Source organism: Chiloscyllium plagiosum, unplaced genomic scaffold (genome assembly GCF_037043375.1).
Source record: "Chiloscyllium plagiosum isolate Xiang-an unplaced genomic scaffold, Cpla_swu_hap1 HiC_scaffold_12, whole genome shotgun sequence".
Taxonomy (NCBI): Eukaryota; Metazoa; Chordata; class Chondrichthyes; order Orectolobiformes; family Hemiscylliidae; genus Chiloscyllium; species Chiloscyllium plagiosum.
The window spans coordinates 27,736,510-27,880,688 of NW_028270150.1; the positions used below are offsets into that span (position 1 = coordinate 27,736,510).

At 42.8% G+C, this 144,179-nt stretch overlaps 1 long non-coding RNA gene across 2 annotated transcripts; it reads right to left on the minus strand.

The window, feature by feature from the left end:
- Window positions 1–4,041: 4,041 nt before the first annotated feature.
- On the minus strand, window positions 4,042–78,524 carry LOC122555355 (uncharacterized). 2 transcript variants are annotated; one of them, XR_015758819.1, is made up of 3 exons: window positions 78,110–78,524; window positions 22,505–22,628; window positions 4,042–4,736 (listed from the first exon to the last, which is right to left on the minus strand). It is a non-coding gene; the product is annotated as an uncharacterized LOC122555355 (long non-coding RNA). The 2 variants fall into 2 exon arrangements; XR_006313239.2 differs by lacking the exon at window positions 78,110–78,524 and adding an exon at window positions 22,759–22,852.
- Window positions 78,525–144,179: the final 65,655 nt, after the last annotated feature.

Sequence of the window (144,179 nt, forward strand, 5' to 3'; positions counted from 1 at the left end):
GTAGCAGCTTCAAAATGGTAGAACGACTGCTGCAAATCTTGTTTTTTTTTGTCTGAAGGCATTTAATAAATTGTCTCAAAGGAGAGTTTTTAAATAGAACACAAAGCTTTTGAAATAAAGCATGAAATTGTAAATTGGACATATAATAAGGAACAGAGGGTTGATGGTGTAGCCTACTGATAGTTCAAAACTGAAATAAAATACAAGAAACACAGTGCAGGTCAGTCCTCAACTGAAGGCAGAGCAAATGATTCAACAGTTCAGACTTTGTGAGAAATGAAAAAGAGATTGAATGATGAGCTGACATTTTAATGGAGTCATAACAAGGAGGAGGGGTGGGAGTGCAGAATGGCCTTTTAGTCGACTGGCCTTTATTGTGCTTGCAAGATAAACAGAAGACAAAAAGTTACATTTGCTTCAGGAAAGTTTAAAGAAACTTAATAAAGAAAGAAAAGAAACACTTGCAGGCAGTGGAAGGTGGGTGGATAGAATTGATAAAAGCACAAAACTGCTTAAATGGGAGGCTGGGAGTGGAGTGGGGATTCGGTTCTTCCTAAGTAAACCTGTTTAAGACCAAGGGTTTAATGTGCAGTAAAGAACAAATAGACAAGCTTAGTAAGGTTACTGCAGACAATAAGCATTGAATTTTCCCATCTGGTGAACAATGTTGGCAATGGAAAGTCATTAAAATCAGTCACGGGGCGAATCCAGCTTGCCTTTCTTTGGCTCTACATTGGACAACAGTGCTCAATGTCTCAGGGTATACCCCATGGCCAGCAGCCTCCTGTACTCTCCCTCCCCCCTTCTCCCATCCACAGAGGTAGGTATCAGACCCACCACATTTCTGTCCCACATTTAGAATAGAGTTCGGAATCTTGGTGCACATTAACACCTTTCAATGTAATGCTGCTGTTGGGTCTTTTTGGGCAAAGGAACAGGTACCCATCTCACTGATTCATCCAGGGCCCATCACATGTACCTCACTTGCTCTCTTTTTTAAAAACTATTGTTATTGAAAAATCTTTCTTTATAACATTAGCAAATTACAAAAATATGAAAATATAACACCATAACATCAAAAGCAATTAAAAAAACAATAAACCTACTCAATACTACTCTATAAAATAAATCAAAACTACACTTATTACAAATCAATAAGTGAATAAGTAATGTTGCTCATTGTTACAAGACCATAGCTCTCAATCTTCGAGAGCATCAATTATTAAACTCGCTTGTTCTCTCAGTGCTCACTCATTGTGCACCAACTTGGATGCTCATTACATCCTCACCTTGCCTTGCCTTTTTGAGCTTTGCTACCTCCTTCAGAACTGACAGACTGACAGTACCTCTGCTGTGCCTTGCCTTTTAGCACAGACGCAAAGCCAGAGAGCTTGTCAGCAATGACAAATCAAGAGGAAGGACACGTTGCTGTAAAGCTCCACGTTTCATCAATCTCAGAACTACAGTATATGGGCAAAAGCTTATTATTAGATATTCTGTAGGTCAAGACTGTGTAGAGATTTAAACATGGTAAAAGATATTAGTTTTAAGGGAATACGATGCAAATACTGCTCGATGACGTTGGGGTGTTGATGAGTAAGATTTAGAACAAGACTAAACTGAAGAAGAATTTTGGAAGAGCTGGAGTTTGCAAGAGATGGAGGATGGGATTATAGAAATTGAGTTTGGAGAGGCTTAAGGTGAAAAGTGTTTTAGTGGTAGAAAGGCCAAGGGAAAGTAAATGATTTATTTTTGGTAGAGACATTATTGTGTATAAAGCTCAATCCGTGGTCCACAAAATAATAAGGTTAGTAACTTTGCTTTTCTAATATAGTTCATATATTTGGCATTTTGAAATTTTGACTAAGACAATTCCTAGATCCTATGATAATCTCAGACTCAGGTGGACAGATATAGACTTCCTCAAGTCGTTCAGTTCCTGGGTTTGGAACTTTAACCCATAAAGTTCTGATTCACCCATAAGCAACATAGCAATAATATGAAACAAAGAACCATGGATGCTGGAACTCAGAAAGAGAAACAGAAACTGCCGAAGGAATTCAGCAGGCCTGGCAATATCTGTGGAGAACAGCTGAGATAATGGTTCGTGTCCAGTTAGCTTGTTCTGAAGAAGCATCACTGGATTTTAAACATTAACTCAATTTTCTATCCACAGGTGCTGCCAGACTTGCTGCTTTTGTCCAGTGACATAAAGAGAACTTGTTACGATATAAGCCATTCCTATATTAGCATCTATTGTTGTTGATATTCAGTTAAGGTAACCTCACTTTTAGAAATTAGGGGAGAGGGCCTGGGGAATGGACCTTGTGTGGAATTTGGCTGATTTATTTGCTAAAGATGAAAATTAATTGACACGGTCAATAACTACTGTCTTCACATCACAATACAAAGAAGCAAAAAGAAGAAACAGATATCAATATTATAATCAGTTTCTGAGGATATTGGGGAAGAATCCCAGACCTCATTGTATGATCTCTCACTCCTGATCAGTCAATACAGTGATTTGAAATTCTGAATGGAAGAGAAATGTGATTTAACAAGTGTTTCAATTTGTTTCTTCGGTCTTTCTGTCTTTAGTAAGGCTAAGGAGCCGTCTTCCCCTTTCCAAAGTGGTCCTGATGAACTAAGTCTGAGCTAATGTTGTTGTTTACTAAATCACAGCCTCTGTGGAGGGAGAATTAGAGTTAATTTTGCAGATTGGTAACCTGACAGAGTTTCAGAGGATTCAGGGAAGATTTATGAGAATTATTCTGGAGATGGAAGGCATCAATTCAGCGGATGAATTGGGAAAATTGGGACTGTTCTGCTTAGAAAAGGGCAGTTTAGGAGTAGATGTAATAGAGATGTTCAAAGAGAGAGCAGATAGTGAGAAACTTCTCATTGATGGAAGTGACAACAAGAGGACATTGATTTCAGGCGATTGGCACAAGAAGGAACACTATGAAGAAAAATGTTTTACACAGAAAGTGGAATGCAATGAATATGGATAAAGCACAGGAGTAAAATTAGTTGATAGGTCTTTTAGCAAACTATCACAGACACAATGGACTGAATGCTTTCAACCTATCCTGTAATTATTCAATAATTCCAGTCTGATTTTCCCTAGCTATTGTGAATAGCTAAATAAACAACACAGCTACATAAATCTCTGTGTATGACAAAGGGAACAACACTTTAGCATTCATTGAAGGTTTGTAGTAGGCATTAAGAATAAGCTAAAGCTCTTGTTTAATACTCAGGGCAGGGGGTTGAGTCTAGGTGGGATGCTCCTCAGAGGGTCAGAGTGGACTTAATGAGTCAAATGGCCTGCTTCCACACTGTAGCGATTCTATGATTCTATAAATCTTCCCTTTAATAAGTAACGTCACTACAATATGTTTAAGCTTATCATTTTCTAGAACACCTTCAATTCCAGATTTTTGTTATCTTTATCTCAAATCTTGAATGACTGCACAATTCTTCCAGATATTGTTACCTCTTCGAGGTATAAACAAATCAAAGTAGTGCACCCATTTATAATATGTAGCAAAATCTATGAAATACAATTTTGAAATTTGGCTCTGTCATTTGCCATGGCAATATACTGTGAATAATACCACGAAGACAATAAACTAATATTTTTGCAGAAATATTATTAAAAGTTGCTGAGTTATTGCTTTGTCTTTTCTTTGATGTTTAATAAATGCAGAAGAAAATTCTGACTACTTCCATTATGTTAAAATAGTTTCCCATGGGGTTTTATTATCAGTACTTTTCCACTGGAGGGTACAGGGCTTACAAACCTTAAGTCTTTGCACATTCTATGAATAGCCAGTGAGTTTGCCAAGTCTTCCTGTCAAAAATGTTGCACACTCTGATGTTTGCTAAGAGCTGTGCTAACATGAATCTGTTCAGCTGAAGAATCCAGGGTTCTGAATACACCCAAGTCTCAGCCTTCTCATATAAGCACAGGTTTCTTGACAGAAATAAAATATTTAAAGGTGTTTCAATCACAAACATGATATTGTGTAGGTAAACATATTCATTTGTGGATTTTTAATGTTTTAAAGCATTAATACACTATTGCATTTCTCGGCTAATTCAAGATGGCAGTTGAAGTAATTTTCAGAAGTTGTTTTTCCACTTCGATTGCTGGCTGGCATTGACAATCCATATTTAGCAGGTTTCGTTTCTGCTTCCTACATGTTGATTCTGTTCATGTTCAATTGTGATATTTTGTTGTTTTCTTAATAGGGAAATTGAATTAAACAGATGGAAGTGCGAGCATGAAATGTGCGTATGACTGATGTTAGACATGACATGTAGCATGCATTAGATAAACTGTTTAGTTAACAATAGATAAATGGAAAAAAAGTTTAGTGAATTTCTGAAAAATAATGAATAAGCTTCAAATTCTGACAAGCTTTATTAACAATCTAGAAAGTACTGCAGCAAGGGAGGGGTAGGCAATGTTCTATTTTCACCCTGTTCAATTAATGCAAGAAATACTGAAGCATTCAAAAGAAAACTAAACAAATCTCTAATGGAGCCATAAATAGACATCACAATCACATCCAAAAAGCATTGAGAGTAACAAAAATTCAAGCCAAAAATGTCCAAGATGCATGGATTCATAGTTAATGGCAGCATAACCTTATAATTACAAGAAGAACTGGAAATGTTGGAAATTCAAAACTCTGAAAATGCTGGAGTACATTCAGCAGGTCAGTCTGCATCTGTGGAGAGTACAAACAAACATTTCAGGTATAGATCTCTCTTGAGAACTTATGTAAAGATGAATAACTTCTAAACTGTGCTTGGCCCACAAAAGCAAAGCTGAGATGGTGTAGTCAATGCCTCCTGAAGAATTTCCAAGTTCAATAATGCCGAGAAGGAATCTGACCACATACAGAAAAAACATAACTTAATGAACATGCAAACATATGAACTGGGAGCAGGAATAGGTCTTTTGAATTTGCTCTGCCATTTAATAAGATCACAACTGATCTGACGACTCCACATGTTGGGCTTGCTCACTGCCTTTCGTCCCTATGCTTAACAAAACAAATCTATCTTTCACTGCCTTTTTAGTATTCAAAGACACTGCTTTCTACCCATGAAAATAAGAGCTTTCCAAAGACTCACAACATTTGGTGAAAAAAAAAATCTTCTTACCTTTGTTGTAAACGAGTGACCCTTTAGACTTAAAACAGTGAGCCATGATTCTAGAATCTCCCACAAGGATCCTTTCAACATCCACCCAGCAAATGCCCCTCAGGAACATGTTTATGTGTTTGAATTTCTATTCCAGGTTATATAGTCAATGAATGCTTGATGAAGGTTTCTGGTGTATTATTATTTCTAAACCTGGGTTCAAGTATGGATGAAAGAATGTAAAGTTTTAAGTTTGATTTGTACTTTTATATTGTGTGAGTTAGGAAAGGGATGAGCTGATTTTAGTTCCGTTTTTGTGAGTGGTGCCACGCTTTCTGAAGTTTTGTTTACATGTGTATCGATGCGGTTTTTAAAACTCTTGTGGTTATTTGTCCTTCCGTCTTCACAATAAGGAAGGGCTGCAAGTGAGCTATGCCAGAAGCAGACAGTGATAGAATTCAGCTCTTTTATAAAAACAGAACCATCCAGGTGGTCAGTGATTGGCGGATTTCTTTTCATGTAAAAAAGTCTATACTGGCAGCAGTACAGTTTAGCAATCTTTAGAACAGTCAATGCAGAAAAGAAGAACTCCTGATGGTGAATGACTTAAGAAGCGAAGAGCTCCAGAAACAGAAGGCTGCAAAAAGGAATTGAAAACCATGTAAGAAATAACTTAAGTGTAGTCGCAATTTGTTTTAAGGTACTTAGGATGAGACAATGACTAAAAGGAGATCATGGAGTGAATGTGGAAGTTTGTCAGAAAGAAATAATGCAACAGAACAATGAACTTTACACTTTAAAGTGACCTTTCTCTGGTATTTGAGTGTCTGTAAGGATGGTGTTGTGGGTAATGCGGTTGACTTCTTATTTTTGATATTAGTAAGAAGGCCATTTCAATTAATTCTTAAAGGATATAATACCTCATTTTTTTCCCTTTTGTGTGTAACTTTAATGTTCCTTTGTTAGAAGAACATGAGCAGCTTCTTGTCAATATGTTCAGTGACTGAACATCATGTTAATCAAATTGCAGAAATAAAACTAATGGTCAACCAAGCCAGATCTAACTCTGGAATCTGACTTGTTCATATTATCACAAGCTGCTGTCAAAACAATATGTTCTTGTGTCTCAGATCTGAAAAATAGAGCTCAGCAGCAAGTAATATGTTATGAATGAAGTGATTCCTACAAGCATCCAAGATTATTTCAGGTTACTTATTCAGAACCAGAGTTTAAAAGTCTCAAATGATGTGTGGATCACAGACTATGAGGAAACACATAAATACTCAACTATGTAACCATACCAATGATACAGACACCAGTGATGTAAATTAATGGTGGTAAAAGGGAATAGACAGTTTACATTGACAATTCTCCAAACATTGACAAGATATTTTCCAGGAATTTAAATTATGTGTTACTTCAACAGAACTACAAAAGAGCTTCCAATGTCAGTATCTGCCTGCAGAACTACAGGCCTAGTAAGAGACCACCAGTGTTAAAGGGAAATTACAGGCCTGGAGATAATGACAAAAAAAATTACCTTTACATGGGACATTTCATGCAGCAATTTAACAGTACCCAGAAACGATAAAGGTCCTTGAAACATTGATAAGTATTATGGCACATTCCTGCTCGGCATTCCTGCTCGGGTGCTCCGGTTTCCTCCCACAGTCCAAAAGATGTGCAGGGTCAGGTGAATTGGCCATGCTAAATTGCCCGTAGTGTGAGGTAAGGGGTAAATGTAGGGGTATGGGTGGGTTGCGCTTCAGCGGGGCGGTGTGGACTTGTTGGGCTGAAGGGCCTGTTTCCATACTGTAAGTAATCTAATCTAATCATTTAGAAATGCAATCTTAGAAGGCAAATAGGATAAAATACTGTACAATGTGCAAATTGTACAAAAATGAGTGTGTACTACAACATTTACTCAACTATCTTTTTCCTCATGTATGACGATGATCATCTCTGTTTGTATTCTTTGATGGCAAGTTGATATTGGTCGGTGCTGCCCCTCTCTAATAGCTGAGTAGCTTACCAGGCGGAATCAGAGGGCAGTAATGTTATAGGTCTGGAGTAGCATGAAGGCCAGGCCAGGTAAGAGCAGCCAATTTACTTCCCAAAAGAACCTTAGTGTACACAAATTAGTTTTTACAGCAATTGATGATAATTTCATTGTCATCTTTACTGAGACTAGCTTTCAAATCCATATTTTTAAAAATATTGAATTTATATTCCAGCAATTGCAATAGTGGGATATGAGCACATGTCCCCAGTGCATTAACCTCGCTCTCTGTTCTAGTGACAGGATAATTACACCACCATTTGGTCCCACAGCAGCAGATCCTAAAAGGATTCCAACTGTTCTTGAAAGGCTATGACCTGCATGGCATTCTGAAGAGATAAGCAAAATACTATGCAACATGTTACTCTGAGAAACAGTGGCATCATGCAAACTGACTGCAACCATTGCCATTTTATTAAGAGCTGGAGCTGTTTGTCCACTGATTATTGAAATGTCTAATAATGGAAATCATCAAATCCTAAAGAGGCCATGATTGAAATGAGACAAAAAAGAAATTACTAGAGAAGCTCAGCAGATCTTGACAGCATCTGTGGAGAGAAAACAGAGTTATGGTATAATGGTAGCATCACTTCTTAAGAAGGGTTACTGGACCCAAAATGTTGACTCTGTTTTCTCTCCACAGATGCTGGCAGATTTGCTGAGTTTCTCCAACAATTCCTATTTTTGTTTCAGGTTTCCAGCATCCAAAGTTCTTTGATTTATATTAGGAGTGTCTCAGTGCCAAAAATCTGAAACTGGTTTGTATCTAATCTGCCTTATCTAATCATAAAGCTTTCAGTCTGTGATTCACAGAAGGAGGAAGCACCGACTTAGCCCAGTCATTTCAAGACTATGGACCTAATGCTGGAAAGTGGGGATAGCGGAGATTTGGTGTTATTTTGGCAGTACAGACCTCATGGGCCAAAGGGCCTCATCTACACTGTATGATTTCATGATGTTGCGGGTTCCATTGTCACATATTCATTGTAATGGAGAAAGGCATTCCATGTTAGTTTTGCAAATAAAAACATTTCTATGACACACGTCAATTGTCAGATATTTTCCCAGACAACAAGTAAATGTTGTTTTATTTGAGCTTCCATTTTTGTCTTTCCCATGTATTTCTACTGGAGTACTACATTTCTGATATTAACAACTATCTATACAAAATCAGTACATATTAATATGAATATATACATACAGAGAGAGAAAGTTACTCTGCTAAATCCACTGGGGCTAAAGGTGAATGCAAACATGTTAACTAACAGGCCTTGCAGCTGGTCGTGCAGCTGTGTATAGTGTTCATTGAGAATAAACAAAGGAACTCATCCGAATAGAAGAATAACACACCACTTATTATTTTTATAACTTTGGTCTCCCTGATTTACGATCAATTTTACTTTGGTTTGAACTGGTAATATTCCAAAGCACCGTTTTTATTTTGTCTAATTGTGTTGGATTTATAACAATGTACCATTGTGTTGCAAGAAAGCCAGCTGTTCAGAAGAAAACAGAGTGTTACTTTCTGATAACCTATGTAAATTCAATCTGTTCCAGACAATAGCTGCAGATGGATAGCAAGCTTGCACTAAGCAAACAATGGAACAGCAATCGATTAAAATTCAATCTTTGGCTTTCTCTGTTACTTACTGTGGACGCAGTGGGCTGGGTTTTCTGGACATAAGGAGGACCAATGCATCGGCAAGCTTTATAACAATTGGAATACTAGTGCTGCTGAGGCAAAAACTTCCAAGATTGATTGAGCACAATGGCTACAAGGAAAGGCTGAGGGAATGGGCAGTCATCTCCATACCCATTCCTTTCTTCGCTCTTTTTGTTTTGTGATCACTGTCTCCTAAGGGTTCCTTCACCTTAAGCTCCCTTATCAAATCTAAATATTGCACCACACTAAATCCAGCACTGCCTGTTCCCTGGTGGGCTCCACCACAAGCTGCTCCAAAAAGCCATCTTGTAGACATCCCACAAATTCCTTTCCTTGCAATCCACTACCAACCTGAATTTCCCAGTCCACCTGAATATTGAAATCCACCATGATCACTGTAACTTTGTAATTGTACCAACCTCCACCACTTCCTCAGGATGGGGTTGGAGGCGCGGGGTGGGGGCAGATGTGGGCCGGGTTGGACGGGGTTAGAGGCGGGTGAGAACGGACATGGGGTTGGGAAGGACATTGAGTGGGGGCAGACGGGGGTGGGGAGAGCAGGGGCTTGCGCGAGGTTTGCTACTGCCTAGTCTCCTGAATGGGAACACACTTAGCAAGTGTTCGCTGTGTCAATCCCATTGAACTGATTGGGGGTGGGGGGCTGGGGGAGGTTTTAGCAATGCTGCAGGTCCTTTGCACACAAGTGTGTGTCTGCTCAGAAATACACCCTGAGACAGAGAGGGGAAAGATAGGCAGAGCGAGGAAAAACAAAACTTCAGAAATCTCCGAGCCCCAGTGGAGAGGCATTGAATCAATTAACCTAATAATCAATTATCTGAACAAAATACTGCCAGTTCATCTTGTTCGGATAATTGAGGTTCCTCTGTATTCAACTTGATCACAGAAGGAGTTACATAGTTGCTTGTCCTCTTCGATCATGTCACAGATGCTGGTCCTCCCTTGTTATCAGTTTACAATTTCAGCAACATGGGATGGAAAATATCATGATGCTGCAGGGCAAGTCTAACCATGAGTGAACAATATGCATTTCACTGCTATGGCAATTTTTAGCTAATTGTTATTTTTCCTATAGCTAGAATCAGAATGAAGAGGGAGGAATGGTCATGCGCACTGCTGTTTTGATACAATTCATATAAAAATGTATGACGAAGCCTGTATTTTCCTAAAGTATAAACTGTTGGATGGCATTGGACCATGTAGTTGAGGTGTCTGAAAGACTTGTGAAAGATTCAGCTTGAATAAGTTTCTTTTCTTATTGTTCATAAGTTGCTAAGGTCAATTATTTATTGTACCCATTAAATTAAAATAGGTTACTTTTCAGTGTCTGGATTAGTGGTGCTGGAAAAGCACAGCAATTCAGGCAGCATCCGAGGACAGGCAAAATCGACGTTTCGGGCAAAAGCCCTTCATCAGGAATAAAGGCAGAGAGCCTGAAGCGTGGAGAGATAAGCTAGAGGAGGGTGGGGGTGGGGAGAGAGTAGCATAGAGTAGAATAGGTCAGTGGGGGAGGAGATGAAGGTGATAGGTCAGGGAGGAAAGGGTGGAGTGGATAGGTGGAAAAGGAGCTGGGCAGGTCGGACAAGTCCGGACAAGACAAGGGGACAGTGTTGAGCTGGAAGTTTGGAACTAGGGTGAGGTGGGGGAAGGGGAAATGAGGAAGCTGTTGAAGTCCATATTGATGCCCTGGGGTTGAAGTGTTCCGAGGCGGAAGATGAGGCGTTCTTCTTCCATGCATCTGGTGGTGAGGGAGCGGCGGTGGAGGAGGCCCAGCACCTCCATATCCTCGGCAGAGTGGGAGGGGGAGTTGAAATGTTGGGCCACGGGGTGGTTTGGTTGATTGGTGCGGGTGTCTCGGAGATGTTCCCTAAAGCGCTCTGCTAGGAGGCGCCCAGTCTCCCCGATGTAGAGGAGACCGCATCGGGAGCAACGGATACAATAAATGATATTAGTGGATGTGCAGGTAAAACTTTGATGGATGTGGAAGGCTCCTTTAGGGCCTTGGATGGAGGTGAGGGAGGAGGTGTGGGCACAGGTTTTACTGTTCCTGCGGTGGCAGGGGAAAGTGCCAGGATGGGAGGGTGGATCGTAGGGGGGGCGTGGACCTGACCAGGTAGTCACGGAGGGAACGGTCTTTGCGGAAGGCGGAAAGGGGTGGGGAGGGAAATATATCCCTGGTGGTGGGGTCTGTTTGGAGGTGGTGGAAATGTCGGCGGATGATTTGGTTTATGCGAAGGTTGGTAGGGTGGAAGGTGAGCACCATGGGCATTCTGTCCTTGTTGCGGTTGGAGGAGTGGGGTCTGAGGGCGGAGGTGTGGGATGTAGACGAGATGCGTTGGAGGGCATCTTTAACCACGTGGGAAGGGAAATTGCGGTCTCTAAAGAAGGAGGCCATCTGGTGTGTTCTATGGTGGAACTGGTCCTCCTGGGAGCAGATACGGCGGAGGCGGACGAGTAGGGAATACGGGATGGCATTTTTGCAAGAGATAGGGTGGGAAGAGGTGTAATCCAGGTAGCTGTGGGAGTCAGTGGGTTTGTAAAAAATGTCAGTGTCAAGTCGGTCGTCACTGATGGAGATGGAGAGGTCCTGGAAGGGGAGGGAGGTGTCAGAGATGGTGACCGCCACCTCCACCGCCACTCCCTCACCACCAGACGCATGGAAGAAGAACGCCTCATCTTCCGCCTCGGAACACTTCAACCCCAGGGCATCAATGTGGACTTCAACAGCTTCCTCATTTCCCCTTCCCCCACCTCATCCTAGTTTCTAACCTCCAGCTCAACACTGTCCCCTTGTCTTGTCCGGACTTGTCCGACCTGCCCAGCTCCTTTTCCACCTATCCACTCCACCCTCTCCTCCCTGACCTATCACCTTCATCTCCTCCCCCACTGACCTATTGTACTCTATGCTACTCTCTCCCCACCCCCACCCTCCTCTAGCTTATCTCTCCACGCTTCAGGCTCTCTGCCTTTATTCCTGCCTTTTGCCCGAAACGTCGATTTTGCCTGTCCTCGGATTTTGCCTGTCCTCAGATTTTGCCTGTCCTCGGATGCTGCCTGAATTGCTGTGCTCTTCCAGCACCACTAATCCAGAATCTGGTTTCCAGCATCTGCAGTCATTGTTTTTACCTCGGACTTTTCAGTGTGGCTAGGAGAGACTAGAATTTGGAAATATTTCCTGCTCCATGATTGTATTCCATTGAGAAAACAGATTAGGAATACTTCAATAAATCCAGAAGGCTGAGCATCAACTTGTTCAAAAATTGGTGTGCATATTATGATTGGAAAGAAAATAGGAAATGCAGGTTGTAAGGAAAAAAGTATTCGTGAAGGAATGTTAGTGTGAAGTTAAGGGAAGGTCAATATTGTTGCTTTTTGACCTGAGACATTCCTCGCATGTATTCTAGTCCAAATATGGTCTGATCATAGTCTGCAAACAACTCTAAGTGTGATTACAATTTCCTGAATTGATCGTCAAATGACTTAATATTCAAGCAATTAATGAATGGAATCTGAAATAACCCATGTCTTTAGTTCTTGGTGAAAGATACAATGACATGCCCATCCTTTGTATTCTGAAACATACATATTTTGCATTGGTAATTCATAAATATTATTACTTTCTTGCACAGACCCTCCAAAACTGTTATTTTTGTCAAGGTGCAGCTACATGCATAGGTATATCATATTGAAAAATATTTGACAGATAGGGTTAATCCAGTGGTTGACCTCATAACAATTTAACGTAAGCATTTTTCTCTTTCAAGTGTTCTTGATGGTTTATAAATTACAGTACTTTTTTGGGGACGTGCAAAGCAATGTTGAAATGTACTGATGATAACCCATAACCCAAATGGAATAATAAAAATTAATTAGAATACTTGGCTATTTCAATGGAGTTTACTACTGCAGTCCAGCCACTTCAAAATTACAAGATGGTCTGTGATTTAGGAACATCTGATTTATGGTTATGAACGAGATCCCATATTACTATAAGTTTTAAGGATCTGACATGAAAACGTTCGATCATATTGATGGATATTTTACACTTTACTATATTGTGTTCCTACTTGTGAACAAATCAAATTATGAACATACCCAGAAATGGAACCCTGGGGGCTGCTTGTTTATACATTGCAGGGAAAGACAGTGTGATAGTCCTGTCCAGGCTGTAACCTTCTTCTGAATTACTTGAGCATCAGGATGATGAAAAATATAACAATATTAGTTAGACTTAAAGAGTGAATGGCCACATTTGTATTTCTGCATGTTTTGTTTTCTTCCATTTTGACACCTTATAATGAAACATGTCTAAATCATGGGGAAGGTTTTATGAAGGGATGTTATTTTTAAGGATTATTTGTGGACCCCTGTAAATATATCTTTAACATATAAATGAAGGACATTTTGCTAAGGAGAAGGCAACAGCCTCAATATTGCACAAGGAGCAGGAAGACCAGTTGAGCGTTACAGTCTGAAGAACTTCTAGTCAGGAAGAGATCACATGGCCCAGGCCCTGAGTGGGATAAGGCAATTGCATTTTTGAACTGTGTGGGAGAAAATGTGAGTCCTGAAAGAGAGCCAGCAGCACATTGCTCCCTATCTCTAATTTTGCAATTCCTCTCAGTAAAGTGTTAGCTGGAAATCCTTTGAGAGGCACCTTTAATATTGGATGTGAGTTTCTGAAGATTTTCATCTATCTGAAGCAAAGGGAATTCAATCAGCTTGTTCCAGAAAAAAAACTGTGATAACAGCTTGGACAGCGTACCTCCAAAATCAGCACACTGTTTCATAAAATCCCTACAGTATAGATAGGAGCTGTTTGCCCGTCAAGTCCGCACTGGTCTTCTGAAGAGCAAGCCACTCAGAGCCATCCTATCCCCCATAACCCTGCATTTACTGTGGCTAATCCACCCAGCCTACACATTCCTGGACAATATGAGTAATTTAGCATGCCCAATCCACCTAACCTATAAATCTTTGGACTGTGAATGAAAATCAGAAACCCACATACTCACAGGGAAAATATTCAAACTCCACACAGGCAGTCACCCAACATTAGAACCCTGATCCTGGTGCTATGAGACAGCAATGCTAACCACTGAGCCATTGTGCTGCCCATTTGGGTCAATCCATACATCTGTTCTCTTTTTATGAGTTTAACTCTCACTTGGTCAAAGTTCTTTAAAGTTAACGCTTTTCAAATATTTCATTTTATTTATTTCTCTTCAGAATTCTGTGTATGTGTATGTTAGCTTCTTACAGTAGTATACATGTGTAACATGAGATTAGAATGCATGGAAGACCCAAAGACCATGAAGCTGGTAATTACATGGGCACAAAGTCCTTATAAACATGAAGGAAAATTAAAGTTAAACAAGGAAGTATTTACATGAAATCAAGTTTGTCGTTTATAGTGGTTTGACAAATTGTTTGTCTATCTGCTTCATCTTCCCTGCAGAGCTCCATCCCCAAACTCATCTTTCTTCCAGAGAGGGTCCATCCAACTGTTCCAGCTGTCTTCCCTCAATGTCGCCACCACCTTGAGTACCACCAAAACTGCCCAAGCCGCCTTGCTCTGTGCTGTCCCTCGGCATTTTCACTTGTCACTGGAAATTCCATCACAATCGCAGAGTCCAAGTTGTCATAGTTTTTGCATCTTTGTTTGAGCAAGTTTGTGTTGATTACATACCAGTTATTTGTTGTTGACTGAAAAAAGGGCTGATTTGTTCTTAACACTGAAACTGTCACAATCTGACATTTATTTAATTGGCCATATCACCAATCTGGTTAGAAATAAAATTTACCACAGAAGAAGTGGAACTAAAAAAGCAAATAACACATATTTCCATTCTGAGTTGTAACAAAGAGAATAGGAACAGCACTAAAATAAGATTGGTTAAGGAAATGCTCATCTTAGCCTGGTTGGAAATCATATTGAGATTCCTCAGGTATACACTAGGTCATAAAGGTGAAGAGTTGAGAAGTGTGGCACTGAAAAGCACAGCAGGACGTGCAGCATCCGAGGAGCAGGAGAGCCACCATTTTGGGCATAAGCCTGACTTATTCTTGATGAAGGGCTTAAGCCCGAAATGTCGACTCTCCTGTTGCTCAAATGTTGCCTGACCTGCTATGTTTTTCCAGCCCCACATTTTTGACTCCGACTCTCCAGCATCTGCAGTCCTCACTTTCTCTATAATGGTGAAGAGACAATTAATCATAGTCCCAGCCCAACCACACATTTTAACTCTATGATTCCACATAGCTAGGCCATGGAATGATATTTAACTGTTGATGCAATTATTAGAAGTTTACACTGCCAAGTAAAAGAAATTTAGTACCAATAAATTAAATAGCTGGGAATGCGATAGGTAGATGAAGGTGGGGGGTGATGGTGATAAATTGGTGGGGAGGGTGGAGGGGGTAGGTGAGAAGGAAGATGGACAGGGAAGACAGTTCAAGAGGGCAGTGCCAAGTTGGGAGGTTGGGTCTGGGATAGGTCCCATTTCCAGCTACCTTCCCCCTAGCCCCACAATCCCCCTCCCCACTCATTTACCTCTCAGCCCCCTTGGAGCCATCCGCTCATTCCTGACGATGAGCTCATGCTCGAAACATCGATTTTCCTGCTCCTTGAATGCTACCTGACCGGCTGTGCTTTTCCAGCGTCACACTTTTCCACTCCAAAATGAATCAAATCTTTTTATTTTCTCTCCATAGCCTTGTGTCTTCTTTTGCTTCGAATACTTCACTATTTCCCTCATGACAGATGTCTGTAATTTAACCATTCTCTAAGGCAAAGTATATATGCAATTTATTTTATCAAATGGTCCTGAGTGGTCATTTTAAAATAATGTCCAATGGATACAGATTTGTATCTCATAGGAAATAATCTGCGTCCATTCATTCTGATGGAACGCTTTCAATATTTTAAAATTTCTATCCAAAATTTATATGGTAGTCAAGTTTTGGGACCTTGTTCTTTTAATTTGTGGTGAAATGGAGAAATGAGTGGGGTCATGTAGCCTTGTCAAATTCTGCCTGGCAACAAGTCCAAATGCCTGGTTGTTAAAAGTTAAAGGAATATCCAGCATGTTCTGCTGGAAGAATTTGTTTACATCTGTAAACAATTGCAAAAAGGTTTCTGTTAGCTACAGGTAGTCTCCAAGCCTCACAGAGAGGAATTAGCAATGTCAAGTTTTTTGAAGATTTATATTTTAATCTATTTTTAATTCTAAAGTAAAATGGATTTAGGGATCTAACAGGTAATTAGTTATATTTTTCCCAGATACAAACCCCCATGTGATTTAGGTTGCCATGGGCATGGACTTAAAGAAGGAACAATCAATAAAAAGTCATGTGATATCAGGTTGCATGTTTTTTAAGGTATTGTGAAACTTATAAACTGGTTAGTTTGCATGGATATGATATAGAGGAAGGAAGGAAGGGAGCGAGGAAGGAAAAGAGGGAGGGAGGAAGGAAGGAAGGAAGGAAAGGAGGGAGGAAGGAAGATAGTCTTCATTGCTAACCAATTCGGCAGGTGGGAGTTCATGTCAGACTGATGTGAACATGTTTGTGAGGATTTAAATGTGATTGGAAGATATACTTTTCTAAGCTAGAGGAAGAAATCTCCAGGTAACTCTCATGATGCCAGAATACTGTGATTAAACATTACCCATCTAGGAAATGAGAAGAAGGACACAGGCCAACAGAAGCTGCGAACAGCTTTGGAGGAAAATAAATCATGGCGTGGAACATCTGGCTGTGTTGAACGCTAAATTAAGGAAACATTTCTGTTGTTGAGACCATAAGTTGCCTATTGCTTCTTGACAGTTGTTGAAATGTTTACAGTTTAAGACAGTCTTTGGTAGAATTGACACTTTTTGGCAGCTCTTGAAACATTTGACTCTTCTTGATAATTCATATCATGTTTGATACTTGAGAGTTCTACGGTTCCCTTTAGGCACGATTGTTTCTATTGCTAACAATGGGAAAGGATACCTGAATGCATCCCACCTTTCTCCCTCAATGCCCAACGGTACATAACAACATACTCAAATGTCCAGGCTCATACCATATAAAGACCCTACCTCACTGAGGACTACCCTGCCCTTGCAAAGGAATCTACATAGTTATTTTCAGGCCTAAAGTGCATATTCTAGATTCCATCCTATGTGGATTCCAAGATACCTCTTCAGTCAATTTGGATGATTTAAATGGCCAGCTGCCTCTTGGAGTTCTAGCAAAATTGTCGTCAATGGAGATCAAGGTGATAACTTTCCACTGTTTAGAGCCATATCTCCCCAAGGAAGATATTTTCAGCTATTGGAGGTCAACTCTTTCTGAATTTCTCAAGATAGTCTTCTACAACCCAAATACCTTTTGTCACTTCATCAACGACCTTCCCTGTATGTTATGGTCAGCAGTGGATGTTTGCTGATGAATGCCCAATATTCAGCTGCATTCACGATTCTTCAGAGACTGAATCAGTTGATGTCCAACTACAGCAAGACCAATATAATATCCAGGTTTTAGTTGACAAGTGGTATAGTAACATTCACGCCATCTAAATGCCAGACAATGATATTTCCAACAAGAGACTATGTAGCCATCATGTTAAAAATTGATCACATTACTGTGGGATGGGATGGTTAAATGGTATTGAACTGGGTGATCAGAAGTGGCCATATTGAATCACAGGGCAGCCTTATTGGGCTGAATGATCTACAACTGTTCTCATGTTCAGTTGCTTCTCTGCTACTAGTACCTTGAGAAAAAAAATCTCAGACAATATAATGAAATGTAAAATGCTCTGCTACTTATGCCCTTATGGAAAGTCTGGGATTTACTGTGAAGCACAGCAGAAACACTGGAATCCACAGTGCAGGACCCCTCCAAAGTTGAAGAGTAGGGTATAGATTAAACAGTTAAATGTATTATGGTGAAGCTCCCCATTTGTGCATCTAATTTGTGCAGAAGGTGGCTTCAAAGTAAGGAGTCAAGTATTATCACCTGAAGTGATGTTGTCTCAGTTTATTGCTCTGCCGAAGACATTTTTGTGAAAGGATGACACAATTGTTTCAGTGTTCCAGTAAAGTCACAGCCTTCAAATTTTTTAAAATCTCATTCTAAAGATGTGAATGTGCATACTATACCTCTAGAGTTGCGCAGTACATTTTTGTGAGTACACTGGTACCTTAAGACTTACTCGTCACAGACATATTATGCACTTTTAGTGCAATCATTTCCACCCCCTCTCCACCAACACAACTGTTGGGTAACATTCCACCCTAATCATTCACTGTGTGACACATTCCCAGCTTCTTTGCTTGTTTGCAGTAAGATTTTAACATTTATAAAAAAAAAGCTATTCACATGTTCCTACTCACGTATTATTGTGGTTGACTCCTAACTGCCCCCTGAAATGGTGTTGCAAGATAGTTTGTGCCAGATGGTTGAACTGCAGTGGTTCAAGAGGGCAATTGAGGGGGGGAAAAATCTGGATTCAATGCTCACATCCAAAGTAAGAATATGAAAAAAAAAACACACAATTAATTGGCGTCTCCAAGAAAATCTGGTTTTTGGAATCACATAGAGTAAATTGAAGCAGATGAATTTTAATCAGTTGGCTGTAGGTGACAAATTGCTTTGGTACTTTGTGTCTTCTCTCTATTAGCCAAGCTTCTTCTATGGTGTCTCGGAAGTGAGATTTTCACAGCAGCCAGCTATGATTTCTTTTGACTGTTGGGAGCTGAGGCGAGTCCTATAATTTTACACAGCATTGTAACATGGTCTGAGCTGCAGCCATGGGTGATTGGATCTTCTTGATATTGTCCACAAAACTGAACTTGACACATGATCTCTTAAAGGGGGATGCCCGCCTTGGAGTCACTTTTTTTTTTAATTCTAAGGCTTGAGTGCAATTCCTTCCAGCTGTTAGAAAAGACCTCTCTTCTAGCCATTGTCCTGTGTCATGACAGCCCTGCCATCCCTTGTCACATTGCAAATAATCACTTTGACATAAAAAGTCGCATAGTTTGAGGTGATAAGTTAGAAATCCCATGGAAGAAAGCAGTAACTTCATAAACCTACTTTGAAGGAATACTGACCAATCCCCATGCAACATAGAAACACTGAAAGCAGGAACGGGATCAGGCTGTTCAGTCCTTCAAGTCTGCTCAGCCATTTAATATGATCATAGCTGACTATCCTATGCAGTACCCTACATCTGCTTTTTTCCTAAACCTTTTGATCTTTTTAGCCCTCAGAACTTAGTCAACTCCTTCTTGAAAACATTCAATGTTTTGGCCTCAACCGCTTCCTGTGGCTGAGAATTCTAAGGTTCACCACTCTCTGGGTGAAGAAATTTCTCCTCAGCTCAGTCCTAATTCAGATCTTACCCATTTCCTTAGTCTGTGAATCCTGGTCTGAACTCCCCAGTCATCCTTTCTGTTTTAACCCTGTCTGGTCCTGTTAGAAATGTATCCAATTCTATGAGATTGCCTCCCCATCCCATTCTTCTAAACTCCAGTGAATATAATTCTAACTGATCCAAATCTGTTCATACCTTAGTCTTGCCATCCCAAGGATCAATCAGGAGGCTGGGAGAACACAGCTAGCCAGGTAGCGTCAAGAGGTGGAGAAGTCAATGTTTCGGATGTAAACCTATTTCAGGACTTGGGGTGGTGTAAGGGCAGCTGCAGATAAAGGGGGTGGGGGGTGAAGGAGCATTTGCGTGGGGAGAGGGGCGGAGTGGTGAACACAGGTAGAGAGTACAGCCTGGTTGCTCGATGGGAGGAATGAATCTGGTTGGTGGTTGGAAGGAAGGGTCGATCAGAGGAATAGAAGGGAGGGGGAGAGGCTGGAAAAGGAGTTTGGGATGGGAAGGGAGGTTATTTGAAATTGGAGAACTCAATGCTGAGTCCTCTGGGCTGTAGGCTGCCCAGGTGGAAGAAGTGGTCTCCACCAAACGTAAACTAAGCCAACGTTTTGCCGAGCATGTCAGCTTCAATTTCCCTTCCCACTCCCTTTCCAACATGACCATCCTTGCCCTCCTCCATTGCCGCAATGAACCAAACCACAAATTGGAGGAACAAGACCTCATTGTACCCTCTACGTATGTTCACCTATTCCCACCTCACCACCTCACCACCTCTCCCCAACCAAAACCCTCCCCCCAACCCTCCTTTATCTGCAGCTCCCCTTAAACCTTCCATCAGTCCTGAAGAGGTTTGACACCCGAAATATGGACTTTTCCACCTCTTGATGCTTCCTGGCTTACTGTGCTCTTCCTGCCTTCTGCTTGTCTACCTTGGATTCCAGCATCTGCAGTTTTTTTTTTCTCATCCCAAGGATCAGTCTGGTAAATCTAAACATGGTATATGCCACCGAGGGGAACTTGGAAGTATTGGTTTTCCCAGTTACCTATTGGCCTTGACCTTTTAAAGGGTTGAACTTGCTGATTTGGGCTTAGCTGATGGAGAAACAAGGGGGAGTTGCTGAAGGGTATCTTGTAAATAACACACACAATCAAGTGTAAAGCTTTCCCTTGAAGGATATTGAGCTTTATGAATATTGTTATTGCTTAAGGCATTCACAAATCCATCACATTCTTAAATTGTGCTTTATACATGGTAAAGAGGTTCTATATAGTCAGGAGAGACCCAAGTGCTGCACAATATCTAATCTCTTACTTGCTCACATAGTTACACATTTACATCGCTTGTCCAGTTAACCTTCCTATTCATCAGATGCTACCTGACCGGCTGTGCTTTTCCAGCACCACACTTTTTGGCAGTTAACCTTTCAGTCAATGGTGATCCATAGGATGTTGATGCTGGAGACACTGCAATAACAATGCCATTGAGTATCAAGGAGAGGTGTTTAAGATTTCTCTTATTGAAATATTTATTGCCTGATAATAATGTGACATGAATATTACTTGCCACTTATTAATTCAAGCTTGAATGTTGTGCAGGTTTTCCTATATATGGACATGGCCTACTTTAAAATCTGAGATGCTGAACAACAATCCTTGATGAACATCTCCACTCTGGCGTTAAAACGGAGGGAATATCATCAATGAAGCAAAATGAAGATGATTGGGTCTAGGATATTTTCCTCAGGAATTCCTGCAGGGATCTCCTGGAATAGATTAGTCTGCAAGAACCATAATATTCTTCCTTTGTGCGAGTAGACAGCAAACAGTCTACAAACTTTTCACTGATTCCCATTGACTTTAATTTTGTGAGGGCCCTTGGATGGAGCACATGGTCAAAGTTATTACAGTCTCATGGAGGCTGTGGGGTAAGGTTAATGTGTTCTAGAGTTCTGGAGATATGGATTGAAATCCCACAATGGTAGATGGTGAAAATTGAATGCAATAATAATCTGGAACAATAGTGACCATTATCAATTTCCCTGTGTCTGCGTGGGTTTCCTCTGGGTGCTCTGGTTTCCTCCCACAGTGATGTAGCATCACTGCCAAAGCCATCAAATTATTGCCAAATCTGAATTGTCCTTGAGAAGATGGTGATGAGGCACCTCCTTGAATTGTTGCAGTGTCTGGGCTGTGGATGCACCCACAGTGTTGTTACGAAGAACATTGCAGGATTTTGACACAGTGACAATAAGGGAACAACAATACAGTCCCAAGTCTGGAGTTAAGGAAGTTGCAGAGGGGGTGTCTCTATGCTTCTGCTGCCCTTGTTTTTCGAGGTTGTAGAGGTTGTGGGTTTGGATGGTGCTGTCAAAGGGGTCTTGATGAGTTGCATGTAGATGATACTACTATGAATGAGGTTGGAGGGATGCACTGTTTCCTTTTCTACACTCCTTCACTAGTCACAGTAAATTTAATATTTAACTATGTTGGTGTTGTGGCCAATTATATAGTTCTCGGTATGTGTGGTGCTGAAAAAACACAGCAGGTCAGGCAGCATCCGAGGAGCAGGAGAGTCGACGTTTTGGGGATAAGCCCTTCATCAGGTCACATTCTTGATGAAGGGCTGATGCCCTAAATGTCGACTCTCCCATTCCTCAGATGCTGGATGATCTGCTGTGCTTTTCCAGGGCCACATTTTTAAAATCTGATTCCAGCATCTGTAGTCCTCACATTCTCTCAGTTTTCAGTATGTATCAAGAACAAATGAGATTGGTTTCTGTGGTCAATAAGGTTTATACCAAAACAAACCTACAACAAAGTGTTTATATTATATATACATATATGTTTGTGTGTGTGTGACTGATAGGTACACATGCACATATATAACCATTTAAAATACACACACATTCTCTTATTTTGAAGTTATGCACAAGCTGCTGACACTGAACTATGTTGAAGTTGGTTGAATTGACTTTGCTTCAGATAGCGGGGTAGATTCCAAGAAAATCTTCTTCAGGATGTTTACCCACAAACTGGGTCCCCTAACCTCTTTCTGAAAGTGACTCCAGGTGGTGTGAGCTTGTTGTTCCACATAGGTGCACCGTTGTTTTTTAAATGCTTTTTCCTTAACTACGTGTTTGTTTTTAAGAAGTTCTAATTATTTTTATGTGGATCTATATAATCTTTTAAAAACGGATATTTGGATCACATCTTTTCATAACAAGAAACATATTACCTTTGTGCTGGTGGTAGAGGGAGTGAAGGTTGATGATACTGAATGGGGTGCCATTCAAATGGGTTGCTTTGTCTTGGAGTTTCTTGTGTGTTGTCAGAGCTGCACTCATCCAGACAAATGGATTCTAGAGTGGTAAACAAATGATTAGGAAACGGTGATTGTCTGAAGAAGTTAAAACATTGTAACAACAATTTTCAAGCAGTTTTTAGTTTTATAATTTACAGAACAGATGGAAGTAATGGTTGATATTTTACACTGGAAATTCAGTTAATTTTACTTGGATAAGGATCATCCAGGAAGATCTATAAACCTTGAAAGCCCTATGGTTAGCCAGAGTGAAATGGTGATATATTTTTACTTTATGGAGCAGCTGACCAGCACGTGCTATGTTTGGCAGTATAGAATTACAATAAAAGCAATGTGCTTGCAGTTTGTAGTTCTGACTGAGAAATTGCCAAATCAGTTAATGAGTGATTCAAAAGAACTTTGTTCGGAGTTAATAGCTAACATGGTATCCTTAGTTAATAATTGTTTTTTTCCCAATGAAGGCTGGCATTCTAATCTTACTTTGACAGTGCAATGTGAGGTTGAACATTAAGTTTACAGACAAGTTTTCCCATTGTGCAACACAAGTTCACAAAACAGAGGTACATATCACTCTCATTCAAAGGGCAAGCGATGTCATGTGGCTCCTGAAAACTGCAAATGAAAAATATTGTTGGTTGTAGTTAGTGGTCTCACTTCTAGCCTCTAATTTGACACTATCTGGAAGTTAATTAGATTAGATTACAGTGTGGAAACAGGCCCTTCAGCCCAACAAGTCCACACCAACCCGCCGAAGCGCAACCCAGCCATATCCCTACATTTGCCCCTTACCTAACACTACGGGCAATTCAGCATGGCCAATTCACCTGACCTGCACATCTTTGGACTGTGGGAGGAAACCGGAGCACCCGGAGGAAACCCACGCAGACACAGGGAGAACGTGCAAACTCCACACAGTCAGTTGCCTGAGGAGGGAATTGAACCCAGGTCTCTGGCGCTGTGCCACCGTGCTGCCCGTAATGCAGCCCTTTGCAGCAGGAAAAATGGCTACTGGGAACATTTCACCATGGAACGGCCAAACTTCAATATGCTAACAAGAGAGAATCCTCCTGTGATTAGGTTAGAAGCAAAAAGGGAACTCATCCACTTGACATGGAATGTCAGTCAGGCTCATTAATGAGCGCACTGACACCAATTATCCATGAGTCTACAAGAACTTAGTGTTGACACAGGGATTAAATAGCAGTTGCATGGTATTTCCATGTCTCCTGAAGACTGCATGACCCACTGAAATCATCTCTTATGTCAAGCAGTCAGTGCCTGATTAAGAGACCCAATATTTAGAATACAGGAGATTATTGAAAGCCACACCTCTGCTTTTGCCTCCAAGCCCCCATGACCCCCCCATATTAAGATTTCCTCCTCCCATGATCCCACCTCACTCATACAAGACCAGGGATTCACCGATGATTCCTTATGGAGTAACTCCTGCTCCTCATGGCACTGTTAGCAATGTTGGCTAGCAGCCCTCAGGGAGTAGAATTGAGTGGAATTCAATTTGGGCCACACCCGTGGAAACAATTCAGGTTTCTCAATGGTTCTCCTGTAAGTGAGAACCACATTTTCAATATTATTGAAGTAGTCCACGTTCAAATGCAACAATATCTGGAGTTGGGCTGACAGCTGGCAAGAAAGCTTTGTGCTACACAAATGCCAAGCTATGACCATCACCAATAAGAGACAATCTAATCACTGACCCTTGACATTCAATGGTGTTACTATCACTGACTCCTCCACTATCAACATCCTAATGGCTACCATTGACCAGAAACCCCAACTGGATATGTCACATAAACAGAGTGGCTATAAGAACAGGTGAGAGGTGAAGAATACTGCAGCACTAAACAATCTAAGAGGCAACTGAAAAGAGATTCTGCACCAGGAGTGTGCTAATCTCCAGCCTCATTGTCACAGGGAGTCATTGAAATAAATGATATAGCTGCATTTCAGGGAAAACGCGAAAAAACAAGATAGATGTGAGGGGCATGCCTCGGCTTATAAATGCTGTCAAAAAAGTGCTGTCAAATATTTTGGGCTCTTGTGGTGTATCCCTATGTCTGAGGAGGGAATCCTGGGTTAAAGTCCCAGCTGCTCCAGATGTGTGTAAAAACAAGTCAGAATAGGTTGATTAGAAAGTATCTATTATGGAGGACCGTTAGGTTGCAATGGTAGTAGTTTAGAAGATGTGAGTTTAAGTCTCCTTGTGCTGGTAATGTGTCATATTATATACGAACAGGTTGATTCAAAATATTTCTCTGGACCAGGAGGCTGGGTTCAAGTCCCACTGGCTGCAATAGTGTGTTGTATCATCTCAGAACACGTTGGTCATAAAATATCTATAAGGAAGGAGTGAATAGAAGATTATTAATAGTACATTTAGATGAGGAAAAGATGGAAGGAGGCCTGAGAGGTGTACAAACATTGGCATGGTCTGGTTGATCCAAATGACCTGTTTCTGTGCCAAATACCTTATGTAATCCTATAATCTTGTTTTGCTTCATCTCCAAATGTACAATCCTTCATTTATTTCATCCTTTCTGACCTTTACTGTTGATGGCTATAACAGGTCCCAATGGCAATGCTACCAAGCCGAGAAGTTTGCAACTATTTTCGTTAGGCCCACAGGTACAAAGTTGCATCATCTTGCTGGAAAAATCTGATATTAGAAGGCCACAGTCTTTCTCAGCAACTTTAATTACCATACCTTCAGTCCCTTTATTCAAATCATTTATATAAATTGTCAAGAGTTGAGGCCCCAGTCCTAAGCCCTGTGTGGCACACCACTTGTGGCATCACTTTGCCAGCCTGAAAAAGACCCATTTGTTCTGACTGTCTATTCCTGTTAGCCAGCCAATCTTATATCCGTGCCAATATGTTAGCCTCAACATATTTTCCGCTATAACCTCTGATATGGTGCCTTGTCAATTTATATAAATGATTTAGATGAAGGGACTGAAGATATGGTAATTAAAGTTGCTGATGAAAAATATAGGCGTAAAAGTGGGTTGTGAAGAGAACGTAAGGAACCTGCCAACAAAGGGTTATGGATATGTATGCGAGTGAACACGATTTGCAGACTCTGGTGTTGGACTGGGGTGTACAAAGGTAAAAATCATGCAACACCAGGTTATAGTCCAACAGGTTTATTTGGAAATACTAGCTTTTGGAGCGCCGCTCCTTCATCAGGTGGTTCTGGAGAATTTAAAGCAAAAGTTTACAGTATGATGTAACTGAAATTATATATTGAATAAGACCTGGATTGTTTGTTAAGCCTCTCATCTTTTAGAATGACCATGTTCATTTCAGTTCTTTAATATGTAAATTGCAAAACTTTTTTTAAAAGTTACATTCTCAAGTGAACTTTAACAATTGGAGTCATGTTGGCCTAGATAATTTATTGAAGGTGTTAACTTGCTTGTGTGAGGCTATCTGTGGCACAATGGTCAGACTGAATCTAACATAAAAAACAGATTTATAGAATCTTACATGGATTCATACAGGTTTTGAGCAAAGTAAAATGTAATTCTGCAAGTACAAATTCACCCCATAAACCTATGTGTGTGTGTGTATTGCAATGGGGTCACCTGTAGTATGACATGAATCCAAGGTCCTGGTTGAGGCCATCCCCATGGGTACAGAACTTGGCTATCAGCCTCTGCTCAGCCACTTTGCATTGTTGCCTGTCCCAAAGTCTGCCTTGGAGGATGGTCACCCAAAGGCCCGAGGTCGAATGTCCCGGACCCCTGAAGTGTTCTCCGACTGGGAGGGAACACTCTTGTCTGTTGGGTGTTGTGCGGTGTCCATTCATCCGTTGCCGTAGCCTCTGCTTGGTCTTGCCAATATACCATGCCTCAGGGCGTTATGAGATAGACAACGTTGGCTGAGATACATTAGTACCTGCCACACACATGGTGGAAGGTGTCCCCAAGCGTAATGGTGGTATCTGTGTTGACATTCTGACAAGTCTTGCAGCATCTACCGTGACAAGGTTGTATGGTAGTGTCCTGAAACCCAGGCAGTTTGCTATGAACAATGATCTGTTTGAGGTTTGGTGGTTGTTTAAAGGCGAGAAGTGGAGGTGTGAAGAAGGTCTTGGTGAGGTGCTCATCCTCATTGATAATGTGTTGCCGGCCGCGAAGAACATGGCGTAGTTTTTCGGCTCCTGAGAAGTACTGGACAATGAAGGGTACCCTGTCTGTTGCAGCTCATGCCTGTCTCCTGAGAAGATCATTACGGTTCCTCGCTGTGGCACACCGAAACTGGCGGGTGATGAGTTGAGCATCGTATCCCATTCTTATGAGGGCATCCCTGAGTACTTCCAAGTGCCCGTCATGTTCCTCCTCATCTGAACAGATCCTGTGTATGTGTCGAGCTTGTCCATAGAGGATGGAAGCTGGGGAAGTGTAGCATTGTGAGGTTATCTGTGGGTTTGCGGTAAAGTGAGGTGCTGAGGTACCCATCCTTGAAGGAGATGCATGTATCCAAGAATGAGACAGATAGTAGAGAGTAGTCCATGGTGAGTTTGATGATGGGATGAAACTTGTTGATATCACTGTGTAATTTTATCAGTGATTCCTCTCCATGGGTCCAGAGGAAAAAAATGTTGTCAATGTACCTGGTGTATAGTGTTGGTTGGAGGTCTTGTATAGAGAAGAAGTCTTATTTAAACCTGTGCATGAAAATGTCGGCATATCGGGGTGCAAATTTGGTCCCCAAGGTTGTTCCGTGTGTCTGGATTAAGAACTGGCTGTCAAAGGTGAAGAAGTTGTAATCAAGGATAAAGCGGATGAGTTGTAGGACTGTGCTCGGAGACTGGCAATTGTTGGTGTTGAGTAATGAGGCTGTTGCCACGATGCCGTCATTGTGGGGGATGCTGGTGTAGAGTGCGGAAATGTCCATTGTGACGAGAAATGTTCCTGATTTGACTGGTCCGTGGGTGCTGAGTTTCTGTAAGAAATATGTAGTGTCACGACAGAAGTTGGGAGGGTCCCCTGTCTTCTACCTTTGAGCCAGTTCTGTATCCAAATGGCTAATTCTCCCTGTATTCCATGAGATATAACCTTGCTAATCAGTCTCCCATGTGGAACCTTGTCGAATGCCTTACTGAAGTCCATATAGGTCACATCTACCACTCTGCCCTCATCAATCCTCTTTGTTACTTCTTCAAAAAACTCAATCAAGATATGATTTCCCACGCACAAAGTCACGTTGACTATTCCTAATCAGTCCTTGCCTTTCCAAATACATGTACATCCTGTCTCTCAGGATTCCCTCCAACAACGTGCCCACAACCAAGATCAGGCGCACTAGTTTGTAGTTCCCTGGCTTGTCCTTACTACCCTTCTTAAAGAGTGGCACCACTTTAGCCAACTCCAGTCTTCCAGCACCTCACCTGTGACTATCAATGATACAAATATCTCAGCAAGAGATCCAGCAATCACTTCTCTAGCTTTCCACAGAGTTCTAGGGAACACCTGATCAGGTCCTGGGGATTTATCCACCTGTATGCATTTCAAGACATCCAGTATTTCCTTCTCTGTAATATGGACATTTTGCAAGATGTCACCATCTATTTCCCTACATTCAATATCTTCCATATTCTTTTCCACAGTAAATACTGATGCAAACTACTCGTTTAGTATCTCCCCCAATTTCTGCAGCTCCACACAAAGGCTGCCTTGCTGATCTTTGAGGGGCCCTATCCTCTCCCTCATTACCCTTTTGTCCTTAATGTATTTGTAAAAACCCTTTGGATTCTCCTTAATTCTATTTGCCAAAGCTATCTCATGTCCCCGTTTTGCCCTCCTGATTTCCCTCTTAAATATACTCCTACTTTCTTTATACTCTTCTAAGGATTCACTCGGTCTATCCTGTCTATATCTTACATATGCTTCCTTCTTTTTCTTAACCAAACCCTCAATTTCTTTAGTCATCCAGCATTCCCTATACCTACCAGCCTTTCCTTTCACCCTGACAGGAATATACTTTCTCTGGATTCTCGTTATCTCATTTCTGAAGGTTTCCCATTATCCAGCTCTCCCTTTACCTGCGAACATCTGCCTCCAATCAGCTTTCAAAAGTTCTTGCCTAATACCAAATTTGGCCTTTCTCCAATTTAGAACTTCAACTTTTAGATCTGGTCTATCCGTTTCCATCACGATTTTAAATCTAATAGAATTATGGTTGCTGGCCCCAAAGTGCTCCCCCACTGATACCTCAGTCAGCTGTCCTGGCTTATTTCCCAAGAGTAGGTCAAGTTTTGCACCTTCTCTATACATCCACATACTGAATCAGAAAATTTTCTTGTACACACTTATCAAAATTAAGAATGATCATACAATTAACAATGATCCTGCATTCACTGCCATTTGTGGAACAGTGTTCTAAAGATCTATCACCCATTGTGTGTAGCAGTGCTTCCTAATATCTCTCCTGAATGGTCAAGTGCCAATTCTTAGACTATGCCCCCCCAGTTCTAGATTCTCCAACAAGTGGAATTAGTTCATCTTTCTTTATCCTGTGTTTCCATGCCAATATCTTGAAGATTTCAATCAGATCGCTCCTTAACCTTCTAAATTCCAGAGTATACAGGCCTAATTTTTACAATGTCTTCCTCATAGCTTAACCTCTGAAATCCAGGTACCATTCTTGTTGACCTACTTCCTTCACTGTATCCTTCCGAAGGTGTGGTGCTGAGGTCTGCTCACAATACTCCGAGTAGGGTCTAACCAGGGTTTTGTATAACTGCAGCATAATGTCTGCATTCTTATGCTCCAGTCATCTTGACATAAAAACCATTCCATTGCTTTCTTAGAGAGTTGAAGTTAAAATCAGATCAACCTTGATCTTATTAAATGGTAGAGCAGGCTTAAAGGGCTGAGTGGCCTATTCTGGTTCCTAGTTTGAGCAAGTGAGGTACCTCAAAATGATGGCTTTCTCTTTGTCTTGTATACAGGTAATCAGCCAGTGTGCTTTGTCATTTGCTATCCTCGAAGGTAAAGTTGACCTGTTTGATTTTGAATTGTGCTTTAGTCTCGGACCGTATCCTGTTTCATCAGCTTGCTACAATATTCTGTTAAATTTCTAGGTCTTTGACCTTTAGAACTAACAGCATTAGTGATACATTTATGCTTGATTGCTTGACATTATGAACCAATAAATGTTTATATAATTGTGTCTATATTTATCAGAGATGAAAGACATTAAGGTTAAAAGTAGAAATCTTTGTAAATGAGCCAAATAGAAGAGAAACTGATAGCCACCCCTTGTCCAACCCAGTCATAGGAAAGATTGTTCTGCATGTCCTGTATTAGAATAGTGACTTCATTTCAGAAATACTCAATTGGCTCTGAAGCACTTTGGATGTTGTGAGATTGTGAAATGCAGGCTTTTTTTTCAAAAGAACATAATCGCTTGTGTATTGTGCAGCCATCAATGCATTAAAATCTGTAATCTAAGTGTTTGGAGGCATTACAAATGTTTGCCAATTCATCCAGTTTACTTAACAGCTCAATATTGTGACAATTTTAGTGGCAGAAGCAGGTGTTCATCAGACTGATTCCCTTTCTTGTGCCGTTGAAGTCAGGCACTGTTCCACACTGCTGATCACTATGGAGATAAAGCTGAGAAACAATTGTGTTTTAGATATTGACATTCACACATCAAAATGAAATCTTGTGACTGTCAATTTAGATTTACAGATGAGATGTTAGGGAGGACGATTAATTCCACATATAATCTACTTTGCAAAAACAGGAGGTTCAAGAACAAAATCTATGCTTCTCCTCCCTTTTCTTATTTCTCTCCTTTGAATCAAATGAACCTGTCACACACTAATTCCCTTAAAGGGCTGACCCAGTTGATGTAACAGAACTGCACAATTCATTGAGTGCCACCAGTACATTTCTTGGGTTGTGGTTTCTTCATTTCTTGAGCTGAAGGTACAGTAATTAACAGGGGCAAACTCTTGGCCCACCACTTGCATTAGGCCCACCACTTGCATTCTCTTGACCATCAGGTTATCTTGGCTGCAATGTGTGCTACCTGCAGAATGCAGAAGCAAGTTGCCAAAATTTATTTGGCAGCACCATGTCAACAGAGAGACCACGGCACCTCAAAGGACAAAGGCAGCAAACACATTGGGCTAAATCTCATATTCTTTTGGCCAAGAGTCATGTTTCACCAAGTTTCATGGAGGGTTTCAGTCTGCGGGTTTCCTCACTTCATTTACCAAATCCTCTTCCTTACTGAGCTATTTTATTGTTCCCTGTGGCAGCATCTGATTCTAGCCCCATTCTCCACTTGCCATCCCAAGAACAGTTCACTTTACTGGGATATCCCAGAATGGACTGCTATCTTTGAAATGCTCCAGAGAAGAAGGCCCACCATTGCCTGCTCAAGGGTAACTAAGTATTGGTTGTTAGCACTGACTTTGTTACAATTCCTACATCTTCACAATGTAACAGAACTAATTAGTTTTTGCTGGTCTTTTCATGTCTTTTAGATTGCTGGGGGAAGGGAAAGCTTAGGAACGAATGAACTTAGAATTCTGAGTTGCTGGGACAAGAAGAAGATGGATTAATGAGTCTTGATTTCAAAATAATGGGAATGCAGGGAAGAGGAGGAGAATGCAAAATTGTGGACCTGGAGCACAGAAATAAGATGTGACAATGATGCTCTAACCCCAGAAAGGCTCATCCAGCAGATAAATGGTGAAGGTGTGGTATTAGGCAGATGGATGGTTTTCAATATATGGCATACTATGACATGTGATTTGTTTTTGTAACATTCTTATTTGAGGAACAACTTATTGGAAATCAAATGCCTACAAGGCAGTCACACCATAATTTATTGTTTCGTAATTCATTGTTTTGGGTTGTGATCATCGTCCCTAAATCTTTTCACAGATGACTTTGATATTCAGTCATCCATGAATCATATACAGTGGAAATGAAAGACAAAAAGCTCATGTTGGATGGAACAAACATTGCCTTAGATCATAGGAAACAGGGCTCAGACATAAGCTGTAAATGGTGTCTTGTGCAGGAACATGAAAGGGTCACTAGAAAGGGAAAAGCAGAAAGAGAGCTTTGTAAGGAGACTTTTGAAAAGCTTAAGATATTTGTATAAAATTATTGCCTTGCATTTCTGCTGTTTGAAGTCTCGCTTGTTAAATCTTCTTCAGTGCCCTACAAGGTGTGACTTTTCAGGGGTTCATACACAGAATCTTTCAGCAGTCAGTGCATTCAATGGTACTTTATTGGCAACCTTCTGCAGTTCAACATCTTTTACTGGCTTGTTGACTTTGTTTTTAAAACATCTTGTTCAAAAGTTCAAGATATCCCTAAGCAATTCTGATCCATTGTCATGACACCAGAGATACTAATTAAGATACTAATAATGCTCGCAGTGGGGCTTGTGTAATACAGAAACATTGTTTATTAGTTGAATCGCATCTTGTAGATGGTACAGTCTGCTAGCACTGTGCGTCAAATGCTTATGGTGGCGAATGGGCTGCCAATCAATCAGGCTGTTTTTCCCAAGATGGTATCAAGTCTCTTAAATGTTATTGGTATTGCATTCATTTAGACAAGTTGGGAGTGTTGTATCATACTCCTGCCTTGTGTCTTTAGTTCAGCTGAAGCCAAAAGAACAGAGCTGCATATCATTTCCCTTTTAACAATCAGAATTTGAGATCTTGGTGACTTGGCTCAAACCTAGCTGCCAAAGGGGAGAAAAGCAACATTGCCCTTGGAATACAAAAGGAAGTTGTACATGCCCTATCCTGCCCCAGTGGGACTTGTCATACTCCATGCCTGATTCATTGCTATTGAGAAAAGTTCAATCACTTCTACTGTTTCTCCTGAGAAAACCAAAATGATAAGCTCAAGGCAAAGTGGCAGACTGTAAAATAAAATTGTGGCAAAGCAGTGTGATGCAGAAAATGTGAAAAATACAAATTAAGTATCAGGAAGGTTTAAGGCAAAGAAAGGACAAAGGTGAGCAGGACTGTTTATCAATCAACTGTTACTGTCTGGTCTGTACTGGAAACAAACTCCTGGTGATTTCAATTCAGTGAGTCAGCTGAGCCTGTACTACATGTTAACTATGCAGAACATTTAAGATTTATAGCCTTTTGTGGATTCTTCAAACAGTGAAAGCAACAATTCATTGTTCATTACACTACTTCTGTAATTCTTCCTACAAAACACATCCACAGCATACTGAGATCATGAGGCAATTTACGACTTTTCACATTCTTTATGAAGCAGCTGAGGATGTCTCAGTGACCAATGCTACAGGCACTTTCGGATGTTTTCCCTAGCCCCATTGACTACAATAAAACTTGAGTTATTTAGGTTGGTCAAGTTTACTGGCATGACAAATTTAGCTAATGACTGCCAATTGGATCAACCTGAGTGACTTCCTATGAATATCAGCCACAAGTCAAATAACAGGGACCTTACATTCCGATCAATCAAAGCACATGAGCTTAAAGGCACTGGACTGGTTGAATTCTAATAGCTGTAAGGCTCAGTGTAAAATTAATAGCTAAGTTACAACTGGAAAACTGAGTGATTTATACTGTACCAATCTATCATTCTGGCATTACTACCAGTGCAATTTTATGCCACCCCAGAATTGGGCTGGCAGGCAGGAAGAGGATGTAAAATCGTGATGGGCCTTTGGGCCAACTGAAATCCTTTCAGCCAATTAATGGCCAGCTAGGGGCCTTATCCTGCTGTTGCCATGACGGGTGCCCACACCACACAGTGAGGCTGTCAGAGAAACTCTGTTGTGGAAGCCATGACCACGGGCAGTTAACTGCACAAAGACTGTAAAATCCATGAAATAAAATCGTGATTTATTATACCAGCAGAGTAATCACTGGCTTTACAGCTGGTCGGTGGGGACTATTTGCCTTTGTGAAAAAATACTGGCCTACTCTGATTGGTTGTAAAGTGCTCTGAGATAGTTTGAGCTCATGAATGAGACAACATAATTGCATTTCTCTCTGTTTTAGAAAGTAAACTGAATATAGTATGGCCCTTTTTCTAAAATATTAATTCTTAGCTACATTAATGTTACAGGATAATTCAATAGATACTGCATGTTATTGCTTACGGTTTCCTGTCTAATTCCACCCCCAACACTCCCACCCTGTATTTTATTTCTGTGGTGCCTTCTTGGTTGAATAAATCTGCCAGGCACCTTGCCCAGGTGACTACCCATTACCTGTGAATTGAGTAGTTGACAGATTATTTGATCAGAAGTGAACAAAGTTAGAAACATGACAGCCACTTTGGTAATTCATTCTCTGCTTCTACTCAGGACAGGATTCATGAGACTTGCAATCAGGCAGAAAGATAATAGTTTCCTCTTTAATCCCAACTGCTATTTCGCAAATTCTACCCAATGGCATTCCTGTCCAATCTCGGCATTTCTCACCTGATGGTTTCCCTGTGAGTCATATTTGTGAGGTTCAGAGAGGACCTGGGCCTGAACTATTAGTAATGAACAATATGAGGCTGAGGACATGCAGGTCCTGGGCCTCCTCCATTGCCACCACCTCACCACCCGACGCCTGGAGGAAGAACGCCTCATCTTTGCCTCGGGACACTTCAACCCCAGAGCATCAATGTGGACTTTACCAGTTTCCCCATTTCCTGTCCCCTCACCTTACCCCAGTTCCAACCTTCCAGCTCAGCACTATCCTCATGACCTGTCCCATCTGTGCATCTTCCTTCCCACCTATCTGCACCACCCTCTTCTCTGACCTATCACCATTGCCCCCATCTCCATCCACCTATCACATTTTAGATTAGATTAGATTAGATTAGATTAGATTACTTACAGTGTGGAAACAGGCCCTTCGGCCCAACAAGTCCACACCGCCCCGCCGAAGCACAACCCACCCATACCCCTACCCTTACATCTACCCCTTACATAACACCACGGGCAATTTAGCATGGCCAATTCACCTGACCTGTACATCTTTGGACTGTGGGAGGAAACCGGAGCACCCGGAGGAAACCCACGCAGACACGGGGAGAATGTGCAAACTCCACACAGTCAGTCGCCTGAGGCGGGAATTGAACCCGGGTCTCTGGCGCTGTGAGGCAGCACTGTGCCACCGTGCCGCCCGTGCCATTCTCAGCTATCTTCTCCCCAGCCCCACCCCGCTCCAATTTATCTCTCCACCCCACATCTGCAGTACGCACTTCTGCAGTATTGATCACTTTGATGAGTTCAAGCATATCTGGCTCTAGATTGTTCTGGGTTTAAGAGATAAAGAGGAGAGATTGGTCAGCTGTATATACCTAAAGGTGAAAGCACACCAGGATCATAGAATTCAAGAATTCTAAGGGAAATGGGAGTGGAAATTGTAGATGCACTAGGAATAAACTTTCAGTCTTTCCTAAACCTGTTAGTGGTCCTGGAGAACTGGAGAATTGCAAACATTACGCTCTTGTTCAGTAAAAGTTGTAAAGATAAGCCAAACAACTGTAGACCAGTGACACCAAACCCAGTGATGGAATACATTATGAAGTAATAATCTGTGACAAAATTAATAGTCAAATGGACCAATACAGGTTAACTGAGGTGAGCCAGCATGTTCAATGTTCAATTCACTTATAGAAGATTTTGAAGAGTTAGCAGATGAGGCCAATTGATATATGGTTAGACTTCTGGAAGACATTTGATGTAGTGCCAAACAACAGACCTGTGAGCAAAGTTACAAATTGTCAAATAACCAGGCCTGTAGCACCATGCATTACTGAGCTACAGGAAACTAAGTGTAGTGGTTAATGGATATTTTTCAGGTTGAGAGAAGGTCTGTAGTGGAGTTCGCCAGGGATCACTGTTCGAACCCTTACTTTTGCTAATGTATATTAATGATTGAGATCTTAGGGTACAGGGCATGATTTCAAAATTTGTGGATGATATGAAACTTGAAGCATTGTAAACTTTCAGGAGTATAATGTAGAACTTTGAAAGGATATAGATAAATTGTTGGAGTGGTTGGATAGATGGTCAATGAAGTTTAACTCTAAGATCTGTAAGGTGACATATTTTGATAGGAAATAAATGGAGAGACAGTATAAAACAAAGGATACTATTCTAAAGAGAGTACAGAAGCAAAGAGTTCTGATTCTATATATTCATAGGTCTTTGAAGGAGGCAGAACTGGTTGAGAGAGCAGTTAATAAAGCATGCAGTATCTAAGGTTTTATTAATAGGACATTAGAATATATGAACTTGTACAAGACATTAGTTTGGCCTCAGCTGGAGTACTGCATCCAGTACTAACTGCCATACTTTAGAGAAGGTTACAGCAAGTGCAGAACAGATTTACAAAAATAGTTCTGGGATGAGAAATTTTAGTTATAATGATCAACAAGATTTGGGATTGTTTGCCTTGGAAAAGAGAGGAAATCAGATAGAAGGATTCAAAATCATGATGGACTCTGGTCAGAATAAGTAGGGAAAAATGTTTCCACTTGTGAAAGGATCACGAACAAATGGGCCCACATTTAATGTAATGAGAAAATAAGCCAAACTGGAATGAGAGAAAGCTTTTTCATGATAGTACATTGGAATACACTGCTAGACTGTGTGGTGGGGGCAGGCTGAATTGTGGTATTCAAAAGTGAACTAGATAGTTATTTGAGAAGGAACAATTTTCAGAGTTAGAGGGAGAAGGCAGGAGAATTACATTAAGTGAGATGCTCATTAAGCAACTAAAATAAGCAAACAAAGAACTGAGGATGCTGGAAACCTGAAACAAAAACAGAAATTGCTTGAGAAAGTCAACAGGTTTAGCAGCATTTGTGCCCAGTGACTGTTCTTCAGAAGGTTGGATCAACGATTCTGGAGAAGGGTCACTGGACTCAAAACATTAACTCTATTTTCTCTCCGCAGATGCTGTTAGACCTGCTGAGTTTCTCCAGAAATTTCTGTTTTTGGTCATTTAGAGAGCTAGTACAGACACAATGGGCCAAATTACCCTCTTCTGCACTGTAGCAGTTCTGTAATTCCGTTTAGACAGAGACACATGTTATTAACTGGAGTGACTATTGGATTTGCACAGATTCCATTAAAATAAAAAAAGGAAGGTGCTGGAGAAACTCAACACATCTGGCAGATCTGAGGAGAGAGAAACAGAAATTATGCTTCAAGTCCAGTATAGCTCTACTTTAGAATTGAAGTGAAATGGAAATTTGATGGTTTTGACTAAAATAACTTTATCTAAACTTTTGACTATGTTATACATATAATTCTCTCTAGGAGAAAGTGAGGACTGCAGATGCTGTACCATTGTTATTTTATCTGCCTTTACCATATTTCTCTATCTGTTTCACCAGAGTTTATGAGCCCTCCCAATGCTTTCTTTCTATCATCCCAACTTTATTTGTTTTTGGGTGAGCACGCAACCTAATATGTATTCCAATGGCTAGTTCCAGGGAATTGCATTTAGAAAGAGTTGGTGGTTAGTTATTTTCTCAGTTTTAATAATGAAAGCTGCAGGGATGATTGGTGGAGTGTACCTAGCTTATTAAAGTTAAAATTAATGCAGTGTTTCATTGATGGACTTAAATAACAATAGAGATTTAAGATTAGATTTTAGTCATAGCATTATTTTTCTGTGTGAAGCAAGCAAGATTGGCTGCAATTGGCTTTTATACAAAAGAAAAGACTTTTTGGCTTCTTACTAATCAATAAAGGAACAAACTGTAATTAACTGATGTGGTTAGACCATGAGCCCATGGAAGTTGTAACAAGCTCTGTTTTCATAAGAAAATCTCCAATGAAAGAGAGCTAGTTAGTCATGAACTATCAAAAATCTCGTAAGTGAATAAAATGTCATCTGCTGTACAGATTTGAACAGCACTGTACAAAGGTCCCTATTGTTATAACTTCTCTTTTCCCCAGGATGGCTGTGATCTGAACCCAAGCTTTGCATTTGAAGCTAACCAGGGTAGGGTGAATATGGGCAGTGTGGACTTATTTTTATGTTTTGCAAGAACAATGATTGGATTCCCATCAAAGTACTTTGCAAGATACATACCAACAAATGATTGATTACTTGCAGCTTTAATAGAAAACAGAGAGTGGCTTCCCGAATGAGTGGTACCATACTGCCAGATGCATATGAACTTTCTCATTTGCAATTTGTAAACAGAGGTATAAGAATCAGGTTAGGTCTTGCTTTTCTCCTTTTTGTTATTAGAGTCATAGAGTCATTGAGATATACAGCAGGGAAACAGAACTGTTGGTGCAATTCGTCCAAGCCGACCAGATATCTGATATAAAACCAAGTCCATTTGCCAGCATTTGGCCCATATGCCTCTAAACCTTTACTTTTATATGCCCATCTAAATGCCTTTTAATTGTTGTAATTGTACCAGCCTCTACCACTTCCTCTGGCAGCTCATTCCATACAAGCAGCACCAGTTGCCCCTTAGGTCTCTTTTATATCTTTCCAACCTCACCTTAAACCTATGATGTCTAGTTTTGGATTCCCCCACCCTGGGAAAAGATCTTGGCTCTTCACCCAATCCATGCTCCTCATGATTTTATGAATCTCTATAAGGTCACCCCTCAGCCTTTTGATGCTCCAGGGAATATAGCCCCAGTCAATTCAGCCTCTCCCTATAGCTCAAACCCGTCAACTCTGGCAAGATCCTCATAAATCTTTTCTGAATCCTTTCAAGTTTTATAACATTCTTCCTATAGGAGGCAGATCAGAATTTCACTCAATACTCAAAAAGCCGAATTAATGACCTCCCAACTCAATGCACTGAGAAATAAAGGCTAGCTGACCAAGCGCCTGCTTCACTATCCTATCTACCTGAGACTCCACTTTCTAGACACTGACTTAAAGTCACTCTTAAATATTTCTGTCCACCATTGGCCCTTACGCATTCTCTTTATTAACTACAAAAGATGGTGGAGTTGATTGAAGGTGTTCAAAACTTGAAAAACTCTCCCACAAAACATATAGAGTGAAATGTAGAATCCAAGATGAAAAGGATGAATTGTAGGGCGACAGACATAAAGGGTCAGCTTGATAGCTTTTTCCATATTCTTGCGTTCTGAATGTAACCTACATTATTGAGACAATTTGAGGTATCTTTTATACTTGTTAGAGTTCACACGCATTGTTAAAGGGATAATGCTAACTGATTCTCTCTATACAGATGTTGCCTGATCTGATTAGATTAGATTAGATTAGATTACTTACATTAGATTAGATTAGATAGATTAGATTAGATTAGATTACTTACAGTGTGGAAACAGGCCCTTCGGCCCAACAAGTCCACACCGCCCCGCCGAAGCGCAACCCACCCATACCCCTATATTTACCCCTTACCTAACACTACGGGCAATTTAGCTTGGCCAATTCACCTGACCTGCACATCTTTGGACTGTGGGAGGAAACCGGAGCACCCGGAGGAAACCCACACAGACACGGGGAGAACGTGCAAACTCCACACAGTCAGTCGCCTGAGGCGGGAATTGAACCCGGGTCTCTGGCGCTGTGAGGCAGCAGTGCTAACCACTGTGCCACCGTGCCGCCCATGAACACTTCCAAGATTTTTAGTTTCTAATTAAAATTTCCAGTATCTACAGTGTTGTATTTCTATGTGTGAAGGGGTGGTGTATTTGTGATATGATATTAATTGTACAGACATGAGTTCTTGCACTTACATTTCTACTCTTTATTAGTTCACTCCCATGCCAACTGATATTATAGTTTGGAATGCACTGATTCAAGAGTCCCATTGCTACTTGCAGTCTCTCGTTAATATCTTGTTTATTGCTTCTGGATCTCAGCTCCCACGTTTTCTTTTTAGTCATGTCCTTTCTGTCTTACATTGCTCCTATTTTTTCAAATATCAGAGGAACACTTTTCCCCTTCCTCCACAAATATCCCCATACTTGTCCAAGTTGAATTGCAGTGCCAGAGAAAATGGGGACAATAAATAAAACATATCACACATTAAAAGGTGTGATGAAAAGGTAACTGAAACAATGTTGAGTCTGTGTGGTTGGAGGGACTCAGTGAAAAGTCAAGAGCAGATGCAGGGGTGTATGCCATAGGAACTCAGGAAGAAGTTGTAGGGATTAGAAGGCAACTAAGTGCTAGTGTTAGTGCTTCGGATAAATTCTAGGTTATGTGGAGGTTCAGAAGTAGCAATTATGATGAATAGTTCAGTGCAGTTGTGAACACTGGTTAGCTTGCTCTCTCTCCATGGATACTGTCTGACCCATTGTGGTTTCAGTATAGATTCCAGCATCTGCAATAATGTTCTCCTACTTTGTCTTTGATTCTTTTCCTCACGTCTATAAAGAAGTGAAGGAAGGGATGATGATAGCATAGTGGTATCATCACAAGACTAGGAATTCAGAGGCCCAGGTAACTTCCTGGGAACCTGAGTTTGAAATCTACCATAGCAGATACTTAAATTTGAATTCAATAAAATCTGGAATTTCCCTGATAATTATTACTGAATGACATAGGCTTAGATGACGTGGAGTCTGTGTGGGTGGAGTTGAGAAACCACAAAGGCAAAAAAGCCATAATGGGAGTTACGTACAGTCCTCCCAGCAGTGGTCAGGACCAGCAGTGCAAGGTGTACCGGGAAATAGATAGGGCATGTCAAAAAGGCAAGGTCATGGTGATCATGGCAGACTTCAATATGCAGGTGGACTGGGAGAATAATGTTGCCGGTGGATCCAAAGAAAGGGAATTCATGGAATGCTTACAGGATGGCTTTTTGGAACAGCTTGTGATAGAGCCCACAAGAGAGCAGGCTATTCTGGACTTAGTGCTATGTAATGAGCCAGACTTTATAAAACATCTTAAAGTAAGGGAACACTTAGGAGGACGTGATCATAATATGTAGAGTTCAGTCTGCAATTTAAAAGAGAGAAGGCAAAATCAGATGTAATGGTGTTACAGTTAAGTAAAGGTACTTACAGGGGCATGAGAGAGGAACTGACGAAAATTGACTGGAAGCAGAGCCTAGTGGAGAAGACAATGGCAGGAGTTTCTGGGTGTAATTGAGGACAAAGTACAGAGGTTTATCCCAAAGGAAAGAAAGATTATTCAGGAGGGGATTAGACAGCTATGCGTTACAAAGGAACGTATGAAATGTATCATAGAAAAAGAGACAGCCTATAAAGTGGCCAAGAGCACTGGGAAATCAGAAGATTGTGAAAACTACAAAAACAAACAGAAGATAACAAAGAGAGAAATAAGGAAGGAGAAGATCAAATATGAAGGTAAGCTAGCCAGTAATATTAGAAGTGACAGTAACAGTTTCTTTTAATACTTAAGAAACAAATGAGAGGCAAAAGTAGAAATTGGGCTGCTCCAAATTGATGTAGGAAGGCTAGTGATGGGAGATAAGGAAACAGCTGAAGAACTTAATAAATACTTTGTGTCAGTCTTCACAGTGGAAGGCATGAGTAATATCCCAACAATTAAAGAGAGTCAAGGGGCAGCGTCAAGTATGTTATCTACCTAGACTTCCAAAAGACCTTTGATAATGTGCCTCACGGGAGGCTGCTGAGTAAAGTGAAGGCCCATGGTGTTCGAAGTGAGCTACCGACATGAATTGAGGATTGGCTGTCTGACAGATGGCAAAGAGTTGGGATAAAAGGTTCTTTTTCGGAATGGCAGCTAGTGACAAGTGGTGTCCCACAGGGTTCAGTGTTGGGTGTGCAACAGTTCACTTTATATATTAATGATCTGGATGAAGGGACTGGGGGCATTCTGGCGAAGTTTGCTGACGATACAAAGTTAGGTGGACAGGCAGGTATTTCTGAGGAGGTGGGGAGGCTGCAGAAAGATTTAGAAAGTTTAGGAGAGTGGTCCAAGAAATGGCTGGTGAAATTCAGTGTGAGCAAATGCGAGGTCTTGCAATTTGGAAAAAAGAATACAGGCATGGACTATTTTCTAAACGGTGAGAAAATTCATAAAGCCGAAGTACAAAGGTTATCTGGGAGTGCTAGTCCAGGATTCTCTAAAGGTTGACTTGCAGGTCGAATCCATGGTTAAGAAAGTGAATGAAATGTTGTCATTTATCTCAAGAGGTTTGGAATGTAAAAGCAGCGATGTGCTACTGAGTCATTATAAAGCTCTGGATAGGCCCCATTTAGAATACTATGTCCAGTTTTGGAAGGACATACTGGCATTGGAGCATGTCCAGTGTAGATTCACATGGATAATCCTTGGAATAGTACCTAACATACGGTGAATGGCTGAGGATCTTGGGATTGTATTTATTAGAGTTCAGAAGGTTGAGGGGAGATCTAATAGAAACTTACAAGATAATGCGTGGCTTAGAAAAGGTGATGCTGTGAAATTGTTTCCATCAGGTGGGGATATTGGGACGCATGGGCACAGCCTTAAAATTATAGAGGGTCAATTTAGAACGGAAATAGGGAGACATTTCTTCAGCTAGAGAGTGGTGGGCCTGTGGAATTCATTGCCACGGAGTGCAGTGGAGGCTGAGATATTAAATGTCTTCAAGGCAGAGATTGATAAATTTTTAATCTTGCAAGGAATTAAGGGATACTGGGAGAGTGCGGGTAAGTCACGTTGAAATGCCCATCAAGCATGATTGAATGGCCAAGTGGACTTGATGGGCCGAATGGCCTCACTTCCACTCCTATGTCTTATTGTCGTATGGCCTTATTAATTGTTGTTAAAGAAAAAGTGAATTCACTAACGTCTTTTAGGGAAGCAAAAGCATTATGTCCTTTCACTGCTGATGCTGAGTAAATGCAGTGTATACCATCTGTGAGATGCATTGCAGAAATTCACCAAGACTCCTTAAGCAGTGTCTTCAAACCCATGCACTCTAGGATCTAAAGGACAATGACAATAGGTACATGGTCCCTAAGGACTACCTACATCAAATGAACGGCAGCAATTCAAGATGGCTGCTCATCACAACCTTTCCAAGGGCAATAAATAGTGGCCCAGCCAGCAAAGCCCACATCCCATTGATGAATTTTAAAAAATCTTGACTTTGTTTCCCCACTGTTAGTCAATGCTGTAACAGTGCTGCAGGCATGGACTATTTTCTTGGATGCAAGAGAAGTTGCAATATTTTCTTAATGGTGAAGAATTAATAACTGTAGAGGAGCAAAGGATTTAGATATCCAGATACACAAACACCTAAATGCCACTGCATGGGCTCAAGAAATTATAGAACATAGAAAAGTACAGCACAGAACAGGCCCTTCGGCCCACGATATTGTGCCAAGAATTATTCCTAATCTAAAACAAAATAACCTAACCTACGCACCTCTCAATTCACTGCTGTCGATGTGCACGTCCAGCAGTCACTTAAAATGTCCTTAATGACTCTGCTTCCACCAACACAGCTGGCAACGCATTCCATGCATTCACAACTCTCTACATAAAGAACCAACCTCTGACATCTCCTCTATACCTTTCTCCTAACACCTTAAAACTATAACCCCTCATGCCAGTCAATCTTGCCCTGGGGAAAAGTCTCTGGTTATCGACGCTACCCATGCCTCTCATTACCTTGTATACCTCAATCAGGTCACCTCTCCTCCTCCTTCTCTCCAGAGAGAAAAGTCCAAGCTTAGTCAACCTCTCTTCATAAGACAAGCCCTCCAGTCCAGGCAGCATCCTGGTAAACCTTCTTTGCACCTTCTCCAAAGCCTCCGCATCTTTCCAATAATAGGGCAACCAGAAATGGACACAATATTCCAAGTGTGGTCTCACCATGGCTATGTAGAGCTGCAGAAAAACCTCAAAGCTCTTAAACTCTATTCCCCCTGTTGATGAAAGCCAAAAGACCAAATGCTTTCTTAACAACCCGAGACACTTGGTTGGCAACTTTGAAGGATCTATGTACTTGAACACCAAGATCCTGCTGCTCCTCCACACTGCCAAGAATCCTGTCTTTAATCCTATATTCAGCATTCAAGTTCGACCTTCCAAAATGCATCACTTCGCATTTATCCAGGACGAACTGCATCTGACATTTCTCAGTCCAGCTCTGCATCTTGGCTGTGTCACGCTGCACCCTGCAATAGACCTCGAAAACTCCAAAGAGCAGAGGCCCAAGAACAGAGCCCTGCAGGATGCCACTCACCACTGACCTCCAGGCAGAATACTTTCCATCTACAACCACTCTCTGTCTTCTGTCAGCCAACCAATTCTGAATCCAGACAGCCAAATCTCCCTGTATCCCATACCTCCTGACTTTATGAATGAGCCTACCTTATCAAATGCTTTGCTGAAGTCCATATACACCACATCTACTGCTCGACCTTCATCGATCTGTCTTGTCACCTTCTTAAAGAACTCAATAAGTTTTGTGAGGCATGACCTACCCCTCACAAAATCACACTGCCTTTAATCACACCATGCTTTTCCAAATAGTCATAAATTCTATCCCCCAAAATTCTTTCCAAAGCTATGCTAACCACAAACGTAAGACTGACTGGTCTGTAGTTGCTAGGGATTTTCCTGTTACCCTTCTTGAAAAGAGGAATAACATTCACCTCCTTCCAATCCCCTGGTACAACATCCGTGGAGAGTGAGGAAGCAAAGATCTTCACCAACGACTTAGCAACCTCCTTTCTTGCTTCCCAGAGCAACCTAGGATAAATCTGGTCTGGCCCTGGGGACTTATCAATCTTAATGTTTGCCAAAATTTCCAGCACATCGACTTCATCAATCTTGATCTGTTCAAGCCTGTATCCCAGTTCCTCAAAGTTCTCATTCACAACAAGGTCCCTTTCCTTCGTGAAAACCAAAGCAAAAAACTCATTTAGGGCTTCCCCTATCTGCTCAGACTCCACGCACAAGTTCCCTCTGCCATCCCTGATCGGCCCTACCTTCTCCCTGATCATTCTCTTATTCCTCACGTATGAGTAAAATGCCTTTGGGTTCTCCCTAATCCTTCCCACCAAGCCTCCTGGCTCTCCTCAGTCCATTTCTGAGCTCCTTCCTAGTAAGCCTGTACCCATCAATGCTGTGCGAGAACTTTGCTTCCTCCACCTTACATAAGCTGCCTTCTTCCTTTTGACGAGAAGCGCCTCCGTTCTCGTCATCCAAGGTTCCTTAATCTTACACCTTCTTGCCTGTCTCAGAGGAACAAATTTGTACATCACTCACAACAACTGCTCCTTTAACAGTTCCTAACTTCCACCCATACTGACTCAGTAGACAAACCTTCCTCGACAACCTTCGTTTCTGTAGCTGTGATGCACTCTCTGATTAGCAATGCTACACCCATTCCTCTTTTTCCACCCTCCCTGTTCTTTTTAAACATTCTAAACCCTGGAACATCTAGCAACCATTCCTGCCCCTGTGAAACCCATGTCTCCGTTATGGCCACAACATCATAGTCCCAAGTACTGATCCATGCTCTAAGTTTGTCCCTCTTATTTCTGACACTCCTTGCGTTAAAGCAGACACACTTTAACTGATCGCTTTGTTGCATCACATGAAAAGCCTTTCCAATAGGTTCACTACATCCTGTCACTGCCTTGTCTATAACTACCCCTGCTCTCAGATATGTAGCTCCAATTCCCACTCCCCCACCAAACTAGTTTAAACCCTCCTGAACCATATGACAAATCTCCCACCCAGGACATTTGTGCCCCTCTAGTTCAGGTGCAACCCGTCCTTCATGTACAGGTCCCACCTTCCCCAGAAGGTATCCCAATGGTCCAGGTATCTAAAGCCCTCCCTCCTGCACCGGCCTCGCAGCTACGTGTTAAGCTGCATTCACTGACTGTTCCTCACCTCACTGTCTCGTGGTACCGGTAGCAAACCTGAGATCACTACTCTACTTGTCCTGCTCTTCAGCTTCCAACCTAGCTCTCTGTAGTCACTTTTCAGATCCTTAATCCCTTTTCTGGCTGTATCATTGGTGCCAATATGTACCACGATTTCTGGCTGCTCACCCTTCCCCTTCAGAATCTTGTAAACCTGATTGGCGACATCCCAGACCCTTGCACCAGGGAGGCAACATACCTTCTGGGAGTCCCGTTCCTGACCATAAAATCTCCTGTCAATCCGTCTAACTATTGAGTACCCTACCACTAGCGCTTTTCCATTTCCCCCTCTTCCCTTCTGAGACATAGTGCCAAGCTCAGTGCCAGAGGCCTGACAACTATAGCTTTCCCCTGATAGGCCGTCCCCACCAGCAGTACCCGAAACAGTTGAGGGGAACGGCCACAGGAGATCTCTGCTCTATTTGTTGGTTCCTTTCCTCCTCCTGACTGTAATCCAGCTGTCCTTATCCTGTGTCTGAGGAGTAGCCACCTCCCTGTACATCCTCTCAATTTCCTCCTCAGTCTCCCGGATGATCTGCAGTTCATCCAGCTCTGGCTCCAGTTCCCTTACTTCTCACAGATGTGGTCTGCGGAGATATGTGAAGTGTCTCTCACCTGCCACATTCTGCAGGAGGAACATGCAACTGCCCTAACAGCCATACCCTGCTAATCTGAAAGCCCACACAGGACTACACAAGGAAGAGAAGAAAAGAAAAGAGAAAACCTGAAAACTTACCGAGTTTACAGACTCTTAGTAACGTTACAGGAGGTAGGTGAGAGGGACGCCCTACGGTATAGGGTCTCAGGTTTAGATCTCACCCACTTAAAAAAATTCCTGACAGCCCTCGCTTCTCACTGCCCTCTCTCCTCGTTGCTCTGTTCAAAATGGAGGCCCGATTCCCGAGGTAAGTCCCTTTATAAGTGGGGAAAAAAATTGACCTACCCGGCAGCCCTCACAACTCTCTGCCCTCTCTCCTCGCCGCTCTGTTCAAAAGGATCGAAAAGGATAAAGGTTAACTCAATGGGTCTGGAATATAGAACCATGGTTGCACTCAGTTGATGCTGCTGAATTTAGTGTTGTGTGGCACACCTCTTTATAGGAATAATTTACAAAGTCTGAGTTTGTAATGCTATTCATTATATCATTACTGATTTGCATCTTCACTTCATTTACCTGTCTCCTCCACATCTCTTAATAACCTTACATATTAAAAGCCTTACCAATCTCAGTCTTGAATTCTACCCCAGCCCCTGCCTCTCACTTTTGGCACAACCCTTTTGGGAAGAAAATTCATAATTCTACCAACATTGGGGTGAAAAGAATTCTCCTTAATGCCACTCCTAAGTGGATTAGTTCTAATTTGCGAATTACATTTGCATTATTGATAAGTGCTTCTGTACATTTATATCTATTTCCCTAATCAAATCCTTTTAAAATTATTGACACTTCAATCAGATTACTGTTCAATCTTCAATATTAGAGTAAACACAAGTCAAGTTGTGAAACTGAGGTCAAGATTTAACTCACTAAACAGCCCAGAGTAAGAGAAGAGAGAAAATGGTGCAATAAAAGATTATAAGACAAAATACATGAGCCTACGTAGGAGAGAAACAATCCATTGGAGTCAGTATCAGTTTCTAACCACAAAAGTGTTATGCTGTTTCTCAGTTCACATCATGAAAATAAGTGCTGCAGTCAAACAGGTGAATGGAAATTTCCAGTGCTGGGTGTATACATCATGTGGGCCATCACATGATGCTACTAAATTCTTTCCCATAGTTTGAAGGGCATTATCGGCTTTCAGCAAATTCATTTATTCTGAGAACATGTAGTTTGCAGTTTGGAAAGTGGCTTGATAACTGAGGGTGTGAGACTAAACTGTCAGATGAAAATAAATTGACTTAAATTGTTTTTGCTGTTTCTGAATTTACACATCTATGCCAGTTGGTTCTGCTCTGCACTGGAGGAATGCATTCAGAACTACACACCAGTCAGTGAACACAACCTTTCAGAGCGACAACTTAACTTTAATTGTGAAAACGGTCAACAAAGCATATACTTTGAGCACAGCTGAGAGTACATATTGGTGGAATGGGTTATGTACACAAAATCTGAGACAAGAAATCAAAGGAAAGATAAAGATCAATGACACTGAAATCTCTAGCTAGTGAATAGTATTTTATAGCTGAGATTCATTTTCATGTCTTTTTTGTATCCATTACAATGAAACGATTGTCATTTTTCTTAGAGATCATAAGCAGAATGTAATGCCCTCCTGTGTGGCGGGTTTGGTGGCAGAGGGAGCATTTAGCCAGATGAGGTTGCCTTACAGGTAGGTCACTGACTGATTCCAGCCCAGTTACCTCATCGGTGGCCTTTATTTTTCTTTCTCTTTAGACTTGAACCCAGCCCTCCTGGCCCAGGGGTAGGGACACTACCACTGGATTACAAGAGGACACCTGGGTCGGTTAAATTTTTTTCTCATTTATCTCAAATCACCCTTGATTAATTCCATATTTTTTATGGTGTGACAGGAAATGAAGACATGGAAAACTGCTATTTTTCTTTTTTGTCTTATAGCTTTTTTTTTGTTTCTCCTCAAATCATCCATGGTTATATTTAATCTTTATTATTTTTTATAGTAAGGCAGAAAATGAAGACACCATTGTGAATAGAGCTTATTCTTATTACATGTATGTACTTTCTCTCCATCACCAGGAAAACACCTGTAAGGTTAATTGATTATTTACAAGCAAAGCCTATGAAGAGCACGGTTGACATCAAAGTGATGGAGGTAGGGACATAGGGAGTTGATGGTTTTCTTACCAATGCCAACTGCAGCCCTTAAGTGGCCAGCTAAGGCCCTCACTTAGTCTGTGTTTTTCAATGATGAAGAGTTCCTTCCATGACTTTGTCCTTAGCTGACAGTCACCACTCATACCAATTTCTACGAAAGGCTTTAGAATATAGAACATAGAACAGTATAGCACAGAACAGGCCCTTCAGCCCAAGATGTTGTGCCAACCATTGATCCTCATGTAAGGTAAACCTAATGTACGAACCCTCAAACTTCTGTGACCATTTGCATGTCCAGCAGTCTCTTAAATATCCCCAATGACCTCGCTTCAACAACTGCTGCTGGCAACACATTTCATGCTCTCACAACTCTCTGTGTAAAGAACCCACCTCTGACATCCCCTCTATACCTTCCACCAAACAGCTTAAAACTATGACCCCTCGTGTTAACAATTTCTGCCCTGGGAAAAAGTCTCTGGCTATCAACTCTATCTATGTCTCTCATTATCTTGTACACCTCAATTAGGTCCCCTCTCTTCCTTCTTTTTTCCAATGAAAAAAGTCCGAGCTCAGTCATCCTCTCTTCATAAGATAAACCCTCCAGTCCAGGCAGCATTCGGGTAAACCTCCTTTGAACCCTCTCCAAAGCATCCACATCTTTCCTATAATAGTGCGACCAGAACTGGATGCAGTATTCCAAGTGTGGTCTAACCAAAGTTTTATAGAGCTGCAACAAAATTTCACGGCTCTTAAACTCAATCCCCCTGTTAATGAAAGCCAAAACACCATATGCTTTCTTAACAACCCTGTCCACTTGGGTGGCAATTTTAAGGGATCTATGTACCTGCACACCAAGATCCCGCTGTTCCTCCACACTGCCAAGAATCCTGTCTTTAATCCTGTACTCAACTTTCAAGTTCGACCTTCCAAAATGCATCACTTCACATTTATCCAGGTTGAACTCCATCTGCCACTTCTCAGCCCATCTCTGCATCCTGTCAATGTCACGCTGCAGCCTACAACAGTCCTCTATACTGTCAATGACACCTCCAATCTTTGTGTCGTCTGCAAACTTGTTGACCCATCCTTCAACCTCCTCATCCAAGTCATTAATAAAAATTACAAAGAGTAGAGGCCCAAGAACAGAGCCCTGTGGAACACCACTCACCACTGACTTCCAGGCAGAATACTTTCCTTCCAATACCTTTTTTGACCTTTTTTTGCTTGCTTTTGCCCATGGGGCACACAGATCACTGAGGTAATTTTATTGCCCTTGTTGAATTGCTGACTGAGATTGGCGAACTCAGCACAGATCAAGGATCAAACACTGGATCTTCCCCTGCAGCATGGCTTAATTTCATTCGTGGCTTAGCAAGGGAGCCTCAGCAAAGCTTATTAGTTGCATTATTTTAATATCATTTGATGGTTGACTCTGCACTAAATTGCATTTTCGATTTCCTGCCTGCTAGACCAGTCCATTAATATCGTCCCACGATTTCCTGACTACAAAACACATGATCAATTTTCTTGTCATTTGCAAGCTTCTCAACCATGTTCCCTACATTTGCATCTGCAGCATTGATAGATACTGCAAACATGGTGGGGCATAGTACTCAGTATGGAATGGTGATGGCCTACTAGTATTACCTCTGGACTGTTAAGCCAGAGATCCATGTAATGTTCTGGGGACCTGGATTTGAATTCCACTCCGGCAGATGGTGGAATCTGAATTCAATAGAACTCTGGAATTGAGAGTCTAATGATGAGCATTAATCCATTGTTGAGAAAACCCATCTGGTTCACTAATGTCCTGTGGGGAATGAAACTGCCATCCTTACCTGGTCAGACCTGCATGTGACCCCAGACCCACAGCAATGTGTGAGATTCTCAACTGCTCTCTGCGCAATTAGGGATGGGCAATAAGTGCTGGCCGAGCCAGTGATGCTTTCATTGTGTAAATGATTTTTTTAAAAAAACTGTGAGCTGCACTAGACAGACCAGCACCAAGGTTAGACAGATAGGCTTTAAATTTTGGATTTATCCTTTTCTCAATTTTATCAAACCTCCATCCATCCAGTACACATCTGAACCAGGGAAGATTAGAACAGGATGGTCAGACCTTCCACTATTTGTTCTCATGTTTCCCTTAGCGGCCTCCAATGCATTTCACTGTCCCTGGTGAATATTTACTTTGAATAATGCTAACTATCTTAATAATTCCTCTCTTCCTATAATTATCTCCTCAAATTTTCACACATCCTCCTTAATTTCAAAGTCTTCATCTGCCTGGATGGCAAAAGCAGATGCAAAGTATTCATGAAGAGCTATGCTGTGTTGCCATTTTTTTTTAGTCTCTAATTTTATATAATGTAAAACATTGTTGGCATTTTCCTTAATTTCATTTGTCAAATTTTTAAGTTATTTTATTCTCCTGATTGCCTTTTGAATTTCACCCCTTCACTTTCTTTTTTCTGTTAGGTTTTCTGTACAATTGAATTCTTGGTACTCAGATACAGAAAAAACTTTCTTAACCTTTCCTGTATGATATTTGAGTGTTGAGTTCAATTATTTTTCTTTGACTTCCAGGGGACTGTAGGCGCCATCTTTTTTCTTTCTGGGAACTTCCTTCAGCTCCTCCATCAACGTCTCCTATTGCCCAGATACTGAGTTACTTTCAAGTAACTATTTCTAGTCTCCTCCTGCCAAATCACATCTCTGCTTAGTAAAATTGGCCTTGCCCAATTTAAAATTGAAGCGCTTGGTATATCTTTATTCATTTTGATAACTACTTTAAATCATACTGAATTGTGACATTATTAATAAAATGCTCTCCCACCAATACACCTTACACCAGCCCAGATTCATTTCCTTAAAAGAGATGAACACACCCATTGAGTCATTGCATACAAGCAGATCTTTCAGTCTAATCAGTCCATGCTGACCATAATCACTAACTTGAAACTTTATTGCTGGAACAGCACAGCAGGTCAGGCAGCATCTAGGGAACAGAAGATTCGACGTTTCGGGCACATGCCCTTCTTCAGGAATGAAGAAGGGCATGTGCCCGAAACGTCGAATCTTCTGTTCCCTAGATGCTGCCTGACCTGCTGTGCTGTTCCAGCAATAAAGTTTCAACTTTGATCTCCAGCGTCTGCAGACCTCACTTTCTCCTCGAAGATAATCACTAACTAAACTAGTCCCTTCTGCCTGCGCTTGGCCCATATCCCTCCAAACTTTTCCTGTTCATACATTGATCTAAATGTCTTTTAAACATGGTAACTGTAACCACATCCACCACTTCCCCTGGAAGTTCATTCCACACACACAAACCACTCTTCATGAAAAAGAAAATTGCCCCTCATGTCTTTTTGAAATCTTTCTCCTCTCTCCTTAAAAATAAGCTCCGTAATCTTGAAATCCCCTGCCCTAGGAAAAAGACACTTGCCATTCACTTTATCTACACCCCTCATGATTTTATAAACCTCTATAAGGCCACCCCTCAACCTCCTACGCTCCAGTGAAAGAAGTCCAACCTATCCAGCTTCTCTTTATAATTGAAACCCTCCATTCCTGGCAACATCCTGGAAAATCTCTTCTGAACCCTCCCCATTTTAATAATAGCCATCCTATAACAGGGCGACCAGAACTGGATGCAGTACTCCTGAAAAGACTTCACCAATGTTCTGTACAACCTCAACATAACATCCTAACCCTTATACTCAAAGGTCTGAGTACCTTGCATTTATCTAAATTAAATACCAACTGCCACTTTTCAGCCCATTGACTCGATTGATCAGGATCTTAATCTTAGTCAACAGTCTTCAGTGTTGGCTATACACCAATCTTAGTGTCATCCACAAATTTACTAACCATGCCTTCTATATTCTCATCCAAATCATTTATATTAATGACAAATGAGGAACCAGCATTGATCCCTGTGGAATACCACCGGTCACAGGCCTCCAGTCTGAAAATCAACCTTCCACCATTGTTCTTTGTCTCCTGCCAATATTCCAATTTTATATCCAATTGGCAAGCCCACCCTGAATCATAGAATTGTAGAAACAAGCCATTTCTCCCAAGGCTACTCTGACCATCCGAAGCGTACCTCATCCAGACCCATTTCCCCTACCCTATTACTCTACATTTACCTCTGACTAATGCACCTAACCTACAAATCCCTGGACACTATGGGCAATTTAGCATAGCCAATTCACCTAACCTGCACATCTTTGGACCATGGGAGGAAATGAGAGCACCCAGAGGAAACCCATGCAGACACCGGGAGAATGTGCAAACTCTACACAGACAGTTGCCCGAGGCTGATATGAAGCCTGGGTCCCTGGCACTGCGAGGCAGCAGTGCTAACCACTGAGCCACCGTGCCGCCCAAATAATCTAACTTTATTAACTCGTTTACTATTAGCCCCTACTGTTGTTCGGCTTGCTATGTACTGCTAAGTTCCCTGAATGCATTTTAAGAATATTATATCCTCTTTACACTGAACTTAATGTAGTTAATATTAGGATAGCTAAATTCCTTACTTCATCAATGAATTTATGGAAGGAGTTATCAATGCTAATATCAAACAACATTTAAAATACAGAAACACAGAAAATAGGTGTAAGAATAGGCCATTCAGACCTTCAAGCCTGCACTATCATTCAATATGGTAATGGTTGATCATTATACTCTATATTCTCTTCCCTCTTTCTCACCATATCCTTTGATCATTTTAGACCTAAGAACTATATCTAACATCTTGAAAATGTTCATTGTATTGTCCCCAAATGCTTTCTGTAGCAGAAAATTCCATAGGCTCACCACTCTCTGATTGAAGAAATTCTTCCTCATCTCAGTCCTTATGGTCTATCCCATATCCTTTGACAGTGACCCCTGATTCTGGACTTCCCAGTCTTTGGGTACATTCTCCCTATTTTTATCCTGCTAGGCCCATTAGAATTGTATGCAATTCTCTGAGATCTCTCCTCATGTTCTAAACTCCAATGAATAAAGTACAAATCAATCCAGCCTTTCTTTGTAGGTTAGTCCTGTCATCCCAGAAATCGGTCTCCTAAAACTTTTGCTACACTCCCTCCAAAGCCAGAATGTCCTTCCTCAGATAAAGAAAACAAAGCTGCGCACAATACTCCAGGCATGCTCTTACCAACATCACTTAACCTCATATTTATCCACATTAAACTTCATCTGCTGTCCATTTTCCCACTCAGTCATCATATCCAAATACTTGTTCAATGATAATCTGCTCATCGATGCTCAGTTTGTGTTCTGCCAGGGTCACTCAATGCCTGACCTCATTACAACCTTGTTCCAAACTTGGACAAAAGAGCTGAAGTGAGTTAAGAGTGACCGTCCTTGACATTAAGGCAGCATTTGACTAAGTATGGCATGGAAGAGTCCTAGAAATGGGTAGGCAGAGGGAGGGGGACATGGGAATGCAATGGCCTAGTGGTATTATCACTGGACTATTAATCCAGAAGCTCAGCTAATCTTCTGGGGACTTTGGTTCAAATCCCACCACGGCAGATGGTGAAATTTCAATTCAATAAAAAAAATCTGGAATTAAGAATCTACTGATTACCTTGTAACCATTGTTGATTGTCAGAAAAATTAATCTGATTCACTAATGTCCTTCAGGGAAGGAAATCTGCCACTCTCACCTGGTGTGGCCTACATGTGACTCCAGACACCGAGCAATGTGGGTGATTCTCAAATGCCCTCTGAAATGGCCTAGCAAGCCATTCAGTTGTATCAATTGCTATGAAGTCTCAAAGAAATGAAACTGGACTGACCACCTGGCATCGCCGTAAGCACAAGAAAAAGCAACAGCGAAACAGCCCTGTTGACCCTGCAAAATCCTCCTAATATCTGGGGGGTTAATACCAAAATTGGGAGAGCTGTCTCACAGACTAGTCAAGCAGCAACCTGTTATAGTCATACCCACAGAATCAAACCTAAAACACAATGGTCCAGGTACCACCGTCACCATCCATAGATATGTCCTGTCCCTCAGGCATGATAGAACTAGTAGAGGTCACGGCACTATGGTATACTGTCAGGAGGGAGTTGCCCTGGGAATCCTCACATTGTCCCATGGCTTCAGTTTAAACATGAGAAGGAAAACCTTATGCTGATTACTAGGTACCATCCTCCCTCAGCTGATGATGTACCAATACTTCTCCATGTTGAACAATATTTTGAGGAGGCACTGTGGGTGGCAAGTGTGCAAAATGTACTCTGGGTGGGGAATTTCACTTGAACGAATAAACCCTTATTTGAACAACTGCAGCTGTATTTCATGATTACCTGTAACTTTACCCAGTGTCACAGCAATGGCATCTATCTGACAATGTGACAAATCAAATAAGCATGTCCTGTTCACAAAAGACAGGACAAGCCTCATTCCTGATGAAGGGCTTTTGGTCGAAATGTCAATTCTCCTGCTCCTCGGACGCTACCTGACCTGCTGTGCTTTTCCAGCACCACACTCTCGACTCTGATCTCCAGCATCTGCAGTCCTCACTTTCTCCAAATCAAATCCAGTCAATTCCTGGTACATCATTCTGCTCTCGATCATCAGAGTAATGGAAGGTGTTGTTGACAGTGCTGTCATGTGGCATTTCCACAGCAATAACCTGCTCATTGATGTTGGCTCAGGTTCCTCCAGAGCCACTCAGCTCCTGATTTCGTTACAGCCTGGGTGTAAATATGGACAAGATTGCTGCACTTCAAAGATGAAGTGAGAATGACTGCGCTTGACATCAAAACAATAATTAGCTGTATTTAGCAGCATAGAGCTTTAGCAAAACCAGAGTCAATTGGAATCGAGGGGAAATTCCTTCCCTGGTTGAAATCATACCTTGGACAAAGGAATTGCCTCTGGACATTGCTTCTAGAGTTCATGGGGATGCAGTCCTTAGTCTAACCATCTTCAACTAATTCATCAGTGACCTTCCCTACATCATGTCAGAAATGAGGTTATTTGCTGATGATCGTGGTTCCAGTACTATTTGAGACTTCTCAGAGACTGAAACCTCATTGTTCGTGTGGAGCAAGACCTGGAAACATTCAAGTTTGGGGAGAAGAATCACACAGTTACCATCTCCAATAAGAAAGAATCTAATCATATAATTTTGACATTCAACAGCATTATCACTGGTGAATTGAACACCATCCACACCAGCAATCAAAAACTGAACTGAACCAGCCATAGTAATACAATGGTCACAAGAGCAGGAGTGAGGCTGAAACTTCTCAGGTCCTAACTCCACAAAGCCTGTCCACAATAAGACACAAGTTAGGTGAGAGCTGGAATACTGAAACCATGTAATATACACTCCCTCCACCACAAATGCACAGTGGCAACAGACCGTACCACCCACAAGGTACAAGAGCAACAACACTTTGACAGCATTTTCCAAATCCATAACATTTATCACTTAAAAGAACAAGGGCAGCAGGTGGACGGGAACACCTTTACCTGCATATTCCACTCCAAGCCACACGACATCCAAACTTGGAACTGCAGTGTATCGCTATTGCTTCACTGTCATTGGCCAAAATCGTGGAACACAGTTCCTTGCAATGCTGCAGATGTTCTGTATTAATGATTTAATGTAACAACTTTAGAAGATATTACTTTGTGTGTTAAAACTTGCATCCAACTCCTTTCAGCTTCAACATGCTAATCTGAAAAACTGATGAGTAGCTGGTAACTGAAATAACAACCAGGAACTCAAAAACCAAGCTGCATAAAGGCTTATGGAGGGGTTTTGCAGGAATAGAATAATCTCAATTATACTTTATTTCCATGATTGTCATCAGTGTTTCGGGATGATCTTTAACAATTAATTTCTTATTGAATCTCTGTGGTGAGAAAAGGCCAAAAGACTAATATCTGCAAAGCAAGTCTGTGATTATTTTGTGATTCTGCGATTTTGTTCCTGTGAACTTCTTGAGACCATTTAGCTGTGTTAAAAGTACCACTGGATATAAAGTGTTATTGTAAAGTTCTTAATTCCAAATGGGCTAACTTTTGCCCAGCCATTACTATTCTCCCAACTAAAGAATCAGAAACCCATCTATGATCTTGAAATCTGTCCTGCAACAATTTAAGGCTGGAAGTAGCATTAGTCAGGAGGAAAAGATGTCCACTCATATCTCAGGGGGAATTGTCATTTCAACGGGTTGCTGGCTGTTGAGATGATAAGCAGCTCCAGAACCAATTATGCCACCAGAAGTGGTCTGGGGTCTCGCAATAGCCCATCTCGCAATGCCCTGGAGGGAGATTGGGGATGAGGAGCATGTTTGAAAGGCGAGGGAAGAGGGGAGGGTTAAATGATGAGATCTTGGCAGAGGGGAAAGTGAGGACTGCAAATGCTGGAGGTCAGTGTCCAAAAGTGCTGGAAAAGCACAGCCAGTCAGGCAGCATCTGAGGAGCAGGAGAATTGACATTTCGAGTAGAAGCTCTTCATCAGGAATGTCAGAGGCTTGTGTAAGGAGCCCCATCATTTGCCTGACACCAGCCATGCAATGAAAGTTGCCAGACTTGGTGCATGTGGTGAGCCTCTCCGCTTGTCTCAATCGAGTTGAAAAATGTGGTGCTGGAAAAACACAGCAGGCCAAGCAGCATCCAAGGAGCAGGAGAATCGACGTTTCGGGCACAAGCCCTTTCTCCTGCTCCTCGGATGCTGCCTGGCCTGCTGTGTTTTTCCAGCACCACATTTTTCAACTCTGGTCTCCAACATCTGCAGTCCTCACTTTCTCCTAGCTTGTCTCAATAGACCCAATGACATACCACCCAATGCTCCTTTTCCCCTTAATATTTCTGGTAGGCCAGACATAGCAGGGAAGTCAGCCTCAATGGTGAAGGATTAAGATCTGCAGAGGAACAAAGGAGTTTGGATATCTGGGTTTGGAATTTACATGTCCTTTCATTTGCAAAACTACAGGCAGTAGTGTATTCAATACAACTCAATGAAAACAAGTGCTTAATGCTGAGAATGCAGTTATGGAGTCAAAGAGTCAAAGAGGTGTACAGCATGGAAACAGACCCTACAGTCCAATCCGTCCATGCTGACCAGATATCCCAACCCAATCCCGTCCCACCTGCCAGCACCTGGTCCATATCCCTCTAAACCCTTCCCATTCATATACCCATTCAGATGCCTTTTAAATATTGTAATTGTATTAGCCTCCGTCACTTCCTCTGGCAGCTCATTCCATAAACGTACCACTCTCTGCATGAATAAATTGCCCCTTAGGTATCTTTTATCTCCTTCCCCTCTCACCCTAAACCTATGCCCTCTAGTTCTGGACTCCCCCACCACAGGGAAAAGACTTTGTCTATTTAGCCTTTTATAAACCTCTATATGGTCACCCCTCAGCCTCCGATGCTCCAGGGAAAATAGCTCCAGCTTCTTCAGCCTCTTCCTATAGCTCAAATCCTCTAAACCCTGCAACATCCTTGTAAATCTTTTCTGAACCCTTTCAAGTTTCAGAACATCTTTCCGATAGGAAGGAGACCAGAATTGCACGCAATATTCCAAAAGTGGCTTAACCAATGTCCAGTACAGCCACAACATGACCTCCCAGCTCCTGTACTCAATACTCTGACCAATAAAGGAAAGCATACCAAATGCCTTCTTCACTATCCTATCTACCTGCAACTCCACTTTCAAGGAGCTATGAACCTGCACTCCCAGGTCTCTTTGTTCAGCAACACTCCCTAGGACCTTACATTAAGTGTTTAAGTCCTGCTAAGATTTACTTTCCTAAAATGCAGCACTTCGCGATTATCTAAATTAAACTCCATTCGCTACTTCTCAGCCCATTGGCCCATCTGATCAAGATCCTGTTGTAATCTGAGGTAACCTTCTTCACTGACCACTACATTTCTAATTTTGGTATCATTTGCAAACTTACCAACTATACCTCCAATACTCATATCCAAATCATTTATATAAATGATGTAAAGTAGTGGACCCAGTACTGATCCTTATGGCAGTCCACTAGTCACAGGCCTCCAGTCTGAAAAACAACCCTCCACCACCATCCTCTGTCCTCTACTTTTGAGCCAGTTCTGTATCCAAATGGCTAGTTCTCCCTGTATTCCGTGAGATCTAACCTTGCTAACCAGTCTCCTGTGGGGAACCTTGTCGAATGCCTTACTGAAGTTCATATAGATCATGTCTACCACTCTGCCCTCATCAATCCTCTTTGTTACTTCTTCAAAAATGTTAGTGAACATATATTGCACAGAGATAGGAGATCATTCAATGGTGAGGGGAGCAATGACGATTGCTTTGACTTGGGAATTAGGCTTGAGATTAATAATTACCAACTGACTCTTATTTAGTGCAAAGGTTAATTCAGTCCTGGGTGATTTCTGTTCAGCAGCTTAAGGGTTGCTAAAGTTACCAGGAATGTTCGGTTACGAAAAGCAGGAAGAGCCAAACTGACATCTAACTGCAAACAGAGCAGTCACAAACTGCAAACCTGCTGGAAGAAGTTACTATCTACAAATGGACAATTTGGAGAAGGCAGTAACTGTCAAAAATAATGGCCAATTGGATGTTGATGTTACAAAAACTTGGCTGGCGGTTAGCTTCAGTCCATGATCAAGTTAACATTTCAATTGTGTGTTTAATTAAATACGGAGAGCTGATTGGCCTGTTTTTGCCACAGAATCCTGTCATATTTGATGGCTGGCCATTACGATAGTGTATAAACCTGGACTGATGCCAGCCAATAAAGAAACAAGATAGAACAAATCAATAGCCCTCTATAAATCATTGGTCAGACTACATTTGGAGTGTTGTGTTCAGTTCTGGGCACCTTGCTTAAGGAAGGATATTAGAGCCCTAGGGAGACTGCAAAGGAGATTTACGAGAATGATACCAAGAATGAGGAATTTTAATTACAGGGAAAGCTAAGAGAATTTGGGCTTCTTCTCCTTAGAACAGCCAAGATTAAGAGATGGCCTTACTGAGGTGTTCAAAATTATGAATGACTTTGACAGGGCAAAAAGGGATATTTTATTTCCACTCGCTGATATGTCAGTAACTAGGGGGCACAATTTCAAGGTTGTCAGTAAGTCAGTTAGACATGAAATGAGGAGAAACATCCTTTATTCAGAGAGTTGTCAGGATTTGTAATGCACTGCCTGGGAGTATGGTGGAGGCGGATTCCATAGATTACAAGGAAAGCTGGATATTTATTTGAAAGTGATGAATTTAGAAGGTTACAGAGATAGAATTGGAGAATGGGGCTAGCTGGGTAGCTCTTTCAGGAGCCAGTACAGACATGATGGGTCTAATAGCCTCCTTCTGTACTGTAAAATTCTATGATTCTAGGCAGCGAACAGTGTCAAGTGCCTATGAGATCATAAGACATAGGAGCAGAAATTAGGCCATTCAACCCATCAAGTCTGCTCCGCCATTCAGCCATGGCTGATAATTTTCTCAACCCCATTCACCTGCTTTCTCCCCGTAATCCTTGATCACTTTGAAAATCAAGAACCTATCTATCTCGGTCTTAAGTACACTCAATGACCTGGCCTCCACAGCCTTCTGTAGCAGTGAATTACATAGATTCACCACTCTCTGGCTGAAGATGTTTCCCCTTATCTCTGCTTGAAAAGTTCTTCCCTTTACTCTAAGGCTGTGCCCTCGGGTCCCAGTCTCTCCTAAAAATGGAAACATCTTCCCAACATCCACTCTGTCCAGACCATTCAATATCCTGTAAGTTTCAATATGATCCCTCCTCAACCTTTTAACCTCCATCAAGTATAGACTCAGAGACCTCAAACATTTCTCATATGTTAAGCATTTCATTCTGGAACCATTCTTGTGAACCCACTCCAGGGCCAGTACATCCTGCCTGAGATATGCGGCCCAATTCTGCACACAATATTCCAAATGTGATCTGACCAGAGGTTCACTGAGTAATGTGTTTGGTTTTTATTTCGCAACTGGGATGTGATTTTGAGGTTGTACAGGATGTTAGTGAGGCCACATTTGAAGTACTGTGGACAGTCTTGTCGCCCTATTATAGGAGGAATATTATTAAATTAGAGTGGGTTCAGGAAATATTTATCAACTGTTACTAGGACTAGAGGTTTTGAGTTATAAGAATAAGCTGGATAGGCAGGGACCTTTTTCACTGGAGCATAGGAGTTTGTGGGGATGACCTAATAGTAGTTTATAAAATCATGAGAGGCATCAATAAGGTGAAGAGCAAAGGTCTTGGCCGTAGCATGGGGGAGTTCAAAACTAGGAAGCATATTGTAAGGTGAAAAAAGAGGGGTTTAAAAGGGACCTTAGGGGCAACTTTTTCACCCAGAAGGTGGTGCGTTTGTGGAATGAACTGCCAGACGAAGTTGTAGACGCAGGCACAATTACAACATTTAAAAGACATTTGGACATGTACATGAATAGGAAAGGTTTAAAGGGACTAGCAGGTGGGACTAGTTTAGTCTTGGTCGACATGGACAAGTTAGATCAAAGGGTCTGTTTCCATGCCGTATTACTCTCTAACTCTAAAACTATTGTGCGAATGGCTCCTTATTCATACTTAAAATAAAATTTTCCAAATGGTGTAAGCTATTGGTGTCAGGTCTGGTGATAAATTGCGTTTGTTGATAACTAGCACCATGCTGACCATTTCATAAAGTATAGTTCATTCTGTAAGTTTGTCTGGTAGATTGTGGCAGTAGGAGAAAGTGAGGTCTGCAGATGCTGGAGATCAGAGCTGGAAATGTGTTGCTGGAAAAGCGCAGCAGGTCAGGCAGCATCCAGGGAACAGGAGAATCGACGTTCGGGCATAAGCCCTTCTTCAGGAAGGGCTTATGCCCGAAACGTCCTGAAGAAGGGCTTATGCCCGAAACGTCGATTCTCCTGTTCCCTAGATGCTGCCTGACCTGCTGCGCTTTTCTAGCAACACATTTCCAGATTGTGGCAGTAATCAGGTGTGGCAGTATTTTTTTCTCTCTTGTAAACCATATCATGTTTCTTTCCTGTTTGGAAACTTGTTAGCTGTGTTCCTCAACTGGGAACAGTAACAGTACTTAGATGCAAGAGAAGATTGCATTTTTTTAATGGTAAGGGATTAATCATTGTAGAGGAGTGAAGGGATTTTGACATACAAGTATACACTAACTAAATGCTAGTGCATGGGTTTAGTTTTGGTTAGCCCTCACCTGGAAGACTGATTTAAATTTTGGGTGCTGCACCCCATTATGGGAAAGGACATTAACTCATAATTTACTTTGAGCATGACTGATATGTACTTCACATTATTTACTTACCTCCTCCATTTCTCTTGATAACCTTGTCTAACAGAAACTGATCAATCTCAGTCTTGAAATCCCCGACTGATACAACCCTCACAGCCTTTTTGGAGAGAACATTTTGGGGAGACAAATTTGGGGTGAAAAAAGTGCTTCTTGATGTTCCTCTTAATTGGCTTAACTCTAGTTCAAGGATCATGTCCCTTAGTCTTCATTTCCTTCTCTGAGGAATAGTTCTGTGTATCTACCTAATCAAATTATAATGGATGACTTGGTTGATAAGATTTGGCAATGGAGCACCAGGAATACATATTAGTCAATATGTTCTTGGACTGAGAAATAAAAGAGAATAAAATGGTGGTTGGACCACAGTGCGAGTACTGTGTGCAGTTCTGGAATTCACATTATAGGAGGGATGTGATTGCACTGTAGAGGGTGCAGAGCAGATTTGTCACAATGTTGGCTGGGCAGGAGAATTTCTCTTATGAAGAGAGATTGGACAGACTGTATTCCTGATAAAGAGATTTTGCCCAAAACATCAATTCTCCTGCTCCTCGGATGCTGCCTGACCCGCTTGTGCTTTTCCAGCACCACACATTCGACTCTGATCTCCAGCATCTGCAGTCCTCACTTTCACCTCGTGGGTTGTTTTCCTTAGAGCAGAGGTGACAGAGAGAAGATATGATTAAAATGTATACAATTATGAGGAGGATAGATAGGGTAGATAGGAAGAAACTTCTCCCATTGATGGAAGGATCAAGATTTAAGGTGAAGGGAAGGTTTACAGGAGACGTGAGAAAATTGTTTTCACCCAGAGGGTAGTGGGAATCTGGAACTCATCTGGAAGGGTGGTAGAGGTAGAAAACCTCATAACACTTAAGAAGTATTTAGATGTGCACTTACAATTCACCTTTATATGCCTTTGAAAGGCATACCAAGCTATGAACTGAGTGCTGGGAAATGGATTTTGAATAATTAGATGGATTTTTTTGAGTGTTGTTAACGCGATGGGTTGAAGGACTGTGATGTAAAATGTTATTACTCTATGACTGATGCAATTTTGTCAAGCAAATAATCTGATGTGGCACATATCTTCTTTAAGCAACCAAAAAGACTATTCATTTGTAACAGTCCAAGTAATGTACTGAGAAGTCACAGGCAAGTAGGTGAATGGAAATTTTCAATGCTGGTTATATGAATCATGTGGGTCATCACATGATGCTCCTGGAATCTTTCCCAGACACTGAAGGGTATTATCAGTCTTCAGCAATTCAGTTCAATCTGAGATCATATCATCCCAGTTTTGAAAACTAGCTCGATATCTAAGGGTGCAAGGCTAAACTGCCAAATGAAAATAAGTTATTTTGTTTGTCTTGAAGCTTCCAGAATTATCCATCAGGCGAGTTAGTCCTGCTCAGTACTGGAGAAATATCTTCAGAATTACGCAGCAGTCAGTGAACACAGCGTCTTAACATTTCAAAGCCTATCACAAATTTTAGTTACAAAATTAAAAGAACAGAGTATATATCTTCAGCACAAATAAAGAACTAGGGTGAGGTGTGTAGGCACAAAAATATCAGAGTCACCTGAGAAAAGGAAGCATAATGAGGATCAGTGACATTGAAATGTTTATTGAGTATTTTATTATCCAGGTCCATTTCTGCTTTTTGTCTATGTCATAGTATTGCATTAAACAATTTTAATTTACCTCAGAATACATATCATAACATAAATAAAGCACAAAACAAGAAAAGTAATTGCTTAGAATGCTTTCACAGTGTGGTTTGAGTGTCAACATAATGTACAAAGTTAAAAATCACAACCACCTGATGAAGGAGCAGCGCTCCGAAAGCTAGTGCTTCAAAATAAACCTGTTGGTCTATAACCTGGTGTTGTGTGATATTTTTAACTTTGTACATCCCTGTCCAACACTGGCTCCTCCAAATCAATATAATATAGACTTTGAAAAAAAAGTTCCTTTAATTGTTAGGACTCAGCTCCACAGGAGCTTTTACCTGCCTCACCTTGACACTTCTTACCAAACTCATTTTCACAGTGAAGACGAGGGGGCTTTTTCAACACGGAGAACACTTCACATGAGTTACATCCTATCCTGACCTATTTTATTCTTTAATGAGATTTAAGTGTCACTGGTTGGAGCAGCATTGATTACCTATCCCTTATTGAGAAGGTGGAGGTGAACCACTTTCTTAAATTGCTGCTATAGTGTAACTACATCTGCAGAATGGACAGGAAGGGAATTCCAGGATTGTGACACTAAAGGAACAAGTAAGAATAGACAATGACTTGGAGGGGAGCTTGCACGTCATGGTGTTACCATGTATCTGCTGCCCTTGTTCTTATAGATAGTTCAGGGCTCATGATTGGAAGGTGCTATCGAAGGTGCACTGGTGAGTTTCAGCATTTTGTAGATGGTACTCATTGCAGCTACTAAACATTGAGAGTGAAGCAAATAAATATTGAAGCGGATGGATAGGGTGCTAATTTAGGGGGCTATTTTGTTCTGGATGGCATTGAGCTTCTTGAATTTTGTTAGACCTGCACTCATCCAGGCAAGTGGAGAGATCACACTTGCCTATATGCCTTCTAGATAGTAGATGTACTTTGGAGAGTCAGTAGGTAAGTTTATCATTTTGGAACTCCTAATCTCATGACTGTTCCTGTAGCTATTGTATTTATGTGGCAAGCCCAGTTCAATTTCTTGTCATCAATACCCAGGATGTTGATAGTGATGGTCGTGCTATTGGATGTTAAGGGGTAGAGATTAGATTCTCTTTTGTTGAATATAGTCATTGCCTGGACCTTGTGTGGCATAAATGTTACTCACCCAAGCCTGTCCAGATTCCATATATATCTGTGTTTTGATATGAATTGCTTCAGTGTCAGAGGAGTTGCAAATGATACTGAACATGGTGTACTCATTAATGAACATCCCTACCTCTAACCTTATGACGGAAAGAAGGTCATTGATGAAGCAGCTGAAGATGGCTGGGCCTGGGCCACTACCCTGAGGAACTCCTGCACAGATGTCCCGAAGCTGAGATGATTGACCTCCAATAACCACAACCATTTTCCTTTGTTTTAGAGCAGATGTTCCTTTGATTCCAATTGACTCCAGGTTTGCTAGGGCTTCCTGATGCCATCTTCAGTCAAATGCTGCCTTGATCTCACCTCACCTCTGGAATTCAGCTGTACATATCTGAATCAACACCAAAATGAAGTCAGGAATTGTGTGGCCCTGGAGGAACCCAGACTGAGCATCAGTGAGCAGGTTATCGCTGATCAACTACCACTCATCTGCACAGTCAATGACACTGTCATCTGCCATTTTATCAGTGATTAGAAATAGCCTGAGCAATGGCAAAATTGGCCAGGTTAGATTTGTTCTGCTTTTAATGTACAGGAAATACCTGGGCAATTCTCCCGATTTTTTTGAGTGACACTAAAGTACCTTGCTAAGAGGTGGAGCTAACTTTGGAATCTGAATCTTCAATTAAAAATCACACAACACCAGGTTTTGGTCCAACAGGTTTATTTGGAAGCACTAGCTTTTGGAGCACTGCTTCTTCATCAGGTGGTTCATCAACCTTCATCAACCACCTGATGAAGGAGCAGCGCTCCGAAAGCTAGTGCTTCCAAATAAACCTGTTGGACTATAACCTGGTGTTACATGATTTTTAACTTTGTACACCCCAGTCCAAAACCAGCATCTTGAAATCATGAATCTTCAGTGTTATTTTTGGAATGTTGGTAGGGCCTATAGTCTTTGTTTAATCTAATGCCTCTGGCTACTTTTTCTCACATGGACTGAATTCATTTAACTGAAAAGAGATATCTATGATACTTGGGACCTCAGATGGAGATTGGGATTGATCATGTACCTGGCACTTCTGGCGGAAGATGGTTACAAATGCAGGTCTTTTCTATTGCTCTGATATGCTGAGCTCCCATATTGTTACAGATAAGGATATTTGTGGACTCTCTGCCTCTTGTTGGTTATGTAATTATCCAATATCATTCACAACTGGACTGCAGGACATCAATGTGGAATCGCTGTCACATGTTGCCACTAATATTAAAACTATCTCAGCATCTCCCTATACCAAAGTTTGTGAGAAGATTTGTAGCTCGGGTGCTCGTTGCTGTGGTTCTGTTCGCCGAGGTGGAAGTTTTTGTTGCAAACGTTTCGTCCCCTGTCTAGGTGACATCCTCAGTGCTTGGGATGGCTCCCAAGCACTGAGGATGTCACCTAGACAGGGGATGAAACGTTTGCAACAAAAACTTCCAGCTCGGCGAACAGAACCACAGCAACTCCCTATACCCTTGACCACATAAATGATCCTTTTAGGTCAGAGCACTGGATAGCAATTCAGGATGGGAAAATCTTGCTGGCTTTTTTGCTTGTCCTCAGTGCATGGATCTCTGAGATTACTTACATCACCCTTACTGACTTTAGCTATGGTCTGTAATCCCAGTTCAGATTGAGGATCAAATCTAAGATATTTCCATATTAGTATAGCCAAGAATTTCATGATTAATGGAAAATGGACTATATTTTAGTTGTGGTTTCTGGGTAGCCAGATCAGTGCTTTTGTCTTTGAACAATTAAAAGTAGTTACAGGTTTGTTTACTTTAATGATTTTAGAGATTGGTCATCTTACTCATTTCAGATTAGTGGTTCTGTGTTTGGGCAACAATTTTTAACGATTTCAAATTACATTATAGCAATCTATTACAATTAAAAGACACATAGAGTTGACAGCTGCAAGTTAGGACAAGAGGAGCTGTACATACTTATTAACACCTCTAAGAAATGTCAGTATGTTCCTGCGCTGGAACATTCCAGATGTGATAAAGATGGGATAGGAAAGGGGCTGCTTTAATAATGGTTAAAAGCAACAACCACAGCTTTGAGGGTGAATGTGCTAGAAGGGATATCAAATTCGGCCAATGGATTAAACAATGGAATAAAAGGAGAAGGAATTTATTACAGAGGGAGATAGAAGAGCAAATATTTAGGCAAATTGCTGAGAAGTGCTAAATTGTTAGCTCAGGGAGTGCTAACTGCCAGGGCCAGATTCCAGCCCCAGGAATGTGGAGTTTACACATTCTCCCTGTATCTGTGTGGAGTTCCTCCGGGTACATCGGTTTCTTCTCACAGCCCAAAGATGTGCAGGTTAGGTGGATTGGCCTTGCTAAATTGCTCATAGTGTCCAGGGATGTGTAGATTAGGTGAATTAGTCCTGGTAAATGAAGGGCTATGGGGATAGTGTAGGGGGTGAGTCTGGGTGGGCTGCTCTTCGGAGAGTCAGTATGGACTTGATGGACCAAAGAGCCAGCTTCACCATAGGAATTCAATGATTATTGCAGCAATCGGAAATGTCAATTACCTTAATATTAACTGGGGGAAATTCAGTCAAATTGTTATAATAGGTATAAAACTCTTAAAATCCATTCAGTAGTTTTTCACCAATATGCAATAAACCCGATTGGAGAAGGGACTGTTCTGGATTTAATTTTAGGGAGTGAAACTGGTTGGTTAAAAGGCATACCGGAAGGAGAGCATTTTTGTGGTAGTGATCTTATTCGTTACATTTAGCATTGACATAGAAATGCACAGACGTAGACCAACTGGATATGTGTTAAATTGGGAAAAAGGAAGTTCTATCAAAAGAATACAGCTACTTGAAGGCAAATAAGTTTCAGAATGGAGGAACATTCATAAGGGAAGTACAACTGTTGTGGTCTACAATAATATTAGGAATGCTTTTACCAAGATTCCACATAAAAGACTAGGCAGAAAATTATTGTAGCCTCTCTTTCCTCTGAGCTATAACTCTCAATTTGTGCATTGTCAATCTCCTCTGTATCATTGCAACCTTCCTGTAATGTGAAGATCAAAACACTATGCAATTCTTTAACTGTGTGCTAACTGGCGTGTTATTCGGTTTAGGCAAAACCTCCCTTCTCTGATATTTTGTGTCTGTTTAGTAAACTTTATTTATGTATGTTGACACCTCCCAGCTTTACCTCATCATAACATCTCTCAACTGCTGCTCTGGCATTCTTTTCTGGAGAAGCAGAGACTTCTTCCCCTTCAATATTGGGAAATTGAAAGGCCTTTGGTTCCTGTGACAGATTCTGCTATCTTGCCACTGATTCCAACACACTCCTGACATCTGCCTGATGCATACCTGTCTATTCATAACCTTGGTATCATAGTTGACTCCAAGCTAAGCTTTCAACCAAATTTTGGGCTGTCTCTAAGATTGCCTATTTCCACTTCTTTATTTTCATGTGACTTCACCCTTGGCTTAGTTCAACTGCTGTTGTAATCTTCATTCATGCATTCAGCTGTGTCTATTCTGCATGCTTGGTTGATCTGTCACCTTCTATTCTGTATGAATTTGTATAATTCAAATCTTTGCTTGCCATGACCGAATTTGAAGCGGATTCCATTGACACACCCTCGCTCCCTGGTGTACACCATCGCCTGCTTTTAAAATTCTCATCCTTGTTTTTAAACGTCTCCATGGCCTTGACCCTCCCTATCCCTAAAATCTTGACCAGCCCTATAATCCTCGAAGGTATCCAGTTCCGGACTCATGAATATCCTTCAAAATCAGCACTGCACTGTTGTTTATCATGCTTGCAGCTGCCTAGGCTGTGGAATTATCTCACTAAACCTGTCTGTGTCTTGACCTTCCTTTTCTTGTTGTAAAACACTTTTTAAAAGATTGCTCTTCGACTGAGCGGTAATGCATCTGATCTAATCATAGAATCAGAACAGTGTGGAAACAGGCCATTTGGCCCATACTAACCCTCTGAACAGCATCCCATCCAGACCCACCACATCCCTATAACCCTGTCATTTCCATGGCCAATCCACCTAACTTGTATATCTTTGGACCGTGGAAGGAAACCAGAGCATCAGAAGGAAACCCATGCAGACACGGGGAGAACATGCAAACTTCATACAGACGGGTATCCGAGGGTGGAATCGAACCTGGGTCCCTGGTGCTGTAAGGCAGCAGTGCTAACCACTGAGTTACCATGCTGGCCCTATGTAATGATGTGACTGCATATCATATTTTGAAATGCTCATATGAAGCACCTTGAAACACTTTATTATGAAGATTTGCTACATGAATACAAGTGGAATATATTGTTGGGAACTATGAGGGTATGCACTTTGGCAGGAAGAAGAGGGGAGCTCCCTAACTTTGCAGATGAACAAAGCTGGATGGAGGGTGAGTTGTGAGGGGGATCCAGGGAAGGTTCAGGATGATTTGAACAAGTTAAGAAAGTGGGCAAAAACACGATGAATACAGTACAATGAGGATAAATGTGGGCTATCCTCCCTGGTAGGGAAAACAGGCAGGCAGATTATTATCTGAAAGACAATACATTGGGAGAGAGAGTGGTGCAGCAGTAAAGAAGGCAAACAGTTGACTTTCATCACAACAGAATCTGAGTACAGGAGCAAGGATGCCTTACTGCACCTACACAGGGCATTGGTAAGGCCACACCTGGAATATTGTGTCCAGTTTTGGTCTCCTTATCTGATGTTGGTTATTTTGGCTATAGAGGGAGTGCAGCAAAGATTTACGAAACTAATTCTTGAAGGGACATGGGGAGACGCTGAATTAGAATGCCATTATTTAGAGTTTACAAGAATAGCGGGGAGGGAGGGATCTGATAGAAAACTAGAAAGTGTTATCAGGATTGCACAGGTTTGATGGAACATGAATGTTCCTGATGCCCGGGGTGTCACAGTCTAAGGGTGAGGGGTAGGGCTTTTAGGATAAAGATGAGAAGATATTTCTTTACCCAGAGAATGGTTAGGTTGTGGAATTCTCTGTCGCAAGAAGCAGCTGAGGCCAAAATGTTGGAGACATTCAAGAAAGAGGTCGATGTAGTCTTAGGAATAAAGGGATCAAAACATATGGGGAGAAAGCCAGTACAGGGCGCTGAATTGGATTATCAACTATGATAACATTGGATGATGAAATATGGGATAGGAGGAATTGAAGGACTGAATTACTTACTCTCCCTCTTATATTCTATGTTTCTATGAATATTATTTAATATTATTATTTTATAGGATTATTTAAGACTGCAGAGAGCCACACAACAGAGGGATTTGGGAATCCTCATCCACGAATCACAAAAACCTAGCCTCCAAATTCAGCAGATAATAGGGAATAAAATGGACTGTTGGCCTTTATTTCAAGGGAATGTAGCACAGAAGTAGGAAAGTTTAGTGTAAGGCACTAGATAGACCATAGCTGGAATACTGTGGCCAGTTTTGGGCCCCTTTTCTAAGGAAAGACATACTGGTATTGGAGACAGGGCAGAGAAAGTACACTAGGATGATACAGGGCATGGAGGGACTGCCTTATGAAGAGAGATTGAGTAGATGAGCCTGTATTAACTGGCGTCTAGAAGATTAAGAGATGTCCTTTTGAATCATGCAAGATTATTTGGGGACTTAACAGGTTAGAGATGGAAGGGTTGTTTCCCTTCGTGGGAAAGTTTAGGACCAAAGGGCATAATCTCAGAATAAAGGGGTTTCTTCTCTCTTAGAGGGTCGAGAGTCAATGGAATTTTTTATTGTGGGGGGGCCATCAAGGCAGTGTTGTTATGTATATTCAAGGCTGAGGTTGACAAATTTTAATCAGTAAGGGAATCAAGAGTTATAATAAAAAGGCAGGAAAGTGGAGTTGAGGGTTATCAGATCAATCATAAATTCATTGGCACATGGAGGGGATAGCCTGAATGGCCTACTTCACTCCCATATCTTCAGGCCGTATGTTGCTGTTGCATTAATTGATTCTTTTTAATATACATTCTGTTCATTGAACACCATTGAAAATGTTTGGAAGGTATCCAACCATCACTTTGATAAACTTACTTGCATTCTGTAAGAATTTCATGCCCACCCCTTCACTCAGACAGATTAATTTAACTGTATGTTTCATCATATCCAGAACTGCAGCCATCACGTCTGCAACATAATTCTCATTTCTATGTTTCATTTGTGCTTCTCCCTTTGCTACACTCTGTCTTTGCATTGTCATGACTGGCTTGTGCGAGTGCGCTAATACAGCGCCTCACTGCTCCCACAGTCACCACAAATGTGTATATTTAATTAAACTACCAAAAGCCCAATTTACATTATGTTTAATACAGGTTAGAAGAAATGCACACTTTTTTTTCCCTCACTAACAAGCATTGTTTTTAGATAACTGATTTTCTGAACAAATACAGGAGAAAGGAAAAATTAATTGCTAATCCATGACTATACAACTTTGGCTCTACTGCTTTCAACTTGCCTCAGGCAGACAAAAAGAAGAAGACAAGGCAAAAATATTATGAGGAGAAAAGAGTGTCAGGGAAACACAGTTCTGAATCATCGGCCCAAATCACAAAGCTTGAAGGTTTGATTTCAATTATTTTCTAATTTGCCAGTTCTTTGATCATGCCGTGGTTTAAACTGCACAGTAATGATTATTCTTTAGGTCACTGGTTGTTCAGTTGGATACAGAGACTTTTCCTTTGGTTTTAGAATTATTTATTTCAATGTTTGTGAATATAGTTTTGCTGCTCTTTGGATAGAGATTTGGAGCGAGCATCTTTCCAGACAAAGGGGACAGAGAGAGAAATTTTGATGCAGCTATCTCTTGGAGGTTTCCTTGCTTGCCTGTTTGTATTTCTGTCACAGGATTGAGTATATTTAAAACAATGATGGATAAGTTCTTGATTGCTAAGGGGATCAAAGGTTACATGGAGAAAGTGGGAAAATTGGGTTGCAAAACCTATCAGCCATGATTGAATGGGCGGAAGTGAAGTTGGAGCGCAAAGCTGGTTGGGAAGGTAAGTGATTGTTATTTGAGTGGGTGTGTTCTAGACCCCAGGCCCTACAAAGTAGCCTGGGGTCTAGAACACACCCACTCAAATAAGTAGAGCCTCCCTCCCATCCTCCTCCTCTAGCCTAACTTTAAAGTCCACAGGTAAGCTACTCAGTGTTCTTGTTTTGGAAACTAAGTGTAGAGTAATGGCAGCACAGGCAGTGGAATGTTCCTCCTGCAGGATGTTTGAGGTAGGGGTGACCAACGATGTTCCTGCTGACTTCATCTGCAGGAAATACAGTCAGTTCCAGCTCCTCACAGAATGCGTTAGGGAACTGGAGCTGGAGTTGGATGAACTGAGGATTATTCGAGAGGCTGAGAGAGTGATAGATAGAAGCTACAGGGACATAGTTACGCCAGAGAACAGAGGTAGCTGGGTAACAGTTAGACGTGGGAAGGGGAGGAAGCAGGCAGTGCAGGGATCCCCTGTGGTCGTTCCCTTCAACAATAAGTATACCGCTTTGGATACTGTTGGGGGGGGGAAGGCCTAGCAGGGGTAAGCTGCAGTGACCGGGTCTCTGGCACGAAGTCTGTCTCTGAGGCTCAGAAGGGAAAGGGGGAGAGGAGGAGAGCGATAGTTATAGGAGACTCTATAGTTAGAGGGACAGACAGGCGGTTCTGTGGACATGGGCGAGACTCTCGGATGGTTTGTTGCCTCCCGGGTGCCAGGGTCCGAGACGTCTCGGGCCGTGTCTTCAGAATCCTTAAGGGGGAGGGTGTGCAGCCAGAAGTCGTGGTGCACGTTGGCACCAACGACATAGGTAGGAAGAAGGGTGGGGAGATCATTCAGGAGCTCAGAGAGTTAGGCTGGAAGCTAAAAGCTAGGACGGACAGAGTCGTCATCTCTGGGTTGTTGCCGGTGCCACGTGACAGTGAGGCAAGGAATAGGGAGAGAGTGCAGTTGAACACGTGGCTGCAAGGATGGTGTAGGAGGGAGGGCTTCAGGTATTTGGACAATTGGACTGCATTCTGGGGAAGGTGGGACCTGTACAAGCAGGATGGGTTGCACCTAAACCAGAAGGGCACCAATATCCTGGGAGGTAGGTTTGCTAGCACTCTTCGGGGGGGTTTAAACTAATTTGGCAGGGGGATGGGATCCAGACTTGTAGTCCAGCAAGTAGGCTAGCTGTTTGTCAGGATGTCCAGGAATGTAGGGAGGCTGTGGAGAAGGTAGCACTGACAGGGAATACTTGCGGACACAGAGATGGGTTCAAGTGTGTATACTTCAACACAAGGAGTTTCAGAAATAAGGTGGGTGAACTTAAGGCGTGGATTGGTACCTGGGACTACGATGTTGTGGCCATCACGGAAACGTGGATAGAAGAGGGACAGGAATGGTTCCTGGTTACAGATGTTTCAGTAAGATTAGGGAGGATGGTAAAAAAGGAGGGGGTTGGCGTTGCTAATTAGAAATGGTATAACGGCTGCAGAAAGGCAATTCGAGGGGGATCTGCCTTTGGAGGTAGAATGGGCTGAAGTCAGAAATAGGAAAGGAGCAGTCACCTTGTTGGGTGTTTACTGTAGGCCCCCCAATAGCAGCAGAGATGTGGAGAAACAGATTTGGAAACAGATTTTGGAAAGGTGCAGAAGCCACAGGGTAGTAGTCATGGGCGATTTCAACTTCCCAAATATTGATTGGAAGCTCATTAGATCAAGTAGATTGGATGGGGCGGTATTTGTGCAGTGTGTCCAGGAAGCTTTTCTAACTCAGTATGTAGATTGTCCGACCAGAGGGGAGGCCATATTGGATTTGGTACTCGGTAACGAACCAGGACAAGTGATGGGCTTGTTAATGGGTGAACATTTTGGTGATGGTGACCACAATTCTGTGACTTTCACCTTGGTTATGGAGGGAGATAGGTGCGCGCAACAGGGTAGGTTTTACAATTGGGGGAAGGGTAAATATGATGCTGTAAGACAGGATCTGAGGAGCATAAGTTGGGAGCATAGGCTGTCAGGGAATGATGTCGTGGAAATGTGGAACTTTTTCAAGGAACGGATATGACGTGTCCTTGATATGTATGTACCTGTCAGGCAGGAAAGAGATGGTTGTGTGAGGGAACCTTGGTTGATGAGGGTGGTTGAATGTCTTGTAAAGAGGAAGAAGGAGGCTTTCATAAGGTTGAGGAAACAAGGTTCAGACAGAGCGTTGGAGGGATACACGATAGCCAGGAGGGAGCTGAAGAAAGGGATTAGGAGAGCTAAGAGAGGGCATGAAAAATCTTTGGCGGGTAGGATCAAGGATAACCCCAAGGCATTTTATGCATCTGTGAGAAACATGAGAATGACGAGAACGAGAGTAGGTCCGATCAAGGACAGTAGTGGGAGACTGTGTATTGAGTCGGAAGAGATAGGAGAGGTCTTGAATGAGTACTTTTCTTCAGTATTTACAAATGAGAGGGACAGTATTGTTGAAGAGGAGAGTGTTAAATGGACTGGTAAGCTAGAAGAGATACTTGTTAGGAAGGAAGATGTGTTGGGCATTTTGAAAAACTTGAGGATAGACAAGTCCCCCGGGCCTGACGGGATATATCCTAGGATTATGTGGGAAGCAAGAGAGGAAATTGCAGAGCCGTTGGCAATGATCTTTTCGTCTTCACTGTCAACAGGGGACTGGAGAGTGGCGAATGTTGTGCCCCTGTTCAAAAAAGGGAATAGGGATAACCCCGGGAATTACAGGCCAGTTAGTCTTACTTCGGTGGTAGGCAAAGTAATGGAAAGGGTACTGAGGGATAGGATTTATGAGAATCTGGAAAGACACTGCTTGATTAGGGACAGCCAGCACGGATTTGTGAGGGGTAGGTCTTGCCTTACAAGTCTTAATGAATTCTTTGAGGAGGTGACCAAGCATGTGGATGAGGGTAGAGCAGTGGATGTAGTGTACATGGATTTTAGTAAGGCATTTGATAAGGTTCCCCATGGTAGGCTTATGCGGAAAGTCAGGAGGCATGGGATAGAGGGAAATTTGGCCAGTTGCATAGAAAACTGGCTAACCGGTCCAAGTCAGAGAGTGGTGGTAGATGGTAAATACTTAGCCTGGAGCTCAGTTACAAGTGGAGTTCCGCAGGGATCAGTTCTGGGTCCTCTGCTGTTTGTAATTTTTATTAATGACGTGGAAGAGGGAGTCGAAGGGTGGGTCAGTAAATTTGCAGATAATACGAAGATTGGTGGAGTTGTGGATAGTGAGGAGGGCTGTTGTCAGCTGCAAAGGGACTTAGAAATGATGCAGAGTTGGGCTGAGGAGTGGCAGATGGAGTTCAACCCTGTCAAGTGTGAGGTTGTCCATTTTGGAAGGACAAATAAAAATGCGGAATACAGGGTTAACGGTAGGGTTCTTAGTAAGGTGGAGGAGCAGAGAGATCTTGGGGTCTATGTTCATAGATCTTTGAAAGTTGCCACTCAGGTGAGTAGAGCTTGTAAGAAGGCCTATGGTGTATTAGCGTTCATTAGCAGAGGGATTGAATTCAAGAGTCGTGAAGTGATGTTGTAGCTGTACAGGACCTTGGTTAGGCCACATTTGGAGTACTGTGTGCAGTTCTGGTCGCCTCACGTTAGGAAAGATGTGGAAGCTTTGGAGAGGGTGCAGAGAAGATTTACCAGGATGTTGCCTGGAATGGAGAATAGGTCATACGAGGATAGGTTGAGAGTGCTAGGCCTTTTCTCATTGGAACGGCGAAGGATGAGGGGTGACTTGATAGAAGTTTATAAGATGATCCGAGGAATAGATAGGGTAGACAGTCAGAACCTTTATCCCCGGGTCCAACAGAGTGTTACAAGGGGACATAAATTTAAGGTGAAGGGTGGAAGGTATAGGGGGGATGTCAGGGGTAGGTTCTTTACCCAGAGAGTGGTGGGGGCATGGAATGCGCTGCCTGTGGGAGTGGCAGAGTCAGAATTATTGGTGACCTTTATGCAGCAATTGGATAGGTACATGGATAGGTGCTTAAGCTAGGACAAATGTTCGGCACAACATCGTGGGCCGAAGGGCCTGTTCTGTGCTGTATTGTTCTATGTTCTATGTTCTATGATCTAACAGATTCAATGGGCTGAATGGCCTAATTTCTGCTCCTATGTTGTATGGTCTTATTTGTGTTAAAGTACAGCTGGACCCATCAGAGGACTATTGCTATGCTGAGCTCTTCTGAACTCACAACAAATGGTACCAATTTGTCTGGATTCAATGTCCCCAAAAAAATACATTGTCTTGTATGAGTTAGACAGCTTCATTTGTTTTAACAAGCTGCACATTAAGGCCTTGTACATTCCTTCATTTCAAAGGCAATGTCCATCTTTCTCATTTTCAATACCAGTCCAAAAATAAAACAATGTGTTCTCTTACAGAACACATCACTACCTAACTCCACCATCACCATCACCTGAAGAAAGGCAGTGTTTCCAAATAAGCCTGTTGGACTATAATCTGGTGTTGTGTGATTTTTAACTAACTCTTCAAAAATATTATTATCTGTCTCTGAACTGTACATGAACGTTCATCTAAATCCTTGTAGATTATTTCCTTGACTTCAGTCAACATCAACTCCTTTGCCCTTATTCACTAGTATCCCATAGATCATGTCATCTTAAGTAGCCCAACACCTTTTTCTGTCATGAACTCAAATATCTCCACTACTGTCTTAGTGAAAAGAAAAAAAATGCTGCAAAACACAACAGATCAGATACACCTGTGGAGTTAAGAAGCTAATATTTGAGCTCAACAAGTCTACAGAATTGAAGCACACCTCCCTGAAACATTAACTTTGCTTTTTATGTTTCGTAACAGACTTTCAGTGTCTGATTATTTTCTTCTTTTATTTTCCATTTTGTGACTTGACTCCCTTCAACATTGTTCTACTGCTCTTAGGGGACTAACAATGTTATACTTCATACCTCCATGCTGAACTGCAATTTCCAAAATTAACTATGTTAAATTCAGTTCCATCAAATAAGAGATCTTTCATTTAAGACAGATGTGAAGAGAATTTTTTTCTGTTTTAGTCAGTCATTAGTGTGTGGGATTCTCTGCCATAGACAGCAGTGGAACTGGGTGATTGAACATTTTTAAGGCTGAGTTAAATTGATCCTTAATGGACAAGAAGGTCAAGGGAGTAGACAGGAAAGTAGAGTTGAGGCCACAGTCAGATCATATTATCAAATGGTGCAGCAGGGTTGAGGGGTTGAATGGCCTACTCCTGCTCCTAACTAATGCATTCATATATTTGCATTATCTCGATATTTGGAATTGATGTTATCTGTGGCTGGATCACAATCTATGATGGGGAAAATGGTACAAAAATGCTAAAGGAATACATATTCAAACAAAATGTCATTATGCCAAATAAGACTGCAGACCATGGTGATGTCATCAAGTCCATGAGATTAAAAACTGGTTGCAAAGTGACTCTACTGAGAGAATCCAAACAATCACCTGAAGAAGAGATGCAAGTCAAAGCCTTCTCAGGTGCTAGATAGTTGGCATCAAATATATATATATATGCAAGTGATTGAAAGACTGGATTATTCTCCTCAGAACAGGGAAGTTTAACGGGAAGGTTAAAGGGTTAAAAAGCTTAATTGATTTGGAGAAAACAGGAAAGCAGATTTGAGCAAGGTTAGCCATGATCTCATTGAATAATGGATGGAATGGCCTACTTCAGTTCCTACATCTTATGGTCTTATGGAAGATTGATATATTCAAAACCATGATGTGTTTTGATAGAATAAGTAAGGCGAAACTGTTTCCGTTGGTAGGAGTTGAAATCAGAAGAGACATTAACATTATTGGCAAAAACACCAGAAGATAATTAAGGAGAAATTTGTTTGAGCAGTAATCAGATTCAATAATAACATTCAAAAGGAAATTATATAAATACTTGAGGGAGAAAAATGAAATTCAAGACGATAGGAAGCAAGCAGGGGAGAGGCATTAATGGAATAGATCCTTTAAGGAACCAAATCAGGCCTGTGAACATCTTTCTGTGCTATGCGATTCAAGGAATCTATAAGTATCTGGGAGTCTGAGTTGAAATTGGGTTTTTGTGTAGAAGAACACTGCAAAGCCTTAGTACTCTTTAAAACATCAAGGCTGGTTTTGCATTGTGCTGTGTTTTTGTTCCTTTGTTTGTCAGATTTCTGGCTACATGTTATCAAACTGGTTTATTGCTTGCATTGTTTCACAATCACATTTGTGATTTTGAGCCCTGCTTGGGATCAGCTTCCATCTGCCTATCTTGCCGGCATAACTTGGCTGAAATGAAACGTTGATATTTCACAAGCCACAAGAACATTTCTCGCAGCAGTGCAGAAAGCTATAAAGATGTGAGTAGATGGGAGAGTGGGTCATTGTAAATAGATAAAATAACAACAGCAACATTCAGCTCAGTCCCTGACATCTTGGAGTTCATTAAGCAAGAAATAATTGGGCCCACAACAATGGCAATACAGTAATTGTGGGGGCAGCTTAATGTTCAAAGACACTTCATGGATCAAATAGAAGATGAATTTGTAAAATGTTTTGGTGATATTTACCTGGAACACTATGTTATGGAACCAACTAGGAATAACATTAATTTAGTATTGTGCAATAAAGCAGAATTGATTAGTAATCTCATGTTTTTTTTACTTACTCATGGGATGTGGGTGTTGCTGGATAGGGCAGCATTTATTACTCATCCCTAGTTGCTCTTGAAAAGGTGGTCGTGCCATCTTAAACTTCCGTGGTCCAAGGGCTGTAGATAGACCCATAATGCTCTGAGGGAGGAAATTCCAAGATATTGACCCAACACCACTGAAGGAAAGGTGAAACATTTCCAGGTCAGAATGGTGAATGGCTTGGAGGGAAACTTCCAGGAGATGATGTTTCCAATTTTCTGCTGACTTTGATCTTCTAAATGGAAGTGGCTGCAGATTTGGAAGGTGCTGTCTAAGGAGTTTTGATGAATTCTGCAGCGCATCTTGTGAATGGTAATAGTAAAAGATCCAGTGCGAAAAACGTGATCATATTTAAATTCAACATTAAGTCTGAAAGTGGCATATTATCATTTCAAGCAAAGGCAAACTTAAGTAAAGTCAATAACATAGATAACGGAATGGGGCTGGCTTTGTTTGATTCAGTCAATAGATCAAAAGGTACAACAAATAAACATTTCAACATATTCAATAAAATTCCATTCCATTAAAAAACAACTCAGCAAGAAATATACAAATAGATATACATGTATGCATCCGCATAATACATAAATAGGAATATTGTGGACAGGAAATGTTATTGAATGTTATGGATAATTAATATGAAGCTTAATATGATGTAAAGTATATTAATAAGGCTGATGATTGGCAATGTTTTAGGAACTAGCAATCAGCCACCAAAACGTTGTGGCTAGAACAAATGGATGGTGGGATTTCCTTCCACAGAGTGGTAATTGGCTGAAGGCAGACTTTTTGCCTCCATCTTGGGACAAAGTCCCATCTCAGCGAGCTGTTGGCCACATGATTGCCTAGCAAATCTCTCTAGTCCTGGCAGTGCCTCGGGAGCAGTGCTCACTGCTGGGACTATACAGTTATACAGAACAAGGTGCTGGAGGCCAGGTTGTAGGTCATTCCAGTTGGGGGGGGGCACTTGAGAGAGCAGCAGTGAGGGAGTTCAGGGACTCCTGGGAGATTGGGAAGCACACCTTGTGTGGTCCACAAATGAATAACGCTCTTTCTTGCCTGATATCCTAGCCGAAAATGTGTTGCTGGAAAAGCGCAGCAGGTCAGGCAGCATCCAGGGAACAGGAGAATCGACGTTTCGGGCATAAGCCCTTCTTCAGGAAGGCCTGATATCCTAGCCTACAGGCTTCCCCTCTATCCCTGACCTGAATTTAAAAATTGTGACCAGGGTGGAAACAGACTTTTATTGGCCAATAATTTGGATTAAAAAGGGCATTTTGGGCTTGCAATGCTGAGACATGAGTTATTTCTGACCTATCATTGTGATTCAAGATGGCAGCAAGGTAGGATGCACCAGCTGGAATTCCTCTGTGCTGCCCATTCTTTTTCTTTTATTCTCTTTTTTTCTCAAACTTCTAACTCACACTTACCTGGAGGGGAATGAAGGAGGTGACTCCAGACTGAAGGCCATTGCTGGCAAGTTGGGTCCTGGAGGTGAGTCACAGAATAGGCTGATGTGGGTGTGGTGAGTCCCAGGACAGGCTGACGTGGAGAGGTGAGGCCTTTGCAGACTGGAAGCGAGATATTGAGGTTTGAAACCTAGCATTGTCTAGAGACTTGGCTCAGGCGGTCTGAAGGCTCGTGCTGGCACAGACTTGGTGAAAAGACTAAAATTCGAGTACTTACTTATATTTATCGTTCTTTCAAGACTGTGCCACATACTTAAGTAACTATACCCAGATAGCCTGTACATAAGATGGTGCCAAAGCAATGACATTACAAGCTTTTCACTGCACTCATTTGAGTGCACATGACAATAAAACCAATTCAATGAGTTAGGCAAGAGATCAACAGTAATATTTCTAAACTAATTAGAAATACAAAGCTCTATTAGAATGAAAGCCTTTCCATCACATTTTCTTTTAATTGAGATGGATAGATTTCTGAAGGCTGTGGAAACAACGGCAGGGAAATCAATTCATGAACCTTGGAGATTACTTGTTGGAGAATCAGGAGCCTTTAATTGTTATTGAGAAAATTATTGCAGATGCTGGATACTGTACTGAAAACATTATGTCTCTGATGAAGAGCTTTCTAGACTCAACTTTAGCTTTCTCTCTCTCTCCATGGATGCTAACTGACCCACTGCGATTTCCAGCATTTGTTGTTTTCAGTACCTTTAACTGTTAAGCTTAAAAGATCTTGCTAACTTCAAATGTCATGTAATAGTCTATGCTGATTTGAAATATTTTAATACAGCAATTACTTCTTGGGGTCTGGCCTGAAAGAGTAATTTACAGTTAAATAGAACAGCATTGTGCAAGTGTTCATATGGTTTTGAGCACTATCCAGTGAATAAAGTCTCTTCTACACAGAATAGTATTGACAATATGATTTAAATTAGATATTTGGATACTGCAGTTTTCAGTGGTTGAAGTTCAGAAACTTTTTCAAGCTTTAATTGGGATGAACAGATGCTAAACTTCTTTGATTGGGAGTCATAGAGTCATACAGCACTAAAACAGATCCTACGGTCCAACTCGTTCATGCCGAACAGACATCCCAATCTGATCTAGTTCCATTTGCCAGTGTTTGGCCATATCCCTCTAAACCCTTTCTAGTCATATACCCATCCAGAGGCCTTTTAAGTATTATACAGAAGAACCTTGGTTATCCGAACATCAATTATTCGAATTTCGGATTATCCAAACAAGGTCTCAAGGTCCCATAAAAACATTATCCGTTATCTGAACAATCAGTTACCCGAATATTCCCCGCCTGTCTCATTCAGATAATCAAAATTGTTCTGTAATTGTACCCACCTCCAGCACTTCCTCTGGCATCTTGTTCTGTACACGCACCACCCTCTACGTAAAAAAGGTACCCCTCAGGTCCTTTTTAAATCTTTCCCCTCTCACCTTAAACCTGTGCCCTCTAGTTGGAGTATAAAAATACAGAAGTTTTTTTCTGAAACTATACAAGGCACTAGTCAGACCATAGCTGGAATGCTGTGGAGTTTTGCTCCCTTTATCTAAGGAAAGGTATACTGGCATTGGGGCAGTGAAATTAAAAACTATCTTATGAGGACAGGTTGAGTAGACTATAAAAGAATGAAAGTTGACCACACAAGATTTCTAGAGATATTGACAGGGTAGATACAGAAGGCTGTTTTTCCCTTGTGGGAGAGTGCAGAAAAGAGCATATTTTCAGAATAAGGGTTCACATATTTAATACAGAGGTAAGCAGTCTCTCTCAAAGGACAGTGAATTTGTGCAATTTTTGTGTGGAGGCTGGATCTTTAAGTACATTCAAAACAAAGAGAAAAAAGATTTTTCATCCATGAGAGAACCAAAAGTTATGGAGAAAAGGCAGGAAAGTCCTTATTGAATGGTGGAGGAAATGTGATGGGCTGAATGGCCTGCCTCTTCTCCTATATATTATAGTCAATGCAATCATGGGTAATCTGATCATCTTCAGAGCATCTTGTAATCAGCATCACAGTGAAGCAGCTTGGGAAGATTGTTCTAGAGTCAACATTGTTGTGAAGTAGTCCAGGAAGAGTGTCCTACAGTTTGCTTCTTCAACATGGACTAGAAGACTGACATCACAGAAAAAACTCCTTTAAGACTTTGAAATAAAGGAGAAAATGGTTGGATATCATGCCATGTAACTTTAAATGGTCCATTGTGTTGAGCACTATGGTTTATTCAATTTGGCAATGCAATCCTATTATGGATGCATGGCTGAGTTCCAAACTTCATTAAAGAACTTAGCTCAGCAGTGTTGTTGAAACACTGTGAAAGGGACTATGTGCTTTGGTTGATTGAACTATAAGAAGTTAATTGGATTAAATGTTTTTGAATCATCATTTGTTGATTTTGAGAGATTAGTATGTAGCTGAGATGAGAGTTATTTAAAGAGGTGTATCTCAATGACTGTGTTTTTGATTGACAGATTATGAACTGCAAAAAGGGTTATGATTTCCAAGAGCAGTTTTGAATGGCTGTTTTTTTCATATCATTTCAAAAACTCCTAGTGTTATTATATAACTCATTGGCTCTGCACTAGTGGCGACTGGATGCCTGTGAATGGAAGATAGATTAGAGGCCTGGAGAATACATGGGGAGCATGGCTAAGTGTAGGTCATGGAACAAGGGAACTTAACAACAGTATACAGAACTGGGTCAATGTCCCAGTAAACAGAAACGTTCACAGAAAAATCCATCTACTTCCGTTCTGTGGCCTTCATTGTGAGGTGGCGGGCATGACACCAGCCTGATTCTGAAAGACAGAATGTCCAAGTGAATGGGTTGACTTTCAGAAGTCAGGAATGCCTTCACTTACTGATTCAACGCGAGAAAATCTTTCTCCAGGTCTGGGACTGTTGTTAAATTGGGAATTACGGCTACATTTATTGTACATGGACGAGTTCATCATAGACAGCCCAGCCAGGAAAGGGGCTGTTAAATTGGCTCATCCCTTCTTGATCATCTTTCCCCCCTGAGTGGTGAGGGTTTCTATCTCATGATGGTAAACTTGTTGAGCACACAGCAGACTGTTGGGAAGACTGACACTCACTCTATGAGTACTGCAATCTCCTCCATAGAGATGCAGGAAAGTGAACCATTATTTCAGCATGCTAATACTCTGCTCTGTTACATGTTGTATGGTAATATTTTGTTACTGTATGCATACTGCACTTATGCATGTGAATTGCACATCACGATTAATTGGCAAGTTGTTCAGAGATATCCCTCTTCACCCAGTGCCCATGTCCTTTGATTTGCCATGATGGATCACTTTCAGCTGGCACAGCAGGCTCCCACAGAATGAAGGCATCATGACTGTTGCTCAGAATCTGGGCATCAACGTCCATGGTTTGCAGCCTGCAGTCTATCTAGGCGTATTTACGTTCTGCAATAGCCAAATTCCTAGATGCATATGCTATTGGGCGTTCCTCTCCATTAGACAACCTATGAGCTAAAATTCCTCCGATGTCTTACGGTGAGGTATCACATGTCAATACCAGATTATAAGATGCTAATGCCTGAGAGAATGATAGCTGTTTCTTCACCTCCCTGAAAGCTGTGGCTTGGCTACGTGACCGTTTCTAATTTTTAAGAGTCCCTTTTTTAACAGTTGGTGCAAAGGTGCCAGGATGGAGGCCAGGTTATGTATGAACTTTCCATAATAATTCAGCAGCCTAAGGAAAGATCTAAGCTCTGGTACAGATGTGGGAGCTGGGGCACCTTCTCTTCTCCTGTGTGAAACCTGACTTATAGCCCAAGTAGGTCACTTGGGTTGCCTTGAACACACATTATTCCCTTCTAAGGTGCATGCCTGGCTGGGTGAAACATCTATGGACTATTTCCAAGTTCTCTAAGTGCTCCTTATTGATCTTCCCTATTATTAGCGCATCATCTAAATAATTGGTGATTTGGAGTGGACCTTGTAAGATGTTCTCCATTGTCCACTGAATAATTGTATAAGCTGATAATACCTCAAATATCAGTCTCATATATTGGTATAAACCTTTATGAGTATTAATTGTAGCATACTTCTAGCATTCACGTATCTGCAATTGCAAGTACACATAGCTCATGTCCAGCTTTGTGAAGGACAGTTCCCCCACCAGTTTTGCATATAAATCCTCTATGGTTATTCAGCTGTGAAAAGAGGTTCAAGGTTTGTTTAAGTTCCTCACAAAGACGAATTAATCCGTGGGACTTCACAATCGGTACGATTATAACTGCTCATTCCTTAAACGGGACTGGTTTGGTGATTCCTTCACGTTCCAGCCTTCTGATTTCTGCCTCTACTTTTGTCCATTGTCAAGTGGCACTGGGCACTGGGCGGGCCTTGCAGAATTGTGGAATTGCTTCCTGTTCAACATGCAAGGTGGCCTTGGCTCTTTTGATAGTCCCTAGTCCTTCCTAAAAAAAGCTTCCTGGTACTTAATTAGGACTTCACTGAGGCCACCATTTTCTCATCTAGGTGAATTTTTCTCAACCAATTTCTGCCCATCAAGCTTGGGCCCGAGCCTTTTACTACAATCAGTGGTAACTGAACCAACTGCTTCTCATAAGAGACGGAGCTGAAGTTGTACCCGTAATCTGTAAAAGCTCCCTGGTATAGGTTCTCAGTCTAGCCAAGGTCTTGCACAAACTTAAGAGTTGGAGTCCAGAGTGAAAGACTGGTTCTGCAATCAGTAAAACAGCTGCATCAGTTTTGACCTCCATTAGAATTGGGTGACCGTTTAACCAGACGTTTATTTTGATCTATTCCGATTTGAATAATTTAACTATTCCAAACCAGACTTGCAGGGTGAGCACTCTTCTGTACACCTGCCTAGTTTTTTTCTCACTCAAATTAAGCCCAGTGGGACACTTTCATTCTCTTGAATCCACATATTAATAGCAACTAAGATGGCTTGCTGAAGAAAATTCTTAACATTTGACCAAGGCTTGGCTTTGCTTTGGGGTTTGGCTGAGGGCTCTCCTGGAGTCCTTCTATTCAGGATATGTCCTGAGTGAGGCGATGCAATTGTCTTCACTCAAGTGGTGGCCTCCAAGCTCAGTTGGACTAGTGAGCGTTTCTGTTTACATGAGAATACCCTGGAACTCATATGCATCACTAGTCGCATTATTCAATGATAAAACCAGTTGTGGTGCCTGTTTGAAGTCCAGGTGGGCTTCAAATAGTAGGTGATTTTGCATAGTTATTTCATTAATCCCACATACTGATCAGTCTTTCAGTATCTTATTAAGGGTTAAATCAAAGTTCCATGTTTCTTCCAATCACCTTAATCTAATCGAAAATCCTGATGCAGATTCCCTGGTTCATGAATTGCTGAGTAAATCTGATAGCATCTCAGAATTAAAGGAGGCTAGGCGTTCGAATATTCCTTAATTAAATCCATCAGCTTTTGAGAGGTTTTAGTATCTGGTGCTTCATGAAAAGTTAGGCTCCTAATAACTGAAAAAGCTATGGGTCCACAAGCTATCGGGAGAATTCCTCAAATTGGCAGGCACTAACTACTGGGGTGCCATAGGAATTGGTGCTGGAACCCCAGCTATTCACAATATGCATTAATAATTTGGGTAAGGGAACAAAATGTAAATTTAAAAGTTTGCAGACGATATCCAGTTGGGTGGGACGGTGAACTGTGATAAGGATGCAGAGATCCTACAGCATGATCTGGACAGGTTAGATGAGCGGGCAAATCAATGACAGATGCAGTATAATTTGGATAATTGTGAGGTTATTCACTTTGGAAGCAAAAACAAGAAGGCAGATCACTACCTGAATGGCTGTAAATTGAGAGAGGGGAATGTGCAGTGGGACCTGGGTATCCTTGTTTACCAGTTGCTGAAGGCAAGTATGCAGGGGCAGCACGTGGCAAAGGAGGCAAATGGTATGTTGGCCTTCACTGTGAAAGGTTTTCAATACAGGAGCAGGGATGTGTTGTTGCAGCTATACAGGGCCTTGGTGAGGCCACACAGAGAATATTGTATGCAACTTCAGTCTCCTTTTCTGAGGAAGGATGCTCTTGCTCTCAAGGGAGTGCAGTGAAGGTTTACCAGGCTGATTCTGGGGATGGTGGGACTGACGTACGAAGAGAGCTTGACCCAGTTAGGATTGTTTTCACTGGAGTTCAGACAAATGAGGGGGGGATCTGATAGAGATTTATAAAATTCTAACAGGAGTAGACAGGGTAGATGCAGGTTCCCAATAGTAGGTGCATCCAGAACCAGGGGTCACAGTGTGAGGATTCAGGGTAGACCATTCAGGACAGAGATGGGGAGATATTTCTTCACCCAAAGACTGGTAAGCCTGTGGACTTCATTACTACAGGAACTGGTTAATGCCAAAAACTTTGAATATATTCAAGAAGCAGCTAGATATAGCACTCAGGATGAATGGGATCAAAGGTTATGGGAGAAAGCAGAATTAGGCTATTAAATTGGAAGGTCAGCCATGATCGTGATGAATGGTGGAGCAGGCTTGAAGAGCCTGTGGGTTGGGGCTGAGAGATAAATGGGAGTGGGGTGGGGTTGGGGGGAGGTAGCTGGGAAAGCAATAAGTGGACAAAGGTGAGGCAGAAGGTGATGGGTCAGAAGGGACAGTGATGGATGGTTCCGAGGGCAGTACCGACTTGGAGGCTTGGGACTGGGATAATGTGGGGGGGAGGGAAATGAGGAAGCTGTTGAAATCCACATTTATCCCGTGTGGTTGCAGAGTCCCAAGACGGAATATGAGGCGCTCCTGCTGCCAAGCCTCTTCTAAGGATGCCTACCTTGGAAAAAACCATCACTGTCTCCTCTGACCTATCACCCTTTCCCTCATCTTCATCCACCTATTACTTTCCTCCCCCAAACCCCACCCCCTCCCATTTACCTCTCAGCCCCGACCCACAAGCTTCATTCCTGATGAAGGGCTTATGCCCGAAACATTGATTCTCCTGCTCCTCGGATGCTGCCTGGCTTGCTGTACTTCTCCAGCACCTCACTCTCGACTCTGATCTCCAGCAACTGCAGTCCTCACTTTCTCCTGGTTGATTTCAACCTTACTGCGAAGCCTCTTCCAAGGATGCCTACCTTGAAGTTCTCCTTCTCTCTCCTCAAAGATCTCAGTGAGTCCCTCTCTCACTGTACTCCCCAAGTCCTCTCTTCTGCCCAGATGCTCTTCAGCCACATCCTCAACCAGACTCACTACCACAGCCACATCTCCTTCCTCAGTACCTGCCTACGGAACCATCTGATTCCACACGTACTCTGGACCAATCCAGACCAACCCAGTTTGGACCTGAACAGGATACCCAGTACATGCTACAAATCCAAAACCTTCAACAACAATTCTCTTTCTGGATCCTAAGCTCCACACTATCAGCCATGCGCTGCCATCTACTCTACCTGCAGTCAGTCCTGTCCCAGCTTAGAGCCACACTTTCCCAGATCTGCAGTGGACCACTGTATTTCTACATCCTTAGAAGGATACATGCGCTCAACAAGCGGTATTTTTCGGCATCAGACATAAAAGAACAAAAGGTGAACAAACTTTCATGTACTTCCCTCCATACACAGGTTTCCTTGAACCTTCCAGAACCTTCTCCTGGCCTCTGGAACCACCCAGATGCCATTAGCCATGAGGCGACTCCTTCCATGACCACTGGGGCAATTAATGACATCACTTGCACCCTTGACGCTGCCACATGGCCCGGAGCCACAACCAACCACAGCACCTCTGAGATCGCCATCCACCCAACCACCTCCGCGACTGCAGAGAGGACTACAGCTACAGGATTCACTGGTGCTGCTAGATTCACTAGCACAGATGTGATACCTACCTCACACATCACTTCTGCTGCAATAGTCACTTCCACTCCGTTGGAAGGCTCTATCGTTGACATCAATTCTGCTGCCAGTGACGTCACCAGCCGAGTACCCAATAGTAACGTTGCCCTCGCAGCCTGTGACATCACTTCTGCCCCTGTTATCACATCCATAAACACTACTTCCGCCCTCTTGTGAGTGTCAATTCATTTGGTGACATCACTCCTGACCCTACAACCAGGTCCACTCAAGCAACTGTCTCTGCCCCATCTCGAACTCCAGTTCTACACCACGTCCCAGTTTCCATTCCTGCCGTGTCTTCACCATTCCCCCAGACCTCCCCCTCATTGAGGACGAACATTTAGTCCTCAGTAAAGGCCTCACCTTTATCCTTCTACAGTCTCAGATTAATGAGATTGACACACACTGCGACCTTGAACGTTTCTTCCACCGCCTCCGCCTGCAGGCCTACTTTTTTAACCAAGACTCCTGCCCACCCACCAAGGATCCCTTCTCCCACCTCCAACACACCCCATCCACCTGAACACCCCATACCGGCCTGCCAGCCGCCCTTGACCACTTTATTTCAAACTGCCGCCGTGACATCGACTGTCTCAACCTATCCACACGCCTCACCATTGCAACTTCTCACCATCACAACGCACAGCCCACCACTCCATCCTTTCCAACCCCAATCTCACCATCAAACCCGTGGACAAGCGGGGTGCAGTAGTAGTGTGGCACACTAACCTCTACACTGCTGAAGCCAGATGCCAACTCACAGACACCTCCTCCTACTGCCCCCTTGATCACGACTTCACCTTCCATCACCAAACCATCATCTCCCAGACTATCCACAACCTCATCACCTCTGGGGATCTCCCATCCACAGTCGCTAACCTCACTGTCCGTGAACCCCGCACTGCCTGATTCTATCTCCTTCCTAAGATTCACAGACCTGACTGCCCCAGTCGACCCATTGTCTCAGCCTGGGCCTGTCCCACTGAACTCATCTCTTCCTACCTCGACACCATCCTGTCTCCCTTAGTCCAGGAACTCCCCACCTACGTTCGTGACACCACCTATGCCCTTCACCTTCTCCAAGATTTTCATTTCCCCGGCCCCAACGCCTCATCCTCACCATGGACATCCAGTCCCTGTACACATCGATCCACCATGACCAAGGTCTCCAAGCCCTTGGTTTCTTCCTCTCACACCTCCCCCACCAGTACCATTCCACTGACACCCTCATCCGCCTGGTTGAACTGGTCCTCACCCTCAACAACTTCTCCTTCCAATCCTCCCACTTCCTCGAAACCAAAGGGGTGGCCATGGGCACCTGCATGGCACCCAGCTTTGCCTGCCTGATTGTCGGATATGTGGACCAGTCCATCTTCCACAGTTACACCGGCACCACTCCCCACTTGTTCCTCCGCTACATCGATGACTGTATCGGCGCAGACTCATGCTCCCATGAGGAGGTTGAACAGTTCATTAACACATACCGACACCTTCCACTCTGACCTCAAATTCACCTCGACCATCTCAGCAACTTCCCTCCCCTTTCTGGATCTCTCCATCACTGTTTCTGGCGACCGATTAACTACAGACATATACGACAAGCCCACCGAGTCACAGAGCTACCTAGACTACACCTCCTCCCACCCTACCTTCTGTAAAAATGCCATTGCTTATTCCCAATTCCTCCACCTATGCCACATCTGTTCCCAGGATGATCAATTCCACCTCAGAAAGTCGCAGATAGCCTCCTTCTTCCACAATTGCAACTTCCCTTCCATGTGGTTGATGCTGCTCTCCAGCGCATCTCCTCCACTTCATGCACCACAGCCCTTGAACCACACACCTCCCATAATGCAAAAAGCTCAGAACCCCCCCGGTCCTCACCTTCCAACCCACCAACCTCCGCCACCTCCAAACGGACCCCACTACCAGAGATATATTTTCCTCCCCACCCCTATCCGCATTCCGTAAAGTCCATTCCCTCTGCGACTCCCTCGTCAGGTCCACACCCCCCACCAGACCACACCCCACTCCTGGCACCTTCCCCTGCCACCACAGGAAGTACAAAACCTGTGCCCACACCACTCTCCTCACCTCTGTCCTTCCTTCCGCACCCATCAGAAATTCACCTGCAGCTCAACCAATGTCATTTACTGCATCTGTTGCAGCTGATGTGGTCTCCTTTACATCAGGGAGACAGGATACCTTCTTGCGGATCATTTCAGAGAACATCTCTGGGACACCCACACCCACCAACCCCACTGCCCTGTGGCTGAACACTTCCACTCCCCTTCCCACTCCATTAAAGACATGCAGGTCCTGGGCCTCCTCCATCGTCCAAACTGTTACCACTTAACGCCAGGACGAAGAACACCTCATACTCCACCTTGGGACCCTGCAACCACATGGGATAAATTTGGATTTCAACAGCTTCCTCATTTCCCTCCACCCACATTATCCCCGTCCCAAGTCTTCAACTTGGCACTGCCCTCTGAACCTGTCCATCACTGCCCCCTCTGACCTATCATCTTCTCCCTCACCTTCATCCACCTATCACTTTCCCAGTTACCTCCCCCCAACCCCATCCACCTCCCATTTATCTCTCAGCCCCAACCCACAAGCCTCATTCCTGATGACGGGCTTATGCCTGAAACATCGATTTTCCTGATGCTCGGATGCTGCCTGACCAGCGGTGCTTTTCCAGCACCACACCCTCATCTCAGAGTGACCAGAACCTTTGATATTCCTGTTTATATCTGTCAGCCAGGGCTCCCTGACTAGACCAGATTAACAGCCCTAATCAGGGAACTCATATTGTATGAGATCCACTGAGCTGACCTCATTACAATTACTACATATTATGGATTTTCTTCTTCTAGTAAGGTGATTTCTTGCACATGTTATTACAGAGACTAAGTGTTCATTTGTCCTTCTTATATCATGGTTTGTGAAGAATGACTCAATTCACATGAAAACAATGAAGCTTTCACAAGACTTGGCAAAGATCCAGGAAGAGGAGGAGAGGAAGAAACATTGTGTTGTGTTATTGAAATGTTGACGAGTAAAAAAAGGTTGCATCAGGATAGCAACATTATAAATAAAGTGTTGCCTAAGTTGGAACTGGAGACGAGATGTGATGGGTCAGTCAAGTCAGAGATCATGAGATGAGAACTTGAAGGAAAATGCTTGTTCAAACATCTCCTTTCACTGCTTTAGGAAGCCTTTTCCCACTAGAGATTTCAGTGAAGGACTGTATTATCATCTGAAACCAAACCCGCAGCCAACTAACTGTTTCATTAATCTTTTATGCCAGAGCTTATTTCTTTTCTATCAGCTAGGAGAAGCTGAACTCACCATGACATGCTGACGAAACTTGTCAAAGAGAATTTGCGTCACAAAGAGAAATTGCTCGAAAGACTCAACGGTTCTGGCAGCGTCTGTATAGAGAAAGCAGAGTTAACATTTCAGGTCCTGTGACCCTTCATCAGAACTGATTGTAGCTAGGCAAATGTTGGTATTTATGCTAAGAGAAGTAAGAGGAGTAAGAGAAGTGAATGATAAGTGGAGATGGAGTCAAGAGAGAGAGAGAGAGAGAAATAATTGGGAACACAAAGGAATGGGGTCTGGGAAAATTAATAGCTACTAATGGTCTACTATAAACTATAGCTACTATAAACAATGGGCTGTTTATAGTAACAACACAAGGCCCAGTGTGTGGGGCTTGGGGAAAGGACATGGAAGAAGGTGCTCATGCCTAAAATTATTGAACTTGATATTGTGTCCTGAAGGCCATGTTGAAAATGAGGTGCTCATTTGGTTAGAGACCAAAAAAACTGCAGATGCTGAAATCCAAGGTAGAGAAGCAGGAGGCTGTAAGAAGGTCATACCCTCTGCCTGTCTCCACCTATCCCCACTTCACAACCCTGCTCTCCCTCAACCCATTTATCTGCAGCTCCATTTACACCCACCCCAGTCCTGAAGAAGGATTACAACTGAAACGTCATCTTCTCCATGTCCTGAAAATGAGTTGCTGTTCTTCCAGCTTGCACTGAGCTTCACTGGAGCACAGCAGCAAGCCCAAGGTAGAGATGTTGGCCAGGGAACAAGGTGGTGTGTTAAAGTGGCAGGCACTGAAAGCCCAGGGTCACCTTTGCAGACAGAATGTAGGCGTTCCACAGAAACATCACCCAGTCTGTGATTAGTCACCCCAGTAAAGAGCAGACCACATTGTGAGCAGCAAAAGCAGTAGAAAAGATTGAGTGAATATTAGAGTGGTGCTGGAAAAGCACACCAGGTCAGGCAGCATCCGAGGAGCAGGAAAATCGATATTTCGGGTAAAAGCCCTTCATCAGGAATGAGGCAAGGACGCACCGGGCTGGAAAGATAAATGGGAGTAGGGTGGGGCTGGGGAGAAGGTTGCTAAGAGTACAATAGGTTGGTGGAGGTGGGGATGTAGGTGGTAGGTCAATGGGGAGGGTGAAGTGGATAGGTGGGAAGGAGGATTGACAGGAGGGACAGCCATGAGGATGGTGCTGAGCTGGCAGGTTGGAACTGGGGTAAGGTGAGGGGAGGGGAAATGAGGAAACTGGTGAAATTCACATTGATGCCCTGGGGTTGAAGTTTTCCGAGGCAGAAGATGAGGCGTTTTTCCTCCAGGTGTCGGGTGGTGAGGGAATGGTGGTGGAGGAGGCCCAGGACCTGCATGTCCACGGCAGAGTTGGAGGGGGAGTTGAAATGTTGGGCCACAGGGCAGTGGGGTTGAGTTGTGCGGGTGTCCCGGAGATGTTCCCTGAAGCGCTCTGCGAGGAGGCATCCAGTCTCCCCAATGTAGAGGAAACTGCATTGGGAGCAACAGATACAATAAATGATATTGGTGGATGTGCAGGTGAAACTTTGACGGATGTGAAATGCTCCTTTGGGGCCTTAGATGGAGGTGAGAGAGGAGGTGTGGGCACAGGTTTTGCAATTCCTGCAGTGGCAGGGGAAGGTGCCAGGATGGGAGAGTGGGTTGTTGAGGGACATGGACCTGACCAGGTAGTCATTGAGGGAACGGTCTTTGCGGAAAGCAGAAAGGGGTGGGGAGGGAAACATATCCCTGGTGGTGGGGTCTGTTTGGAGGTGGCAGAAATGTCAGCGGATTATGCGTTTTATACGGAGGTTGGTAGGGTGGAAGGTGAGAACTGAGGGATTCTGTTCTTGTTGCGATTGGAATGGTGGGGATTGAGGGCGGAGGTGCGGGATGTTAATGAGATGTGTTGGAGGGCATCTTCAACCACGTGGGAAGAGAAATTACTGTCTTTAATGAAGGAGGCCATCTGGTGTGTTCTGTGGTGGAACTGGTCCTCCTGGGAGCAGATACGGCAGAGGCAGAGGAATTGGGAACACAGGATAGCATTTTTACAGGAGGTAGGGTTGGAAGAGGTGTAATCCAGGTAGCTGTGGGAGTCGGTGGGTTTGTAAAAAATGTCAGTGTTACGTCGGTCATCATTGATGGAGATGGAGAGGTCCAGGAAAGGGAGGGAGGTGTCAGAGATGGTCCAGGTAAATGTAAGGTCAGGGTGGAATGTCTTGGTGAAGTTGATGAACTCCTCAACTGCGGAAGCACGAGGTGGCACCAATGCAGTCATCAATGTAGCGGAGGAAGAGGTGGGGAGTGGTGCTGGTGTAATTATGGAAGATGAACTCTTCTACGTAGCCAAAAAAGAGGCAGGCAAAGTTGGAGCCCATGCAGGTGCCCATGGCTACCCCTTTCATCTGGAGGATGTGGGTGGATTCGAAGGAGAAATTGTTAATTGTTGTCCTGCCCCACCGAATTCATCTCCACCTACCTCGATATTGTCCTATCCCCCGTGGTCCAGGGACTCCCCACATACATTCGAGATACCACCCACACCCTCTGCTTCCTCCAAGACTTCCATTTTCCCAGCCCCCATCAACTCATCTTCACCATGGACATCCAATCCCTCTCCACCTCCATCCACCATGACCAGGGCCTCCAAGCCCCCTGTTTCTTCCTCTCCCCATAACGCCAACAGTACCCTTCCACTGACACTCTCATTCGTTTGGCTGAACTGGTCCTCACCCTTAACAATTTCTCCTTTGAATCCTCCCACTTCCTCCAGACCAAAGGGGTAGCCATGGGCACCCGTATGGGCCCCAGCTATGTCTGTGTCTTTGTTGGCTACGTAGAACAGTCCATCTTCCATAGTTACACCGGCACCACTCCTCACCTCTTCCTCCACTACATTGACGACTGCATCAGCGTCACCTCGTGCTCCCGCGAGGAGGTTGAGCAGTTAGTCAACTTCACCAACACATTCCACCCTGACCTTAAATTCACCTGGACCATCTCTGAGACCTTCCTCCTCTTCCTGAATCTCTCCATCTCCATCAATCATGACCGACTTTTAGATTAGATTAGATTATATTAGATTAGATTCCCTACAGTGTGGAAACAGGCCCTTTGGCCCAACAAGTCCACACCGACCCTCCGAAGAGTAACCCACCCCCCTCTGACTAATGCATCTAACAACTATGGACAATTTAGCATAGCCAATTCACCTGACCTGCACATCTTTGGAACACTGACATTTTTACAAACCCACCAACTCCCACAGCTACCTGGATTACATTTCTTCCCACCCTACCTCCTGCAAAAATGCTGTCCCGTATTCCCAATTACTCCCCGTAATCAGAGGTGAGAAAGAAAAAAGATAAATTTTCTACCCAAGGCTTGAATGGTGAGGTGGAGCAGGCGAGTGGGCGGCACGGTGGCACATTGTGGGCGGCACGGTGGCAAAGTGGGCGGCACGGTGGCACAGTGGTTAGCACTGCTGCCTCACAGCGCCAGAGACCCGGGTTCAATTCCCGCCTCAGGCGACTGACTGTGTGGAGTTTGCACGTTCTCCCTGTGTCTGCGTGGGTTTCCTCCGGGTGCTCCGGTTCCTCCCACAGTCCAAAGATGTGCAGGTTCAGGTGAATTGGCCATACTAAATTGCCCATAGTGTTAGGTAAGGGGTAAATGTAGGGGTATGGGAGGGTTTCGCTTCGGCGGGTCGGTGTGGACTTGTTGGGACGAAGGGCCTGTTTCTACACTGTAATCTAATCTAATCTAATCTAATTTCTGAGTGGCCAGAGGGCTATTTGCATGCATTTGGTTGGGTCCTAAAGGACATAGCTGCTAAACTGGGTCTGCGGCAGACATTGAGGGAACCAACAAGAGGGACAATCATACTTCACCTAATCCTTCCTAATGTGCCAACTGCAGGTGCATCTGTCCATGACAGAATGGGCAAAAAAGGAGAAATTGAGGACTGCAGATGCTGGGGATCTGAGTCGAAGAGTATGGCACTGGAAAGGTATAGCAGGTCAGGCAAAATCTAAGGAGCAGGCGAATCAACGTTTTGGGATTCCTGATGAAGGGCTTATGCCCAAAACATCAATTCTCCTGCTCCTTGGATGCTGCCTGACCTGCTGTGCTTTTCTAGTGCCACACTTTTCAACAGAATTGGTAAGAGTGACCACTGCACAATCCTTGTGGAGACAAAATCCTGCATTCACATTAAGAATAACCTCCATCATGCTGTGCGACATGATCACCATGCTAAATGGGATAGACTTTGAACAGATCTAGAAACTCAAGACTAGGTAACCATGAGGAGCTGTGGGCTATCAGCAACAGCAAAATTGTACTCCAACTCAATCTGAAACCTCATAGCCTGGCACATCCCTCACTCCCTTACCATCAAGCCAGGGGATCAACCCTGGTTCACTGGAGAGTGCAGGAGGACATGCCAGGAGCAGCATCGGCGTCCCTGAAGGTGAGGGGTCAACCTAGTGAAGCTACCAAACAGCAACCAGCATAAGAAGCAAATGATATACAGAGCTAAATGATCCCACACCAATGGGTCAGATCTAAACTCTCCAGTCCTGCTCCATCCAGTTGTGAATGGTGGTGGATGGCATGCTGGAGGAGGAGACTCCACAAATATCCCCATCCTCAATGGCGGAAGAGCACAGCAATTTCCAGCCAAAAGTGCTGAGTGGATGATCAGTCTCTGCCCCCACCAATGGTCCCCAGCATCACAGATGCCAGTCATCAGCCAATTCGCTTCGTTCCACATGATAACAAGAAAGAGTTGGAGACACCAGATGTTGTCAAGGTTATGGGCCCTGACAACATTCCAACAATAGCACTGACGCCTCGTGCTCCAGTATTTACCAATCCCCTAGCCAAGCTCTTCCTGTATATCTACAAAACTTCCATTTACCAACAACATGGAAAATTACCCAGGTAAAGCCTACAAATGAAAAGCAGGACAAATTTAACCTGGCCAATTACTCCTCCATCAGTCTACTCTTGATAGTCAGTAAAGTGATAGAAGGTATCATCAACAATGCCATTAAGCAGCAGCTGGTCAGCAATAACCTGCTCAGTGACGCCCAGCTTGGGTTTTGCCAGGGACAGCCACCTCCTGATCTCATTACAACATTGGTTCAAAAATGGAAAAAAGAGCTGAATTCCAGAAGCGAGCTGAGAGTGACAGCCCTTGACATCAATGCTGCATTCAACCGAGTATGGCATGAAGGAGCTCGAGCAAAGCTGGAATCAATGGGCATTTGGGGGGAGGAAAATTCTCCAGTGGTTAGAGTCATATCTGACACATAGGAAGATGATTGTGATTGTGTGATGGAATACTCCCAACTTGCTGGATGGGTGCTACTCCAACAGCCCTCAAAAGCTTGACATAGTCTCGGCTAAACAATCCATTTAATTGGCACCATGACCACAAACAACTACTCCCTCCGCCATTAAAACTCAGTAGTAGCAGTAATTACCATCTAAAAGATGTACTGCAGAAATTCACCAAAGATCCTGAGACACCACTTTCCAAACCCATGACCACTTCCATCTAGAAGGACAAGGGCAGCAGATATATGGGAATAAAGTAGTTTCCCCACATCCACGGGGCATACATTCCAAGACATATTGCGGAAGCCCAAAACAGCAGACAGTAGTGAACCCTTTCATTTAAATGGGAAATTTTACCTCCCGACAGCCCCTGGCTCCTGGTTCTGGAATATTCCATCTAAGATTTTTGGGCCGTGGCAAACTGTGGATAACTGAAACCACAGAAGCTAATTCTGCAGGTATGGTGGTCATCCTGTACTACAACTGCAAGTTACTCTGAAAGCCACTCACTTCAGATTGGAGGCCTGTGACCAGTGGTGTGCCACAAGGATTGGTGCTGGGTCCACTGCTTTTCGTCATTTATATAAATGATTTAGATGTGAACATAGGAGGAATAGTTAGTGAGTTTGAAGATGACACCAAAATTGGACAACGAAGAAGGTTACTTCAGAGTACAATGGGATCTTGATCAGAAGGGCCAATGGACTGAGGAGTGGCAGTTGGAGCTTAATTTAGATAAATGTGAGGTGCTACATTTTGGAAAAGCAAATCAGGACAGGACTTATACACTTAATGGTAATGTTCTGTGGAACGTTGCTGAACAAAGTGACCCTGGAGTGCAGGTTCATAGAGTCATAGGTAGATAGGATAGTGAAGAAGGTGTTTGGTATGTTTTCCTTTATTGGTCAGAGCATCAAGTGTAGGACTTGGGAGGTCATGTTGTGGCTGTACAGGACATTGGTTAGGCCACTTTTGGAATATTGTGTGCAATGTTGGTTTCCCTCCTATCAGAAAGATGTTGTGAATTTTGAAAAGATTTATAAGGATGTTGCCAGAGTTGGAGGATTTGAGCTATAGGGAGAGGCTGAACAGACTGGGGCTGTTTTCCCTGGAGTGTCAGAAGCTGAAGGGTGATCTTATAGAGGTTTATAAAACCATGAGGGGCATGGATAGGGTAAATAGACAAGGTCAGTTCCCTGGGGTGGGGGAGTCCAGAACTAGAGGGCATAGGTCTACGGTGAGAAGGGCAAAATTTAAAAGGGACCTGAGGGGCAACTTTTTCATGCAGAGGGCACTGCGTGTATGGAATGAGCTGCCAGAGGAAGTGGTGGAGACTGGTACAGTTACAACATTTGAAAGGCATCTGCATGGATAAATGAGTAGGAAAGGTTTAGAAGGATATGAGCCAAGTGCTGGCAAATGAGAGTAGTTTGGGATGTCTGGTCGGCATGGATGAGTTGGACCGAAGGGTCTGTTTCCATGCTGTACATCTCTATGACTCTATCCTGACTTGGAAATATATCATCATTCCTTCCCTGTTGCTGGATGAAAATCCTGGAATTCTCTCCTCATAGCATTCTGGGACAATGCACAGCGGGGTGGACTGCAGTGGTTCAAGAAAGCAGCTTAATCCCACCTTCTCAAGGGCAACTAGGGATGGGCTATCAATGCTGGCCAGCCAGTGACACCCACATCGTACAAAAAATAAAAAACAAAATTTTCATGTCATTAATACCTAACCTCACCTTGTTTATAAACAGCTTCCTATGTGCTGGAGAGAAATGAGTTGGTGAGAATTCCCGATATGGAAGTTAAAGCGGGTACCAGGAAGCTCCAGCTTGCTTCTTGCTCCTACAAGTCTCAGCTTTGGACAACACTCCCCATATCTCAGGATACGCTCCACAGGCAGCGACTACCTACATCTGTCCCCTCCTCGCCTGTTGACGAATGTTGGCATAACACCTAAGTCAGCGTCATCAATTATTATGGCACATCTCTGACTCCCTTAGAATACAGTTCTCCATTTGCATGCTGCCCTTTGGAATGCACAGATATCTTGCATTATAATGCTGCTGCCAGGGCTGGGCACCAATCCCTTACATCAGGGCAGGGTGCATCTTAAGGATTTTTGCTTGTTATTTTAGTGCTCAATGGCATTTTGCCTACTTGGATGCTGACAGCATTTCCATCTTGCCTTTCTTTTTGCACTTTCACCCCTCATTCAGACAGTGCTTCTGTCTTCCCCCACAATTTAGCAAGGACACAAGGTCAAGTAGTTTGACAATGGTAATGAGCAGTGATCAGCTAAGGTGGCGGCAGATGGCACTATGCTACATCAAAGTTACAACTGCACCATGTGTCAGTAGCTTACATGGCAAACGCATTGAATGCAATTCAGTCAAATGGCCATGACTCAATGTCTAAGGGGAGTCATTGTTGGTCAAGTCAGGAGGGACTGTTAGCAGTCAGGGGTTCCTGGCACAGCTGGTCAAGAGCAGCAAGTGGTCTCAAATTGGGGTCTTGAATATGGTCAGTTGGCCATTTGGGGCAATCAGGGTCAGGGTTTCACATCACAACAGTTTAGCAACTGGGTCACAACTGGTCCAGACCTCAGTCAGGGATCTGGTCACTCACCATCACTCTGACTATCCAAGTTAGTTGAGGGAATGGGATGGTCAGTCTAAGGGCTCTGCTCACTTAAATTCAACACAGGGAGCGTGACGATGGTTATCAGGTGCTATTGCAGATGCTAAAGCTGTGACAGGGAAGTTGGAATTTCAATTGTGGGGCCTGGAAACTAGGATGCAGTGGGGACAATAATTTTTTTGAACTCATTCATGGGATAAGAGCGTTGCTGGCCAAGCCAGTATTTATTGCCCATCCCAGAGGGCAGTTAAGAGTCAGCCACATTGCTGTGGGTCTGGAGTCACATGTAGGCCAGACCAGGTAAGGATGGCAGTTTCTTTCCTTAATGGACATTAAGGAACCAGATGACAATGGATTCATAGTAATCCTTAGAGTCTTACTTCCAGATTTTATTGAGTTCAAATTATACCATCTGTCGTGGTAGGATTTGAACCCGGGTCCCCAGAATTGTACGTGGTGTAATTTAACGTATAAATGTGGGAGACAATAGTGCATTGGTCACTGTTGGGAAACCAATCACCCTGGTTTCAGCTAGAGGAAGTGTAGCACTATAGCATGGCTAAACTACAGGGCCATAGCTCAGTGGGTAATTTCATGTGATGTAGACTTAAATAAAAGAGTTGGGTGGGAACACGTGGAAACTTGATCAGTAACGGCAGCCAAAAATGACAGGCAGTGCAGGGGGTAGGGTAGGCACCTTGATCACCATATTGAAGAAGAAGATAAGCCAAATAGGCCATTAGTGCAATAAGTCAGGAAAGTCAGGAGGCATGGGATAGATGGAAATTTGGCCAATTGGATAGAAAACTGGCTAACCGGTCGAAGGCAGAGAGTGGTGGTAGATGGTAAATATTCAGCCTGGAGCCCAGTTACAAGTGGAGTTCCGCAGGGATCAGTTCTGGGTCCTCTGCTGTTTGTAATTTTTATTAATGACTTAGATGAGGGAGTCGAAGGGTGGGTCAGTAAATTTGCAGATGATACGAAGATAGGTGGAGTTGTGGACAGTGAGGAGGGCTGTTGTCGGCTGCAGAGGGACTTAGATATGATGCAGAGCTGGGCTGAGGAGTGGCAGATGGAGTTCAACCCTGCCAAGTGTGAGGTTGTCCATTTTGGAAGAACAAATAAGAATGCGGAATACAGGGTTAATGGTAGGGTTCTTAGTCAGGTGGAGGAACAGAGGGATCTTGGGGTCTATGTACATAGATCTTTGAAGGTTGCCACTCAGGTGGATAGAGTTTGTAAGAAGGCCTATGGAGTATTATCGTTCATTAGCAGAGGGATTGAATTCAAGAGTCGTGAAGTGATGTTGCAGCTGTACAGGACTTTGGTTAGGCCACAGTTGGAGTACTGTGTGCAGTTCTGGTCGCCTCACTTTAGGAAAGATGTGGAAGCTTTGGAGAGGGTGCAGAGAAGATTTACCAGGATGTTGCCTGGAATGGAGAGGAAGTCGTACGAGGATAGGTTGAGAGTTCTCGGCCTTTTCTCGTTGGAACGGCGAAGGATGAGGGGTGACTTGATAGAGGTTTATAAGATGATCAGAGGAATAGATAGAGTAGACAGTCAGAAACTTTTTCCCCGGGTACAACAGAGTGTTACAAGGGGACATAAATTTAAGGTGAAGGGTGGAAGGTATAGGGGAGATGTCAGGGGTGGGTTCTTTACCCAGAGAGTGGTGGGGGCATGGAATGCGCTGCCCGTGGGAGTGGTAGAGTCGGAATCATTGGCGACCTTTAAGCGGCATTTGGATAGGTACATGGATGGGTACTTAATCTAGGTTAGAAGTTCGGCACAACATCGTGGGCCGAAGGGCCTGTTCTGTGCTGTATTGTTCTATGTTCTATGTTCTATGTTCTAAGTCACTGAGGCTGAGGCCATTTTGCATGTTAAGTTGACAATATCTGGTTAAATCACACCTTGATGTCTAGGTGTGAATAAAAAGCTGACAGAGTCCACCTGTTTTGGAAGCATCTGCAACGCTTGAACTTTAACTTGAGGGAGACAATATTTATTTGCATCACAGAGGAAACAGGCTTTGGCCAGCTTATGCAACGGTGATGCAGGAGTTCCAGTTGAATGTTGTGGCAACAATAGAAGAGAAGCACAAGAGTCTGCTCTGAAGACGTTAATGTGTTTAAATCAAGCTGGAAACAGACAACGATAACAACAGTTAGGATTTAGTGAATACAGATTTTTGATTGGCAATGGATCGGACAGGTTACTGTGTCCTTGAAAATTCTGGAATTATGTTTATTGGTGGATAACTCATGTTGTTGTGTCAATGAATAAGGATGATGGTGATTTGGGCATTTAAAAAATTACATGTCTGACTATTTACTTGTGATTACTGCAATCACTTAGGAAACATGTGCCAAATGTTTGTGGTATAAATTTGACCTGCATTCAAAATAACATTGGTCACAAATGGTTAGGCAAATGGCAAAAGTAAAGGTGTTTTATAAATTAAAATGTCATGCTGTTGTTTCTGATTAAATCTCATAAGAAAGCTTATTTTTAACCAAGAATGGAAACCTTCCTGAACAGCATGTTTGCATTGGACATTGGGAAGGACGTGAGGCGAACAGATGATTGCATGGAACGCATGAGATTATTTTCACAATGTCCAATATGGCAGACCGAAACAAATATTTCACAAAACCTACTCCTTTTAAATCAAAGAACACAGTAATTTGCACTGTGCAGCTGAACACAAAACCTTGAGAAGATTATTTAAAGGAAAGTGACATGTGAAAATTTGGAATCTTCTTGCAATGTGGGAAGTCTAAATGCAATTATAAACAGAAAATGCTGTAAATACTCAACAGGTGAGACTATACCTGTGTGGATAGCAATAGAGTTGGTGTGATTTTCAGGGGTTCTGGGAGTGAGGCCATGTGGAGATACCTAATGGTGTTGTGGTTTGTACTTTAGAATGTATCAGGCTCTTCTGTGTTACATTCCAGGATGGCCGATAGAGTGGGTGGAATCCTGTGCTGTTCCTGGGAGTATGAAGCAAGGCAGGAGGGGGAGCTAGTGTGAGAGGCCAGAAGTCAGACTCCTGACACAGATGAATTTTTATAATTAAGCTCTTGGAAATTTAAAGGCTGGTCAAGCTTGCAGAACGCATGAATAGGCAAATACTTTTGTGTACTGTTTTGCAGGGATTTGTACATCACTCATGCTCATTAAAAGGTTAACTCACTGGAATTAAGACCCCCGCCTCACTATTTAAATACTTGCAGGGTTTTAGAGTCAATAACAACTACTTTATTTTCTTTGAGGAGTGTCTGGTTCTGTCATGTAGAAATTGGGATCAGCTGTTGGTTGTCCATCTTGCATGGGGCGTGGAGGATGAACGAGGGATGAGGGACGAGAGAAAGACTGTTGCGTAATTGGCTCAGCTCAGATACTGACCGTGGGTAGACATCTGGCTTGGGTTGGTGGAGTGGGCAGGAAAGTGGCAGGTGTAGTTCAATTCTGATAAGTGTGAGGTAATGCATTTAGGGATGTCAAGCAATAAAAGGGAATACACAATTAATGGGAATATGCTGAGAGGGGTAGATGTAGTGAAAGATTTTGGCGCTCAATTGCACAGATCCCTAAAGATTAGATTCCCTACAGTATGGAAACAGGTCCTTCGGCTCAACAAGTCCACACTGACCCTCCAAAGAGTAATCCACCCAGACTGATTCCCCTCTGACTAATGTACCTATCACTGTGGGCAATTTCGCATGGCCAATTCACCTGACCTGAACATCTTTGGACTGTGGGAGGAAACTGGAGCAAACCCACACAGACACAGGAAGAATGTGCAAACTCCACACTGTTGCCCGAGGCTGGAATCAAACCCTGGCACTGTGAGGCAGCAGTGCTAACCATTGAACCACCATGCCGCTGAACAAAGGTAACACTACAGATTGATAAGGTTGTAAAGAAGGCATATGGAATGCTCTCCTTCATTGGCACAGGTATAGAATACAAAAGTAGTGTTATAATGATGAAACTGTATAAGACACTGGTAAGGCCACAACTAGGGTATTGTCTGCAGTTCTGGTCACCACATTACGGGAAGAATGTAAATACAGAGAAGATTGACTAGAATGTTGCCAGAGCTGGAGAGTTGCAGCTATGAGGAGAGACTAGGGTTGTTTTCTTAGAACATAGAAAGCTAAGGGATAATATGATTGAGGTATACAAAACTGTGAGGGATAGAGATAGAGTAGATAGGAGGAAACTGTTTCCCTTGGCAGAGAGTTCAAAAATCAGGAATCATAGGCTCAAGCCAAATGGCAGAAGGATTAGAAGGAATGTGAGGGAAAACATTTTTATCCAGAGTGTGATGGGTCTCCGGAATTCATCTCCTGAGTTGATGGTGGAGGCAGAGATCCTAAACTCTTTGAAAAAGTATCTGGATCTACACCTTAAGTGCTGTAAACTACAAGACTTTAGGCCGTGTGCAGGAAAATGGGATTAGAAAGTGCATCTGGGAATCTTTGATTTGGATCAATGTTGGCCAAATGGTCCCCATCTGTGCTGCATCATTTCTCTGGCTCTTTAAGTCTGTCAGTCAAAAAGGTTAAATGTGAATGTGAGTGGTGCAGCTACAGGTGGGAGGGCAGGAATAGTGCGTGAGAATCATACTTAAAGGACAGGGTAAAGATAAAAGCCTGGGGATTAAATTTGGGATTAAATGGGGGATTTCAATATACAGGTGGATTGGGAAAATCAAGTTGGGTGCGGATTGCAAGAGAAGGAATTTGTGGAATGTCTACAAGATGGCTTTTTGGTGCAGCTGGTGGTGGATCCCACTAGGGAAAGACAATATTGGATTCCGTGTTGTGCAATGAGGTAGATTTGATAAGGGAGCTTAAGGTGAAGGAACCCTTGGGAGGCAGTGATCATTATATGATTGAATTTGCTCTGCAATTTGTGAGGGAGAAGGTAGAATCAGAGGTAACAGTTTTACAGCTGAATAAAGGAAACTATAGAGGCATGAGGGAGGAGCTGGGTATAATTGACTGGGAGAGGAGCCGATCAGGAAAGACAGTGGAACAGCAATGGCAGGAGTTTCTGGGAGTAATTCAGGAGACACGGCAGACATTCATCCCGAGGAAAAAGAAGCATGGCACAGGGAGGATGAGGTAACCACGGCTGACTGGGGAAGTCAGGGACAGAATAAAAGCAAAAGGCAAAGCATATAATGTGGTGAAGGGCAGTGGGAAACCAGAGGATTGGAAGCTTACAAAGACAAATAGAGGGCAACAAAAGAGAAATAAGGAGGGAAAAGATTAAACCGGAGGGTAAGCTAGCCAGTAATTTAAAGGAAGACTGTACGAGTTTCTTTAGATATATATAAAGGGCAAAAATGAGGCAAAAGTGGACATTGGACTGCTGGGAAATGATGCTGGAGAGATAGTAGTGGGGAACAAGGAAATGACTGAGGAACTGAATAATTACTTCACCTCAGTCTTCACGGTGCACACGGCCTAAAGTCTTGTAGTTTACAGCACTTAAGGTGTAGATCCAGATACTGGTGTGTTCTGTGGTGGAACAAGTAATATCCCAAAAGTTCAAGAGACTGAGGGAGCAGAGCTGAGTACGATGGCCTTCACCAAGGAGAAGGTGCTAGAGAAACTGAATGGCCTGAAGATGGATAAATCACCTCGACCAGATGGACTACACACACCAGAGTTCTAAGGGAGATAGCTGAAGAGATAGTGGAGGTGTTAATGATGATCTTTCAGGAATCACTATAACCAGGAAGGGCCCCACAGGACTGAGAAATTGCTAATGTGACACTCCTGTTTAAAAAGGGAGTAAGGCAGAAGATGAAAAATTATAGACCAATTAGCCGAACCTCGGTTGTGGGTAAAATCCTCAAATTCATGGTGAAGAATGAGATTTCTGAATACTTGGAAGTGTCTAGTAAAATAGGGCAAAGTTAGTATGGTTTCATCAAGGACACGTCATGCCTGACAAATCTGCTAGAATTCTTTGAGGAAGTAACGAAAAGGTTAGACTAAGGAGAGCCAATGGATGTTATCTACCTGGACTTCAAGAAGGCCTTTTGCAAGGTGCCACATAGGAGGCTACTGAGTAAGATAAAGGTCCATAGTGTTAGTCACAAGGTGCTAGGGGTGGGTGTGGGGAGAAAGTAGCATAGAGTATAATGGGTGAGTGGGGGAGGGAATGAAGGTGATAGGTCAGGGAGGAGAGGGTGGAGTGGATAGGTGGAAAAGGAGATAGGCAGGTAGTCTGGACAAGTCATGGGGACAGTGCTGAACTGGAAGTTTGGAACTAGGGTGAGGTGGGGGAAGGGGAATGAGGAAACTGTTGAGGTCCACATTGACGCCAAGGGGTTGAAGGGTTCTGAGGTGGAAGATGATGCGTTCTTCCTCCAGGCGTCTGGTGGTGAGGGAGCGGCGGTGAAGGAGGCCCAGGACCTCAATGTCCTCGGCAGTGTGAGAGGGGGAGTTGAAATGTTGGGCCACGGGGCGGTGTGGTTGATTGGTGCGGGTGTCCCGGAGATGTTCCCTAAAGCGCTCTGCTAGGAGGCGCCCAGTTTCCCCAATGTAGAGGAGACTGCATCGGGAGCAACAGATACACTAAATGATATTAGTGGATGTGCAGGTAAAACTTTTATGGATGTGGAAGGCTCCTTTAGGGCCTTGGATAGAGGTGAGGGAAGAGGTGTGGGCGCAGATTTTACAGTTCCGCGGTGGCAGGGGAAGGTGCCAGGATGGGAGGGTGGGTTGTAGGGGGGCATGGACCTGACCAGGTAGTCATGGAGGGAACTGTCTTTGTGGAAGGCGGAAAGGGGTGGGGAGGGAAATATATCCCTGGTGGTGGGGTCTTTTTGGAGGTGGCGGAAATGTCGGTGGATGATTTGGTTTATGCGAAGGTTGGTAGGGTGGAAGGTGAGCACCAGGGGCGTTCTGTCCTTGTTACGGTTGGAGCAGTGGGGTCTGAGGGCGGAGGTGCGGGATGTGGACGAGATGCGTTGGAGGGCATCTTTAACCACGTGGGAAGGGAAATTGCGGTATCTAAAGAAGGAGGCCAACTGGTGTGTTCTGTGGTGGAACTGGTCCTCCTGGGAGCAGAGGCGGAGGCGGAGGAATTGGGAGCAGAAGCCTGCCTGACTGTCTGGCAGAAAGCAGAGTGTGGGGATATAAAAGTCTTTCTCAGGATGATAGCCACTGACAAATGGTATTGCAAAAGGCTCAGTGTTGGGACCGCAACTTTTCACTTTATGCAATAATGATCGAGAGGAAGGAACTGAAGGCATTCTGGCTAAGCTTGCAGATGATACAAAGAGAGGTAGAGGGATAGGTGGCATTGAGGAGGTGGGGAGGCTGCAGAAGGATTTAGACAAATTAGGAGAATGGCCAAAGAAGTGGCAGATGGAGTACAATACGGGATATTATGAGGTTATGCACTTTGGGAGGAAGAATAGAGGCATGGACTACTTTCTAAAAGGGGAGAAAATTCAGAAGTCTGAAGTGCAAATAGACTTATGAGTTTTAGTCTAGGATTCTCTCAAGGTAAAGTTGCAGGTTGGATCAATAGTTAGGAAGGCATTTGCAATGTTAGCATTTATTTTGAGAGGAAATGAATATAAAAGCTGGGATGTACTTCTGAGGCTCTGTAAGGCTCTGGTCAGATGCCATTTGGAGTATTGTTTGGGACTCATATCTCAGGAAGGTTTAAGGAGAATCTTATGGAGATAGATAGGTTCTTGATTGTCAAGCGGATCAAGGGCTACAGGGAGAAAGCAGGAGAATGGGTTGAGAAGGGCTTATGCCCGAAACATCGATTCTCCTGTTCCTTGGATGCTCCCTGACCTGCTGCGCTTTTCCAGCAACACATTTTCAGTTGAGAAACATATCACCCATGATTGAATGGCGGAGCAGACTCGATGGGCTGAATGGCCTAATTTCTGCTGCTATGCCTTATGGCCTTTCAACTTGAGGGCACTAGGAGGTAGCTGTGATGGTGACAGTGATGGTAGACAAGGTAGGGGTGGTGTGGGATACAGGAGGATGGGTGTGCCAGGGTCCATATTTTCCGTTGTCTAACAAAATGATTGAGCATCATCCCAGTTGGGTGCGTGATCAGTTTATGAGCATGCATACCCATGATAACTCCTGTGCCCTCCATAATAAGTAATTACTTACTCTATTACCCTGCATCTTGTGCAGAATTCAAAGCATTTGATGTCTGGCAAACACTGAGTTGACTACTAAGATAAGCACGAGGTCCTCCTTTCTGAAGTCCCTGTGCAATCACACAGTTACACTGCCTGATGCCCTTATATATGTTGTTTGGCTGTGACTTTGCAGTACCACTTCTGCCTGAACACATTGCAAGAATCGTTCACACTCTTCCCGCACAGGCATCAGGTTCGGGAGTGGATGCCTTAGGGCTAAAGTACACCGTGACTGTCATATAATGCTGTAGACTAAGCCAACTCTCATAAAGGGATAAGTGGAATAACTTATGGTGTTATAGAAGGAAATGACATGCACTCATGTGATCTGAGAGTCTAAGAGAGCGTAGCATGGAATGTTGTTAGTAAGGGAGTATTGTCATAACTGTCAGTCTGTTGTAATAAAGTTAGAATCTTTTATTGGCAGTGGTTATCAAGAATTACTGAAACTATGTCAAAACACTAATGTAATAATATAGTGACCTCCAACCAGGCATCTCTGACAGACGGGAGGGCTTCCCGATGCCACGCCAGGGAAACAGTGACCCCTGGCCTTTCATTGATGGGTTATGGGAGGACCTACAGTGAAGCACTGCAGAATCATGGGGCCACTCGTCTGCTCTGAGACTTTTCTGGCATTTCAGGGGAGATGGGGCGGAGGGACTACAATCATTGCAAAGCCAGCTAGCAACCTCAACATTCACACAAACTGCCCTTTCCAGTGCCCTTTATATACAGCGCCCAGACTTGGAATTTTGTTAAGGAATTACGGGAGTGAGTGATATCATGCTAGCCCCTACCAGAAGTTGAATGCAAACAATTGATGAACTGACAAACACTTAGTCATACAAGAAGAGCCAAGGGAAAATAATGGTCACTTCAATGCCGAAAGATCCTGTTCATATGTGGGGGACTTGAAAATTGTCTGGGCTATGGGCTCCTTCCCCACTTTACCAGATTCTCCATGCATCTATTCCCCTTCACAAATCTGCTGTGACCATTCACACTTTCTGTAGGCCCTTCCTTTGTTTATATAGCGCTCCCAATAGAACACCTTCTCTTTCGACTAGAACTTCTCCTTCAGGAATTCCCACATTGAAGAGATTCTGCTCTTTTCTCTGACAGGATTTTCATTTATCATTTTCATTTACATCCTTCACCTCCACTGCCTTCCATTTCCTTTCTGGTCTTTGATAGGCATCCACCAAAATTTGCTTTCTCAGATCTTTTTGTTGATGTTTTTGTTTACTCATCTGCCGTCTGCTAATGCTTTAAAACTGTGAATTTATAACATACAATCATAGAGTCATAAACTCATACAGCATGGAAACAGACCCTTTGGTCCAATTCATCTGCACCAAGCAGACATCCCAATGTTACCTAGTCTCATTTGCCACCATTTGACCCTCGAAATCCTTCCGATTCATTTACCCATCCAGATACCTTTTAAATGTTGTAATTGTACTTGCTGCCACCATTTCCCAGGGGGCTCTTTCCAGACACACATCACTCTCTGCATGAAAATATTACTCCTCAGATCCCTTTTAGGGTGGCACGGTGGCTAGCACTGCTGCCTCACAGCACCAGGGTCCCAGTTTCGATTCCAGCCTTGGTTAACTGTCTGCGTGGAGTTTGTGCATTCTCCCTCTGTCTGCAGGTGCTCTGGTTTCCTCTCACAGTGTAGGTCAGGTGAATTGGTCATGCTAAATTGCTCATAGTGGTAGGTGCATTAGTCAGAGGGAAATGGGTTGGGGTGGGTTACTCTTCAAAGGGTTGGTGTGGACTTGTTGGGCTGAAGGGCCTGTTTCCACATTGTAGGGAATCTAAATCTTTCCCCTCTCACTTTTAACCTGCATCTTCTAGTTTTGTACTCTTCCAACCTGGGCTATTTGCCCTATCCATGTCCCTCATGATTTATAGACCTCTGTAAGGTCATCCCTCAGTCTTTAATGCTCCATGGAAAAAAAATCCTAGCCTATTCAGCCTCTCCCTATAGCGAAAACCCTCCAATCCTGGCAATGTCCTTGTAATTTTTTTCTACACCCTTTCAAGTTTAACAACATCCTTCCTAGAAGAAGGTGACCAGAATTATACACTGTATTCCAAAAGTGGCCTCATTAAGTTCCTGTACAGCCTCAACATGACGTCCCAACTCTGAGAATCAATGTTATAGCTCTGATAAAATATTATGATCTAAAATGTTAATTTACTTTTTCTCTCTTGACAGATCTTGCCTCACATGACAGACTGGTCGGAAAATTAAAGGCACATGGGGCCAAAGGAAGTTGATGAGGTGGATCCAAAATTGTCTGGTTGGTGGTCACAGTGATTGGTGATAGTTTGCAAGTGCAGGGTTGTTTCCATTGGGATTCTATAAGGCTCAAAAATGGCTCCCTTATTGTTCCTCATGTCCATCAATAACTTAGACTTAAGTTTAAGGGGCATGGTTAAGATGTCTGCAGATATTACAAAAAAGTTTCCTCTGTGGTTGAGAGTGAGGAAGGAAAGTGTGGATACAAAAAAAACACTATTGAATGATAAAGTGAGCAAGAAAGGAACAAATTGACTTGAGGAGAAGTGTGAGTGAATGCATAATAAATGATATTCAGGGTAGCAGAGTAGTTAGCACTGCTGCCTCACAGTGCCAGGTTCCCAGGATCAATTCCATCCTTGGGTGACTGACTGTGTGGAGTTACCTCAAGAAGAAGTGTGAGGGAATACATTTGGCAGCAGATGTACAATAGTTGATATTAAAGGCTATGAGTCTAGAGCTAAAACTACTGTAGATTTAGTGCAGCTTTAGTGGTATGGGCTGAAGGGTTCTACTATCCAGTATGATGTTAAATAGGATATTGGAATTCAAAGGGACTTTGGAGCACTTATTCTTATGTAAATCCATGATAATAGGAGAGGCACCTAATAGAAAGCATATGGAATACCCTCCTTATTAATTGTGGCACAGAGTAGAAGTGAGTTACAATATGTCAGAAATGTAGATACAATTAATGAGATTTTGACAATTCTGCCTAGAGAATTACTGGAAGGGTTTATCACAATAGACTTGCCCCTCTCTGAGGATGAAAGATCAGTCCTCAGCAGAGGTCTCACCTTCGTTCCCACACGTTCTCGGGTCAATGAATTCAATACACGGAGTGACACCGAACAATTCTTCCGCCGCCTTCGCCTCCGCGCCTTCTTCTTCAATCAAGACTCTCGCCCACCCTCTGACGACCCCTTCTCCCACCTCCAACACACCCCGTCCACCTGGACACCCCGTGCTGGCCTCCTACCTGCCCTCGACCTCTTCATAGCAAACTGCCGCCGCGATATTAACCGCTACCTGAACTCCCCCACCCCTCCCACCCACTCCAACCTCTCACCCTCGGAACGCGCAGCCCTCCACTCCCTCCGTTCCAACCCCAACCTCACCATCAAACCAGCTGACAAGGGAGGCGCAGTAGTAGTTTGGTGCACTGACCTTTACACCGCTGAGGCCAAACGCCAGCTCGCAGATACCTCCTCCTACCGTCCCCTTGACCATGACCCCACCCCCCACCACCAAACCATCATCTCCCAGACCGTCCATAACCTCATCACCTCAGGGGACCTCCCATCCACCGCCTCCAACCTCATAGTCCCACAACCCCGCACCGCCCGTTTCTACCTCCTGCCCAAAATCCACAAACCTGACTGCCCCGGACGACCCATCGTGTCAGCCTGCTCCTGCCCAACCGAACTCATCTCGGCATACCTCAACACGGTCCTGTCCCCATTAGTCCAAGAACTCCCCACCTACGTTCGTGACACCACCCACGCCCTCCACCTCCTCCAGGATTTCCGCTTCCCCGGTCCCCAACGCCTCATCTTCACCATGGACATCCAGTCCCTGTACACCTCCATCCCCCATCACGAAGGACTCAAAGCACTCCGCTTCTTCCTTTCCCGCCGTACCACCCAGTACCCTTCCACCGACACCCTCCTTCGACTGACCGAACTGGTCCTCACCCTGAACAACTTTTCTTTCCAATCCTCCCACTTTCTCCAAACAAAAGGAGTAGCCATGGGCACCCGCATGGGCCCCAGCTATGCCTGCCTCTTCGTAGGGTATGTGGAACAATCCATCTTCCGCAACTACACTGGCCCCACCCCCCATCTTTTTCTTCGCTACATTGATGACTGTATCGGCGCTACCTCGTGCTCCCACGAGGAGGTTGAACAGTTCATCCACTACACTAACACCTTCCACCCCGACCTCAAATTCACCTGGACAGTCTCGGACTCCTCCCTCCCCTTCCTAGACCTTTCTGTTTCTATCTCAGGCGACCGAATCAACACGGACATCTACTACAAACCAACCGACTCCCACAGCTTCCTGGACTACACCTCCTCCCATCCTGCCCCCTGTAAAAACGCCATCCCATTCTCCCAATTCCTTCGTCTCCGCCGCATCTGCTCCCAGGAGGACCAGTTCAAAATACGTACAACACAGATGGCCTCCTTCTTCAAGGACCGCAATTTCCCCCCCGACGTGGTCGACGGTGCCCTCCACCGCATCTCCTCCACTTCCCGCTCCTCTGCCCTTGAGCCCCGCCCCTCCAACCGCCACCAGGACAGAACCCCACTGGTCCTCACCTACCACCCCACCAATCTCCATGTACAGCGCATCATCCGCCGTCACTTCCGCCACCTCCAAACAGACCCCAGCACCAAGGATATATTTCCCTCCCCTCCCCTATCAGCTTTCCGTAGAGACCACTCCCTCCGCGACTCCCTTGTCAGATCCACACCCCCCACCGACCCAACCTCCACTCCCGGCACCTTCCCTTGCAACCGCAGGAGGTGCAACACTTGCGCCCACACCTCCCCCCTCACTTCTCTCCAAGGCCCCAAGGGAAACTTCCATATCCGCCACAGATTCACCTGCACCTCCACCCACATCATCTACTGCATCCGCTGCAGCCGGTGTGGCCTCCTCTATATTGGGGAGACAGGCCGCCTACTTGCGGAGCGATTCAGAGAGCACCTCTGGGCCACCCGGACGAACCAACCCAACCAACCTGTGGCACAGCATTTCAACTCCCCCTCCCACTCCACCGAGGATATGCAGGTCATTGGACTCATCCACCGCCAAACCACAACAACCCGACGGTCGGAGGAGGAGCGTCTTATCTTCCGACTGGGAACCCTCCAACCGCAGGGGATGAACTTGGACTTCACCAGTTTCTTCATCCCCCCTCCCCCCACCTTGTCTCAGCCGGATCCCTCCAGCCCGGCACCGCCTTCCTGACCTGCAGTCTTCTTCTTGACCTCTCCGCCTCCATCCTACTCCGACCTATCACCCTCACCTTGACCTCTTTCCACCTATCACATTTCCAACTCCCCTCCTCCAAGTCCCTCCTCCCTACCTTTTATCTTCTCCTGCTGAACACTCTCTGCTCATTCCTGAAGAAGGGCCTGTGCCCGAAACGTCGAATCTCCTGTTCCCTGGATGCTGCCTGACCTGCTGTGCTGTTCCAGCAATAAAGTTTCAACTTTATCACAATAGAGACAGTACAAAGTTGATTTACAAAGATGTTGCTGGAGTGGAGAAGTTTAGTTTTGACAAAAGATTAGTCTATTCATAGGGTTATACAAAACAGACTAGGCCCTACAGCTCATCATTTGACTGGTGCTGCTTAGTTTTGAACAGAGAAAGCTAAAGGGTGATCTGGTTGAGGTGTTTAAAGTCATGAGGGTTTCATTTAAACTGGAAAGGTAGAATCTATGATGGTCAATAGACAAGCAATTCACGTGGTGGCATTGACTTAAAAGTAATTGTCAAAGAATTAGAACTTTTACTATTCTTTAACTGTTGTTCGGTCAAAATCCTGGAACTTCCTTCCTGAAGGCATTGTGGGTCTGTTCACACCAAATGGACTGCAGCAGTTCAATAAGATGGCTCAACACTAGGTTCTCAAGGCAACTAGAGATAAGCGATCAAGGCTGGCCCAGCCAGAGACACTCACATGCCATGAATGACTTAAAAACAAGTTAGAGAGATCTTAAGAAATTGTTTTCACCCATATGGTCTTGGGTGTCTGGAGGTCACGACCTGAAAGAATGATAGAGACAGAGAAACCTTGTCACATTGAAGCAATGTACAGAAACACACTTAAGGTGCCATGACCTATAGGGCCATGGACCGGAGCTGAAAGATGGGATGAATCTAGTTAACTCTTCTACTGTCATCAATACAATGGGCTAAATTGCCTCCTTCCAACTCTGGTCTGTGATTCTGCAAGTCACAGCACTTCCCTGTGTCAACTAGGAGAGGCTGTTGTGAAGTCATATTTCATATTTACAAAATAACTATATTGGTTACCTTGTTTCTGCTTTTACCATCTACCATGTATAGTGGCCATATTGCATTAACACCACAGCAGCAATCGCAGAAAGCAATTGAAGATTAAATAGTAACAAAATCAAATTCTAATTCAGCTCTAGGGTGTTTCCTTTCATGTTAAAACAGTATAAATTATTCTATGTGTGCATAAGTGGACTATTGTCCAGTGCTGAGGAAATGAATCCAAAGCTTTATTAGACTTGACACACTGTGTTTCTGCTAACGTCAGGGTTAAGTCATAAGATTGAATCTTAGCTTGCCAGTAGGTATTTTTGACAATCAAAAGATCAGCTGATTAGCCTCCCTTGATGCTCAAGTATAAAGCTAGCTAGTTCAACAAATTAACTTGTGGATGCAGTTGTACACAATAAGTAAATTATCTGCCCTTAATTAAAAACACAAGTCATCTGATACAGTGCACTGCTGGAGAAATGTTTACAATCTCATTTTCAATCAGGGATTTAGGTCTTTCTTTAATGTCACATTAATTTCCACTGACCAAACAGTATTGGCTTGGATTTTTTGTTTCTAATGACAACAAAATTGATATCATTCACCATCATTACTCCATGAAGCTAACAACAGCTCCTGGCCTTGGCATGTGCAGGTTAAACTGTACATTTCCCATAAAAGCTACACTTCATTGATTGAGCTGTAACTGAATTTGAAGTCATCTCCAAGTCAGAATTATCACTGAACAACCTCTCTGACCCTGACAAGCTAAGATTATATAAATGGAGTGCCAAATTTCTCTATTCCATGATTATTTTAAGATAGCAAACAGTTCTGTTTTTAAATTGTTAAAATTATTTCAGCTTCTGTCTCAATCCTATATGCATGTCTCAACCTGCACTTTTAAAAATTTTATTCATTTAAGGCATGTGATCATCTCTGGTGAGGCCAGCATTTAGAATCATGGAGTCATACAGTATGGAAACAGACTCTTTGGTAAAGCATATCCACGCCAACCAGATATCCTAAACTGTTCTACTCCCATTTGCCAGCATTTGGTCTATATTCCTCTACACCCTTCCTATTCATATACCCATCCAGATGCCTTTTAAATATTGCACTTGCACCCACCTCCAGCACTTCCTCTGGCAGCTCGTTCTAGATGCTCACCACCTTTACATGGAAAGGTCCCTTTTTAAATCTTTCCTTCTCACCTTACACCTACGCCCTCTAGTTTTGGACTCCTCTACCCTCGGAAAAAGACCTTGGACATGCTTTTATAAACCTCTGTAAGGCCACCTCTCAGTCTCCAATGCTCCAGGGAAAAATGTCCCAGCCTATAGAGTCTCTCCTGATCGCTCAACCCTCCAAATCCTGGAAACATTCTTGTAAATCTTTACTGCACCCTTTCATGTTTAACAACATTTTTCCTAAAGAGGAGACCAGAATTGTATGCAGTATTTTAAAAGTGGCCTTTTCAATGTCTTGTAGAGCTGTAACATGACATCCCAACTCCTATACTCAATGCATTGACCAGTGAAGGCAAGTATACCAAATGCCTTCTTCACCACCTTGTCCACCTGTAACTTCATTTTTGAAGACCTAAGCACCTGTACCCCTAGGTCTCTGTTCAGCAACACACTCCAAAACCCTACCGTTAACTGTATAAGTCCTGCCCTGATTTGACTTTCCAAAATGCAAGACCTCACATTTATTTAAATAAAACTCAATTTGTCACTCCTCAGCCCATTGGCCCATCTGATCAGGGTCCTGTTGTACTCTGCGATAACCTCTTTCACTCTCCTCTGCATCATCAATTTTGATGTTATCTGCAAACTTACTAATCATGTGCCCTATATTCACATCCTAATCATTTATATAAATGACCCAGCACTAATCCTTGAGGCACATGGCTGGTCACAGGTCTCCAGTTTGAAAAGCAACCCCTTACCAGCACCCTCTGTCTCCTACCTTCAAGCCAATTTTCTACCCTGTGGATCTCATGTGACCAAGCTTTACGAACCAGCCTACCATGTGGAAACTTGTTGAATGCCTTGTTGTAGTCCATATAGTCAGCATGTACCACTCTGCCTTCATCAACCTTCCCTGTCATCTCTTCAAAACTCAATCAAGTTAGTGAGAGATGATTTCCCATACACAAAGCCATGATGACTATCCCTAATCAGTTCTTGCCTTTCCAAATACACATAAATCCTGTCCCTCTGAATCCCCTCCAATAAGTTACCCACTACTGATGTCAGGCTCACTGGTCTATAATTCCTTATTATCTTTCTTAAATAAGAGCACTACAGTAGCCAATCTTGAACATTCTAGCACCTCATCTGTGCCTGTGGACGATACAAATATCTCAGCAAGGGGCCCACTAATCTATTCCCTGGCTTTCCACAAAGTTCTGGGATACACCTGATTAGGTCCCAAGGATTTATCTACCTTTACCCAGCACCTCCTTTTCTGTAATATGGACCCTTCTCAAGACATCACTACTATTTCCCCAAGTTCCCTCACTTCTCCATAGTAAAAACAGATATGAAATGCTCATTTAGTATCTCACCCATTTACTGTGGTTCCATACATAGATGATCTCATAGTCAGGAAAAAGGCAAGAATGCCAAATGTCAAACAATCATGACAATTTCTACTGTACGATTGCTGAAAATCTTCCTCTTCGCTGCAATATAATATCATCCCTTCAATTTCAGAGAATCTTTTGAAGGAAAGTAAACCAGAAAACTAGAAACTTACTTTGGAGCTCAGAATTTGTTGTCAATCCCTAAGTGTCTTTGGGAAGGTGATGGTGAGTCACCCTGTAGAACAGTAGGTACACCCATTGTGTTAAAGCTGGAGTTGAGGGGGCCTTCCAGGATTTCCTTCCAGTGATAATAAAGGAATGACAATATAGTTCCAAGTCAGGATAGGAACTTGGAGAAGAACTTGGATTTGTGGTGTTGTGAGCAGTTGTGGCTTTTGCTATGTTCATTGGCTTCAGCCAACTTTTGTTATCATGTGCAATGAGTGAACTGGCTGAAGACTGGCTTCTGTGATGCTGGGGCTCTCAGGACAAGGAAGAAATACATCATCTTCTGGATCAAGATGTTTGGAACGGTGTTCTCTTCTGCATTGACATAATGGTCCCTGTCATCATTGGGGAGATGGATATCTGTGGAGTCTTTTTTTTAATCTATAGTTTAACTGACCATAGTTAGTAGAAAGTTAAAAATCATACAACACCAGGTTATAGTCCAACAGGTTTAAATATACTCCACAATCACCTGATGAAGGAGCAGCGTTCTGAAAGCTAGTGCTTCCAATTAACCTGTTGGACTATAACCTGGTGTTGTGTGATTTTTAACTTTGTATACCCCAGTCCAACACCGGCATCTCCAAATCCTGACAGTTAGTAGAAATCACCATTTTGCAAAAGCAAAGTATAAGTTCTCAAGCGAATTGAACATATGGTTTGAAATATCCAATTCTTTAATATAATAGCCAAACTTGGCTCATCATCAAATAATGATCCCAAACCACTTCTGAAGCATTCAACAAGATGCTTATCCAATACAACTCATTATAAGTTTATTAGAGAGCTAAGCACTGTGCAATCTTTGTAGGGACTGGCAAACTTCAAATAGTTGGAGACAGCTATTAAGTTAAAAGTTCTGGCATGTACTGGCAGCATTTGGAAAAGGAATGTTTCAATTTAGTTTGTCAGAAAGAAAGACAAGAATCAGATATGTGAGGAAAGTCACAACAATTTGCACTTTAAGTCCCAAGGCGCTTTGCAGGAGTGACATCAAATACAAATTTGAATACAAGCGACAGAAGAAGATATTTGGGTAGATAACCAAAACTTCTGAATCAAGTAAGTTCAGTTTGTGTGTTAACTAAGATGCTACACCCAGACCCCAGGCGAGGTTCCCAAGTTTGTTACAGGTCCAAGTAGGTACATTAAACTGTGAAGTTCCTGTGTGAGGAGAGATGAATTGGCTTCTTGTCTATGTTACCCGCATGGTTGGTTGCAACCAGCTGTATTCAAAAATGGATCCCTTCCCTTTGTGGATACCTTCCTCCCCCAAGCACAAATGTACTTAAAATTTAAAAGGAATTTAACCAGCTTTCATGAGTTAGAAAAGTGCTGATTAGTCATTAGACATGAGAATAATTAATATATATAGAGAGAGATGAGAAATAACAGGTGAGTCAAAAATATAAAAGTTAAAGAAAACAGATGTATAGATCAGAATTCTGAAGAGTGAATGTTGCAGCCATATCAGTACAGGTTTATGGTAGCTGAACAGTTGACCTCACAGTCCTTAGGTTGGTTGAGATTCTGTAGTTCTGCTTCCTTTTGACTGCGGTAGATTTCCAGCATTCAGGGTGAGACAGAGTGCTTTTGTTGTTTTGTTGGATGATTTCCAAGACTTGCATCATGATAAAGGCTTTACCTGCAAGACAGCAGTGGCTAGAGTGTAGTCACACGGACGCTCAAAACCAGAACAGCATTACACAAAAATGTTAGGTCATACTACCACACTCCAGTGGAGTTGAAAGTAGCTTTTTAATGCCTGTCCTTCAAAGGAAAAACTTAAAATGTGTATAAAGTTTGGGACATTATTGACAGGATGTGTCTTACTGTTGAGAAAGTGGTCTTCAGCACCTCATTATCATTGTAGTCCCACGATATCATTGTCTAGTCTCTTCAATAGATTCAGGCCCCCACACTGAAATGTTACTATCCAGCCACTGAATTTACATCTACAGTTATTTGTCTCTGCAGCAGTCCTTTTGTTTTAAAGAAAGGCACATGTTTTAGAATTAAGCTAAAAATACACTTCAGGTTGTGATCCATCATCATAATAATGTACAACAGGGAAGTTTAGATCAGAAATTCCAGACTCACGGTCCTGACAGCTGAATGCTGACCTTAAGAGTTGGAAGGCTGCAGATTTCTGACAAGATGGGTAAGACTACAGAGATAAGGAGATGTAAGGCTGTATACAGATTTGAAAACAAAGGTGAAAGATTTAAATAGAAGGTGTTACTTCAATGAGGTTCAATGTCAACACACATGGGGTAATGAGCATTTAATCACCATAGAAACAGTGGGCTCCATTTCAAATACTTGGACCTGGCAGCAGTCCAGAAGAAACTGCATGCTTTAAAGAAGACCAGAAGGCAGGATGAATATGATGTGCCAGAAAAACTAAGCTCTTTCATTCCTTTCCGATTTAAAACCAGTCTTGTGTTTTTTTATTTGTTTCAGATTTTTTTTATCTTCAAGTACATTTAACATGATTGTATCTGAAGTAATGCCATGGCATAAGTAATGCCAGGTTTAGAAGCTTATGGCTGAAGATGCAAAGCTTCTATGAGTTTGTAGTTTGAATTTGATTACATTGTTAAACAGTATTGGTGAAGGAGGAGGTGGAAGTTATTTTGAAGGCAGACTCTGTAGCATAATCTTTTCTTTATTCAAAGTACATTTTAAGAAATTTTCATGTTCCATATATTGGAAGTGGAATATTTCACCTTATAATTGTGATCTCAAGCACTATCCTTTGTTCTGTCACATGTGAATAAAAGAAAAGAAAGTTAATCTGCTGTAGCATCCACAACAAATCTGGCAATGTTAGGAGAGAAAGAAACAGAATTATTGTTTGCGTTTGTGACATTTCATCAGAACTAAGAAAAGTTAGAAAAGTAATTGAGTTTTCGAGTAATTGAAAGAGAGGATGGTGGAGGACAATGAATTTAAATAACAAAAGGTTTCATGATGCAAAAGAAAAGTGAATGCTAATGGGATGTGTCTAGAGGTGGTGTGAATGGCAGGATAACAACTATCCAACTGCAATGTAAAAAAAAGCATGACATGAGAGAAAAGAAATCAGCAAAACTAAGCAAAATGCAGCAAAGGTTATGATTTAACTGTTGAATGACTCAAGGACTCATTCTGTTCCTCTTCCAGAAATGCAGCTTGACCTGCTCAGTATTTGGAGAAAGTGAGGACTGCAGGTGCTGGAGATCAGAGTCGAGAGTGTGGTGCTGGAAAATCACAGCAGACCAGGCAGCATCCGGGAACAGGAGAAAGCCTTTGACAGGATATCACACATGTATATGAGAGATGTTCTCTCCAAAATGGGCTTTGGGGAGGAAATCTGCAATTGGATCAGACTGCTCTACACCAATATTGTCAGTGCAGTCTCAATCAATGGGTGGGAATCAGATAGCTTCCCAGTCAGATCTGGAGTCAAGCAGGGCTGCCCTGTCTCTCCTGCCTTGTTTGTGTGCTGCATAGAGCCATTTGCCGAGTCCATCAGGAACAATGCGAGCCTGAGAGGGGTGACTATTCCTGGTAGCGGGGGCAGCAGGTTAAGGCCTCCCTGTACATGGATGACATCACCGTTTTCTGCTTTGATCCGCTGTTCGTGCACAGACTCATGTGTATATGTGACCAGTTCGAACGAGCCTCGGGGGCCAAGGTAAACCGAGGCAAGAGTGAGGCCGTGCTCTTTGGGAACTGAGCCGACCAATCCTCGATCCCCTTCACCGTCAGGACTGACCACCTGAAGGTGCTGGGTATTTGGTTCGGGGGGGGGGAGGGGCTCGGGTGTGTGCAAAGTCTTGGGAGGAGCGTACCAGCAAAGTGAGGCAGAGACTGGGCTGATGGAAGCTACGGTCGCTCTCCATTGCGGAAAAAAACCTGGTCATCAGGTGTGAGGCACTGTCATTGCTGTTATACATGGCACAGGTCTGGCCTATTCCCAGAACCTGTGCCGCTGCAGTCACCTGAGCCATCTTCCAGTTTATATGGAGATCAAAGATGGACCGGGTCTGAAGGGACTCGATGTATAAAGATCTGGGCAACGGGGAAAAAATACACCCAATGCCGCCCTCACCCTGATGGCCACCTTGTGGCTGCATCAAGCTGTATGTGGATCCCTGGTACGCAAATACCAAATGTCACTATGTACTGAGGTTCTACCTGTCCCCGGTGTTGCGAAGGATGGGCCTGTCCCCGCTGCCACGGAACGCTCCGAGTAGTTGGACCGTTCCGTATCACCTGTCCTTCATGGAGAAGTTTATGAAGAAAAACACCTTTGACCACAAGTCCATCAGGAAGTGGTCAGCACGTAGTGTCCTTGAGACCCTTCGGGAAAAGGAGAGGGTGGATCCTATTGAGCAGTTCCCTGAGCAGACTGTCAAAGTTATTTGGCAGAATGCCTCATCGCCTGAACTTTCCAACAAGCACCAAGACATGGCTTGGCTGGTGGTGAGAAGGGCTCTGCCTGTGAGATCCTTTATGCATACCCAGACTCTCTCCCACACCGCACGCTGCCCTCGAAGTGGCTGTTGGGGGGACGAAACTATCACACACCTCCTTCTGGAATGTGCCTATGCAGAAGAAGTCTGGAGAGGAATGCAGTGGTGTTTGTCAAGGTTGGTCCCGAGCAGCGCCGTGACACGGGACTCCGTGCTCTACGGTCTGTTCCCCGGGACGCACACCGAGACGAACATCAACTGTGCCTGGAGGATCATCAACTCGGTGAAGGACGCTCTCTGGGCAGTCCGAAACCTGTTGATCTTCCAGTTGAAGGAGTTGACCCCGACTGAGTGTTGCAGACTGGCACATTCCAAGGTCCAGGACTACGTGTTGATGGACGCGCTGAAGCTTGGGGCAGCTGCCGCCAAGGCGCAGTACGGAAAGACCACCGTGTAACATCTGCCTGTCTAAGAAGAACAGGGGGCCCATGCAGCCATTTGGGCTCTGCTGATGCTCAGCTAAATATATGGACATATGATTGATAAACATACAGACCTGTATATGCAAATGATAAATTCTGATCTCTGTATGCAAATGTTTACGTATGACTAACTTTACAGACCATAAAATTTTATGAATAAAGTATATTTTTGAAATTAAAAAAAATCCGAGGAGCAGAAGAATCAGATTCCTGATGAAGGGCTTAAGCCCGAAATGTCAATTCTCCTGCTCCTCGAATGCTGCCGGCTCAGTTTTGCAGCATTTTCTGCTTCTATTTAAGATTGCTAACATCCTAAGTATTTTTGGTTTTAAAATCCACATGGGGTAAAGTTATCCTTTTTGAACTCATTTTCCAGGATCAATTTGGTGGTGAAATGGAACTCTATGCAGTATTGACATTATCATTCAGGCATTCCTAGCAACCACTTAAAACTGATATTAGGTCCTTTGAATATGTTAATGGGTGAGCTAATGCCTGTTTAGAGATGTCTCCAAGCTGAGCTACTAATCAGCCAAGCCTTTTGATGGTTTATTGAGTAGGTCTATTTGAATAATGTGATGATGTATGTGCGATGATATAACTCCGACATAAGCAGTCATATCATTGAGAGTCTGAGAAGAGAGGATGGAATAACACTCCCTAGGACCTTACCATTAAGTGTATAAGTCCTGCTAAGATTTGTTTTCCCAAAATGCAGTACCTCGCATTTATCTGAATGAAACCCCATCTGCCACTTCTCAGCCCATTGGCCCATCTGGTCAAGATCCTGTTGTAATCAGAGGTAACCCTCTTTGCTGTCCACTGCACCTCTAATTTTGGTGTCATCTGCAAACTTACTAACTGTACCTCTTATGCTCGCATCCAGATCATTTATGTAAATGACAAAAAGTAGAGGGCCCAGCAACGATCCTTGTGGCACTCCACTAGTCACAGGCCTCCAGTCTGAAAAACAACCCTCCACCACCACCCTCTGTCTTCTACCTTTGAGCCAGTTCTGTATCCAAATGGCTAGTTTCCCTGTATTCCATGAGATCTAACCTTGCTAACTAGTCTCCTGTGGGGAACCTTATCGAATGCCTTACTGAAGTCCGTATAGATTACATCTACCGCTCTGCCCTCATCAATCCTCTTTGCTACTTCCCCAAAAAACTCAATCAAGTTTGTGAGACATGATTTCCCACACACAAAGCAATGTTGACTATCCCGAATCAGTCCTTGCCTTTCCAAATACATGTACATCCTGTCCCTCAGGATTCCCTTCAACAACTTGCCCACCACTGATGTCAGGCTCACCGGTCTATAGTTCCCTGGCTTGTCCTTACCACCCTTCTTAAACAGTGGCACCATGTTAGCCCACCTTCAGTCTTCCAGCACCTCACCTGTGACTATCGATGATACAAATATCTCAGCAAGAGGCCCAGCAATCACTTCTCCAGCTTCCCACAGAGTTCTAGGGTACACCTGATCAGGTCCTGGGGATTTATCCACCTTTATACATTTCAAGACATCCAGCACTTCCTCCTCTGTAATCTGGACATTTTGCAAGCTGTCACCATCTATTTCCCTGCAGTCTATATCTTCCATATCGTTTTCCATGGTAAATACTAATGCAAAATATTCATTTAGTATCTCCCCCATTTTCTGTGGCTCCACACAAAGGCCGCCTTGCTGATCTTTGAGGGGCCCTATTCTCTCCCTAGTTACTCTTTTGTCCTTCATGTAATTGTAAAAACCCTTTGGATTTTCCTTAATTCTATTTGCCAAAGCTATCTCATGTCCCCTTTTTGCCCTCCTGATTTCCTTCTTAAGTATACTCCTACCTCCTTTATACTTTTCTAAGGATTCACTCGATCTACCCTGTCTATACCTTACATATGCTTCCTTCTTTTTCTTAACCAAACCCTCAATTTCTTTAGTCATCCAGCATTCCCCATATGTACCAGCCTTTCCTTTTACCTTAACAGGACTATACTTTCTTTGAATTCTCGTTATCTTATTTCTGAAGGCTTCCCAATTTCCAGCCGTCCCTTTATCTGCGAACATCTTCCCCCAATCAGCTTTTGAAAGTTCTTGCCTAATACAGTCAAAATTGACCTTTCTCCAATTTAGAGCTTCAACTTTTAGATCTGGTCTATCCTTTTCCATCACTATTTTAAATCTAATAGAATTATGGTCACTGGCCCCAAAGTGCTCCCCCAATGACATCTCAGTCACCTGCCTTGCCTTATTTCTCAAGTGTAGGTCAGGTTTTTCACCATCGCTAGTAGGTACATCCACATACTGAATCAGAATACATTCTTGCACACACTTAACAAATTCCTCTCCATCTAAACTCTTAACATTATAGCAGTCCCAGTCTATGTTTGGAAAGTTAAAATCCCCTACCATAATCACCCTATTATTCTTACAGATAGCTGAAATCTCCTTACAAGTTTGTTTCTCAATTTCTCTCTGACTATTTGGTGGTCTATAATACAATCCCAATAAAGAGACCTTGGAGTGCATGTTCATAGCTCCTTGAAAGTGGAGTCGCAGGTAGATAGGATAGTGAAGAAGGCGTTTGGTATGCTTTCTTTTATTAGTCAGAGTTCTGAGTACAGGAGTTGGGAGGTCATGTTGCGGCTGTACGGGACATTGGTTGGAATATTGCATGCAATTCTGTTCTCCTTCCTACCAGAAAGATATTGTGAAACTTGAAAGGGTTCAGAAAAGATTTACAAGGATGTTGTCAGGGTTGGAGGATTTGAGCTATAGGGAGAAGCTGAACAGGCTGTGGCTGTTTTCCCTGGAGTGTCGGAGGCTGAGAGGTGACCTTATAGAGGTTTATAAAATCATGAGGGGCATGGATAGGACAAATGGACAAAGTCTTGCCCTTGGGGTGGGGGAGTCCAGAACTAGAGGGCATAGGTTTAAGGTGAGAGGGGAAAGATATAAAAGAGACCTATGGGACAACTTTTTCACACAGAGAGTGGGACGTGAATGGAATGAGCTGCCAGAGGAAGTGGTGGAGGCTGGTGCAATTGCAACATTTAAAAAGCATTTGCATGGGTTTATGAATAGGAAGGGTTTGGAGGGATATGGGTCGGGTGCTGACAGGTGGGACTAGATTGCATTGGGATACCTGGTCGGCATGGACGGGTTGGACCGAAGGGTCTGTGTCCATGCTGTACATCTCTATGACTCTATGACTCTAACTGTATGACTCCAAATGATGTACTAGAGAGCTGTGATACATAGATCAGTCAGTATTCTGTGTAATTGGACATGTATGACGAGTGTATTGGAATTTCAGCAAGTCAGGCAATTGTCACTTTTAGATCAGGTAAAGTCAGAGATGTAGTAGTTTCAGAATGAGGACGGTCTAGTCTGAGGGAGAGGTCATTACATTGCAGGACTGAACCCCAACACCCAAACTTCATGGTAGTTAGAAACTATGAGGACAGAGCAACAAATGGTTTTAACTGTGGGAGTAGGTCAATACACAGTTTCAGCTCAAACTTGTGATCTCTATAATCAAAAGGGATAATTCCAACGGGCACACGTCCTTAATAAGGTTGATTCAAGTTACAACTCCCTCTTACAGGAGCTTTTCATCAGCTCCCTTAATTAGCAAGGCTCCTGTAGTATTACAGACACATTGTTTCTGTGGATGGGACACTTTACTGATTGCCATTTGGTTTAATCTACCCAACCTCAGCAGTTTTTGGCAATACTTGGGAAGTGGGAGAGATAGGAGCAGGGTAACAGTTTTTGCTGGGGAATAGTCTAATTAATCAAATAGGAAAACACAAAGTTTTTTTTGTTCCTGACCCCCCATAAATGAAGTAGGGGTGTGAAAGGTAGAGAATGGCTGCCTACTGTGAGGATATTTGAGACCCTTAACTGTCCACATAAGAGCCCCACCCTCCTGTTTGGGCCATCATTGGAGTTGGGGGTGGGGGGGGAAAGGCAACCAGCTTACCTTTGACAGGTCTACAAGGACTGAATATTGGGACCTCACCTTTTTGGGCCCTGTGCGTCTAACCAGCTCTGTTGGTGGCTTCATTTAACCTCACAAGGCAACATTCTCAGCTCCCGTCCACCCTTGCAGGTCCTTGCCTGGTTCCCCACCTTCCTGAATTCCAGGGTCTCCATTGGTGCTCCATATCCTTGACCTCCTGCACTTCCAACGGTGACTATTGATCCTGGTGTGACTGCTGGATTGGAAGAGCTTTCAGCTGCCTTGATGGATCAACAGACTTTGGAGACAGAATTCTCATCCTGAAGTTCCAAGGAACCTTGACCAAAGAAGTGACTTAGTGAGTTTTAATCTGGATGATGCCACCGTGGCAGCCACTAAATACAACCCAATGTGTGCATTTTGCCCATCGAAAACCACGCATCATACTTCCACATCCTACGAGGTCTAGACAAGTAAAGCTATAGCAACATTCAAGGTATCTGAAGTTTCCAGGATAAATCATGCCACTTGAATGGGACTCTATCTTCCACTTTAAACATTTTCTTTACCAGCAGCACACATTCCCTGATGAGACACTGAATCATTAAGCTTCCTGCTGAGGAGGGATGAACTGTTTGCCTTCTTTATTTTTCCAGTCCCTTGTTTGGTCCCAACAGGATTAATTAAAAAGGATCTCTCCTTGATGGCTGCTTTTCTCCCGAGACCAAATCAATTTATTTTTGAAAAGGATTCAATTTAACCAGCCTTTCTTGAATCAACCAAAAAGTGAGTTTATTCGTTACTATATGCAAAAAAAAGAGAATCCATACAAAGTACATATACACACAGATCACGAACAGAAAGTGAATCCAAAAACAAATGTTAAAAGATACAAGCATCAGTCTCTGGGTAGTTCATGAAAAATAGATCATAGTATATTGAAAATTGTACACTTGATTTTGGGATTCTTTATTTTGCAATTTGTTGGAATACTTTTCAGCTGGTTCATTTTGATTTGAGTCTGAGTTTAATTTGTTGTTGTCACATGTACCGAGATATAGTGAAAAGTGTTGTTGTGTGATCTATACAAAGTCATACAAAGTGCATCAGGGCAGTAGAACAAATTGAAGAATATAGTGTTTCAGCTCCAAAGCAGCACGACTATAAGATATGTAAGAATAAGATCTGCTATAGACAGCTCACAAAATGGAATGGTCAAGTCATGCTTATAAAAGCCCACTAAGTAACATACATAAAACACAGAAACAGATTCTATACAGCCACGCAAGAGTGAGAGCTTTATATAAAGAGGAACAGTTCTGATTTTCAATTGCAGCAAGATATGAACAGACTTGATAGATTGTTGCTGTTTTTGTTGCTTAAGAAATAGATTTGAGTTGATTATTGAAGATTTTGCAGACTGTTTAAAAGCATTAGAAGCTGTGCCAACATTTAACTTGGGGATGCATAACAATGAGATCCTTAGAGGTTTTGCCCACTTCTTTAGTTGTGTTCTGACAGTCACTCAAGTGAATAATATTTTCGCAACACTTTACCAAACTGCTAATGCTTTAATCCTTCAATACATTTCTCAAAATAAACAATTGCTTGTTTAACTTGTTCTAGAGTCAAACCTCCAAGAATTGTATAAGGACAATATATCTCTGATGATTGGCTTGTTTAATTTGTTTGTTTCTGATGTGGGCCTTGTTTTGGTATTGCTGAGCTGATTATCAAATTGTTTGCATAACTAGTTGACTCCACGAAATGATCTAACGATCAAGAATTGTTTTCCCTTCAGAACTGTTAAAACAATAAAAGGAAACACATGCATTCACAGAAACAATTGCAGGAATCTGTTTTTTAAATCCTAAATTGGATTTTTCTATTCAATACATGATTGATTAGTATTTGTTGACAAGAATTGAATTTGCAACAAGGCAACACTGAAGTTTCCTCATTGACTAATTTCAATAGCATTTGTAATGATCTTGGGGACTTCTTTTTTTGGTTCACATTTTGGAACGTACTATTAAAGACTCTGGGGATGGTATTGTGCTTCGAACAAAAGTGTTTTCGAAAGGCAAAAGTAAGGAAGGTGAACTTCAGCTCTTGTGCAGTATTATAGAATCAGATTGATTTTGTGCAAACTATCCATTAGCCTGATTTAGAAAAACAGCGAATATGTGCTATGAAGGCCTCCCATATTCCCTTGGATTCCATTGCCTTCCACTTTTAGTGTTCTCGCAACCATTTAATTAGCAGCGTAAGTTTTTTTTTAAGCTCTAAAACAAAGTTTTTCATTAAAACACAATGAATGCTATTGTGTTATCAGTCTCCTAATCATTTTTCATATTAAATGAAATAACTGCACACAGGCCAGTATGCCATCACCTAGTCACCCTTTATTTACTTGTGCACAGTGCACTGGCTGTAACCAGCCAGCTCTGAGTCAATCCACCGAACTGAGGAGATTCTAAAACCCCTTTTTGTATCTTTCCACACTCGGGGCCAGTTCTGCTGGGGGAAAAATGCTTAACATCATTCTGCTCTCTTCTCCTTGAGTGTCAGTGCCAACCCCCTGGTTGTATTGGTCAGCCAGGGTTTCCTGATTGGCCCAGATTAGCAGCTCTAATCAAGGATCTCGTAGTCAATAAGATCCACCTATTCCAATCATGACATAAAATATCGTTCATATTTGAACTTTAGTATTGAGCTCTAGGAAGAGCAAAGTTGGAGCATGGATGCTGGGCGATTTATTTCCTTTTAAGGTTATTTGCCTAGTGTTATAGTGCATTGCTGTTTGCTTTGATGATGTATGCAAGCTGAAGTAGGAGGATTATTAGTCAATGCTGTGTTGACGCCAGGAATAAATGACACTTGAAACTTAACAGACAGAAGTACAGTTAACACAGGGTTAGTGTGCTAACATTTCCCACACTAGAAGCTAGTAAATAAATAGAAAGGTCTGTTTTCCTTGGCCATGTAGGCTATTAGAGGAATTGCAGCTAACCAGAATGTGGACAATGCAGGCTGCACATGGAAGGCCTAACAGATAACATACTGAGTTAGGCAAAATGGGGAGGAGGTGGTCTCAGCTTAAATCTTGATGAGTTTAGTTAGCTCCCAGTAACTCAGTGTCTGATTGAGAGTCTGGAGCTCAGAAAGGAGAGCTGTTTGCATGGAGGTACCCATGCCAACCCTTTTGCCCTCGTTCCCTATGAGCCCTCACCCTGTATCATCCCTCCAATTACTTACATGTGGCCTGGGTCACTCTGTAATCCTGGGATTCAAATGGACGTTCTTCCTGCAACAGCTCTAAGCTCTGCTGCGGCACTACTGAGCACAAGAGCTACTGGTTTCTAATTTGCCAGTAGTTCTCAAAAAGCAAAACTTCTGTCCTGATTACCTCTCAGGGCAGTCCTGCCAGTGGGCCTTACCACACCCTGTTTTTCTCATGGTTTAAAGTTATAGTGTCATAGGGTCATACAGTCAGAGGATCACAATGCCACAAGGTCACAGAGCCATAGAAACATAGAGCCGTTGAGCCATATAGACAGAGAGTCACAGAGCCACAGATAGAGAGAATCATAGAATCACAGAGATGTAGAGTCGCAGAGTCATAGAGTTGTAGAATCATAGAGCCATAGAGTCATAGAGTTATAGAATCACAGAGTCACAGAGTTTCAGAATCACGGAGCCAGAAAGTCTGAGAGTTATAGAATTACGCGCTCATAAAGCAATAGAGACAGAGAGCCATTGAGTCAGAGAGTCAAACGACATTGAGTCATAGAGTCACAGGATCACAGAGCCACAGATCCAGAGAGTCATAGAGTCATAGAGTCATAGAGCCATTGAGACATAGAGACATAGAGTCTTAGAGTCAAAGAGTCATGAGTCACAGAGTCTGAGAGCTATAGAAGTGTATAGTCATGTAGTCATTGAGCCATAGAACCATAGTGTCTTAGCGTCAGAGTCAAAGTGTAATTGAGTTATAGAGCCGCAGAGCTATAGAGCCATAGAGTCATAGAGTCAGAGAATCAGAGAACCCTAGAGCCCGACAGATATAGAATCATAGAATCATAGTCATATATCATGGAAACAGACACTTTGATCCAACTTATCTATGCCGACTAAGTTTCCCATGCTCAACTAATTGTATTTACCTGCATTTCACCCAAATCCCTCTAAATCTTTCCTGTTCATGTACCTATTCAAATATGTTGTGGTTCTGTTCGCCGAGCTGGAAGATTTTGTTGCAAACGTTTCGTCCCCTGTCTAGGTGACATCCTCAGTGTTTGGGAGCCTCCTGTGAAGCGCTTCTGTGGTGTTTCCTCCGGCATTTATAGTGGCCGGTCCCTGCCGCTTCCGGTTGTCAGTTTCAGCTGTCCGCTGTAGTGGCCTGGACCCAATATACCGGCCACTACAGCGGACAGCTGAAACTGACAACCGGAAGCGGCAGGGACAGGCCACTATAAATGCCGGAGGAAACATCACAGAAGCGCTTCACAGGAGGCTCCCAAGCACTGAGGATGTCACCTAGACAGGGGACAAAACGTTTGCAACAAAAATTTCCAGCTCGGCGAACAGAACCACAACAACGAGCACCCGAGCTACAAATCTTCTCCCAAACTTTGAACCTTATCAAATATGTTTTAAATGTTGGAACTGAACCTGCATCTACCATTTCCTCTGTAAGTTCATTCCACATACGAATCATTCTTTGTCTGAAAGCCTTGACCCTTGGTCCCTTTTAAGTCTTTCTCTTCTCAACTTTGAAAAATGCCCCCTACTTTTGAACTCCCCCACCCTAGAGAAAAGACCTTGGTTTTTCACCTTATCTATGTTCCTCATGATTTTATAAATCTCTAGAAGGTCACCTCCTACGCTCCAGTCAAAAAACAATCTCAGTCCCTCCTTATAATACAAACCCTCCAATCCTGGCAACATCCTGGTAGATTTTTTCTGAACCCTCTCCAACTTAATAATGTCTATCTAATTGCACACAGTAATCCAAAAATGGCCTCACTAACCTCAACTTAGCATCCCAACCCCCTTAGTGGACCATCTCAAAAACAAGGCACTACAAGTCTCTTGCCAGTTCTCCAACCAGCAGACAAGACTCACAGTACCTCAAAAAGACTACCCCAGTCTGTCCTAGAAACCTAGGAATATTGGGACAGGAGTAAGCCATTCAGCCGGTTGAACCCTCTCTTCCATTCAATTAGATCCCGGATGATCATTTACCTTCATGTCATTTCCCTGCACTAATTTCATATCCCTAATCTCTTGAACATGTTCCATGACCAAGCTTCCACAGCACTCGGGGATAAAGAATTGCAAAGATTCAACTAGCTTTGACTACAGGACCTCCTTGTTGTCACTATCATAAATGGTCTGCCCCTTATTCTGAGACTGTATTTCTTAGTTTTAGATTTACTAGCCACTGGAGAAATCCCACCCATTTCCACCTTGTCATGCTCTGAAAGAATTTTGTAGGATTCAATTAGGTCAAAGTCATATAGCCTACAGTTCAGAGAAAGGCTCTTCAACTCAGAGTCTGTGCAGGTCAATACACAAAAACCTACCATAACTACTCTAATCCCATTTTCCATCTCTTGACCTTGTATGGCTTGACATTGCATATGTACATCTAAGTACTTCTTAAATGTTACAAAGATTTCTGCCTCTGCCATGCTTACAGGCAGTCAGTCTCACATTTCCACAGCCTAATTTTTCCTAATATCCCCTATAAACCTCCTACCTCTTATCTTAAACCTGTGCCCTGGTCATTGATCTCTCTACCAATGAGAAAATTTCCTTCCTGTCTATCTATCTATGTCCACCATAATTTAATACATTTAAATCATGTTCCCTCCCAATCTTCTCTGCTCCAAGGAAAATAATAATCCACATTCCTTCTTCATAACTAGATCACCTCTCATTCATCAAAACTGTGGGGAATAGTATCCCTCAAACTCCTGATAGGACAATCCTAGGGAAACAGGTTCCTTTGAACACCTTCTCATGTACGGAATGTGATTTCTCCAAAGATTACCTACAAAATCCATCATTGCCTCCACACTCATCAGTTTTTTTCTGAAAGACACTTTTGGAGAAATCCAAAAAAAATGTTTCATTGACACTTTGCTAAAAGACGAATGCAAGTTTGAAATCATTGGAACAGGCCAGCAGGATTTTCATGTGCTTGAATTGGGAACAACAATTGCAGTCATCAACAGACTCAGCAGAGGTTTTGTACAAGGTGTGGCTTTTCTCCCCCACCAATTGTGTCCTCCACAATCACCTGATGAAGGAGCGGTGCTCCAAAAGCTAGTGTGCTTTCAATTAAACCTGTTGGACTATAACCTGGTGTTGTGTGATTTTTGTACTCCCCCACCAAGACAATGTTAAGCATTTTGTGACATTTACAAGCTTCGATCCACAAGTGAACCCTGGGCAGAAATGCATAGGAAGTCTAATCACCTCTGGAGCAATAAAACAATGTTCTACATCAGCATTTGAGCAAAAGCAACCAGAAAACAATGCCAAAGAAGGTTATAAATTTCCTTTCATAGAATGCAAACATGTCAATGTAGTCCAAGAGGTCCAGTCCAGCTTTACAGCTTGTCGACTGAGATCAGATAATACAATTGGTTAACTTGACACACTACATGAACTTGTCAGGAATGCTGATAGATCCAAATAATAGATCCCAAAAGGAATGGGCAAGATGTACAATGTGCAAAGATTGCCATCGGTGCAAGTGCAGATGTCATCTCTTTTCCCTTCTTGTGTGAGATGTACTCAGAAAACGGAAACGGTCATAATTCCACAAACCCTACATCAAGCTATGCTAGACCATATACAGTACATTCGGGATGCATAGATATGAGCACGGAGAAAAAGCAAGCAATTGGCATGTTTATCTTTCTATTGGCTTGGCATTAATCAAGATATTGATGGACTAATCAAGTTGTGTGAAACATGCCAAATCAATCAAGGTGCAAGGTGGAAACTGATAATTCCTATGTCCGTGGACACAATTACATCCTGGTGACAAACTATTTCAACAAGTTTCCTTTTCTGCAACAAATTAAAGATATCGTAGTGCAACAGATATTTATCACTATGTTCGGTGTGCCTAAACCAAGCGTGTCCACTGTGCAGGAAATAGAGCGTCCAACACATTACCTCTTCTCATTACCCTGAGTTGCATGGTCTCATACAATACACTGTTTGTGCTGTAAAATCTATGATCATTGATTATAAATGGTCTTACTTTCAGGCAGCTATGTTAACTCTATGAACGAATCCTCTAGGCATTGGTTTATCCTCTTTGGTAGCCCTCTTGTTTGAAAATCCTTTTCCTCACATTCTCACTAGGCAAGTGCATTTGTATGACTCTTTGTTTTACAGGACGTCAATGAGCATGCACGTGATTATCACAACTTAAACTAGGTCAAAGCAAATGAGTTCCAGATTTTCACATGAACACGTGCAAAAATATCATTGTGTCCAGTCAATGTCAAATGACAATGTAATGAGAAACATGCAAATCTTGCAAAGAAAAAGACAAATATCTGAACTAAATATCATCAATTACCCACCACATAAGATAATGACTTAGATATTGAAGATATTATTCCAAAAAACCACATGCCAAAAACAAATTATACACATATATTCACAATGACTGATAGGATAGAATCCCTACAGTGTGGAAGCAGACCATTTGGCTCATCAACTCTCCGAAGAGCATCCCACCCAGATCCACCCCATCCCTGTAACCCTGCATTTCCAATGGCTAATTCACCTAACCTGCATGTCCCTGGACACTATGGTCAATTTAGTATGGCCAAGCCACCTAACCTGCACATCTTTGGACTGTGGGAGGAAACCAGAGCAGCTGGAGGAAACCCATGCAGACATGGGGAGAATGTGCAAACTGCCTACAGGCAGTTGTCTGAGGATGGGATTGAACCCAGGTCTCTGGTTTGTGAGGTAGTAGTGCTAACTGCAGAGTCACTGTGTCACTCAAAGAATAGCATAAAGTGAAGTTCCACTACCAAGCTGTAATAACTGTATAAAGACTAGATCTTGTAATATGGTATATCCACCAAAGCATAATCTGAATATATAAAGACAATAGAGAGAAAGTGAGGACTGTGGATGCTGGAGATCAGAGTTGAAAAGTGTGGCACTGGAAAAGCACAGCAGGTCAGGCAGCATCCGAGGAACAGGAGATTCGACATTTCGGGCATAAACTCTTCATCATGAATGTTGGGAAGTGGAAGTGTCTGAGAGATAAATAGGATGGTGGGGTGGAGCTGCAGACAAGGTAACTGGGAAGACGATAAGTAGATGCAGGTGGGGGATGTGGTGATAGGTTGAAAGGGAGGGTGGAGCGGATAGTTGGGAAGGAAGATGAGCAGGTAGGACATGTCAAGAGGGCCTGCCAAGTTGGAGGGTTGGATCTGGGATGAGATGGGGGAAGGGGAAATGAGGAAACTAGTGAAGTTGACGTTGATGCCGTGTGGTTGGAGGGTCCCAAGGCGGAAGATAAAGTGTTCTTCCTCCAGTCATCGGGTGGCTTGGATTTGGTAGTGGGGGAGGCCCAGACTTGCATGTCCTTTGCGGAGTGGGAAGGGGAGTTGAAGTGGTTGGCCACAGGGTGGTGGGGTTGTTTGGTATGTGTGTCCCAAAGATGTTCCCTGAAACATTCTGCGAGTTGATGTCCTGACTCCCCAATGTAGAGGAGACCACATTGAGAGCAATGGACGCAGTGGATGAAGTATTTGGATGTGCAAGAAAATCTCTGCTAGAGGTGGAAGGATCCTTTACAGCTTTGGACGGAGGTGAGGTGGGAGGGTTAGGCACAGGTTTTGCATCCCTTGCAGGGGCAAGAGAAAGTGCCGGGAGTGGGAGGTGTTTTGTTGGGGTGTGTGAACCGAGCAAGGGAGTCTCTGTGGAATGCAGATAGGGGTTGGGAGGGAAATATATCTCTAGTGGTGAGGTCTAATTGTAGGTGGCGGAAATGGCGAAGGATAATGTGCTGTATCCAGAGATTGAAAATGTGTTGCTGGAAAAGCGCAGCTGGTCAGGCAGCATCCAAGGAGCAGGAGAATCGACGTTTTGGGCATGAGCCCTTCTTCAGGAATGATTTCTGAAGAAGGGCTCATGCCCGAAATGTCGATTCTCCTGCTCCTTGGATGCTGCCTGACCTGCTGCGCTTTTCCAGCAACACATTTTCAGCTCTGATCTCCAGCATCTGCAGTCCTCACTTTCTCCTCCAGAGATTACCTGGGTGGGAAGATGAGAACCAGGGGGAGTTTCTGTCCTTATTGTGGATGGAGGGGTGGGGTTTGAGGAATTTTGAATATATTCATTTGGAGAAGGTTTTCCATTCTTTTAAAGGGAAAACGGGGATGCTGTTACAGGTGGACCTGTAACTTTAACATGACATCGTGACAAGGCGCATTCTATGAGGTATGTTAGTACTCACCTCACCTTCAGTCAATCTCTCTATGGTGTAATACAGCTAGTGTAGTCAGTTGGTATTATGTATTTAATTACAGTAAGATCAGTATGCCCAGCACCCAGACTATATGTAAAAGCCTGTGATATTGTAGCCATGTAAATGGTTAACATTTTAAATAAGATAGCTGTGGAGTAAAATTGGAGTATTTCTGGTATGTTACACAGGCTAACACACATAAAGACATAAAGAAGAACATGAGAGTCAATTCAGCTCATTGTGTTCATTCTGGCTGTCTGCAAAAGCAACTCAGCTTGTCCCATTTCCCTGTCCTTTCCCCAAGCCTTCAAAATATTTATTCTTCAGATAATCATCCAATTCCCTTTTGCAAGTCATAATTGAATCTGCCTTCACCACGTATTCTCAGACAGTGCAATCCAGATCCCAACTACTCGCTTCATAAAAGGATTTTTCCTCACGTTGCTGCTAATCCTTTTGCTATTCACCTTGAATTGTTCTCTGGTCCCTTACACTTCTGACAATGGCTACCTGTTTCTACTCTCTCCTCGCCTGTCATGATTACAAAGTTTGAGATTAAGTTCATTCAAAGCAAAAACAAATGAATGGACAAACAAGATAACCATCTGAACAGCAGTGATGCATAATGGTGAGAAATACACCACAAGTACACACATAAAGCCCCGACAAATGTGAATACTATTCCTCGTGCTGCTCTTATATTAAGAGCATAAATCTTAAATGGAGGAGGCTGATCGTGCAGTGCCTGTTTTATGTAAACACTGGAAGTCAATAATTCTGTATTCAGGCTTTAGAGCTACGTTATTGGACGTAGCTTTAATTTTCATATGATAAAGGCATTGATGAGTGCAGCACATGATTACTAAGCAGATCTCAGGTTTCAGCTCTGTTGTAGAGAGGCAACACCTGGTAAGAAGGAGCAATATGGCCGTTAAATAATGCTTTATTGCTCTCATGACCTGTAATTTATGCTGCTCTTTAAGCTGAGGTGAAAGTGGAATTGTTAAAATGTTCGTATGTTAACTTTTATTTTGCTCAAGTGTGTATAAACAGATTGGCAGTGCAGAGAAAAACAGGTCTCAACCTGTAAGTTATTAAGGGAAAGTATGTGCCAAACAGGAAACAGTTGCTTATTGTAAGGCCCAGTGGTACTTTGATAAGGAGCAACATAAATGTTTAATTTTGAAGTTGATCTTGGCGAGCTTTGCTCACTCGTTTTATGTGTTGTGTGAAGCTGCTAATAAAAATAACTGCCAGAACCAAATATGTTGTGTTTTAATAAATTCCCTCTTCAAACTGCTCAGCATTCTCAAATGTTAGTCATATTCTGCAATATAGACATTATGGACTGCTTTTATCATTTCACATTAATGGTGGCAGGTGCTAAGATGTGTGATTAAAATGGCGAGGGAGAGATTTGCACTGTTTTCCTGAAGCATTACCACCGTCTATTTTTACTCACCTGAATTCAGAGTTGGGAAAACAGCCCATCAGAGACAAGGAAGAGGAACCAAATTTAAAGGACAGTTTTGCATCCTGATTACATCACTGGGACATGCGCATCATTTTAACCATGGCTTGACTAAGCCCTATGGGACTGGAATTTGTGTGGTCTCTGGGGGTCCAACATCAAGGCCAAAAGTCCCAAGACCTGGTGGAAGTGTCAATAGCAAGTCTGGTTCAGTGATCTCCCAGGAGGCAGGTTTCTGATTGGCTGTTCTTGAGCTCTATGGCCAATGAAGGATGTTGAATGGTCTCTTGCTTGGGCCTTACAAATCAGCAGCTGGAGGCTCTTGTGCCTTGGCAGCTGACCAAGGTAGGAACTGCTGAGACAGAGTGAAGATATAGATGGTGTCTCAACACGGAGAAACCCTCTAAAGAAATGAAAAAAAAACTGTTGCCATTGAAATTCATTTTATCACTGTTTTGTGCCTTCACTTAAGTTAACAATCTCTCTTTGTAATGGCATGTTTCTACCTATGTATAATATATTCAGGCCATTACCCTGAAATTTAGTCACTTCTTTTAAAAATATATAGATATTTCAGATATGACTATTCCTTTATAACTCCATGCTGGCCTCTCAGATCAGTTCAACATTTTCAAGGTTTTTAGTCACTGTATTCTCAACTATAATTTGAGCAATTTCTCAACAATGAATATTTGGTTAATTGGCCTATAATTTATTAATTTTCCTCTGCCACCTTTCTTAAATAATGGAGTGATGTACCACTTACCTACCCAAAAAACAGATTCTGGTATTGAGAGAACATTCCAAAATTCAAGTTAGGATATCCATATTGTTGTCACCTATTTCATTTAAAACCCTGGAATGGAAACTATCTGGGCTTGGAGATTTGTCAACCTTCAATGCTGTTCATTTTTTTGTTACTGGTAACTTGTTTGCATTAGCATTGTGGAATCCGTGTCCCTGATTCAATAATACTGAATTAAAGGAAAGAGGTTTAGTATTACTCGCGCTAATATTAAAGAGCTTTATAAAGCTGCAATTCTACTTGATTTCTTCTGCATTTTAACAGCACTATGCATGCATTTTACTCATTGCTATACAGAACAAGAAGATAAGGGAACTGAAAATCTAGACAAGACAGCTGAGTTACGTTGGAAACTTTCAGACCCAAGGCTAAAGGTTTGAGATAGAAGCAGCTTGTATGCTGTTGAGAATTATAAATACTGTATGTCCTAAAAGTTGTATTTTTGAGCAATTGTTTCAAATGAACTTTCTCCTTGCATATGGTCAAATGAATCTTTGCTTGCTGGTACCACGTTGACTTGAAAGTGGTAATATTGCATGGTAGCAATATGTTCCTAAAATAGCTGATATACTAAGTTGAAACTTTATTGCTGGAACAGCACAGCAGGTCAGGCAGCATCCAGGGAACAGGAGATTCGACGTTTCGGGCACAGGCCCTTCTTCATTCCTGAAGAAGGGCCTGTGCCCGAAACGTCGAATCTCCTGTTCCCTGGATGCTGCCTGACCTGCTGTGCTGTTCCAGCAATAAAGTTTCAACTTTGATCTCCAGCATCTGCAGACCTCACTTTCTCCTAGCTGATATACTAAACCTCTTTCTCTAATGAACATACTGAATGAAAATATTCATTCAGCACCTCCACCATGTCTTTGTTTCCATTGACAATGTCAATGTTATCATTTTTAAGGGGCCCAAGTTGCTTCAGATCACTGACCTTTTGCAAATGTTATTTTATGTGGATTTTGATATCACTTGTTTCTTTTCATGGCCAATTTTGCAGCTCTTACTATCTATATTGTTACTCTTTGCTGTTGTTTGTAATTCTGAGTGGTGGTTTGGTGTGGTGGTGGTTTTCACCACAGGAGGTGATCAGTATTTATTACGATACACTACGTAACATGTATGGAGATCTTGTGAAATAGTGAGTTCTGTTCCTGTCACTGAGCCAGGAACTCTTAGTTCAAGTCCCACTCCAGGACAGATGACCATTGAAGGTGAGTTTGTTACATGAGCAGTCAGATTGAGGATCTGTCCTTTCTATACACACCAATAACATTAAGAGCATGAGAGATTACTGATCAGCCAATTGACAAATAGAATGCTGGAATCTCCACGATCACTATTCATATCTCCAGAGTACAACATTTATAATATGCATGTTGCCACAGCATCTCAGGCTCTGTGAGTGACTTGTAGCATATCATTATCATATTACATGCACAGTGTTCATTTCTGTGTCATGAGGTCATTATCAACTACATGAGATTATATTGATATAAATTAATAAGAACACATGTAATGTTAAATAACAACTGGGCAACAATAACATCTGAGAAATTCAATGAATTTGTTCATGAGAAGGGCTGTGTGAGTTGGACTGAAGGGTCTGTTTCCATGCTGTACATCTCTCTGACTCCATTACTCTAAGTATGATCAATTTTATTTGTGATGGGAGGATCAGTGAAAAAAAGACTACGGGACATTTAATACTCCAGCAGTCATGAACCTTAAATAAGTAGTTTTGTCTCAGGATTTGTAAAATCACAGAAATTTGTAGGTTTACCTCTTGGGAATTTTACCCTGATGAAATCATCTGAAACCCTGAACAAAGGCAACAAAAAAAATTTAAAAATGAAAATGGACCATGAGGTGAGCAACGTAGAACAATTGTACAATGAATAGAGTTGCGCCTTTTGCCATGAAAAGCAAGATAGAACTCTTATTTTTAGCTCCAGAGTTTTAAGCTTAATGCAAACGAATAATTCCTTTGTCTTTTCTGTGTAAGATTTTAATATATGATTTAACATATGTAAATATCAACGGGTAATTCTGTTTCTGGGAGATCAGGTTCGGCAAGTTTCCATTTCATGCACTGTGACATTGCTAGTGACACTGAGTTCGGAATAGCATTCAAGCAACAATAGGTGGAAGATGGAAAGAAAAATGGATAGCCCCTCGATCAATGCATAATTAATCCACACTCATACAAAGGTATAAAGCCAACACACAAACCAGAAGCTGTCTGTTAATTATAACGAAAGTAGTATAGCATGCAGTACCGAATGTGATGTTGCAAGGCTGCTTGTCTCTATAGGGGCCCAGTTCATGGGAGACTTACTTCACTTAAATTGAGCCTGCAGTGCTTAAAGCCAGACTGCATTGCTTCAAAGTGAGATATGTTCTGCCAACAGTGTCTGTCAGCAGTGAAAGAAGAAAATAAAAAGCAGGTTTAACCACCTTATATTAGCAGGGGACAGGCATATTTACTTTTCAGGTTTTACAACAGCATTAAGATATTGTGGAAACTTTATCATATTACCAAATGCTTCAAGTAAGACAAAATTTCAGCAGACAGAGACTTGTCTTAACTGCAGGTTTTGGAGGTCTTTTCCCTACTGACCTCCGAGGATTTTTAAACAGTTGCTAAGCAACCATCAGTACAGGGCTTGTTGTCGCTTCCAATCAGTTTCCCAGCAATCAAAGGAAATTGACCCATTTCTTCTTTCCCTAAAAGTCTTACTTGGCTGTTTTTCCAAAGTTACTTGACTTTTTATAATCGGTTTACAGCCCATATTCAACTGTTGAACTCAATCCTTGATAAAACCGTGTTTAATCCAGAAAGTTCCCAAACAGTTCAGTATCTCCCAGTTTTCACATATAGACTTTTCTGCTATAATGTATGTTGTGTTAAGGTGAATTCGCTGTAACGTGGTTGACAAATAGGGGTCACTGTTTCTAAAGTGCAAACATTTAAAACGTGTGTTGGCTGTAACACAAGGATATCGCCAACACTTTAAGCGCTGTTTCTAAAGGACAATTTTTCGACAATGCGGGGTTGCACAAGAGTGCAAATATCACATTATACAAGTGTACCTGTAGTTCACAAATATAGATATGTAGTTGCAACATTATCATCCACAAATTTTTAAATTGTCCCCTATACCATTAACCTGTGCCATGAAGAGCAAAGCTCCCAGCATTGATGTCTGGGGAACTTGACCATGTACCTTCTTAGATAAACATCCATGAACCATCGCAATCATAGAGTTATAGAGTCATAGAGACGGACAGCATGGAAACAGACCCTTCGGTCTAACCCGTCCATGCCAATCATCTCAACCCAATCTAGTCCCACCTGGCAGCACCCGGCCCATATCCCTCCAAACCCTTCCTATTCATATACCCATCCAAATATCTCTTAAACGTTGCAATTGTACCAGCCTCCACCACATCCTCTGGCAGCTCATTCCATACATGTACCATCCTCTGCATGAAAAAGTTGCCCCTTAGATCACTTTTATATCTTTCCCCTCTCACCCTAAACCTATGCCCTCTAGTTATGGACTTCCCGACCCCAGGGAAAAGACTTTGCCTACTTATCCTATCCATGCCCCTCATAATTTTGTAAACCTCTATAAGGTCACCCCTCAGCCTCCCACGCTCCAGGGAAAACAGCCCCAGCCTGTTCAGCCTCTCCCTATAGCTCAAATCCTCCAACCCTGGCAACGTCCTTGTCAATCTTTTCTGAACCCTTTCAAGTTTCACAACATCTTTCCGATAGGAAGGAGACCAGAATTGCATGCAATATTCCAAAAGTGGTCTAACCAATGTGCTGTACAGCGCAACATGACCTCCCAACTCCTGTACTCAATACTCTGACCAATAAAGGAAAGCATACCAAACGCCGCCTTCACTCTCCTAGCTACCTGCGACTCCACTTTCAAGGAGCTATGAATCTGCACTCCAAGGTCTCTTTGTTCAGCAACACTCTCTGGGACCTTACCATTAAGTGTATAAGTCCTGCTAAGATTTGCTTTCCCAAAATGCAGCACCTCGCATTTATCTGAATTAAACTCCATCTGCCACTTCTCAGCCCATTGGCCCATCTGGTCCAGATCCTGTTGTAATCTGAGGTAACCCTCTTCGCTGTCCACTACACCTCCAATTTTGGTGTCATCTGCAAACTTACTAACTGTACCTCTTATGCTCACATCCAAATCATTTATGTAAATGACAAAAAGTAGAGGATCCAGCACCGATCCTTGCGGCACTCCACTGGTCACAGGTCTCCAGTCTGAAAAACAACCCTCCACCACCACCCTCTGTCTTCTACCTTTGAGCCAGTTCTGTATCTAAATGGCTAGTTGTCCCTGTATTCCATGAGATCTAACCTTGCTAATCAGTCTCCCATGGGGAACCTTGTCGAACGCCTTACTGAAGTCTATATCGTTTACATCTACTGCTCTGTGCTCATCAATCCTCTTTGTTACTTCTTAAAAAAACTCAATCAAGTTTGTGAGACAAGATTTCCCACGCACAAAGCCATGTTGACTATCCCGAATCAGTCCTTGCCTTTCCAAATACATGTACATCCTGTCCCTCAGGATTCCCTCCAACAACTTGCCCACCGAGGTCAGGCTCACCGGTCAATAGTTCCCTGGCTTGTCTTTACCGCCCTTCTTAAACAGTGGCACCACGTTTGCCAACCTCCAGTCTTCCGGCACCTCACCTGTGACTATCGATGATACAAATAACGCAGCAAGAGGCCCAACAATCACTTCTTTAGCTTCCTACAGAGTTCTTGGGTACACCTGATCAGGTCCTGGGGATTTATCCACTTTTAACCGTTTCAAGACATCCAGCACTTCCTCCTCTGTAATCTGGACATTTTGCAAGATGCCACCATCTATTTCCCTACATCTATATCTTCCATATCCTTTTTCACTGTAAATGCTGATGCAAAATATTCATTTAGTATCGCCCCCATTTTCTGTGGTTCCACACAAAAGCCGCCTTGCTGGTCTTTGAGGGGCCCTATTCTCTCCCTAGTTACCCTTTTGTTCTTAATATATTTGTAAAAACCCTTTGGATTCTCCTGAATTCTATTTGCCAAAGCTATCTCGTGTCCCTGTTTTGCCCTCCTGATTTCCCACTTAAGTATACTCCTACTTTCTTTATACTCCTCTAAGGATTCACTCGATCTATCCTGTCCATCCTTCTTTTTCTTAACCAAACCCTCAATTTCTTTAGTCATCCAGCATTCCCTATATCTACCAGCCTTACCTTTCACCCTGACAGGATAATCAGTTTGCTTTTATTCAGCTAATTTTATATTAGTGTTGCTACTGTCCCTTTCTGAAGAAGGGCTCATGCCCGAAACGTCGATTCTCCTGCTCCTTGGATGCTGCCTGACCTGCTGCGCTTTTCCAGCAACACATTTTCAGCACTGTCCTTTAATCTCACAAACTTTAACTTTCTTCACTTGTCTTCTCCTCAGCACTGCACCAAATACCTTTTGGAAGTCCATTTCAACAGTACCAGACTGACATAACAGGGGAGCAGTGGGCACGTCCACCATCACCATCACCTTCTGAAGCTCTGAAGTTGAGAAAGATCACTAACTCCTTGGGCTGTTTTCAAACTAGTTGACTGTCTCAGTGAGCCTTCTTGTTGGCAAAGTGAAAACCTTACGACCCTTTGGCTCACCCCAACCTAGCAGCAGTATACTACAATCATCAATGTGTATGTCCCAACTCCAAAAGCAACAGATGATGCTAAAGAGGAATTCTCTTCCAACACCAGTCTTGTGTTCCCAAAAGGAGACAAGCTGATTCTTCATGATGATTTCAACATCTTTTCAACACAAGTTAGAGGGACACAAATCTCTGGAAAGGCCTAAGTGGTGAAGAAGGCATAGGAGAGATAAACCCAACTGGGCAAATACCTAAAGCATGGTCTGATTGTATTAAAAACAGAGAGACAATTACAAGTCCTCATGGCAATATCTTACACTCTGGACATTGGCACCTGCTCGACTACATCATTGTCTGAATGAAGGACTATAGAAATTTCATATCATCTGTGCCATGACAGGAGCTGGTGACTGTGGAACTGACCACCACTTAATCCAGTTCACTATCTCCATTAGGGCTTTGAAAAGTTTGCTGTCAAGATGGCAATGGAATAGGAAGCTCCACCTGGAACTCCTCCTATCCTTCTATTTATTTCCAATTTCCTTATTTTCTTTTCCTTTTTTTGGCGTTTTCCCCGGACATAGAGCAGGCTGAAGACATGGAGTGGAGTGGGCCGAAGGCCTGAGCGGATGGGGATGGTCAGCAAGCTGGAGGCTCATGCAGAGCAAGGACAGATACGAGCTGGAGGCCTGAGCAGAGCAGGGACAGTCAGGGGGCTGGAGGCCCAAGCAGAGCAGAGACAGACAGTGGGCTGGAGGCTCGAGCAGAGCAAGGGCAGTCGGAGGCTGGAGGCCTGAGCAGAGCAGGGACAGACAGGCGGCTGGAGGTCTGAGCAGAGCAGGGACAGTCAGTGGGCTGGAGGCTCGAGCAGAGCAGGGACAGTTAGAGGCTAGAGGCCCGAGCAGAGCAGGGACAGTCAGGGGGCTGGGGGCCTGAGCAGAGCAGGGACAGACAGGGGCTGGAGGCCCGAGCAGTTCAGGGAGAGTCGGGGGCTGGAGGACTGAGTGAAGTGGGGATGGGTGTTGGATTGGGGACTGGTGTGGGTGGTTAGTGGTTTGTGAACCTACACAGACCACGTGTGGAAGACCCCTGCACTGATCAACTGCAGGCCCTTTATGGAAAGACTGTAATGCTTATCTTTTTAACTTTATTTTCTATTTTTGTAACTGATGCTATCATTAACTGTGAGAAATGTAACTTTTTTCCCTTTTTTTCCCCTTTATTTCTCCATTTTGTATTGGCAGTCCGTACCTGCAGACTGTGTACATAAGATGGCACCAGGTGGTGTGACATTGTGAACTTTTCACTGTATTCCTGTCCTTTCATACTTGAGTACACGCGGCAATAAAGGATATTCTATTCTATTCATTGTCCAGGTATACACCACATACAGATGGGTAGGTAATACTGCTAGGACAAAGTGAGGACTGAAGATGCAGGAGATCAGATCCTGATGAAGGGCTTATGTCCAAAACTTTGACTCTCCTGCTCCTCGGATGCTACCTGACCTGATGTGCTTTTCCAGTGCCACACTTTTTGACTAAGTAACACTGCTGTCCTGTAAACTATGATCTTCATTTGATTTGATTTATTCTTGTCACATGTACCGAGAG